The sequence below is a fragment of the Urocampus carinirostris genome, chromosome 17 (genome assembly GCF_059441175.1).
Source record: "Urocampus carinirostris isolate Australia breed hairy pipefish chromosome 17, RoL_Ucar_1.0, whole genome shotgun sequence".
Classification (NCBI taxonomy): domain Eukaryota; kingdom Metazoa; phylum Chordata; class Actinopteri; order Syngnathiformes; family Syngnathidae; genus Urocampus; species Urocampus carinirostris.
In genome coordinates, this window is record NC_142365.1 from 7,594,478 (window position 1) to 7,733,702 (window position 139,225).

The following is a 139,225-nucleotide window of genomic DNA, read 5'->3' on the forward strand; positions in this document are numbered from 1 at the left end:
TTACTTATTCTTCCCCCTTTTTATCATTGTTTGCATGGTCTCCTCTTGAAATATAGAAACCTAGAAATGTTTGGGTGTTTTTTGTTCAAGCTGGCAATGTTTCTTTAAACCGTGAGATTTTGGATGGCTCAGTTACTTATTCCTACCCATTTCTGTCATTGTTTGCATGCTCTCACAAAATATGGAAATGTGTACACTTTGGGCTGGTTTTAGTTAAATTTGGGATGCTTCAGTTGCTTATTCTTCCCTTTTTATCATTGTATGCATGCTATCCTTTTGAAATATGGAAACATGAATGTATGGGTGTTTTTTGTTCAAGCTGGCAATGTTTCTTTTAACTGTGAGACTTTTGATGGCTCAGTTACTTATTCCTACCCATTCCTGTCATTGTTTGCATGCTCTCCTCAATAAAACATGAAAACGTATACACTTTTGGCTGGTTATTGTTAGATTTGAGATGGTTCAGTTGCTTATTCTTCCCTTTTTATCATTGTATGCATGCTATCCTTTTGAAATATTTGTCAGTCCGTCTGCGAACCTCAGTTAACACTAGGCAAGCCTTTTTTTGACCGACTCCACCTGTTTTTGCTCCCGTCTGTCCCTTCGCCATTGTTCACCACTTCCACTTCGACCCGTTTTTTGATCCTGACCACGTCTACTCCCCCGCCCCGGCTTTCGACCTCTTTTTGTCCCCGACCACGTCTACTCTCCTTTCTTGGCTTACGACTCGCTTATGACCCCGACCATGTTTTTGCTCTCCTGTCCCGGCTACTGACCCGTTTTCTGTTCCCGACACCGCCATTGTTCACCACTTCCACTTTCAGAGCGACTTGCCTCTCGCGCCTATCTAACACCGGATTGTGGGCGCAGCCCTTCCTCTTTCCTTTAATAAAACTTGTGAGGAACGTAACACAATTGGGTCCTGTTTCTGTTCTGATCCTGACACTTTTAGGTGGTTTTCATTAGATTTAGATACTTCAGTTGCTTATTCTTCCCCCTTTTTATTACTGTTTTCATGATATCCTCTTAAAATATAGAAACCTAGAAATGCTCGGGTGGTTTTATTTCCAATTTTTTTTGTTATCTGCGTGATTTTGACAACAAACAACTCACATTTGATGTTGATTTAATGCAAAAAAATCATGAAATACCAAAAGGTCGGGATATTCTTTTATACCACTGAACGTAGGACATGTTAAAACCGTCCTTTAAACATTTTTGCTTTCATCCGACCGAGTCGATTTCAAAAACCAGACTGGAAATTTAAACGATGGAGCCAACATGTTTTTTCGTTTGTTTTTTACAGACTATAGTCTTGTTAGAAATTCTCATAAAAAAGATATATGTGTATATATATATTTATAATTGTATATATATATATTTATATAGACCATTTATTTGTGACTTAAATGTGTATGGTCACGAGAGGGAGAAAGCAGAGTAGAATTGGAAGCAAGAGAGTTTTAAAGAAGACTTTTGCCTCCCGTGCACACACACAACCACACTCATTCACACACACACACACACACGCCCACATACACACAACAACAGCATGGCTTTAAGTAGGTGAATGTCAGTGGCCGACTTCGGCGTTCAAGCTTGTATTTGTGCCCAGAGAGTGATAACATTCATCCAGGTTTGTGACCAGGGCCGAGATCAGAAAAGACAGCAACCCCCCCTTTCTGAGAGGAGGCGTGATTAAAGGTAATCCCAAATTCTTACACATGCAAAATGTGAGGCAATACTATTAAAAAATAAATATTTTATATTTATTTTATATGTATACCATTTTTTTTCTGAGGTAATGCATTTTGAAGACGGTATGTCTTGTGTTTGTCATCCTGAGCTGAGACGTCATCGCAGGAACACAAGCACCCAAGCACGTCGCCATATTGTTTTATGAGTTAAAAAGTCAAAGAGGTTTTGTTTTATGTTTTGAGCAACGTTTTGGTAGGTTTGTGTCGCAGGTGGATTCAGCAATAGTACGACAAAGGCCAAGCGACCAAAAAACAAGCTAACTTGCAAAAAACACAGTAATGGAGGCCAAACGGGGAATGGTCAACAAAAGGCTGGCCGGCCAAAACAACAAAGAGTGGCAACCACTACGACGATAAATGCGAAGCCGGCCGGAAATAAACCCAAGGACACGGCAAAACTGCCACTAACGCCAGGCTAGCCGATCAAATAACACGCAGTAGCCAAGGTAACAGGAGACTAACAACAAAAAGCAGCAATGGCTACGGCGATAAACGCGAAGCCGGCCCGGAATGGATAAAATAGGGAACAAAACCAGCATCAATTCCAGGCTATTCGATCAAAACCCAGTCTTACAAAAAGCAGCAAGGACTTTGGTGATAAACGCAAAGCCGGCTGGGAATAAACTGAGGGACACAGCCAACCTGTTGCTAACTCCAAGCTAGCCGATCAAATAACGCACGGTAACTAGCCAAGTTAACTGGAAGACAACAACGAAAAGCGGCAACGGCTACGCCAATTAACTTAAAACTGGACAAACAAACCAAGGGACTAACAAACACCATGCCAACGCCAGGGTAACCTTGAACCAACAATGGAAAGCAGCAAACACTCCAGCGATAAACACAAAACCAAGTAAAGTAGTAAACCAAGAGACATAGAAAAACTGGGGCTAACGCATTGATAACCGATAAAAAAGCACGCAGTGAGCAGCCGAGCTAACCAGGACCCAACAATGAAAAGCTGCAACGGCTACGTCGATAAACATGAAGCAAAACCGGGGCTAACGCCAAGCAAGCCGGCAAACAACACACGGTGGGCAGCCAATGAGCATCAACCAGGAGCAAACAAAACAGGAAAGCCCTCGGCAGCTAATGGGGAGCTACCCGGACGTAATTTTACAAACCACACGCGGCGAAATACACAAATAAAAAGCCACAATTGCCTATCCCATGCAGCTTTTGGATGTCAAAGCACGCAACTTGGACAAAACAGTTAAAGGGCCGAAACGTTATTCAAATGTCCAATTTCTCCAAGCAGTAATGAGTCGTATGCAATGGATGTCTGTTACAGAGCTGGCCACACATGCAGTGTTAATGAGATTCATCATTTTTAAATGGTTGTGTTCCTCCGATGACATCACAGCTCTACAGCGCATGGGATGTTTATCAACATAGTTGCATAATTGTGAAAAGGAACACTACACGTTCTTGCCTAATTGAAAAAAAAACAGCTTTTCTCTTTGGGAATACCTTTAAAGTTTGTATTAAACATGTTTTCAGTGCACGAGCGTGTGTGCGTGGAAACGGACATCAAGGGTTTAGTCGAGTGACCGAGTCTCTCTTTTTCAAGACATGCTTACCCAAATAAATAAATAAATCAACCACACTTTTTTAAAGGGGAGGTCAAGCCCAAAATATCTTATGTTCCTTGCAGCACCACGATGAAATTCAAGGCAAATTCAACCCAAGGTATTTCCTACAAAAAATTATTTTTAGACAAGGAACATTGATTAGTTATATGAGGTGAGTCATTTTTAGCCTTCTAAGGGGGCATCCATTTTGTTACCTGCTGTCAGTTTCAAGTCAACATCAAAGTTTCTCAATGGCCGCCCGATGGATGTTAGAAATTAGTACATTTTGCTGGTAATTATCACCAAAAATGCATGTAGGCTATTAGGTTTCATAGAACATATTATGGTATGGACTGAAATAAATCAATGGACAATTTTGTTTACTCTAAGGGTGAATTGTTTTAAATTGCTTCATATAGAAAATTGATTTCCTCATTTATTGTCATGATTACTGATGTGACTCAGCTGTATCTGCTCACTTGGCGCCAACCGACGCGGGTTCTGATTGGCTCACTGTCACTTTTTGAACCCAGTCCTGTCAATCCCCTGTAGTCAGTCCGTCTGTGAGCCCCAGTTAACACTAGGCAAGCCTTTTTCGACCCTGACTCCCACCTGTCCCATTTTTTGCTCCTGTCTGTCCGCCAGCTTCGACATGTTTTTGATCCTGACCACGTCTACTCTCCCGTCCCGGCTTTCGACCTCTTTTTGTCCCCAACCACGTATACTCTCCTTTCCTGACTCGCTTCCGACCCAGACCACGTTTTTGCTCTCCTGTCCCGGCTACTGACCCGTTCTCCGTTCCCGACACTGGCATCGCTCGCCACGGAAGAACCACTTCCGCGGTCAGAGCGACCTGCTTCCCGCGTCCAGCAATCACCAGATCGTGGGCGCCACACTTTCCCTTTCTTCCAATAAAACTTGTGAGAAGCGCAACGCAAGTGGGTTCTGGTCCTGACAGTACGGACTGACCAAGGGGGACAGACAGGAGTGAATAAAAGTACTGATCGGGAGCCAATCAGAGTCTGAGCGCCAAAGGAGCGGGCACAGGTGATTCACATCGGTAATCATGACATTTATAGTAATTTTTCGGATCTTAGTAAAAAAAATTGCGTCAACAACAAAAGAATAACAGATAAAAATATGTATATAATGGACTGCATTATTCAGCGCTTTTCAAGTCAATGAATATAAATACATTCATGAAAATGTATAATGATATTCCAGAAAAATAATAATAACTTCAAAAATAAAAATGACGTACTATTTTAAATTTTAAAGTTGTACTTCTAACTGAAAATAAAAAACTTCAAATAATGGGGTGATAATTCATCTTTTGCAGCAAAATCTACTAATCCTATCCATCTTACAGGGAGGCCATTTTCCCTCGTGTTGTCCACTAAAAATCTCGGTTGCCTAGGTAACAAGCCATCGATTTTTAGAGCACATTATGAAAAACATTTTGGGTCGACTTCCCTCGCTCTTGCAAGTTTTCTCTTTGTTTCGTGTCCTGACATTGTCTTTGAGGATGCATGCACGATGCATATTCATTTTTCAACCCCTCGTTAGAATCGTTTAGAAATCATAGTGCCCGAACTGCCGCTGAGGTTGTATTTTCGGAGTCCACCTCAAAGGCAAAAGGGGAAAAAATGGATAAAAACACTGATTAGCCATTTCTGGCCTTGAGGGTCTCAGCAGTAGCCAAATGCCTTTTTCTGTCCGGCAGAGTGGCCATTAGACAGCAGGTGGCGTCCTACCCAAGAAAAAAAAAGGAAAAAATGAAAAGAAACTGTAGCCTTTATCTCAGGTGGAAGCTTGGGATCCGCCCCGTGTCACCCTGTTCTACCTTAGAATCCGTCTCAGTGCCAAATATGGACCCCCCCCAAATTCGATAAAGTGGAATACTAATAAAGTATTTCTTAGTCTAATTACACATCAGTCTATGTCCTGTTTTATTGTACTTTTCCGGAGGACGGCCCAGGAGGCCAGGCTGGCTCGGCGACGATAGGGTAGCTGGATGATAATCGGCGATGGAGGAGGGGGAAGCCATCACAGCCTCTCCCGGGTGGGGATCCAAATGTAAGGCCCTGATTGCTCCTCGATTACAGTCTTTACTTTGTGGTAGACTTCTTCGAAGCTATCTCCTTCCACGACAGCTGCGGGACAAGGGAAGAAAAGAAGCCGGTGTCAATACCCGCGAGGGACGGCAAAACACCGGGGTAGATCAAACCGGAGCGGCTGAAAAGAGTCAATTGCTGAGTTTGTCGAAGCTGGTGAAAGAGAGGAAGCTACTAAAAAGGCAAGTGAAAGATTGGCTAAGAAGCTAAATAGGTAGCTTGGTAATTAGCTAGAAATGTAAGCAGGTAAAATACTAAATGGGAGCTAGCTAGCTGGCTAAAAGAGTGAAAACCCATCTAAATGGCCAGATAGAAAGCTAAAAACAAAGCTAGATAGCGAGCTATAAAAGAGGCCAAAATTTAGCTTGATAATTAGCAAAAGAGGTAACATGTTAGCTAGACAGGATGCAACAAATGTAAAAAGCTAGCTAGAAAGCTTGCCGAATAGCTAAAAAGGTAGGAAGATAGCTAGCTACAAAGCTAAAAACGTAGCGACATAGCTACCTAAAAAAAACTGCACTAGATAGCCAGCTCCAAAGGGGGACAAAATTTAGTTTGATAACTAGCAAAAAAAGCTAACGTGTTAGCTAGATAAAATGCAAAATAAGTAAAAAGCTAGGTAGATTGTTGAATAGCTAAAAAGGTAGGAAGCTAGCAAGCTACAAAGCTAAAACATAGCCAGATAGCTACCTAAAAAAACTGCACTAGATAGCCAGCTATAAAGGAAGCCCAAATTTGGCTTAATTACTAGCAAAAACATGTAACGTGTTAGCTAGATATAATGCAAAATATGTAAAAAGCTAGCTAGATAGCTTGCTAAATAGCTAAAAAGGTAGGAAGACATCTCGCTATAAAGCTAAAAACGTAGCCAGCTAGCTACCTAAAAAAACTGCACTAGATAGCCAGCTATAAAGGAGGCCAAAATATAATCTGATAACTAGCAAAAACAGGTAACGTGTTAGCTAAATAAAATGCAAAATATGTAAAAAGCTAGCTAGATTGTTTTCTAAATGGCTAAAAGGGTAGGAAGATAGCTAGCTAAAGAGCTTAAAAGGGTATGAAGATAGCTAGCTAAACAACTGCCCTAAATACCCAGCTATAAAGAAGGCCAAAATTTAGCTTGATAACTAACAAAAAAAGGTAACGTTTTAGTTAGATAAAATATGTAAAAAGCTAGCTAGATAGCTCGCTAAATAGCCTAAAAGGTAAGAAGATAGCTAGCTACGAAGCTAAAAACGTAGCCAGATAGCTGGTTAAGAATACTGCACACGATCTGCTTCTTAGCTTGATAAAATGTAGTTGCACTTTTTGTAAATAAATAGATTCATAAATAAATTACTTTAAATTCTCATTCTACTCTCCTAATTACCGGTAATCAAATTTAAAATAAATATCAACACTTGAGTACATTTTTTTTGTTCCTGGAGCCCATGAACTAGAATTTATCGGAATTTTTAAAATGACAACCTATTATGTTATTACTATGTATTACTGTGTTCTAGTTAATTACGGTGGCGCAGTGGTTAGCGCTTGTGCGGCACAGTTCATGTCATGGGAACCTCCTGCGTGGGTTCAAATCCAGCTCCAGACTTCCTGTGCGGAGTTTGTATGTTCTCCCCGTGCTTGCGTGGGTTTCCTCCGGGCACTCCGGTTTCCTCCCACGTTCCAAAAAACATGCATTTCAGGTGAATTGGCCGGTCCAAATTGTCCCTAGGTGTGAATGAACGAATGAGTTGTCTGTCCCCGTGTGCCCTGCGATTGGCTGGCAACCAGTTGAGGGTGTCCCCTGCCCACTGCCCGGAGATGGCTGGGATGGGCGCCAGCCCCCCCCGCGACCCTAATGAGGATAAGCGGTATGGCTGATGAGATGAGATGAGATAGTTAATTATTAAAAATAAGGTTTAACAAACTAAGTCAACTAACAAAAAAATAATTTTACTTGAAAATCAGAATGACCCAACACTGGTGAGCTATTTTCAGAACAGGTCCGGTGCACCCCAACTGACCCCAGGGAGCACCCACGCTGGAGACCCCTGGTGTTTAGGGGTCTCCACTACTAACTACCGATACCTTCAAATGAGACTGGCCTCTGCACCCATACCTGCCATACGGTACGTAAACGTTCACACTCTTACCGGAGAAGCACTCAAGGAAGTCTTGTTCTAATTTGAGGGCTCGGTCCATTCCTTTCCTGGCCTGCTCTTCGGTCAGGCGGGTGTTAATCTCTCTGTTGGCGAAATGACAGAGTTTCCTTTTAACAGGAATATAATCAAAGACTTTATTTTCGGGGTGTTTACATACAGAACATTCTCCAGCGACTTAGGCCGAACAAAGATGGCGATGGGATGAAGCTGAGCAGCTTGTAGTCGTCGCACAGCGTTGGCCGACACGTCCAGGATACAGTGTTTCCCTTGCTGCGTGCACATAATATCGTTCAGACCGATACCACAATCGATACTACATATCGATATTTGCAGAACATAAATGACTCATTTTTAATATTTTTCATGAATGTTGTATCTATTTGATGGCAATTTATCAGTCCTTTAAATTCAAGCACCCGATTGGTTGATGCCTTTTAAAGAATGGTATCCTTTTGTTTCTGAATTGGGGCTACATCAAATAAAATTGACTAAATAATTTGTTTGTTTTTTAAAAAACATTTTTTATTGTGGCAAGAGAAATTTGTATATTTTACATATATAGATTTAGGGTTGCTGACCCTCTGTTCTAGTGCATGCCAGTATTAGCTACCACCGCAAATGCTGATGCCTTAAAAAACAGTTATCACGGTTGCCATGGCGCCCAATTGGCCCCGCCCGTGTGGGGCCAGCTGCGGCTCATTGACGGATTGGCTTTCTCGTCTTTTAAGCTCAGTGCTCTCATTTTTCCTTTGTCAGTCCGTCAACGAACCTCTGCCCCGCAAGACGTGGGTTCTGACTCGGTCCTGTCTTCCTGTTGGTATTTCCTGTCCGGTATTGTTCCAGTTTATTTTGTCCTGTTAAATATCGGTTTCCAGTTTCGTTCCCGTCTAGTTTGTCCTGTTTAATTTCAATATCCTGTTTTGATATCAATCCTGTATGTTCCGTCCTGTTCTGTATCGACCCCATTTGTCCGATATCTGCTCGGGCAATTGGTATCGATCCCGTCTGCCTCTGGCTTCTTATCATTCCACACCAGACTGCTGCCTAACGTGCATGACTCCTCATTTCCCGTTAAACAAAAGGCTTGTGTGAGAAAGGTCACACATTTGGGTCCTGATCCTGTTCCGGTTCATGACGAATACAATACACACCAATACCAATGGTATCTAGTACTTGTTCTTGTAATGGTATCTGGTGTGCAATCTGTTTATTTTTTTGGCCAGTTTTTTTGTAATTCATTTATATCCGCCATTTTTATGATATGTTCTCCATCCTCCATCAACCGGTAAACAACCTCAAGGACACTGTGGACACTGGTGCTGATACCTTTACAAAGGCTGCACTATACACTGATACCACTGGTATCTGGTATCAGTATTCAACTATCCTTACAAATAGTTGTGCAATTATTTTGTTTTTTCTCTGTTTTTTTTCAGAATACATATAAAGATTTATAACCACCGTTTTTATGATATGTTCCCCATCACCTGGTAAACAACCTCAAGGACACTCTGGACACTCGTGCTGATACCTTTACAAAGGCTGCACTATACACTGATACCAATGGTATCTGGTATCAGTACTCAACTATCCCTACCAATAAGCGTGCAATAAACTCGTTTTACCAGTTTTTTTCCAAAATTTATTCATATATTTATATAAACAATTTTTATGACATTTTCTCCGTCACCTGTTCATCAACCTCAAGGACACTCTGGACACTGGTGCCGATACCTTTAACAGGCTGCAATATACACTGATACCAATGGTATCCGGTATCAGTACTCAACTATCCCTACAAATAGGTGACAATGAATTCTTTAATATAATATATTTTTACATTATTAAGCATTTTTATGATATTTTCTCCGTCACTGCTGCCGATACCTTTTAAAGTGGGCTATCTACATTGGGACCAATACCTGGTGTCGGTTCTCAACAAACCCTGTGACCAACAGTTTCTCTGATATTTTATTTCACCACTACTATTTTTCCGACGATTCCCGACGCACCTGTTCAGCAACTTCGCGGACACTCTGGACGCTGGTTCCGTACAAGTGACTGTTATACTGGCCCGCTTCGATGAAGCGATGGCTCTGAATGTCCTTCTCCATCTGTTCCCTCGATGACACAAAGTGATAGTCTCGTCCGTCCACTTCGTACTCCCTTTTGGGGCGCGTGGTGTCTGTGAGGAAAACACCAACGTGAAACCTGGAAAATGGCTGCCGGAATTGCGTCGGTGGCTGACGGCACGATTACTTACGTGGGACGCATGAGCCAAATTTATCAGGAAACTCGGACAAGAGATCATCGTTTATCCTGTCCTTCACAGGACCTAGGATGATGATGGGCCTGGCGTAGTGAACTATAATGAAGAAAGCGGAGATGATAAAAATCTAGAGGGTGTCCCAAAAAACTGTATACACACTTGAGCAGCTGTTAACTTAACACATGGCAGCCAGTCTTGAATTTGAAGAAAATAAATGTATTCTAATATGGTACTGGAAGTATGAAAACGCAGTATAAGTCCAAATAAGGAAGTCTAAACAAAGAACACGGGTTACCAAAGGGGTCGGGTGCGTAGAGCTGGATAGCAGCCAAGGGAGGGGTCCTTGGCACGACGATCCCCGGCTACAGAAACTGGATTTTGGGACATGAAATGTTTCCTGTAATCTTTATTCTTTTGTGGAGCTTTTCAATGTTTTCGGTCTTCCAGAACACTTCGTATGGACGTCCTGAACAGTTTTATCTGCTTCAAATTTCTCTCTGATTCAAATAACAGTCACTTGTGTTGGTATTTTTTTGCTAAACTACCTCCTAAATTTTCTTTGCTCTTCTAGTCCAGCCGCACTTTAGAATACATTTCCTTTCATCAAAGCCAACTCTGGCTGCTATCACTGTGATCATTTGGCTCAGTCTATAAAGAAAGAATCATTTTTATCAGCTGCTAAAATGTGTATATATGTCTATTGGGAAACTCTATGCTTTTTGGTCCCCAAGTAATGGACTTCAGGTATTGCTTACCTTCCACTTGGGTGACGGTCTCGTAACTGGGCGATGTTTTATCTCTCCCTGGGGACAAAATCAGCATCAAAATGCGAGCAAAACATTACCAAGATTATTTTCTTAATTACACCAATGATGTAACCAAAAGACAAATTGTGAAATTGAATTCTGGTAATATTTCTCCAGGATTAAATGAGTCAAATACATTTGACCGCTAGATGGCAGCATCTAGCAACAAATACAAAGCCATCGACGTGCATTCAAGTAATCGGGCAGTCTCTCATCTATATTAACACACAGTATATGCAAACATTTTGATACAAAAAAGCGGTAGATTTTATCTAGAATGAGCGCAATATACAAGCTTTTTGCAGAATATAAAAAAATAGCAACTTTTTACTAAAACTGATATCTGATGCGATATTTGGAGCGGTTTATTCAGGCACTAAGACTTTCTATTAGATAAAGCAGCCGTAAACTAAAATACTAGTCAGGAGTCAAGATTTTTTGCTGTTGTTTAAATGTAAAAAAAAACCCCAATAGATTAAAAAAAAGTAGTCTCTTGCATTTTTCTGTCTTTTACAACGTTATTTAAGAAGTGGAGAGACTGTTCAGAAAGCACTATGACAATCAATGTTTCTGGCACTGTAAGGAAAAAATGGTGTGATGACGAGATAAGTTCTAAAGCCATTTCTCAAATCATCTGTACTACTGGTGGTTTTGTAGAAAAGTGTTGGCCCCGCACTGCTGGAACCCGGGTTCGAATCCTGTTGCATACTATGTATGGCGGTTTGGGCCAGTGATGATTATCAATTAATCAATTATTGTTCAAATATGGAACTATACTGTACAACTTTGTGTAGTAACACATATCTGTAAATACTGTATGCATTTCCAATCTTATCCACCTTATTCTATGGTATGCACTGGGTTATAAGGCGCACTTTCAAATTTCTGGCAATTTAGGGTTTTTACTACCGCCTTATTGTTTGAAAATCCAGTAATTACCTTGCGTTCCCATGGTGTCCCGACCGTGATCCTGTAACGACAACAATAACGATTAACACACGAAATCGGCTCGGATTTCGGATTGTGATAAACTTACTCTCTCTTTGGTGTTGACACGTGACCATTCTTTTCTCTCCACCCTGGAGACAATCGAAATATGAGATAATCTAAGCTATGGCTGCAACGATGTTTTGTTTTTGTAGACGTTGAGTAATCATTGGTAAAAGGTCGACAAAAAATTATAATAAAAATAGTCGACAATGAATTCCGTTGTCCAGTATTGTCACATGTTTTTCCAACCAAGTGAGGCATCTTTACATGAATATAATGTCTGCTGCTCAAATGCAATCGTGTCTCTGTCTTGAGCGATAACATACAAAGTCAACATCAAGTAAGTGTGGCAAAACTGTTTTTTGGAGCATTTTTGGATCAGGCAATTAATAAGACTATTTGCAAAAGAGAACAGTCGGACAGTTGAACAAAAATGGAGTTTGAGTCACCTTGGTAAGATTCAAGTAACATTAAAGCTAATACAGTTTTGGATTGTACATTTCATCCGCGTATATTTCGCTATAAAGGAGAGCTTAAGCGTGATGCCAGACTGAGCCTGACAATCACATTAGAAATTAAATGCATGCAATCCGAAGAACAAACTGTCACGGTTGCCATGGCGCCCAATTAGCCCCGCCCGTGTGGCGCCAGCTGCGGCTTGTTGACAGATTGGCTTCTCGTCTATTTAAGCTCAGTGCTCTCACTCTTCCTTGGTCAGTCCATCAACGAACCTCTGCCCCGCAAGACGTGGGTTTTGACTCGGCCCTGTTTCCTGTTGGTATTTCCTGTCCGGTATTGTTCCCGTCTATTTTGTCCTGTTTAATATTGGTTTCCAGTTTCGTTCCCGTCTAGTTTGTCCTGTTTAATTTCGATATCCTGTTTTGATATCAATCCTGTCTGTCCCGTCCTGTCTGGTATCGATCCCGTCGGCCTCTGGCTTCCTGTCATTCCACGCCGGACTGCTGCCTAACGTGCATGACTCCCCATTTCCCATAAAATAAAAAGCTTGTGTGAGAAACGACACGCATTTGGGTCCTGATCCTGTTCCGGTTCTTGACACATTTATTAGAACATTAAAAACAACAAACGTAAGTTGTTAAAACCGTTTGATTTGAGACTGTCGGGAATCAATAAGTACTTTTGTTACGGACTTAGTGCCATCACTGTTCACTACAAATGTATTTGTTTACTTTTTACTATAATATGTGCATCCCTTTGAGACTCCTTTTGAAAAAAGGCTATAGAAATAAACATGACTTGACTTTGCAGTTGACCACTAAATGTACATATTTGTTTTATTTACCATTCTACTGCAGCCAATAAGACTATTCTTTTTGTTTACAGGGATAAGAAATGTTTACTTGATTTTAATTTATCTATTTTTTTAGATTGGGCATTTATATCTATTTTTTTGTGTCAGTATGTCCTTTAAAACATGTCTTTTTAATTTTCAATTACTTTGAACTGTAGCAAATATTTTTGTGGTTTTTGTCATTTTTGCCACATGATATAATCCACTTCAAGGGCAGCACGGCGGGGCAGTGGTTAGAGCGTGTGCGGCACAGTTCTGAGGTCGTGGGAAACTCCTGCGTGGGTTCATATCCAGCTACCGGCCTTACTGTGCGGAGTTTGTATGTTCTCCCCGTGCTTGCGTGGGTTTCCGCCGCGCACTCCGGTTTCCTCCCACATTCCAAAGACATGCATTTCAGGTGAACTGGCCGGTCCAAATTGTCCCTAGGTGTGACTGACCGAGTGAGCGAGTGAGTTGTCTGTCCCCGTGTGCCCTGCGATTGGCTGGCAACCAGTCCAGGGTGTCCCCTGCCCACTGCCCGGAGATGGCTGGGATGGGCTCCAACCCCCCGCGACCCTAATAAGGATAAGCGGTACAGCTAATGAGATGAGATGATAATCCACTTCATGCTACATTTAAGAAAAAAATAATTATCTAATTTTGATCGTTTCAACAGTTGTTGACTAGTAGATTATTGAAATTGTCCTTTCTCACCCCAGACCCAAACCCAGCCTGATTTTTGGGCTGGGTCCGGGCATAAAGCAGCAATAATTAAGACAGGTTGGGCCACGCTTCTCTTTCGTAGATTTTTTTTTTTTTCATCATCCACCGTGTTTTTTTAATTATGATCGGAGAACAATCCTGGCTTCAATTAATGAAAAAAGTCTTCTGTTGTGCTTGTATTATTTTTAATCTGATACTCACGAGTCTGACCTGTGTTTGCTGGGAATGAATCCAACCTCCTCAGCCTCGTTCTGGGGGCTGACCTTCCGTGCTTGCCACCATTCTTCGTCCCCACAATCCAGAATGTGAAGAACATCGCCAAACCTGAAGCCGAGCGCCTGACTGAGGAAGCCGCAGTCCGCTGTCTTGTCGTAGTCAAAAAGAGCTCTGGAAAATATCGTCGTATTGAAGAATTATTGAAGAATTGAAAAGAAGAACCAACCTTTTTTCTTCCGCTACTGCAGCAAGAGAACAGTGCTACCGATATCCATCTGATATCATTAGGAATGATACATGCTCGATTTTTCTTTTCATTAATGGTGGTTTTATTTGGAAAAATTATCCTATTCACTCTAACATTTGGGTTGCTCAAATTCCACCTTGAAACTTACGATGCATTGCGTTTTAACAAAATAAATATAAAATAAATAAAGCAAAGACTGTAATGAGCTACATGTCAGTGCACTTTAAGTATATAAAAAAAAAAATTTCTGAGGCAAATCTCTCCAGATTATTCTTTTTTTTAAATTTGAAATATCATTCTTCTTTTAAAACATATTTTAATAATTGTAATTCTGATAATAACATTGTAAAAACAATTATATATATACAGTGGCTTGCACCTCTGAGACTATCACAGTGCAGGTGCATTTATACAGAGACTTGATGACACACAGGTGGATTCAATTTGTCATGGTTAGTCATTTAGATCATCATTGAATCATTCAAAGATCCTCACTGAACTTCTGGACAGAGGTTACTGCACTGAAAGTAAAGGAACTGAATAATTTTGCACACCCGTTTTTTTGTTTTTTATTTGTTAAAAAAGTTTAAAATATCCAATAAAGTGTGTTCCACTTCATGATTGTGTCCCACTTATTGATGATGCTTCACAAGAAATTACAGTTTTATATCTTGAAGTCTGAAATGTGGCACAAGGTCACAAAGTTCATGGGGGCCAAATAGTTTCGCAAGCCACTGTATGTACACATATGTTTTGTTTGTTTGTTTGTCTGTTTGTGTCTGTAAACCCAAGAAAAGGGGGGAGGAGTTTAGATATGACCACAATCTTTCACAGGCAGTCAGTTAGGTTACCCTAGACGTGAAAAAATGCCCCAAAAAAGCAGACTCAACACTTGTCGACTCTAACTTTTTTCACGGAAATACATTCCACTCAGTGAATATCACCACTACTTCTACAGGCAATCAGGTAGCTTACCTTGGATGTAAAAACTGCCAAAAAAGGTGTCCAAGCATTTTTAGTTTTCCTGACTCACACCATTAAACCATCCATGATCTGAACCATACATGAGGGCAAGGGAAAACTCCAAAACCTAGAGTTGAAACAAGGTACCTGATGTAGAAGCCCCTCTTGGGATTGCTTCTTAGCGTGGTGGTCCCGGAGCCCATGCTGCTGTTCATCAGTTGCTCCCTCAAATCGTGAATCTTAGCTTCAAAGCGACTGTACTCTGGAGGAGGAGGAGGACAACACAATTCAGCCAAATATCCACTTGCTGTTCAGAGTTCACAAACGTATGGCCCGTGAGCCAGATATGACTCTTTTCCTCTGTACATCTGGCCCAGAGATAAAACAAGGGTAACAAAAACAAAGATAAAACACTCTGAGACTGTCCCAAATTTCAAGTATAGTTTGCACTTACAGTGTCACACAAAAAGGCTCCATTTTGGCAGTACGTCTATAAAGAATACTTTATGTGTAAGCGCATTGAAAATTCGTCATGATTACCGATGCGAGGCACCGGAGTCGGCTCCTTTGACGCCAACTGCCTCGGACGCTGATTAGCTGTTTATCTCTTTTCAAACCCCTGTCTTCCTGTCACCCATTGTCAGTCTTTCTGTGAACCTCAGCCCCACGCTAGGCAAGCCCTTTTCGACTCTGACTCTATCCTGTCCTGATTCTCGTTTGATTCCCGGCGCCGACACCCCTTTTCTGACCTCGATTACGTTTCTGCTCCAACGTCCCAGGCATCGACCCGTTCTTCCCCCGCTCTCGAAACTGCCTTCGCTCGCCACGGAAGTGCCACTTCCGCGTTCCAAGCGATCTGCTACCCGTGACCGACGATCACCGGATCGTGGGTGCAAGCCCTTTCCTCCTTTTAAATGAAGCTGAGTAAAACAAACGCAAGTAGGTTCTGTCTCCCTTTCTGGTCTCTGACACTATATTCATTGTTGAGACACTTTATGATAAAAACCCACAGAGCAACCTATAACACCTGAAATTGCCAGATGAAGACCCAGAGCATTTTGATTGGGTAAGCGGTAGCAGTGTGTGAATTTCTGCGCACATTGTGCACTCACTAAAAACAACCTTCGCGTTTGCAGTAATTTATGACATTTTTAGATAACAACTCTGCTCGCACCTACAAAAGTGACGGTCAAAATGAGCCTCAACGGTCTTAAATAACTGCAGAAGAGGGATGCATGTGATATATTTGTTGATATGGGACACAGGGTCTGGCATTATTATCTTATAGATTTTATCAAATCATCAACACAGTTAAATAAAATGTAATGAGGAATTACATTTCGTCTGGAGAGCGGATCTAGTAGTTTTACGGAATTTTGTCTTGAATTATATGGAGTGGCTGTCAAAAAAAAAAATAAAAATAATTTGCTTTCATGGCTCTTTGAGTCTAAAAATTTCCCGAGGTACAGCAAGGCCCTACAGATATTACCATCGGGTCTGTACTGAGCGATGATGGTCACCGTCTGCCCGGCGTTCTTCAACGCTGCAGCCGCTTGCTCGTGCGTGGCCATTCTCAGGTCCACGCCGTTCACCTGGAAATCATACAGGATGTTAACTGAAACCCACGTTCATATGTCCGAGATATTTCAAGCGTGTCTTTACGCTGAGGATCTGATCGCCCTTATGTAGCTCTCCGCTGAGGTCGGCCGGGCCTCCCGCCAGGATGAAAGAGATAAAAATCCCCTCTCCGTCTTCTCCGCCTACGATATTAAATCCGAGACCCGTGGAGCCCCGGTGGATTAAAACCCGGCGGGGTTCTCTGGGAAAAAAAAGAGGGGGAAGTGATCAGGGGTACCAAAATAGAATAGAACTGTCCTTATCATAATCCCTTGTTTTTTCGCGGGGGTTGCGTTTCAGAAAGGTCCCCATAGAGTCAAAACTCGCTAAGTAGAAACCTATGTTAATTTATCCATCCATACAATAAAACCATAGAACAAACCCAATTGACAAGCTTAAGCAAGGAAACAGTCTCTGATTGAGGCATAAACCTCAATTTGGCCCAAACAAGTGAATTATACACTTATGTTATTAGTGTGAGGATATCCATCCATCCATCCATTATCTGCACCGATTATCCTCAGCAGGGCTGCGGGGGTGCTGGAACCCATCCCAGCTATCTTCGGGCAGTGGGCAGGGGACACTCTGAACTGGTTGCCAGCCAATCGCAGGGCACACAGAGACAGACAACTGACTCGCTCATTCAAACCAAGGGTCAATTTGGACCAGCCAATTAACCTAACATGCATGTTTTTGGAATGTGGGAAGAAATCGGAGTGCCCAGAGGAAACCCACGCAAGCACAGGGAGAACATGTTAACTCCACACAGGAGGTTCAATCTCATGACCTCAGAACTGTGCCACACACGCGCCACTGCGCCGCCGCGCTGCCCAGTGTGAGGATATATTATCATTATATTTTTGCCAATTTCATTCGGCAGGCTGTTTTGAAAATGAATGAATGATTCTGAACATTTCAGCATGATTCACTTTACTTCAGATGATATTTTGTTCCCGTTTGTGGAGGTTATTGAAAAGTTGTATGAAAATGCGTACAAATATTTGCATGGAAGTCGATCAAGCTGTTCTACATAAGGAAACTACTTAAACCACAACGTTGTTGACGCACAGGCAGACACAGGCAGAAAAGAGGCGGGGCAACTGCCAGTCAGAATGCAGAACACAATGCATAATGAAAATCCGCAAATTTGCGAAACTTTGAAAAGTAAACAGAGAGGGATTACCGTTTTGTCAACTTAATGTACATCATTAACAACGAGATTAGATGTGGAACTCCAGGATAAACATGTAAACCGATGATTTTCTGGGTTTTGTTGATGACTCTATGTAAAGTTCCCCAGTCTGCTGCCGCGCACCGAGCATACCACACCGCGAAGCCGTATTCCAGTATGCTACTGTGGGTGGGATTGCGGCCCTCACCTGGGGATGTCGTCGTCTCCCATGAGGCCGTGCAGGACAGGTGAAAAGCGACTAGGTGAGGTGGGAGTGAGGGCTTGTGGGTAATCTGAGCCAAGGTAGTTGGGGTGGCTGAGTTCAGTATCCATGTGGGAATATGCTGTGAAATAAACAGAGTAAGGTTTTATAATTGGCTTAGATATGCAGGGAGTCCTAGAAAAATGTATACATATTTTGACTTTAAATAGACAATAGACGTTTTTTTTGAATTTCACAAAGTGATTATAAGTATTTGTTGAACAAAATTACACATTTTTGTAAACGTTATAATTATCATTTAATTGACAAAATTTACAGGTGGGTCTTATCGCTTACTAAATGAAAAAACTTTGTCTGCCACCCCTTTGGTATTATTTTTGTTCTGTATCTGTTGTATTTCTTTCTTTTGAGAATGAAAGCACAATATCAAGGTTTTAGGTCTGTTTTAGCCCCAAATTTTGAAATTTAGTTTTGTAGTATTAAGGTAGTTGTATATTTTTTGTGTTTTGAAGTATTACACGCCACAGGAAAATGGTGCCCCTACGGCCCTACGATCTAACCAACCAAAAAAAGTATGAAAATGGTGAAAGTAAGAAAAGGTCTGTTTTAAATACAGTCCAAATGCCAACCCAAACCCCCGAAACAATGAAAAAGGAAACGTTTATTCGAGTGCATGTGAGAAATGCACGTACTTGCACTCGCAACATAAGAAACTTGACAGAGGCTGCAATGATGACACAAGTCAGAAGATGGCAACAATGAGTACAAAAAAGTTCCAAATTCTGCAGCACCCCTAGAGGCCATATACTGTGATGAATATGTATCGTAATATGTATTATATTGTAAATATTGTGACACATTCTGTGATGTTATCCGTGTACAGTTACGCATTGTATCGTGACCATGGTATTGGGATACACATTAGCTCGTGGCACCTGTACTGTGATACATATTGTATTATCACTTTAATTATAGTATCATAGATACACATAATATCATGATCCTAGTATCGTTATATACATATTGTCTCCTGATCACTCTCTTCTAATACACATTGTATTGTAACCCTTGTATTATTATGATTATAGTATCATAATACACATGATATCGGCATCCCGGTTTTGTGATATACACATTGTATCATGATCCTATAATTGAAGAAAACATTTATTGGGAGCCACGTATGATAAAATTCTTTTCGATGAGTACCAGCCGGTCACAAGCATGGCCGACAACACCAGTACCAGTAAGTATTGCATTACAAATACTATAAAATATGGCCATCGTATGACTTCAAGCTGACATAAATAAGTATTGCTCATTCTCTTTCTGATGTTATAACAGGTGCTCTAGATCTTGAAGCATTAGTGTGTAATATTTGACCACTAGATGGCACTCTTGCCTAAGCCGAATGAAAACCAGTGCCATAGCAGGCAGGCGACGACCAAAGTAGGGATTCCTCTATGTAAAGAAATACAAATTTCTCGACCTATGATTTTTTTCGAATGAAAATGAACATTGGTTTGATAGTTCAGTTATTTCTACCTCGTATTCAAATCAATGTTTAATTTTTTACTGAATGGAAGTGTTTTGTACCACTAGAGGTCACTATAGATTACACACTGTCCCTTTAAACATGACAAAAAGCTCAATTTTGAAAAAAAAAGTTTTGTGAATCATTTGAAGCGTATCAAAAATAATATCAACATCGATAATTGTATCAGTAATATGACTACTCACATTTCGAGTCCTCATGCGGGTGTCGTCCAAGAAAATTTGACATATAAGACATTTCTATGAAATGCAATCCAGACTTACTGTTGGTGAGATCCGGAGGGTTGTAGGAGTTGGTCAAAAACAGGTTGTTGGGTTTGGCAACCCTGAGGTACACCACTTCAGCTGTATTCTTCAGCGCCCCCACCGCGTCTTCGTGCATGACGTCTTCCAGACAAACATTATTAACCTGAGAAAACAAGAACTGCCATCAATACAAAAAAAGAACTAAAGCCCCTCGCACATCATTGGTGTCGGAAATATGACATTTTTGATAATTCTGGCACTTAGTTGCCAAATTATTCAAATTGCAGAGTACAATACATCCTTTTTATATACAAAACACTGTGGCCATGTCTTTGACTGGAGTTTCCTTTAATCATCAAGTAACAACGACAAGCAAATGCAATTTGATCTGTTAGTAGTTATATAAGGATGTCCCCCCCCACCCTCTCTAAATAGGGTGAAATTGAAAGTATGCTATCGCTTTTCTCCAGCAAGAGGCAGTAACGCACCAGCATTTGTTGTGGATCAACTGTAAGTCAGCAGCTTTGGAGCTGATAAAAGACATCCGGCAAGATGTTATGAAACAATGTTGATACGAGAAATCGCAAGTTGCTGACTAAGAGAGTCGAGTCAGAGAAAAACACCGTGTGATCTTGTTGAACACAGTATAAAAGCCAGCTTCTCTCGGACGGACTCCGAACAAGGCTTGAATGAACGAATGCAATTAAGAGCGTTCCCTCTCTGCCATAATTTGTCTCTGTGTATATTTTGGGGCGATGCCCAATGACGTCCTCACCAAAATAAGTGGCGCCCAACATGGGGCCGAACCCACGACCCTGAGATTAAGAGTCTCATGCTCGACGTCTTCACCAAAACATTCAGATGAATACACCCCACTCATTGTCATGTCCTACATGGTCGCCATGACACCCAGCTGGTCCCGCCCCTTGACACCGGCTGACACAGATTGACTTAATTGCGTGTGGGATTCTTAAGGGCTCGTTTTGGGACTGCCCGTGGCCATACCATTGTTTTGTTTGACTCGAGGAAAAACCTGTTCATGCCCGTTTGTTCTGAGTTACTGTCTTTCTTTCTTGAAGACCTGTTCGTGCCCGTTTGTTCTGAGTGATTGCCTGTAAGCCTGTTTTTGTTTTGTCTTTGGTCCCTGCGTGTTGGACAACTTTTATTTTCTAAATAAATGTGACAGATCGTCTACGCAAAAATGAGTTCACCCTTCCTGCCCCTCGGTCCGTTCCCTGACACTCATCTATTAAGACTGAATTCACGGGGAACTTCACAACGGTATTTTATATCATTGTAATAAGGATGTGGGACCCCAAAAAATGTATAAATAAATACATTAATAAATAGACAAAAAAACACCACTGAAACTAAAAATAAATAAATAAAGGAAAGGTTCAATGAGGGGTGGAGGGGTTGATTAGTACTTGAGGATTGAGCTGACTGAGGCTGCAAAATTTCAAGTTTCAGACACCAGTTTTGTATTTAATTTTTGGTGATTTATATCAGCATCCATCCATCCATCCATCTATCCATTTGTCCATTCATCCATCCATCCATCCATCTTTAGACAGGTAAGTGCAATGCAATCATTAAGTCACTGACCGCCAAGATTTTATCCCCGATCTGCAGACGTCCATCTTTGTGCGCCGCTCCACCTTCTATGATTTTGGTGACGTAGATGCTGTTATCTCCCGGTATGTGCTGGTTTCCCACGCCTCCTGCAATGCTGAAACCTAGTCCTTGGAATACAAGAAGAATTGGTCGTTGTCAGTTAATGTATGCTGTGAATCCATTATGAGCTGTGTGTTTACCTTTGGGCCCTTTGATAAGTTTGAGCTCAGTGATTTTCTCCGCCGCGGGCTTCCGGCGAAGAACGTAGAGCCGGACGATAGCACCAGCCTCCTTGAGAGCCTCCACGGCTTGGCTGTGGGTCACTTCTCTCACGTCCACGTCGTTCACGAATAGGATGCAGTCGTTCACACTATGGAAGGGAAGAAGTTAGGGAAGTTTGAGATGATGTAGTAGGAGTCCATCAAAATAATACAGGAGTAATCTGAGTCCAGGTCTTCAGAGTGTCAACACACTTTTCCGAAGAGACCAAAAATGTTAAAACATTTTACTTCAACTAAAAGAAGTGGTTCGGGTCACAATGTTTCGAATATCAAACCTATATAACCGGGTTGACCTCAGTTTTCAATTACTTTCGATACCCACAACCACACCCTTTTCCTAAGACATCAAAAAAGTCCTTTTTTGTAACCTTCAATTCAGAGAAGTGGTCCGGGTTCACTATGTTTCTTGTAGTATCAAAATAATATAACCAGTGTTGGGTAGGGTTACTTTAACTGGATTACTTTCAATTACTTTTGGATTACTCCAATACCAAATATGCTAATAAAAGACAAAAGAAACTAAATATGAATACAATTACTACATTTTGTGCAGGCTTGGGGAATAACGGCATACATGGAACGGCAAAAATGATGTTGGCAAGCTGTTTGGATTTATTTTCATTTTGTTTCTGTTGCATTTTATGTTAGTTTTGCCGAAGATCAAAGAGATCAAAGCAAGGAGAGAAAGCTTACCACGTGTTGTGAGTCATAAATTTAATTCATATTTAGTTTCCATTGTCTTTTATTAGCATATTTGGTATTGGAGTAATCCAAAAGTAATTGAAAGTAATCCAGTTAAAGTAACCCTACCCAACCCTGAATATAACTTGGGTAGTTTAAGCAGTTTGACTTTAGTTTTCAATGAATTTCAATAGCCAAGCCCATTTTCAAGACATGCAAAATTTGCATTTTTTTAATCCTCAATCCAGAGACCTGGTTAAAAGATATTTTTTTGCAATTGTATTAAATCAATACAACCCGGGTCGTTTAAGCGGTTTGACTCCAGTTTTCGATGACTTTTAATACCCGTGAAAAACAGTTTGTTTTCCTAAAACACCAAACATTTTTTAACCCTCAATGAAGTAATTCGGGTCACGATGTTTGTAGTTATATAAAATCAATAGAACCTGTGTCAGTTTGCCTTCAGTTTTCAATGACTTTCAATACCCAAGCCTTTTTCCTAGATACCAGTAATTTCCAAATACATTTTAATACTCAATTCAAAGGAGTGGTCCAGGGAACCACGTTTTTAATGGTATCAAATCAATACAACCTGGGTCGTTTGAGCTGTTTGCTTTCAGTTTTCAAAAATTTTGAATGTTCACGAAAAACCTGCCCTTCTCCCAAGACATTAAAAATGTTCCAAAATTTTCTCACCCTAAATTCAGAGAAGTGGTTCGGGTAACTATAACTATATGTTTCTGGTTGTATAAAATCAAAATAACTCAGGTCATTTGAGCAGTTTATCTACAGATTTTAATAACCTCAAAAACACGCCCTTTTTCCCAAGACACAAACATTTTTCAAACATTTTCTGACCTAATACTCAGAAAGTGGTTTGGCTCACTATCATTCTGTATATTAATATTTTTTAAATTTGTAAAACAAGATATTCCATTCAATACACCAAGACAATAAGTTTGATTTTTCGGGACTTTCAACTTGAAATTTAGCCTGAAAGGATGAGAAAATACACGAATAAGGAATTAATATACGGAGACTTAATAATAATAATAAAATTTCGTATCGTACTAGTATAACTCATTTCTCAGAAAATGGGAAGAATGTTATGCTACATTGTTTTTCGCATTAGCTGCTGAGATTTTTTTCTTTTTTCAAAGCATTTCATTGTAGTGATCCCAAGAGCCAAGAAGAGATGCGAAGGTTCGAGAGTGTTCTCCATTCGGGCCCCAGTGCTGTGGAATGCTCTTCCCCCTGAGATTCAATCTGCAACCTCAGTGGAACTGTTTAAATCTAGGCTTAAGACACACTTCTATTCTATAGCATATGAATAACCTATATTTTATGTTGACAATATCTGTTTATTATTTGTTATTGCAACATCCATTGCAGCCTGGTCATCCTGGAAGGAGGATTACCTCCCTTCTCAAGGTTTCTTCATTTTTATCATGTCGAGGTTTTTGAGTTTTTCCATGCCCTCATGTAGGTTTTCAATCAGGAGATGGTGTAATAATACTCTGTGGTTTGCAATAATCTGTGGTCTGTGCAGGCCTTTGAGACAATTTTTGATTAAGGGTGTTACAAATAAACATGACTTGACCTGACTTGTATTTTAATACACAAATGAGTTTCACTCTGTGTTTAGTTTGGTTTACTTCAATTTAGTTTAGTTAGGATGCAACATGTTGCATTAAGGGTACTTTCACAAAGGCAGAAACTGGTTACCTAAATGTTATACAGTAAACATTCCTCCTCTTTGTGTTGTGAAGCTCAAAAAAAAATGTTAAGAAAATGGCTTTACCTCAGTCGTCCATCTTGAGCCGCTGCTCCTCCAGGTATGATTTTGGTGATAAAGATGCTCGGGTCGTCTCCAACATGGGGATTGTCGGTTCCCCCCGCTATGCTGAAGCCCAAGCCCGAATTCCCCTGCAATTGCATTTACAAGTGAAAGATGAAAAAAATAATTCGTAATTTGTCAAATCGGGTTAACTAGACATGGATTAAGGCAGCTTTTTTTTCAAGCATTGTGCTGCAGTCCAATAGTGTGCCATCGGACCTTGTCTGCTGTGCTCTGCGAAGTTATTAAATTCCACAGTGACAACAATGTTGAACATTGTGTTTAATTTCCCAAAAACATTGCAAAAAGTCCACATTTATAATTATAATAATAATAATAATACATTGTATTTTGAAGCGTCTTTCAGGACACCCAAGGTCGCTGTACATATGAGTAGGACACAACAATAAACAAAGAGTAAAACGAGCAAGTAATGAATAGCCAATAGAACACATTATAGTTAAAAGAGGCGTGTGAAGTCAAGAATAGGCAAGTCTGAAGAGGTGAGGTTTGAGTCTGGATTTGAAGGAGGACAGGGTCGCAGATTTTCGGAGGTCAGGCGGCAATGAGTTCCAGAGCTTGGGGGTAGAGCGGCTGAAGCTCTGCTCCCCATGGAGCTGAGGCGGGCAGGGGGTATACTGAGATGGAGGGAGGAATATGATCTGAGGGTGCGGGATGGCATGGCAATGTGAAGGAGGTCGGAGAGGTAGGGAGGGGCATGGTTATGAAGGGCCATTTATGTAAGAGTAGAGGAGGATTTTGTAGTTCTATGGTTGATTGGGAGCCAATGGAGTTGCTGAAGGACAGGGGTGATGTGATGGCGAGAGGGTTTTTTTGGTGAGGATGCAGGCAGCAGAGTTATGGACCAGCTGAAGTTTATGGGGGGACTTTTGAGGTAAGCCGTAGAGGAGGGAATTGCAGTAATTGAGTCGTGAGGTGACAAGGTTATGGACGAGGATGGCTGTTGTATGTGGGGTAAGGGAGGGGCGGAGACGGTTGATGGAGCGCAGTTGGAAGTAGGTTGACCGGGTCATGTTATTTGTATGAGTTAAAGGAGAGTTTACTTTTTTAACTCCCGTTATTAGTTTTTTTTCTTGTAAAATAAGAATGTATCATGTCCTGCACGGTTGTCATGGTGCCCAGCTGGCCCCGCCCCTTGACACCGGCTGACCTGCATTTTCCTGATTACTTCTATGGGTACTTAAACGCGCCTTTTGGAACTGCCCTTTGCCACATCATTGTTTACCCTTGTTGAAAACCTGTTCATGCCTGTTTGATACCTGTTTATTCTTGTTGTGCTTGTTGGACTTTGTTGCACTTCGGTGTAACATTCTGAGAGATTCCTGCAAGTTCTGTTTAATCCCGTTAAATGCCTAGTCTGTAGTTTTGCCTGCATTTGAGCTTGCTTTGTTTTGTTTTTGGTCCGTTTGTGTGTTGGACAACTTTTCTTTCTCAATTAAAGTGACAGATCGTCTACGCAAATGAGTTCCAACTTCCTGCTTCCCAACCCGCTTCGTGACAGAATGATCATATTTAAAATTTGACAAAATTATTTGCCAGTGGAAAATTATTACTGTATTCGATTTTTCTTGTAAAATAAGGACAATAAAGTGTTAAGTTGTCGGAATTATTTTTCCGGCAACAATCTTTAGAAACATCTTTTAGGTCGAGCATGTTAAACATAGGACCGGATGATTTAATCTGGCCTGCCATACATTTTTAAATACAGTGTGTCATACAAAGCAGCCAGTCTCGAGGTCATTTCTATCAAAAAATAAGATTTTTTTTTTTTAAATAAATTCAAACCAATTCTTTCTTTTACTGCTAGGGGGCAGTGTTGAGTTTGTAAACCATGGTAAGTTGGTTCAGGTGTAAAACTGCATCCACTCTACTGGTAAAATAAACCAGTTCAATGCCAAACATGAAAAAGTCTTTCCCCCGTTATTTTAGAAAAGAATTATACATGCCAACCTTTTGACTGTAGATTTGATCAAGAACTCCATTTTTACGCATGTTACATCAAAAACAACAGTATACACTTTTTAAAAGCCAAGTTATAAATACCGAAATCGTTGGAGCGGTTCATTCATGCACATAAACTTAGTCTTGCTCCAAAATAAATCAGCCGTAGACTACAATACTGTTCTTGAGTGAAGATTTTGTTGATGTTTGACCTTATTTTATACAATGTTGGATTCTATCTTTTTTTTTTTCGAAGAGTTAGGCGTTTTTACAAGCAGTGTTGGCAGGTTTCAAAATGTGTTCTCTTTAGAAAAGATCCCTTGTCACCATTGATCATTAACTGGGGTGGGTTACTAATATAGGCTGGATGGTAATGCATAACCATGAAAAACAAAGTTAGAAACTTGGAGTTGACTCGCTTAAAGTACTCCGACCCCAAATTAAGTTTGACATCCCTATTTTGGATGGACTTGACAATAACTTTAGTTATTTCGTTTATATTTCTACAAAAACAATCAATTTGACTTACTCTCTCCAGGGTGATCTCCTCATATTCAATTTCCCCTTCAGTTCCATTCACCTGCCAGAATAAAAAGAAGTTTAATGACTTTTGGGAAAATTACAGCTAAAATTTTATCCAAAATAAGACAGAAAAACAAGACATCAATCACTTTTAGGCATTACTGATACGAGGAGTGGCAACTTGACTATTTTCACCAATTTCAATCGGAACATTATGACGGTTCTGCCAGCAAGGTACCTGATTGATGAATAGCCACAATGTTTTTTTGGTCTAATTTACTTTTTGGCTGAAACACTTAACAACCCATCACTACTACCTTGGCAATTACGGCTGTCCCCGCGGGAGAACCTGAAAATCTGACCTAGATAATTTTCCTTTCGGCTTTGGACAAAAGTAGCCCCGTTTTGTCGATGCCCAAAATGGCTGTTCCCGCAGTCAAAGAACTTCTAGTCAAGTTTTCATCGATTAAAGGTGATGCTTACGTATGGCGATCCATCCAGTGTCTCTGTGTTCACCACCACAGGAGGACTGTTTCCCTGAAGGAAGAGAGAACAAGTAAGAAAAATAAGAGATATAGAGAGAAGAAAGAAAGAGAAAATAGAGTAGAGAGAAAAAGAAGAGAGAGGTAAATAAATAAATTAAGAGTAAATTAAGTAAGAATAGGAGGGCGAGAGAAAGAGATAGAGGTAAGCAAAAGAGAGCAAGTAAGGAGAGGGAGCGGGAGAGAGAGAAACAAAGAAAACAAAGGGAGAGAAGCAAATGGATAGATAAGTGGGAACCAAGCAACAATAAAGAGGGAGAAAGGAAGTTAAAAAAAAGGAAATGAGAGAGAAAAAAAATCAAATGAATAGAGAGACAGTAAAAAGAGGGCAAGAGAAATAGAAAAAAAAAAGAGTGCGAGAGAGAAAAAGAAGAGGGAGAGAGTAATAAAAAGAAACGAGAGAGAGAAATAAAGAAACTCAAGCGAGTTAGAAAGAGAGTACAAGTACAAAAAGGTGAGAGATAGAGGGAAGTGAGAAAGAGAAAGTAAGAAGAAAAAGAAAGAGAAAAAGAAAGAGAAAAAGGGAGCAAGTAAGAAAAAGAAGAGAGACAGAGAGAAGTGAGATGAGAAAATAGTGACAGAAAAAAAGAGAAGAGGGAGAGGGAGACACAGAGAGTGAGAGAGAGGGAGCAAGTACGAAAAAAAAACAGAGGAAGACCGAGACAGAAAGTGGAATAAAACAAAGACAGAGAGAGAGTAAAAAAAGAAGATAAATATTGAAAAGTGAGAGAGGAGAAAAGAGAGCAACAGAGAAAATAACCCAAAGAGAGATTACGTAAAAGAAAAGAGAGACAGACAGAAACCCAAGAGAGAATGAGAGATTTAGTAAGAGAAAGAAGAGAGAGAGAAGAAAGAGACAGCAAGTAAGGATAGAGAGATAGAAGAGAGAAAAAGACAAAGAGAGATAGAGAGAAAGAGAGAGAGGGGAGGGAAAGAAAAAAAGAGTGAGACAGCAAACAATAGTTTGAGTAAGAAAACGAAGAGAGATAAACAAAAAAGAGAAGAGAATGAGTTAAAAGTGAAAAGGAAAAAAGGGAACAAGTAAGGAGAGATCGCGAGAGAGAAGGTGAGAAAAAGAGAAGTAGAAAACACATTTCTCTAGGACTACAAGGCTGGGATATGTATATTCGAATAAAGAAACGTGATGACGTGCAACATGCAGCACACATCGATTAAAACAAACACAAATACAAACAATCAACATCCATTCAATTCTTATTCACTTCCATATAGATTTACCCACTTGAGTTTAAACAGTGAGCGCCTCTCACGCTCCCTTCACTTTTGATTGACGATCAGGCTGCCAGGAACTCTCCAAGTCAGATAGAGTGCCTCACTGTTTGCTTAATGAACACACAGGGCCTACTGCAACTTCTAATTAAGGTTATTTTTCACAATCCCGGATTCGCAGCGTTCCCATGTCCGGAGGAGTCGTAAAAATCCGTTCCCAAATCGTTACTTTGAGGATCGCCGCTATCCTCAAGTTGAGGATAACGCTTCTAATAAGGGACTCGGACTATTCCTGCATAAACGATAAAAATACAAGTCTGCCTTTTTTGTGGTTAACTAAAGCCGATTTTTGCCTCACTCCACACCACACAACCTACAATGCCTAGTGAATCCAATGTTGACCTAAATGACTAACAATGACAAACAGAGTGCAACTGTGTGTAAACAAGTCTCAGTTTGAATGCACCTGCTCTGTGATGGGCTCAGAGATCTGTGAAAGGAGACACTAGAGAACAGACAGCATTTAGAAGACCAAAAGTACACACAGGGCAGGTCCGGGACAAAGTTGTGGTAAAGTTCAAAGCAGGAATGGGATACAGGACGATTTCACAACATTTACCACCTGGAGTACTGTGTGAGCAATCATATAAAAATGGAAAGAGCAAAAAACACTGAAAACTCCCAAGACCTAGCTATCCTCCTATACTTTTGGCCCAAACAAGGAGAAAACTAATTTAAAAATTAACCAAGAGGCGCACGATCACATTGGATGACCTGCAGGCATATACAGCTCGGGTGGGTATATCTGTGTATAAGACAATTATTAGTTACTCTACATAAATCTGCATTTATGGTAAAGTAGAAAGAAGAAATCCCTTTCTGAAAGAATACCGTTTGGCATTGCAAGAAACCACATGGGAGACACAAATCACATGTAGAACAAGGTCCTCTGGTCAGATGAGACCAAAATTTTAATTTTTGGTCTGAATGCAAAACGTTACGTTTAGTGTAAGAGTAACACTGCAAATCACCCTGAAGTCACCTTTCCAACTGTCAAACATGGTGGTGGCACCATCATGTTCTGTGGTTGCTTTTCTTTGGCGGAGACTGGGAAAATTTTAATGGGAAGATGGCTGGAGCCAAATACAAGCAATTCTTGCAGATCATCTATTGGAGTCTGCAGGAGACCTGAGAATGGAGCGCAGTTTACCTGCCAACAGGACGATTCTAAGCATAAAGCAAAATGTGTGATGAAATGGTTTTAAACTAACAATATAAAGGTGTTAGACTGGCCAAGCCAAAGTCCAGATCTCAATCCTACAGAGCATTTGTGGAAAGATCTGAAAAAACGTGCACAGACGATCACCAACAAACCTTAAGGAACTTGAGCTATTTTGTAGGGAAGAATGGGCAAATATTTGTTTCAAGATGTGCAAAACGTATAAAGACATATCCAAGAAGACTTGTGGCTGTGATCGGACCAAAAGATGGTTGTACATAGTATTAACTCAAGAGGGGCCAATATTTTTGCAACACTTTCTTACCTTTTTACTTATTATCTTATTTTATTTGCACGATATAAAATGCTGAATACATTTGGTTTCTTTCCACGTTTGTGTCTCATACCATGTTAATTCATAGAAAATAAATAAAGTTTTCTTATATATAAGTTTGAAGCCTGAAATATGGCAATATGTCAAAAAGTTATTGAGGGGCCAATGCTTTTGCATGGTACTGTTGTTATAACATAGTAATAACATAGTAATGGCACATAATCAACCTGATGGCAGTTATTTCAGAAATGCGAATTTAACCATATGAATCCATCACAGCTGCCCCAGCTCAATTTGTAAAACTAAAACGATGCACCCGAGAGGGGATTTAGGACATAACTGCTGCATCTCGCAGCTGGAAGACCAATTAAACAGTCAACAATCTTAATGTTTCAAATGCCCGATGAATTACTGCAACAATTAAGCATACAAGCGTCAGGGGAACCACTGACGATTTCTTCACAGTACAGTGAGGAATTAATTCTTTTTTTACACTCCTCAAGTTAAATATTGGTACAGTAACATATATCGTATCTATCTAAACTACTTAATAAATGCCCATTTGTGCGTGTGTGTGTGTTTGTATGTGTCGTATAGGCTCCAAAACGGCGGAACCGATTTTTGTGCAATTTTACACAGTTGTACTTTTGGCCTCCGCAAGCGTCTTTAGCAAGTTTTTGTGTCAAAGCACCACCAGTAAATTCTAACATAATTGGTAAAATCTGCTTTTGTGGGGTCTCTAACACCCCCTTTATGGGGCCTGTAGTACAGAGACAAATGATCCAATTGGTTAAATTCTCCAGCACATTTCCAGTTTATATACTTCCCCCATAATGAAAATGCCACAGTTGTAACCACCTATATATAGGGGATGTCACTGTTTTATCCATCTAAATATAGTGTTTTACAATGATTTTCTCAAGCCATGCACAAAAACAACGAGTAAACACACAAGACTCAGCAATGCACTACAATTTTAGAGCAAACAAGCACAAAACATTTTCTGAATTTGGTGAACCCTTCCTTTCTTTCACATGCCCTAGGCTTCAGAAGTCTCATCTCATCTCATCTCATTAGCTACACCGCTTATCCTCAGTAGGGTTGCGGGGGTGCTGGAGCCCATCCCAGCAATCATCGGGCAGTGGGCAGGGGACACCCTGAACTGGTTGCCAGCCAATCGCAGGGCACACGGGGACAGGCAACTCACTCGCTCATTCACGCCTAGGGACAATTTGGACCGGCCAATTCACCTGAAATGCATGTTTTTGGAATGTGGGAGGAAACCGGAGTGCCCGGAGGAAACCCACGCAAGCACGGGGAGAACATACAAACTCCGCACAGGAAATCTGGAGCTGGATTTGAACCCACGCAGGAGGTTCCCAACACATGAACTGTGCAGCACACGCGCTAACCACTGCGCCGCCGTGCTGCGCTTCAAAAGTCGACCCGCTCTAAAGAGTGTGTGTATCAAAGAACGGCAACATGATTTTATAGTGAAAACAAAAGAACAGAGCGCAATAACATTTAGAAAAACAAACTGGCATCTTCTGAAACCTCTCATCTAGGGGTCCAATATTAAAAACAGAACAAACTTTTAACCTTATAGTCAGAATATTCAGTTTCTGATCGGAATAATGCCAGCATGTAAAATGTAGTCATTGTCTAAAAATGGGATAAAGCTCAAAGCCATCCCTCAAAAACAACAACACAAGCTTCACAAATTCCACATCCTTGATAAGGCTCTAGGCTATTATCTAAGTCCCAGTCGTGCCTTCTTAAAAAGTCACCCCCCCAAAAAAGAAAAAGAATAATCCCCGATGTCCTCCATCATCCATATCGGCTAACGTCATTCTACTGCTGATCTGTGCTCAGTGAAAAATACACTTCATGTTTTATTTTTGCTATACTGTACTTGACACTCTACCGCGGTGCTGAGGCGGAGAGGGGAAAGCAGTGGATTTGGGTGCCAATTACTTGCTTGTTTTTGCTGATAATGGCCACGGCAGTGATGCGAGAGTGAGAGAGAGGTGGGGGGGTTCAATTATGCGGTGGCAAAACTCTGAGGGACCAAAAAATATCATTGTTCAGGTAAAACCTAGGGATGTCAATTCAACGTTTTTCTCGGACCGACACCGGTGTTGGTTCTCAACTGTGAACACAAATTTCCCCTAGAAACTATGACCAATATTTTTGAAATACAGTTGCATAATCTACAATGTATATACTGTGTATATCTCTAGAGAATGAGACAAGTCCTGAAAAGTCAGCTCAATGGTAGAAACAAGGTGCGAGCCAAGATGTACGCACTACCAGTCATCAGATACCCCGCTGGTATTATAAGTGGGCAAAAGAGATAGAAGCTACTGACACCAATGGAAGGAGGGTTCCACTCCAAGTCCAGCACTAGATGGCTATGCACAATTGAGGCCGAAGGCTTTTGAGCATCAATGTCACGGTCTGGGATAAAACATCGAAAATCCGAGATACAATCGAACCGATGGCCTAAAAATATGACCTCTGAGTGAATGTCTCAGGTAGCAGAACTTTGATGAGATCATAGAGGAGGATGAGCAGTCAAGCTCCTACACAGCATGTACCACCGTAAGATGGAGGCGGTGGCTGACATCAAGAAATCCTACCAGTATCTTGAAAACAAAGGACTGACAGTCAGCACAGAGGCTCTGAATATGACAGTACAAGAACAGACCTTAACACGGCGGTTGGAACGGAAAATAATTGAGAAACACTGGTATGTAGGAAAATCTGCAACCAGTATGGCATAGAAGTACCCAAATCCTGGTAGCCCAGACCACAGAAGAGAACAACGGGGCCAATATCTTGTGGGACTGCATCTTTAAGATTGAAAAGCAGCTTCTGGCTAACCAATCGGACATAGTGGCGGTGGTGGACAAAGAGCGGTAGAGGGTGGTAATAATAGATGTGGCAATCCCAGCTGACACCAACTTTGGTAAAAAACAACACACGGAACTGGAGAATAACAGCGAGTTTGAACAGCATTTGGAACAGATGATGAAGGTCATGCCAACGTGGTCCCCGTGGTAGTGGGGGCACTTATTCCATGCGACTTATAGTCCAGTGCGCTTTATATGTTGAAAAATATATCACAAAAGACTATTTCTCGGGTGTGCACCTTATAATCCGGTGCGCCTTAAAGTGCGGAAAATACAGTAATTATTATTTGATTAGCTTTTGTTGTTAGTTTAGCAAACCAGCATTATTTAAACTGTATTTTGAGTGGATTAAAAAAGCTAAAAAATATACAGTTATGTTTGCATTGACCACAATTATATGAGGACATGCAGAAGGACAAGCTGTCAGCTTTCATTCCAGTCTGAGAAGACTCCTCCATCTCAGCTTTGCTGTGATGTCACCTTTACGCATGTGCCAGCCCTTGCTATCTGTCTTCTGCCATTCATACAGCGCCAGAGCGCCTTCTCTCCAATACTCCAATCTCCACGCATAAGCTCTGCCCTTCCCTTTCCCAGCGGACCTGGACTGCTGCTGCACAGTAATTACACTCAAGCTGCAGAGACATCTTTAAACATTTATTAAAGAACGGTAAAGGAGGACGAGGAAAATGAAGATAGACAGCAGATACCGGGACCGACAAAAGTGCAGAGCAAAGAGGGGATGGGATAATAAGGCTCCCTTGGGGAGGAGGCCAGTGTATAGAATTGAAGATGTTTGTCAGGCGTATCTGTAAAGGGCTGACAGTCTTTGAGAAAAACAATTTTTTTCCTTTTTTTTTCCTTTTCGAAGGTTATTTGCATATCTTTGAAATTTCAAAGTTGAAAACTGACTGGGAGGGACTCATAACATGTGTGTAGTCTTCAAACAAGCCCACATTAGCGTTACCATGTCAATCGAATCCAATTACGATAAAACTGGTGGCGATTTTTTTTTTTTGCTTCAACCAACATGCGTACTTCAAAGATACAGATACTGATGTGATACCATTACAAATCTTGATACATAAAACGATAAATAAAAAAATGATTAGTCCTATAAGACCTAATTATCTTAATACAGTTGACACTGTCGGTCGTCGGAGCACCACTTCTTTTGGAGTGTCTTGGACAAGTACTGCCTGGCCAGTTGACACTTATGGCGTCCCTAGCTCATGCTATTTTTACATTACGACGTGAACTATGAAGGTTTTTCTGGGTTTTGTTACGACATTTTCCCCACCCTATGACACCAACAAATTATTTTCATGGCCACAAACATGAGGCTCTTTAACTCCACCCGGCGGAGTAACCACACCCCCTACATTGCATATTACAGTATTTTATTGCAATGTGTATTCTGTGTAGCACTATCTAGATACTCTATATAACACGCTACAGTGGGTATTAGCACGTCACATTGGGTATTTGTATATTGTATTATTTTTGCTTTATTATTGTATTGTTCTCAGCACAGGGATGCTGCTGGAAATGTGAATTTCCCAGGGGGGATGAATAAAGTATCTATCTATCTATCTAAACGTCCGAAGTTCAAACTTACTGAGCCGAGTAAGACTGAGTTTTGTTCAACAGTCCTACTGCTAAAATTCGATGCATCACAGAGGTACTGGCATGATACGCAAGGTCTGCTTTGCAATCCTTGCAAGTACAGACGCTCCCCCATTTACAACCATTCGACTTATGAAAAACGGTAGATATTAATATTTTTTTGGGGATGTTGAAAAATATCCGGACATTGCTGTAAGTAAGATTTTGTATTGTGTGCACTTTTTTCCGAGAACAGAGGTCATCATCCACCCCGAAGAAGAAATCCGCTTCCTCTTCCTAATTTGTGTGTAAACAATCTATACTGTATCTCCAGTGCGCTAAGAACTTTGACATTCTGACTGTTCAATATCTCGAGCATCCATTCAATATGGTTGCCGCAAAGTGTAAAGAAGAGGCGAGCCTCTTTTGAAATGAAAGTGAAATAAGAAAGCTCGATGCGGTTGAGAAAATGGTTGGAACGCTTTTTTTCGGCTACTTTTGACCACGGAGGAGGAAGTCGCCTAACTCTTGAAGCTCATCTTCCTAAAGTCGGTTAAACTTAACTTTATCTTTATCGAGCATATTGTTTTATGAAATGTTTATTGTTTTAGTGCAAAACAATAAAGGTTACTTATAATAATAATAATTTCCTTGCATTGTCATTCTGTGTAACAACGTACACAGAACGAAATGTCGATTGCACCTGACCCGTTGTAGCGAGCCGATGCAGCCGCAGCCAACAGAGGGCGCCGCCGACCACTTTTTAAGTCTTAGGAATGACTCGGCCGGGGCGCGAACCACCGACCTCCCAGTCTCAAAGCGGGCGCCTTACCATCTAGGCTACTGAGCTGGTTATACACAGGGATCAGAATGGAGATTTTCATTTTCAGCTGAAATACAGGCCAGGTCTAGGGCGGAGCCCGGTGGGGGGCTCAGGGGGGCGAATTGCACTAGAATGAATTAAATCCAACAAAACAGAAACCATGTTTTTTTTTCAGTTTTAAGATGTTTAAAACAATTGGGGGATTACAATGTTACAACCATCACCATTGTTGTTGTGTTTTGATGATGAAGATGGACCTTGTATTTAGCTACTAATCAACAATATATATGAAAATATATACATTAATAACCATTCATCATTAATTTGAAAATAGAATGCACAAACTGAACATGCTTAAAGAAAATACATGTCAGTCTGTGACAGTCTTCTCCAGCCATGACCACTTAAATTTATTCTTGATTCCTTTATCAGTCTCGGAGACAAAAGCCTCGTCTTCTTTTCTTAGTATTTTCATATTTACTTTTTCAAACACTCATTTCACCGTTTGAAAAGACCGGAAGGAGCGCTATGTTTGAGAAAGCCAATGCTCTGAACAAAAGCTCCGCTGATTGGTTATCAGCGAACCTATCGACCAATGGTAGGAGTCGATCTATTTGTTGTGTGTTATTGATCTAATGCGCTGCGCTTCTTTTTGCAGATCTTTCTCGCGATCTCTAACTGCTAACTTGGGGTGATGAAACAGTCACGTATTATACCTCACCCCCCCAAAATATTTTCTCATCGAATTTAGACGATTTACGGGAACGACCTTTGGGGTTCAAAAACAGCGGAAATCCGCGGATCCGCGGAAAATTCTGATCCCTCTATACAAGCCTTAAACATACCTTTATAAACCTTGAACATACATTCCATACAAAATATAGCACTGGATCAACTTACGAAAAAATTCAACTTACGAACGATCATCCGGAACTCGTTCGTAAGTAGGGCAGCATCTGTAATCTTATTATTGGCTAAAATGCTCGCAAATTTTAACATTTTTGGTATGCATCCTTGATGTTGTTGTAATTTCTGTAGGTTACTATTTGAGACATGAATGTGATTGCGGATGAACGACTCTCAGCAGGGATTATATTCAGGTGCTGTTGGAAAAACGCGTCTGGCGACAATAGCAGACAATGTATTTGTTGTCGAAAACGACTTTTATCAATTTTTGTTGACAACGTCAACTAACCTGAGCAGTCCTAGTGCACACAAGCCAGATTTATCTTCTTTCATACTTTGCCAAAGTATTGCAGCGTTCGCCTCCCACCTGTAAATCAATGAGGCCTGGAGTGGTGGCGAGCCCTACGCCATTAATGCTACAAAGCGACAGACTGACGAAACCACCTACGTGAGAACGCTTCCACGCGAGTACTATACCGGCTGCAACGGCGCCCACGCGCATATTGCAATGCATCATGGGGGCTGCGCCTTCCTCGCCAAACCATTGTAAGGGCAAACTAGCAGCAAGTACTGTAAGTGTGAAATCCAAAATATTAGCCCGGCGTTGTTCTTTGGTGGCCTTTTCGCAATTAAAATTTGGCTTTTTAAACAAAGAAGGGAGAAATTCATGAGCCGTGAGATTGACACCATCTTTGCGGTTATGACAAGTTATGAGAATCAGGACCAACAGATTGTCAAGGTCAGAAAATGACAATTTGGGAAGGTTTTAGAGAGTAAAATTACTGATAATAATTCAAATAAATAGAAAAAAAACCTGGCTGAAATACTGAAAAAGTTCTGTAGTTTTGTTCTTCATGAGTAATTTATAAAACCATATTTTTATCTTATTATCTATTATTTTTAATATTTCCTACATATAATGTTTATGACAGAATATAAATATCATATAAAATATAGCATGAATAACTTTAAAATATGTTTTATTTATTATCGTATGTCCTTGGGTAAGACACTGAACCCCGTATGTGTCTCTCTTTTCTTTTTTCTAATTCCCAAAATAATGATGACATACTTTAATAGTGAAAAATATCACTACTTCAAATATTGTGTTGCATTTATTTTTATTGTATTTTTATTTTGTTTTCTGTTACAATTTTGAATGATTATGCATATTTCCAATGTATTTTTTTCTATTACTGAATTTATTATAATTAATATATTTATTTATAATTCACTCTTGTAGTACATCGTATTTTACTTTTTGTACATATACCAGTATGTCACAAAAGTGAGTACACCCCTTACATTTCTGCAAGCTTGGTCATCTTAAAGGTGTATTTGGTGTCATTGACAGGCTGGAACATTGCCCTGTGACCACGGTTATGGAGAGAGGGGATCATTCCTTAGTCCGGTATTTAAAAGAACACGCTTGATTTTCCTTGTAACTCCTCAATTCCAGTGGCACTCATGCAGCCCCAAACCGTGACATTCCCAACACCATGCTTGACATTAGGCACAACATAGACATGTTTGTACTCCTCACCTGGTTGCCGCTACACATGCTTCACACCATCTGAGCCAAATAAATTGATCTCTGTCTCATCTGACCATATCTTTCCAGTAAGCCATGACCTTTGTTGACAGACTTCTTTTCATTGTGTCAAAGCGAAGTGCTCTTCAGTGATGTTCTATCAAACATTATAGTGAAATCTCTGCAGAAATGTGATGGATTTACTCACTTTTGTAACTGTATATTAATATATCACAGATGGGAAGTATTGGACGATAATGTCATGCAACCAGGCAACGTTATCATGAATGAGTGAAATATGGTCACAGTGACAGCACGACGAAAACGATAACCTCATCCTTGATAAAAATCTTGAAATGAGGGTTGTTTATCTCGTTTGAATCCAACTAGGCCATAACCAGATTGTGCAAAATGACAGGAAACGAGCACACAATTGAGTTTGGACAATACGAGTGACAGCGGTGAGCGACAATGGAGAGCGACAACCACAACTTTCAGACTTTGCTCCATCCGAGCTCTTACCAGGGTGGATACGGCCGATGTGTACATTGGAGTGTGTCCTGTCGACATCAAGACTGGCTGCAAAACAACAAAAGGGAGAGGGTAATTGTGCAGGACCTGCGGGTGGCCTCGAGAGGGCGAAGAACAAAGCCTCGTTTTATGTCTTCATTTATCAGGCCGGATGCTGACAGCTTCATGTCGCAGTCAGCTCTCGCCGGAAAACGTCGGAAAAGCAGGTCAGCGGAGTCGATATAAGAACCGAGATCGGCTTCAATAAATATTAATGAGGGCTAAAATTAAAAAACGTGAAATATCATATAGCTAGCTTGGATCTGTATTCATTTTCAATTCAGGGACTAATCTATTAAATAGGAAAAGTCAAATAAAAAAAATGACAATATGTTTTATATATCTCCTCTAGTCCCGGAACTGAGTTCAATATTCTAGCAATATGATATAAGAGGTAAGATTTATCTATTTGGGAGCAGCCATCAAATAGGATATCACAAAGATTAGGTTGACAGTATAAAAATGGCCTTCCACGGAGATGCTATAATCAGTCAGTTACAAGGTACAGTACAAGTTACAAGGTAAGTATAGGATCAATTTTTTCAGGTGTCCCATCCATCAAAACTGGGGGAAAAGGGGTTATGAACACGCCAAAGTTCTTAGGTGATATGTTGTGATGTGGACAGAAATAACATACAGAGAGTATTCAACACAGGCAAGAAGGTCATTGGCTGCTTTCTGCCCAGTCTGGAGGACATTGACGGCTTGGGAGACTGCAGTTGAGCAATCGAAATTATAAGACTCTTCTTACCCCGGCCACCAACAATTAAAAAAATGAAAAAAAAAGGCTTAGAGACTTCCCCAGGGCCGTCACCATCCTAAACAAGCACGCAAAACTGTGAAAAAAATATATCCTGCCACTTATTTGGGAATTTTTGTCCCAGCTAATTGTTATTGCACTACTTTTCAATACACTATTGGTACAATGTACTATTTTTTCATTGTACTGTTATTAGAACTTGGGCCAGTAGTTGAGCGTTGTAAATATTTTTGCCTATCTATGCTGACAGTCTTTTATCTTATTTTTCTTTTTCAAGTATTTATTATGTGTTTATTTTGGAGTGCTATGTCTAATCTAGTGAAGTCAAGTCAAATGTATTTGTATAGTCGTTAATCACAAAATGTCACAAAGGACTGCACAGGATACAATTATGCCATCCCCTGATCTTAAACCAACATGCGGGCAAGGGAAAACTCAAAACCTCAGCATGAGGCAAATAAGAAACCTTGAGAAGGGGCCTCACAAGTAGTAATCTCCCTTCCAGGACGACAAAGTTTCACGACCTTGTTTTCAATAATAGAAACAGTTCAATTCAATTAAAAATATGTCATTATTTGGTTAAAAAGTTACTTTTGGTGGGTTAAACCTAACTTTCGGCCATGTAAAGACAACAATGACAATTTTTTTGTCTAAATTGGATCCACTCACCCATTTTTTACTTGGAATAATGCATCACGGCCACCCAGGTGATGTTCATTTTAGGCAGAAAAAAAAGCCACCACTTATGACACAAATGTGCTCTCTCGGCCGATTTCTCTCAGCAATAGTACATTGGGGATAATAGACCGTAGCCTTTTAGACAGGCCACAATGGCACGATTCAGTGGCAGGAACCACAAAAAAAGCGCTCTGCTGGCCCTCGTCTCACCAATAGTTGACCGGGGATAACGGATAACGGCCACAACTGTGCATTTGATTTGGGGAAGCCATATCCGTAGGAACATTCTGAATATTTATATTAGAATAGTGTAATCCCTCGTTTAACCTGCCACAATATGTGAAAATCTGTGAGGTGCCCGCCCTACCAATTTTCAACATGCACTCTGTTGGCACCCAGCTCGTCACAATGCTTAACCAAGGATAATGGATCACAGCCGCACAGGTGCTGTTCATTTTAGGGGGGAAGAACAAAAAAGAAGAACTGCCGCGCATGACAAAAATGTGTTCTCCCGAGCCCGCCTTCAAGAAAAGTCATCCGGGAATAATGGATCACCCAGGGTTAAGGGATAATAGCCACAACCGTGCACTTCATTTTAAGCGGGCTTGCCAACAAATGTGTATTGTGCTGGTCCCGCTCGCAGGGATATGGGATTCCAGATAAGGGACCAAGTGCATTAATTTTAGGCAGAAATACAGTAAAAGCTCTGGCAGTCCCCGCTTGCAGAAATATGCAGTTGGGGATAACAGATCGCGCCTGTACAAGTGCACTTCATTTTTTGGTGGACAGAACGGTAAAAAAGAGCTGCCAGGCCTGAGAAAATGTGGTTTTCCGGTCGCTCCTTGCAGCAGTATGCAATCAGGGATAATGGATTGCGGAATATTTTTCAACCCACGATGTAATAAATATATTTTTCGTGTAAATTAAGACGGTGTTGTATCAGCACTGAAAATATCATTTTGGCCTCTCTTTATTCTCATAATGTTGTAAGAAATTGCAACGTACAGTAAAAGAGAGCTTGAGCGTCCTTTCCCTGGCATTGATTTTCTCAACCACTTTCTCCCTCTGACCTCTTATTTCCTGCCAAATGTGAGGACAGCCATTTTCCCTTGCTTATTTATGTCTTTGCCCTTACTTTCTCCAAGTTATCGTTAACACCTAATTAAACTACACTTCATAGTTCAATAGTACAGGCAGTCCCCATGAATCTGATTTATTGTGTTTTAATGGCGTCTATGATGTTTTATTACACAAAAGTGTTTTTAATTTTTAGTGTTAGAACTTGGATTGTAATTTGCATTATTTTTTTTAACTCAGCTGCCAAAAAAGCAACAGAGGGATGTTACACGTGATCTTATGAAGTAAAAATTGCACTTTTTACCATGACTACTAAATTATGGGCGAGTATTGGTGCTGATTGCAGATTACATTATATTAAGGTTGGTGCATATATGTTTCAGCTGTCCAATATATGCTGATTAAAACTGTATTCCCTCACTACTTTGTGTTTTGTACTTGGTTTAAGAAATATTTGGTGATCCATGGGACTGACTGAGCACACTTTAGTTGGGCCTTGCAGCTTTTTTTTTGCCTTTATATCTGCCCAAACTAAAATGCATTAGGGCTGCCACAAGCAATTCTCCCTGCCGTTATTGCCCGCCTAAAATAAAATGTACGGTTGTGGCCGCGATACATTATCCCCGGTCGACTATTGCTGAGAGCAGGGGCCGGCAGAGTGAATTTTTTTCTGATTCCGGCCAATAAAGCGTGCAATTGTGTCCCACCTAAAATGAACTGCAATGTTTTGGCCGCGATCCATTATCTTCAGTGACTATTGATGAGAGCAGGAGCCGAGAAAATGCATGTTGAAAATGGGCGGATTACTTCCCAGATATATTGCTCGGGTTCAATTTGATAAAATAGACAAAATATATAGCATACTTGTACATGTCTGCATGTTTGTTAATTGATTAACAAAAGATTTATCTGAATTTTTTTGGTCTTTTTTCTGTGAATGTAATGTTTACAGGGATAACAGTTGAGATTTTTGAAAAGGCAGCACCAATATAAAAAAAAATTGAATAGGCCTACATTTTTATCAGAAGTAGAATCTATACCGGGCAGCAAGGCGGCGCAGTGGTTAGCGCGTGTGCGGCACAGTTCTGAGGTCGTGAGATCAAACCCCCTGTGTGGAGTTTGCATGTTCTCCCCGTGCTTGTGTGGGTTTCCTCCGGTTTCCTCACACATTCCAAAAACATGCATGTTAGGTTAATTGGCCGGTCCAAAATTGTCCCTGGGAGTGAATGAGCAAGTGACTTGTCTGTCCCTGTGTGCCCTGCGACTGGCTGGCAACCAGTTCAGGGTGTCCCTTGCCCACTGCCCGAAGATAGCTGGGATGGGCTCCAGCAACCCCGCGACCCTACTGAGGATAAGCGGTGCAGATAATGGATGGATGGATAGAATCTATACTTAAGTAATTCATTCCAACCTCTTAATGGGACGGTGTCAATTATTCAGCGCTGGTAAAAACTTGCTTTCTTTTAAATACACGCATGTCAAGGAATTAGCGTTTATTTTACACCTGAAGGGAGAAGACATGGATGCCGTCATCTTGCTGCTACGGGTACCCAAAAACCTCAAATAGGCCGGGCAAAAAATTAATAGTAAAATGGTACATTTTTGGTCACTGTTCAGTTTAAACTCCTTATTCTGTTTTTAATATTGGACAGATGCAAAGGAGAGTTCATATGCCAGTTCCTCATTTTGCCAATTATTTCAAACTGTTGTTCGATGTTTTGACTATTACCGGTACATCATTTTTTGCTATCAGTTAATCATGTCGGTGTTCTTTGATCCTCAGACCCTTCAGGGCTAATCTTCTTTTTTGTATCCTTGAAGATTTAATAAAAAGAGGTGACACAGTAGAGAGCTTGAAGGCTCCTCTGCCAGTCCTCCTTGTTTTTTCAAAATCCATGTATGTCTTCTCTCCCTATTTGGAGTGTCTACTAAAGTTTAAACTTAACAATCCCTTTGAGTCTCTGTAGTTTGTATTCTACCTTGTGCTTTTTTTGTACTTGTTTTTGGTTGCACGACACCATTCATCAACATCGAGAGGTCAAATAATCCACACTGTCCATTTAATCAGAGTTTTTTTGTCTAAGTTGAGTGTAAAAATTAATCGTGTTTAATTTGTGGTTACTGAAGTGAGACAGCAAACACTGCTAAATTACTAGCCCCTATAGTTTCCATTAAATGGCCCAAATCAACAACTTTTTTATTGCTAGCCTTTCAAAATCCTCAACTTCCTTTTCTTTCGGCTCCACCGCCCCAAGTTATTGCTTCCTGCTGACCACACACAAATTTCCCCCAAAACCGACTTTCGTTCGACTCCAGTTTATTATTGTCCTGTTTTATATCCGGTGTACGCCGTATTAAAAAAAAAAAAAGAAACAAAAACTGCAAACGTTCACCCTCGCATCCAGTGTGAAACGAGGTTGCATTTCCCAAGTGGGGGCGCTCACACCCATGGAGAAAAGAACCCCTTTTTTTCACAACCTTGGAGAGAAATGAATGACTCACGTAATGGTTTCGAAATACTCTATGCCACACACCGAAGAATCAAAAATTAAATGAAATAGACTTTGATTATCCGGTAATGGTAGGTTCAAGGGAAAGGAGCACGTCTCCCCGCATGCCCACATTATAAATGGCACACCTCTCATCTCCGAATAATTACCGATTCCACAGCTCTGTGCCTGATGACAACCTCCCCTGAGATTAAGGGCATTAATCAAGCCACCAAGAAACATTAGGGAGGGACATTGTATTTCCTACCTTTTTTCAAACTACAGTGGAACCTCGGTTTCCGAACGCCTCTCAGTTCGAACAAATTGGAGTCCAACCAAAAATTTCGAGAAATTCTTGCTTCGCCGTTCGGTCAAAAAATCAGAGTTCGAACGCCGGTAATGCGTGAGTGCGTACGCTAAAGCGCGATGCTGAGCATCACGGGTGTAGATCGTGTAGATCGCCCCCAGCCCTTGTAACCAACTGTTATCACGTGCGCACTTGCCTCTTTTTGCTTTCGCTTTTAATATCGGTGAACGGAGTGTTTTAGCCCCTAACTATGCCTCCGAAGAAGGTGCAAGCAGGACAGGTGAAAAATGAAAAGTTGTTCGTACAACTATTGCCTTTAAGAAAGACATAATAGCTAAATATGAAAAAGGTGTGCGAGTTTCCGATCTTGCTAGGGAATACAGCATGCGCCTTCTGCTGACCACCACAAAGGTAAGAAATCCTATTCATAATTCTTTTCTTTCTTTTTTTTTTTTTTTTTTTACACGAACGTACGATTAGCCTGGGGTTAGATCTATGATTACGTTGAACATTCAGGTAAACATTCAGGGTGTTGGAACTGAGCCCAAAATTCAGGGTGTTGGAACGGAGCCCCCTTTCCAATGAAGCGCTAGCCACTTGAGGTGCTAAATGACTTCTATTCGACCTGATTTTTTTATTTTTACACGTTCATGTTAGCGTAATCTTTCGTACGGAAGATTACGATAACGCGAACGTACGATTAGCCTGGGTTAGCTTCATGTTTACGTTACACATTCATGGTAAACATTCAGGGTGTTGGAACAGATTAAAACAATTTACATTATTTTTAATGGGAAAAATGATTTCGGTGATTGAACAAATTGGTTCTCGAACAGGGTTCTGGAACGGATTATGGCCGAGAACCGAAGTTCCACTGTACTTCAAAAATATATATTAGGCCAGTACTAATAATACAGACCTTTTTGAAGCTACTCTTTTGCCATTATTAGCTTGAACGGCTACCAGTTTAACATGCGTTTCATTGACACCAATTTGCAGTGGTGGGCCATGGATTTTACACCTAGGCCTACAGCTCGGTTCTTAATTAGTGATGTGTTGTTTCCAAACTAACCAGCTCTATGAACCACCTCTTGGAAGTTAAATTTCCTATTTTATTTGTGAGGACTACGGTGGAGAGGTGATTTTGGCTGATACCAGCCCCTGCCGAGCACTGTCTGCTCGAGGAGTCGGCAACGCGAATGTCGAGAGGGGGGAGAGGTGTGACTCGAAGGCCTGTCTTTTTTGACGAAATATTAGTTTAACAAAATTTTATGAAACAGAGAAAAAGAAGGACAATGACGTGTGGATATTAAAAAAACGGTCAGCCAGAGAGAAAAACTGGGCATAAATGGTTTTAGAGGGCATTTTTTATTGACGAATTTGTAGTTTGTTCAAGAAAATGTGCTTTTCTACTGTATCCATTTTTCTTGTTATCTTTATTATCTTTCACCACATAACGAATTTAACTTTAATGCTACATCTGGACTGGACTGCCAACGCAGAAACTCTGTGCAGGAAAGGACAAAGCCGACTTCCTAAGGCTGGCGTCCTTCAACATCTGCAAAAAGCTCCTGCAAATGTTCTAAGAGACTGTTGTGGCAAGGGTCCTCTTGTATGCAACTGTGTGTTGGGGAGGCAGCGCTAAGAAGAACGATGCCTCTCGTCTTAATAAACTGGTGCGGAAGGCGGGCTCCTTTTGTGGGTACAGAGCTGGACAGCCTGACAACTGCAGCTGAGGGACGGGCACTGAAAAAGCTGCAGTCAATCATGGACAATTCATTACATCCACTACACAGCATCATCTCCAAACAGAAGAGCAGCTTCAGCGATGGACTGCTGTCACAGTCTTGTTCCACGGACAGACTGAGGAGATAATTTCTCCCTCATGCCATGAGGCTCTTTAACTCCACCCAGGGGAGTAAAAGCCCACATTAAACCCCACCCCCACATTTGCATATTACCCTATTTTTATTACAGTCTGTATTTTCCGTAAAACTATTTAAATACTCTATATTAACACGTTAGATTGGGTATTTTTGTATTCTATATTTTATTATTTTATTTTTCAACACAAGGATACTGCTGGAAGTGTGAATTTCCCTACGGGGATGAATAAAGTATCTATTTATCTACATACATACATTTAAGAAAAAAATATATAATTATCCAATTATTTGACGACTCGTTTCAATATTTGGTGACTAGTCGACTATCAAATACTTCAAAACAGTAGACCTCAGCGCTAATATAAACCAAAAAAGTAGCTCTCAACTTCACAAAGATTGGCAACCCCCGCTGTAAAGCATGCAAAGTATTTTAAAAAAACCTAATTGAATCATCGCTTTGCAAACTGACTCTCAGCGTATAAAAATTGAATCACAACCACTGAGTTACCCTACTTTTGGGATTCGATTTTAAGTTTTTAGTCCATTTTAAAAGATTCAGCAGGAGCATTTTGACCCTTCTCCCTGATCTATGCTAGCGCATATACGTGACACTCATTAAAATGCCATTATAAGCATACTGTAGTCGGATGCAACGTGTCCACTAATGAGCTGCTGTGGTACTTCGCTTCCTATTGCCCGTTATTTCACATTGCTCAAAGACCTCAAAGCACCCCGCAGGACAAAAGCTCCATGACCACCTCAGCGCAAACTCAGCGCTACTCGAATTATATTAGAGTGGGCACAACTCGGCATCTCGGTCTTTTCCAACGCTCATTAAAAAGACACGGACATACAGTATCTCCTCCTCGGTGACACCTAAATCCCAACCGAGGAACTTAGATAACCCCTCCCTGCGGAAAAGGGGATGCTGAAAAGCTGCTCAAGGTGTGCAACACGATTATAAAGTGAGAATTACAATGTACCCTCGCTTTAATTTGCAAGTTCTGTGTGTACACAAAGAAGGTGCAGAAGTGACAGGTGATGGTGTTTCTATTGATGTTAGTTAGCTTTGGTGTGTGGTTGTTTATTTGTAGCCGCAGTTCCAAGTTTTCCACAAAAGGAAATTTCCATAAAGAAGAATGTCAACTTGGAGGTGTTTCCTTTGGAGGAAAATGAAAAGTTAGCCATGGCCATGCACAAAAATTTGAAGGTATACTGAAGGTAATGTAAAGACAGTAATCCCTCACTGTATCCAGTTAAATTATGATTCAGGGACGTAAGACATAATCATAAACGATTATTGAGTTGTTTTTCATCTCAATATATACATTTTTCCTTCCCTCAGATTTGATACCTTGTAATGTATCTCGTTGTTGTAAATTTGTAAAAATGATAATTGAAAAAAATAGCAAAACTGGCACGGTTGCCATGGCGCCCAATTGGCCCCACCCGTGTGGTCCCAGCTGCGGCTCATTAACAGATTGGCTTTCCGTCTTTTTAAGCTCAGTGTGCTCTCTCTTACTTGGTCAGTCCGTCAACGAACCTCGGCCCCACAAGACGTGGGTTCTGACTCGGTCCTGTTTTCCTGTTGGTTCCAGTCCAGTATTGTTCCCGTTTAGTTTTGTCCTGTTTAATATCGGTTTCTAGTTTCGTGCCCGTCTATTTTTGTCCTGTTTATTATTCTTTCGAGTTTTCGTTCCGGTCTTGTTTGTCCTGTTTATTTTCATTATCTATCCCGTCGTCTGTCCCGTGCTGTCCTGTATCGACCCCATCTGTCCGATATCTACTCGGGCAATTGGAATCTATCTTGTCGGTCTCTGGCTTTCCACACCAGACCACTGTCTAATGTGCATGAGTCCCCATTTCCCGTAAAATAAAAGGCTTGTGTGAGAACGTCACGTGTTTGGGTCCTGATCCTGTTTTGGTTCTTGACAAAAACAACAGTTCAATTAATTTCCACTAAAGTTTATCTACAGTATCTCGGGGAAACTAATTTAAATGATTGATTTAAAAAAATAAAATACTTTTTTTTATATTAATCTTTTTTATGAAAATGTGTATCTGTATATGGGAACTTTGATAATGCTTTTATAAACTTCTACAAATACCCCATGGTGCTTTTTCGCTATTGACTTTATTTTGTATTACCCCAAACAGCGAGTCTGTGACTTTTATTTTTGGTAAAATAACATCTGATTTAGTTTCCTCAATGTTCTCTGATTGATTAATGGTAGTCAGCATATACAGCTACAGTGGGTGCTGTGCGAGTGGCGCCTGGCTTTGGCGACATCCAGGGGACATATTTAAAACTGTAAGTCATTGTTTGACAGGATACAGCTTTGTCTTTTGCTTCTCTCAGCATTGTTTTCCGTCCACTTAAAATAGTGTGGCAGGCCATGTGTTTGAGGCAGTAATACGGTTACAGCAAAAGTGTGCAGCAATATGTGATCGGTCATAATTGATCGCAGCCGCCTAGTACATTTCATTTTTTGGTGGACCAAACAGCAAAAAAGTCACACAGCCCGGTAAAAAGGCGAGAAAAATTTGCTTTGCTCGCTCCCACATTTTTGTTTTTCGAAAACATCCACATGATGACGAGAAAATATCGTCTGAAGTAAAAGAGTGTTGTCCTGAAAAGATTTCCATGTCAGGACCAGAACGGAAACAGGACCCAATTGTGTGACGTTTTCCACAAGTTTTATTGAAAGAAAGAGGAAGGGCTGCACCGACGATCCTGTGTTCGCTGGACGTGGGAAGCAAGTCGCTCTCGGATTCGGACTGTGATCCTAACAGGGAAGTGGATCATCTGTAGCGAGCGATGGCTGTCTCAGGGACGGGAAAACTGGTCGGTAGCCGGGACTGGAGAGCAAAGCGTGGTCTGGGTCGGAAACGAGTCGTAAGCCAGAATGGGAGCGTAGACGTAGTCGGGGACAAAAAGAGGTTGTAACCCGGGACGGGAGAGCGGACGTGGTCATGATTAAAACAGGTCGTAGCCGGTGAAAAATGGGAGCAAAAAAGGGACAGGTGGGAGACGGGGTCGAAAAAGCCTTGCCTAGTATACACTGAGGTTTGCAGACGGACTGACAACCGGAGAGTGACAGGACTGGGTTTAAATAGGGACAGGGAGCCAATCAAAGCCCACAGCGGTTGGCGCCAAATGAGTGGGAACAGGTGATTCACATCTGTAATCCTGACATTCCACCCCATTTCGGAATCAGTAGTGCCATAAAGCAGGCAGATTATTTTTAAAATTATTGTTTGCCAGTACAGAAATTATTTTGAAAAAAAAAGTGTTTCTAAAGTACAGTACTCTTACTTGTCAAACAAATGCCTGTAAATTGAGCTTGTTCTTTGGTTTCAATGTATCATAAAGTATTTAATAAACAGAGAAACAAAATGTTTGCTAATTTTGACCTTCTTTGGAACGCCACCCCGCGACAAACGAGGAATTACAGTGTTTACATTTGATGCATGAAAAAAAACGAGGTCTGCTGTAAAACACAAGCGCTTGAGTGAAGAACTGCTTTTGCTTATGCTGCACAATCCACGGCCCACAAGTGCTGACCGGCAAGAGCTCTGGTAATAGTATTAGATATTGATCAAAGACAACGACAACAAGCGTAAGCCGCTGCATGTTGTCCTCACCTTGACTGGAGAGATATGCGTGTGCGGTGTGTAGCCATGGATGGCCTCCATGGCGGCGAGGTTCTTGTCGCTCATGTGCAGCATTTCGGCACTTTTCCCTGGAGCCAGGTGTGCAGGACTGTGCTCCAAGGGGGGCGTCTCCTCATCCTGATACCTGTACTTCTGCAGAAAAACAGATTTAAAAAGGCAGGGAATTAATACGAGCTCCAACCTGGATGGGTTTCCACAAAAGAATAAGGTAGCTGTTGCTGGCTACCTGATTGGTTCCCAGTCCTATTTAAGCTCAGTCCTTTCACTCGCCTGTTGTCAGTTCATCAGCGAACCTCTGTTTTCACAAGGCAAGCATTTTTTTACTTTGACTCCCGTCGGTCCCGTTTTTCACCCATCCGTTCCTGATTTCCCCGTTTGCCTCCGGCTACAACCCGTTTTTTGACCCCGACCAGGTTTTGATCTCCCGTCCCGGCTAACGACCCGTTTTTTTTAACCTGACCACGTTCTGATCTCCCGTTCAACGACCTGTTTTTCTGGCTATTACGCTACGATCTCCCGCTCCAGAAGATCCACTTCCGCATTCGGAACACGTTCCAATTCTGTGAGCGGCTTGCTTCCCGCGTCCAGTGAGCACAGGATCGCTGGCGCTGCCTTTCCTCTATACCTCAATAAACTTGTGAGAAACATTACGCGATTGGTTCTACCCTTAGTTTTGGTCGTGACACTCTTCTGTTTCCTCTATTCTTTAACATTTGTTGGTGAAGAAGTGGAGAGACTGTTCGGAATGCACTATGCAAATCAATATTCCTGGCACAGTAAAAATAGTGTGATGATGAGATCAGCTCTAATGTTTTGTCGTATGTCGTCTGTACCACTGATGTTAAAGTGTCAGATCTCTCATCGTCACTCCTCGGGTTTGACTCCTGTTGCACACAATGTTTAGAAATGTATAGAAGTGAAGTTTATTGATTTGATCAATCATTGCGCAATCATATCTCAAATGCATATACAGTCAAATCTTGTATTTAAAACTGTCATGATTACCGATGTGAATCACCTGTGCCCGCTCATTTGGCGCCAACCGCTGCAGGTTCTGATTGGCTCCCTGTCTCCATTTAATCCCAGGCCTGTCAGTCCTCTGTTGTCAGTCTGTCTGCGAACCTCTGTGTATTAGGCAAGCCTTTTTCGACCCCGACTCCCACCTGTCCCGTTTTTGCTCCCGTTTGTTACGACCTGTTTTGATCCCGACCACGTCTGCTCTCCCGTCCCGGCTTACGACCCATATTTGATACCGACTACGTCTACTCTCCCGTTCTGGCTTACGACTCGTTTCCGACCTCGACCACGCTTTGCTCTTCCAGTCCCGGCTACTGACCAGTTTTCCAGTCCCTTACACCGCCATCGCTCGCTACGGAAGATCCACTTCCATGTTCGGATCACAATCCGAGTAGGAGAGCGACTTGCTTCCCGCGTCCAGCGAACACCGGATCGTGGACGCAGCCCTTCCTCTTTCCTTCAATAAAACTTGTGGTAAACGTTATGCAACTGGGTCCTGTTTCCGTTCTGGTCCTGACAAAAACGTTTTACAGTCACGCATGTGTGCTTATTCAATCTTGTCCCCCGTATTCAAGGCGCAACAAGTTATAAGGCGTACTTTCAGATTTCTAAACTGGGGTTTTTAGGTGCGCCTTATAGTCCAGAAAATACGGCACAATAAATTCATATCATTTTTTTAATATACAACAAATCATTGTAACATATGACAGAGATGAGAACATCCACCTAAAGGAAATAGAGATTTTAACCGATCAATGCCTCTGTATTCCATACCTGTCGACCTCAGCTGATTGCTCTCCTAATAAATGATTGCAACTCCCCTTATTAAACACTAAAAAACCTTACAAACACAATATGGCACCTATTTACTCACAGCAAGACATACTATGTAGTATACCGCCACAATATTAGGAATCTACGACGATGTTGTTGTCTGCTACCAGTGACCAATACGATCTCCGAATAGAGCTTGTCAGAATTGGTCCAACAACAAAAAAAACAGTTCAAACATAAAATTCAAGTACAAAGATTGATATACGACGTACGGCATTTGAAATGATAAAAAAAAAGCATAAAATACAAGGAAACGTATAAATTGGCAGGTAGTCAGGTATCATGTCACAATTTAGGTAGTGAGATTAGTTAAAGGGACAGTGTATATTATTCTCCGCTAGACATCTCTGTATTGTGTAGCGCAACCAAAGATGAGTGCTAAAAAGCACAATAAGGAATAAAAACTACGGAGCCTCAAAGTGACAAAAATGCTCAGTTTTACTTCTATTTTTCTCCCCAGCCTGTTTGAGGTTATTGTGTACTCGTAGCAGCAAGATGGGAGACAAATATGGCAGCTCCCTTAATGTGAGGCTAATGTTATGCAAAATTATTGATCATTTCTCGACCGGGGAGTAGTTTTAAGTACTTTGTACGGTTTATATGGGGATTTGTATGATACTTCATGTACGTTTGCTTAATATTTATATCAATGTTGTTTTTTAATGCCCTTTTTTACCACTGAGATTTGCTAAATAATAAACGCTGTCCCTTTAAAGCTTTTTTCCCAATCTCATACAAGTATTCAGGTAGTCAATACTCATAGAACTCATAGCAATTGGTTTTACCAAGAGTTCTTTAAAATTCAAATTAGCTCCTCAAAACGAGTAATGTAGCCTAGTGGATACTGAGATGAAGACATTGTTGTTTCTTTATCATTATATATGCTTCATAACTCCTCCCAAAAGAAAAATAACTAGGCTGGGGATCTTCTGTATATAGTGAAATTATCAGAAGGGCTACAGTACTATACAGATATCGGTACCCAAAAATAATATATTATAATTTCATTACAAGGCGTTTCCTTTTTTACTTTTATTTTGAAAGGTACGCATCGTGTATTTCCTACCTTAGGATATTCATTCAATTTTAGAAGTTAGCGGCTAACATAACATTCTTACTTAGTCACTAGCTGCTGGAAGACGACTGGAAGTAGATATTAGCCCATAGCCAAGGTATTTATAATAGTTTTTAATGACTTTACATTTTTATTCGTTTATATACGTGTTTGGTTTAGTTTTCATGGTGTGGTGGAAATGTCAAGGTTTCAATTAAACAGCTGTGCCCGAAGCTAGTTTTTTTTTGGTTGGAAAACCGCAAACGTGGGAAAAAAAACAGCGTAGTATCTGATTGTTCAGAGACATAAAAAAGGAGAAAAATATATGTATCTGTGAGTCTTACTTACATGAAGTAGATAAATGCAGTACTGTATCGAGTAGATATAATTAAGTACACTTGTCACCAAAATGGCGCCATGATGTGACGTTTCAATTTCCTAAGGATGTTTAATTCAAGGTCACGTGACTTTTACTCTGGTGAGACTGATTTGTGAAATTATTAACACATTATTATATCATTAAACTTTACTTTTTAATTATTATATATAATTTCACGTGTTTTTTTACACTAAGCCGCAGGAGTTACACGCTGAGGGACATTTTCCCCACAACACCGGTAATTTATGAAAACAAATGAGAAGACTGAACCAAATGGCACCGAAAATAAAATCATATCCTGCAGATTACAAGCTGTGAATAGTGTAATATGCAGCCAAAAAGCAGAAAAAAAAATTTGAGTTAGCAAGAGACCAGGCGAAAAGTGACTATGAGTTTGACGTAAGCGACGTTAAAGGGGAAGAAAGAAATGATTTGGGTCTGAAACCTATGGCTCGCAAGCCATATATGGCTCTTTTCATGGGTACGTATGGGTCGGAGACCAAATGGATTCCATGAAAATTTCCTCCATGTCAAACTAAATATGCGTTAGCGAAGCCTATTGTAGTGCAGATGTTGGTACTGTCCAGTATGTATTGGGCAGGCCACGTCCGGGAAGCATTTGCGTTGACGGACACTGAGGTGGGTCCTTAAAAGGCACTGGTGGCTGAGAAAAGCGATGAAATTAAAAAGGCGCTGCAGTTTTTAGCGGCGGAAATTGTGGATGTCAAACTCCAGCAGAAAGCCAACCTGTTATCTCATGGAGCAGGCCAGAGCTCTACGGATCCAGAAGGCCGATAAAGACTAGCGGCTGGTACACCTGGAGAGCAAAGTTGGAGCAGTACACAAGGATTACAGATCTGATCATGACCGGGCTCAACATCAAACCCCGCCGTCAACTAGGTTCAATCCGGTAAACCGGAGACAAGCTCCGTGGAGCATCAGGTGACTGCCTTCCTCCAGTCCAAGGGGATTGAAGTGGACTGTGACAACAAAGAGGCATGTCACCCTCTGCCTCGGAAAAATGACAGCGCCGAACCAGCGATCATCATGAGGTTGGCCAGCAGAAAATACAAAATTGCACCATTTAAACAAGAAGGGAAGCGGAAAAGCTCGAACGTCTTCATAAGTAACCACTTGACAGAACAAAATGCGTATATTCTCGTTAAAGCACGATACTCAAAAAAGCAGGAAAAAAGTCAAGACACATGGACCACAAACTGTAGGATTTGTATTAAATCAAACGTATCAGCAGAGCATGCCTAAGTGTTAATCATCAGGAACATTAAGGGACTGAACAGTATCAAGGATTATCGTTAACCAAACTTTAAGGTATGAACAAATATTCATATTACACAACTGTTGAAATGGATTACACAAAACCTTCCATCAACTACAATCAACTTACGATAAGGACTGAAAATGACTAAAAGTACCTATTCATCAACAACTCCAACTGATAGCGACACAACTCAAATAACGGACTATGATAATGATGGCATTGAGCACACTGTCTATAATAATTTAGGACTGGATGATCTATTAGACCCAGACAGCCAGTTCCTAATATCTATCCCACATAATTGCAAGTATTATACCGGAAATGAATATAATAGTACTCTTAAATCTGGAAGGAAGTTCTCAATGATTCACCTGAATAGTCGAAATATATATGCAAATTTTGGAGCAATGACAGAATACTTGCTGCAGTTTAAGGATCCATTTAGCTTTATGGCAGTTTCCGAAATCTGGTTCGATGAGGAACAGAGAGTCGAATAAATTAAATAACTATAATTTAAACCATATAAATACATCAAACTAAATTGGTGGAGGAGTCGCTATATAAGTGCACAAGAGATTCAAATTTAAAATGATATGAAACATGTCATTGGCAAACAATGACTTACTTGAATGCTTATCATTAAAAACTATATTCGGAAAAAGGAGAAATATTATTTTGTATACAGATCACTGGACTCAAGTCTAGAGAGTTTCACAAATTGGGCTGAAAAACATTCAGCTGTACGCAACAAAACACTATTCATCTGTGGAGATTTCAACATTGACATGATGAATCCAAACAACCATAAAACATTCGATGACTATATTAACATAATGTACAGCATGAGTTTATACCCAACTATTGTAAGACCTAGTAGAACTACTTCACACAGGACAACACTTATTGACAATATCTTTACAAAAAACATTGAATCTGCAAATGTTGCTGGATTATTGGTTTATGATATTTCTGATCACCTCCCAGGCTTTACAGTGTATGATAATAAGGTTACCGGTACTAGTCAAAAATCAACTACCTGTCTAAACAAAGTATCCTTATCCATTTGTAGTTGGCTCTTCTTCCATTTTTGCTTGTTATCCAATCAGGTGGCTGCTTGTCACATGACCTTGGGATGCCTCTATATCAAATTTAGAAGTGTGTCACCAACATTATGTCATGATGGGACATTTGGATTTCCTAAGATGTTCAATAAGGTTATATTTTTAAAAGAAATGTAAGCACTTGTGCAAATTTATCAAAACATCATATCTAAATCAAGTAAACTATTTTGGTGACTAGCACATGCTATATGTGATGTCTCAAAGTCATTTTTATCTTGCAAGGTGAGGTCCCCCACAACCTGTTGGGCGCATGCGATGGCCACGATGACTAACGCGGCACTTCTCTGGATATCGAGCATGTTCTTCCCCGTAACCTTAACCCCGCCACTTCCTGCTGGTTATCCCATGCGTGGGCCTGGCCGCCACGCTTGCCACATGCTAGGTTTTGTTAGAGGTGTGATGACAGATAATCTGCACGCAGCGTTTTCCATCACATGAGCGTCAAAAGGTGGGCAGTGTCACAGTGAAGAGCAGGCACATTGTCCTCTTGTATACTGTATCTTGGCATTTGTGTGCATAAACACACTTCTCACCTTCTGCGCATGTTTAGAAGGGAATGAGTGAGAGCGCCCATTGCAAAAACAAAATAAAGAATAATCTGAAGCATCAACTGAATATTTTCTGATGGTAGCCAACTCTGTGGCTTCTTTTTTTGGAGGCAGGCGTAAAAGGAGCTTCACGTCTCTGACAGGCTGCCTAGCAACCGGAGCAGAACAGAGATTGCAGTGCCACGGCTGGGGGGTGCCATCACCGGCCCTGGATCGCATTTCACTGAGACAGCAAGTAAGGGGAAAATGGGGACAAAGGGAATATAATTTTGTATATTTTAAGATTTTCTGTTTCAAGCAGCAGCTCCCGATTGAACACCACCTTGTCTACATCACTATATTGGATGTATTGAGAAAACCCTCCCGTTAACAAAGCAATTAAATTGCACAAGGCACAACATAAACTGGCCTGAGGCACTTTGGTGGCTGCCCGTTTCCTGCATGACCAACCGCCACGCTGCCACGTTGCCTTCTGTCCCACTAGTGGGGGAGGTGGCAGATGAAGCCTTGCTTCTCTGTACACTGTACCTTAGATTGGCACTCAAGGTACTTTTATTGTGGACACATTAATTCTATGCTTTGTGCATCATTGACAAACATTTATTGACACATAATATATAAAATGCCCATTTGTCTCAGGCTTTGATTAGACCCTTTCTCGGACAGACTATTAATTTCATATATAACTTTACCTTTCTCGCAGAAACGGAGTCTGATTTTATTTTTATTTCAACAACAGAAATAATTACCAAAACAAAACCAAAGTATTTACACACAGTCTCTGGGAGGTTATTTGCACCAGGAATGTTCAGGTGCTTTTATTCATATTAGAAATAAATAGTGTTGCAACAACTAATCGATGAAACGTCAAGCAATCGATTGTAAAACTTATGTCCTGGTACTTATGTAATTTTTTCAATTTGGGACTGACAAATTACCTAAATTGTCAATTTTGGCTTAAATAAGTAATATTAATTGACCGTTTTTGTTGCGTATGAAGCCTAATCTGTGTTATTTTGATTTTAATGCACTCTGAAAATATTTTTAGATTTCCCATCAACCTAGCTTGGAAGCTGTTTTTTAAATTATCAACAATTTTAAGTGAGTCACTTGTTGTTGTCATCAATTTTAGAGCCTAAAAATAATAATGGTTCTTAACTACAGTATACCATTTTAAAAAATTTAGAAATCATATCTATAGATATTTTTTTATGATGCGACTAGTCTCGACTAGAAATTTCATTAGGAATTTAGTTTTTGCCAAATTGGACTAGCAATTTGGAAATAGCAAAATTGCGATTCATACAAAAAAAAGAAAAAAAAGGGTCGCTGTAATACTGCACGTATTGAGATAATAATTTCTTGCGAAGTGCCTGAACCAGCCTGTTCCCCTAATGGTTGGTTGAGTTAACTTAATGTAGAGCAAATGTCAAATGCTATCTTCCATCATCCTTGTTTGTAATTCAAGGAGCGAGCTTGAGTTTTTAGATGACGTTGCATGAGGTGAAGGAAATTCAACCTTGCCATCTCAGGCAAGTCATTTGTTGTTAATCCTTCGACTGCAGATGTTAAAAGTCCTTAGAGAAGCTTCTCATTTATGCATTACTACGGGAAAAACTCCTCCACGACGGCTCACAAAATAATCATTCATAATTTAAACAGCTGCTGCTAAAATGGCTGTTTTATGAGCTTCAGCTTTTTCTTATGCAAAATGAGGATTGAACTCCAAAGGTGATAAAGAAAAAATATGAAAGCATTTTCCAACGTTATCGCCAGCTGTAGGTGAAATTAGCATCTTGCACTCCCACTTGAGTAATCCAACAGATGGTAGCAAATGACCTTTAATGTGTAATCAACCACAAACACAAAAGACAGGAATAGGTTATACATCATCATCACATGTTGAGACAACATGCGTGATTCAGATGGAAATCCCAATACATGGCTCCACACTAAATCTACTAGTAATATTGGTGCAACCACAACTTTTAATTGATCCTCCAGCGAAGGATTCAGTCACACACGTGTTCACGCCAACTCGATGTTATTTTTGTGTTCACATATAATGTAAATTCTTTTTCATTTGTGAAAAAAAATGGGCACACGTTGTAGATATAAATCGACCAAATTTACAATTTCAGCACCACAAATGATAATCTAAGGCTTTTACTGTGTTTATTGTAATATACAGTAGACCCACTATAATACAGTGACCTCGCCTTACAATGTTTACTCTTCACGGTGTGGAATAAGATCTTTTTTTTTTTTGCTTCTCTTATCATATTAAGAGTTACTTCTCTAAAATGACTGTTTGCTATTGGTTGACGTATTACAAAATGCTGGTCTGCTATTGGTTTGCATCACAGCATCATGAAGTACCTAAACTACCTCCAACAATACATTTTTCTTCATCCTGTTCTCGTATGCTTCGTAAAGACTTTGCGAGTTGGCGATTCAACACAGTATTTTTTGTGCCGTGTTCATTTGCTGTGGGGGACCCAAGATAAAATATAAGCTGATGACCATGGAAACAAATCTTGGGATTCACAAGTTATACGAAAAAGTCACACGAATCACTCATCTCGCTGAATTGCTTGGCTGTAAACATTTGATGATTGGGACTGTTGTTTTAAATGAGAAGGCAGTTAAGAAAGTAAATATTTTAAGGGAATAACAATCCTCGCTAGGGGAAGCTTTAATATCAGTTCAATTCTTAATACGCTGTCGACATCTCCTACGCACCTCTGCATCCACCCGCTACTCCACTCGACCACTTTAAGTCACGTCATAACAAAGTTAATAAACCTTAATTTTTTTCTTTCCATGTATATTTTTAATGTTATTCAAACATATACACACATGTTACACATAGATAGTACTTACTATGCACTAAATACTACTATGTTATTTTAATGTTTTTATCTGTGGTACAAGGGGTTCGGAACACATTAGCTTTGCATTACCATAAGTTTCTATCCCCTGCTACACAGCAGTTCCACTTTGCGATCTCCAGTTCAGAGCAGATTAATGTTGTATCCTCAGGGTCTTCTGTATTTGTGTCCTAAGGGGAAGTATGGAATTTGGATTCTCCTCCTAAAACTTTAATATAACCTGTAAAAAATACTCTCAGAGGTACAACGTAACAACCCAAAAATATGTTTTCCCAGTTCAGCTTCTTCAGAAGCAGAAGGTTCGCAACTCAACAGTGGAGCGGATAGGGAAGGATCAAAAATACATGAAGAAAACAATGTTTCCTCTACTCTCTTTCAATTTTGTATTTTCTACCTTTTTGTCTGCTACCAATTAAATTTCCACCAAATTCCTTTTGTTAAATTTATTAGACTTCACTTCCGATTCATGCAAGTTGATTTATTTGCAACATTGATGGCACCCACATGAATGCATTATCGTAGTTGATCTGATCTGAGATTTACCTATGTTTGCATCTGTGCTTCCTTATTTTGAAACAGGAAACCGAGAGAGAGAGAAACAGAAGCAAAGTCAAACATTTTCCAGAAGGTACTGATAAGTAGAGCACAAAAGGCAACTATTCCATATAAGTGCAGGAGAAAACATCTGCTTTACAAACACGTCCTGGTCATGTAGAGTGTAACGTTTATTTGGGGATTTTTTTGGTTTTATTCCCAAAAGATACACATTTTCTGTTTGAACTGTATTTACATTAATTGATGAATCTAAATATTAATTGCATAAAATTAAATGTTTATGTTAAGGGCATTGCAAAAGCATTTACTCCTTAACACTTTTTAGCAATGTTTCTATTTTATTTATTTTTTTATTTTGACTCAACCTTTGAAATAAATATTTTATATATAATGCTATATTGTCATTGTATACTCAATGAATCAGGGTAGGTTGTACCAATACAGTTTCAGTGTGTAGCTTAATTATTTCCTTCAAAAAACAAAAACAAACATGATCTTCTGTTGGCCTCCGATAGAATCATAAGAGCCTTGATGCGTCCAGCCGATTTATCCCACGTCAGCACACTGCACTTAATAATATGCATATAATAAGAAGCTCTGATTGGCTGCCAACGCACAAACACAAGCGAGTCACAAGTTCACTTCAAGCGTCAGTGAGAACGCAGCTTAATAGATAATCACCTTGCACATTAAAACGCAAAGTGAAGAAACATGGAATCTTGCTGGGCTGAATGTGCAGGCGTGCTGAGAACAAGCATTCTGTAATTGCTTTCAACGGCGTCTTAGTATTTTTATGATAGGCGAATGAAAAGAGTTGAATAATCAATCACTAGATTTTATGTCTGAAAATCTCTGGTAGGGCACTATTAGTGTATGCTGCTTCAGTACAGCACAGTAAAAATACTAGGCAGAAATAGAGGTTTACTTGGATCAGATCAAATGTCTCTGTTGTTTCAAACCAAACAACCCAATACTTGAAGTCTGTATACTACAAATGACATGGTTTAAAGGAGGCTTTAATCCGAATTGACTCATATTTTGTTCGTCAAAAATGACCCATGTGTTTTGGTGTTGTTTTAAACAAAACAAAAAAAAACCTACCCAATATTTTAAGGTGAAAAATAAAATGTTTGCAGTTTAAAAACAAAATAACTACTATCTTGTTGACCCTGGTATTTTGAGTAGACAAAAAAGTAAATAAGTTTTGTACAAAATGACCACACTTTTGTAGGTGGTTTTCCAACAAAATAACCAAATTTTCGGAATTGTTTGTGCTAAACAGAGTCAAATAAAAACATGGTGGTTCTGTTTATTATTGACCCAAATTTGGTTATTTTCTTCCTATCTGGTTTGTTTTTCCGGCCTGGATCAACAATATTAAAGTGGTTTAACCCCTTTTTTGTTTTAACTGAGAACCTGACAATTCCCTGGCCCGGAAGATTCTTTTAATTTTAGGGTTTCGTTACTCAATTCAAGTTCAATTTATTTGTATAGCCCTTAATAACAAAAAGTCTCAAAGGGCTGCAGTTCTTTTTAAAAATAAAAGCATTTCTCTTTAACTTCTCTAATGATACTTGCTCCTTCAAGCTGGTAAAAACAGCTGTGGCGTTTGATCGCAAATGAAGTGGAAAGTACAAGCTTAAAAAGTAGAGGTGACCCAGCGCGGTTAAGATTTAGACACAAACTGCATCAGTAAATATGCGCTGCCACTCATTCTTCTCACCACTTTATAGGCTGTCAGAGTTGAAGCGAACCCTACTCGATTTGAGGAAATAGGTCGGATCCATACAAAGATGTGAAATGTGATTCCGATGACTCATGTAGAGCTTGTGATATTCAAATCCTCGTGAGTCTTGCTTGTTTCATTGTTTGCCTGACACCAGGTCACTCTCCCACCGGTAAAGCGATACCCAAATCGATCCTGAAATTGAGGCGTTCATTGATCTCGTTCAAGAGATGAGGCGCATTGGTCCGAGCCTTAAATCGTTAAATGCATTAATACCCCGTTTAAACTCCATCCGAGCACTTCTTGGAAAGAAGCCGCACAGTATTGTATCTTTAAAGACACATTTCAACAAGACGGTCCATCTTCATTAAACTTAGTGCAGCCATCAGTGAGCATTAAGCAGAAGGGATGCCATTAAAGAACTTTTGAATGCTTCAAGACACATGAAAGACCCTTTTAATTAAGATCCTGAATATAAGATGACTGAGCAGCGTCCTGCAACAACAATTGTTATGTAAGTAACCGTAGACTCTCTGGAAAAGATCTTCTTTAGGGTTATTGTGTGGATCCGGATCAAATGTACATAATAGAATAAAGCTGGACAAAACAAAAAGCTGCAATATGTTGTTCATATCACAAAAGACTTGGTCCAATAACGTAACACCAATAACAACCCACCAGTGGACCACAGCAGGCCGGACACAATTTGCTTAAAGGCTACTTGGGCTGCCAGATGCATAATGAGCAAAGCAGGACCTCGAAAACATCCGAGTCTGAACTGGCGTCATCTGTGATATCCTACAAGATGTCAGTGCTGATTAAATGGGCACGGTTTGCCTTCTCGGACACGTTTACTAACAGCTTCCGTTGCCATTAGGGAAAAAGGATGAGAAAACAAAAGATAAACAACAATTGCGTATCCAAGGGAATCAGAAAAATGGCCGTACCCTGGAGATGGGTTGAAAACTGGTGGATTTTGGTCATTGTTTCTCATTCCAAAAATACAATATTATTCAAATACTGAGTTTAGACTAGTGATGCAAAGGATATTGTAAAGAAAATATTTAGATTCATATCTTTAATATGTTGTAAGATTTCAGCTATTTCAATAAAAGAAAAAAACATCCCGTTTTATCTAATTTATCATTGTCTGAAACTTTAACGGTCTTGAATGTTTCCCACTGTTAAAAAAATACTTTCTATTTAGGAGGAATGTATACATAAACACCATGATATAAGAGGAATCTTATTCAAACCTAATTTAGTGTTTGGAAGTGATTCATAGCCCACTAAATGACAATAAAACCACATCAATTTATGTATCCTATCATTATGTTTTCTTATGCGTGCGTTTATGGGGGGACTCTGTTTGTATTAAATACGGAAAAAATCTTATTGAAACTAAGTCATTCTATCAATTATTGCTAAAATCCAGTCATATAAGATTTGTTCCAATAAAGTAACAGTTATGTGCGAATTAGTTGACGTCACCTGGATGAGTAAATCTGTTGTTTCATTTTTTGCAGTACACTTTTAGCCTTTGAACAAAAAAACAAAACTTTTTTTCAACCAAAAAAAAGACCACACCGTCAAATTGCAATTAATTCAAACATTTTTTAGACATGCATACAAATTCTAATTTGTTCCTTTAAAGACCCAAAGCTAAACATAATGGGCTGTTCTTCATCGTTGCAGATACGAAGCAGCTGTCTGCTTCAGATTCCTCATTGGGCCATATGATAAACGAAGAGCAGTGTTCCGCTTATCTGATTCCAAGGCGAGATGAAACCTCTTAAAGGCTCTCCCTTGGTGATAAAGGATATTGAAGTGGCTCTGGGCTAGACAAAGTGCATTTCCCAAGGTCAAAAAAAAAAAGAACATGCAGTGCAGTCCCCCTCTGTTTATGATGCGAACCTAAATGTGGACCAGTCAGCATGAATAGCTCTGCTTAGCCCTGAAGGACTCGGCCTACTGTGGAGATTGTGATTTCATTCATTTTAGGACACTAGAGAAGCCACAACTGCTAGATCTCGCTCGGCCGTAAATATTTGCTCGCGAGCAGGCGTTTGTTAAAAACGCCACATTGCACAACGTTTGTTGCAGCCAGCAGTCAAGAGCCTCATGCACAAGCTCCCTCCCAGCAGTGGGGGGGTGTTTCTCTGCACCTTACCTTACACCCGAACATAAGCGACAGGGTCCGGTTGCTGCAGATGACCTTACACTGGCACATGACCGGAGAGAGACACTTTAAATTCCTGATATTAGGCAGAGACATCAGTCCGGAGCCTTACATCCGCGCCGCTACTCTGTCCGCCGCCACAGCGACACGATCGCCGGAGAGCCGCGGGAGGAGGGGGCAGTGGGAGAGGAGGGGTGGCGTTGAAATGTGCGCCCACCTCTTGTTTGAAAGCATCTTTTGCCATGCTGGTTACATTTGTAGCAAACTGTAGAGATAACCGTATTTTCGGATTGAGGCGCACTCAAAAACCCCAAATTGGCCAAGAAATTTGAAAGTGAGCCATATAAACCAATGTGCCTTTTACGTTGACAAAATTGGAAATGTGTTACCAAATTTGCGCTATTGATATTTAGGGCTCCAACTAACGACTATTTTGATAGTCGACTAGTCACCCATTATTGAAAAAGTTACTTGGATAATTCAATTATTATCAATCTTTTCTAGAATTTAGCATGAAGTTAATCTGATTATGTGACAAATGATAATAGACACAAGAAAATGGGTAAAATAAGAAATTTAGCTTTACTTGAACATACCCTGGACTCCTACAAAAATTAGATACAAATGGACTAAAACCATTTAGGCACTTTGCTCGGTCAGTAAAGACCTAAATCCATGAATAAACATCACCATTTTTAGGGACAGGCAATACTAAAATATATTTAAATCAAATTTAAAAAAATGTTTATCCCAGTAAACCAAGATAAGGAACATTAGCCAGCAGTAGAACAGTAAATAAAGAAAATTTGATGTCCATTTTGTGAAGTAGTGGTAAACCTCAAATTCTAACAAAAGTACTGAAATCAAACACTTTTAACAACTGAACTTTGTGGTTCGCACTGCATGCATTTGATTTCAAATAGGTTTGTCAGGCACAGTCTGGCGTAATTCACAAAGCTCTCTTGTATTGCGAAACATGTGCGTATAAAATGTTCAATGCACGTCATCAAAACCGTATTGACTTCAATGTTACTTGAATCTTACCGAGGCGAGTCACATCTATTTCGTTCTACTGTTCAACTTGCTCTTTGTTTGTGCATCACCGATCTACCGCCATGATACTCAAGGTCTGTTATGCAAACTTTGCAAGTAATCTTTTTATTGGCCTTACCCAGGCTAAAATGCTCCAAAAGTTTTGGTACGCATAGTTGCTGCTGGTGCCGCCATTTCTGTATCTTTATGTTACCGCTCGAGAAAGAGACGTTATTGGCTATTGCGCATGCGCGAATCTTAGCAGAGATTATGTTAATGTAATCATGTAGAGATTAACTGTTGACAATAGTCGACAATCAAGTTCATTGCCCTATTTCTAACATATCAAAAAAATAGAATAGAATATACCTTTATTGTCATTGTTACAACATGGGATATATTGTGACAACGAAATTGGACGACTCCAGTTCCACATTTTACAGTGAGGATAAGTAAAACAAAGAGATAAAGGAACAAAGAAGATGTTTTAACTGTCTTTGTTGTATAGGCTTTGTTTCCTCCGGAGGGGGGCTCTATGAGGGGGTGAGGGGCAGACAGAGATGGGCGGATCCAACTAGATGTTTGATCTTACTGTACACACGGTCCAGTGTTTTTTCCCTAATTGCTCAGTCCACGTGTTGAATGGATTTGGGAAGTACAGTCCTTAAATATGCCCGATTAAAGTCGCCGGCGACGATAAAAACTCCGTCGGGGTGTGCAAGCTGCTATTTATTGATAGCAGCGGGCAGGAGATTTAGCGCTATGCTAACGTTATCATCCGGTGGAACGTTAGCATCCGGTGGAACGTAAATGGAACCAAACAAGACCCGTTAAACCACATACAATACAGCTGATGTTTGCTATTTAATAAATATTTGTTTTAACTCACACCACAGTTAGACCACATACTTAATTGAAAACATTCGTTACTTTCAACTTTATAAGGAATCCTGAAGCGGCACACCCCACCCACACCTTTAATGACCATAAATGCCATTCATTAATTCTTTCATTCGTTTCCTAGAACAAATAAGGAAGAACATCTTTAGAATTAACACCATCATTGGGTAATTTTAAGCCTTTTGAGGCTTATATTTCTCTAAATGGTTTGCCTTTTTTTAAAGTAGTGTTTATTTGACGTTTGTAAAACTAGTCACAATATCATAAAATAATGAGCTTTATCATTTTACTTGAAAGCACCTTAAAAATCTGGCAAAATAATAAAATAGTTAAACAGCAAGAACATTTTTTTTACTTGTTAATTTTACCAGACCTCCCAAAAAGCCACCGAGATAACAAGAAGAAGTAAGGGAAGTAAAAGAGCTTGGTAAGAGCAAAATAAGAAAATTAATGTGCAAAATGATATGCCAATGCCACTACTTTTTTCCTCCAGTGTTCAATGTCAAAGATCCACAATGAAGCGCTTGTCAAGTGAGTGCTTGTCTGCATAATAGTTAACCAGTGGTACATCAATGAAAGGAATTACCAGTATTTTTCTAGCTTTGTGAAACAGCACAACTGCGCCTCCTGTCGGCTCAGAAAGAACCCACGCGTTAGTGGAGCTGTCCGTCGTGCTAAAAGCCCAAAGTGCATTGATGCGGCGTGTCTACTTTAGTGATTGAGGTGAACCCCGCTGATATTCATTAGCCTGCCCGCTCAAGGTGGCTTCCACCTCGCCTTCTATAAATGAGTCCAAAAGTGTCAGTAACACTCACACACCCCCACACACACCCACATAGGTGATGCATTAAGCCAATTTTATGTTCGCCCTCACCGCGGTGACGTGTCAGATAAATGAAAGACTGTAATGGTATTGAAATGCCTGCAGACTCTTAGCAGTTACGCTGAAAATAAAAATAACTGATGCTTGCTTTGATGTGCTTCATCATGGGATTCTTCATGTTTACTTTGTATTTAGTTATTTTTTTCTCTCCAGGTACCTGGGTTTTCTCCTGCAGCTGGCGATCATGCGAGGATTTCAAACGTAAGCTTACCGAGAGGTGTGATCTTGGGAGTCAAAAAATGATCATTTTGAGTAAAAGGAGCCGGCAAAGTGTCTTGTGTTGACATGAAAAGCCCACAGGGTGGAGTAAGAGCTCCAGCTAGGTTACATTTAAATATTGTGCATTCATCTCAGGACCTACTGCGGCTGGGCTCGATTTTGACGTCAGCCGTTAAAAACAGCAATACACAGGCGACTTTATTGCTCATTACTCTCTCGTGAGGGATATCCTGGAGGGGCAAAAAAAAGCATGTGATAAGGTCTAGAATAACAGGTCAAGCCCCAAAGGAGTACTTTTTAATCATGCCTTGCTGATTAATCTCTTCACTAAGGAATCTGTGTATTTGTATTTTTAAATTATCACGTCTCATCTCATTAGCTGCAACGCTTATCCTCAGTAGGGTCGCGGGGGTGCTGGAGCCCATCCCAGCAATCATCGGGCAGTGGGCAGGGGACACACTGAACTGGTTGCCAGCCAATCGCAGGGCACACAGGGACAGACAACTCGCTCGCTCCTTCACACCTAGGGACAATTTGGACTGGCCAATCCACTAAATTATCACGTGTAAAATAAAAAATGAATGAATGTGCTAAGGCTCCCAAATTAGATGATGTATTTCCTCATTGTCATACTGAGCTTTCCTTAAATGACATAACCCCGAGATGACTTTTCAAACTGCATCACGGTTTCCATGGGTATTTTTTTTGTAGAAAAAAGACAAACGTCCTTGATTGCAGCCATCAATGCATTCTGTTGCTTAGGCTGTGAGTCTTCTCTGTGAGCTTGCTACGATGAGTAATGGGCCTTTTCATTTAAATCACAGACTACCTCTTCATCTTACTGTATTTCCCATTGGTTCACTCAAAAAGAGATGTACACTTTTTTCCCCACATCAAACCCTCAAAATTAACCAGTTCCTGGGGAAATTAAGTAACTGGCAGTATTTCAAAACCATTGCCAAATCATCTTGTTAACATACAGTGATGTTTTTGCCATTAAACAAAAAATGCACATGCTCACACGCTGATAAAAAGGGATTATAAGGTCCTAAACTATGGAGATTATGTGTGATGATGTGGGAAAAAATGCTGTATCGCACAGCTCAGCACAAAAAAAATATTGATTAGGTACAAACTACATACACTGGTTTGTAATGAAGTACATCAATAACTTTAAAGCTAAGGTGTTAAACATGCGGCTAGTGGGCCAGGTCTGGCCCTACTTGGCCCACCAGAACAAAATTTAAGATGCAGTTTTCTTGGGATGCTGATTTAATGCAAAAATAACAATGAGGTATGTTTAGTGGCACAAACTTATTTGTTGAAACAAATTGAACGCCTCAGCCATTAAACTTCACTTTGTGACATATGCTTTCTTGTATCTAGCCGTGGATATTTGACGTCATTTGTTTAGAGTTACTAGGGCTAAATAACCATTAACTATGTAGAATGCAATGATAATTAGCATGGGCTGAGTATAAATACCCTGGAGTGATTTGGTCAGCTCATCAAAGGACACATACTGTACAAACAACCTTACACATTCACACATGAGATTCAACATTCTGTATTGTACCCAATCTAGCTTGTAACTACGACCTTTAAAATCGGCCTTATAGTTACCCGTATCTTAACCCAGGGTTAACACTTAATCCTAACCTTAACCAACTTTTCAAGTCAACCTTGTTTTAAAACAACGTGAAAAACAAAACAAAGTAAAGACCTTTGTTATTTCATTACCCAATGTCACATTTTGTCAGGTTTAAATGTAGGAATAGTTGGATATACTGTAAATCTGCATACGTCCTTCTGTTAACTGAAGTCGACCTGCTAAGCCGCCGTTATGTAAGGCTTGACGTGACATTCACAGTTGAAGTCGTGGCATTCGCCGTGGAGGTTTCACCATTGTAATACTGTATTGTGTTCTAGTGCGAGAGATCCTCAAAAGAGCTGTATAGTTTCCATGGCAACGTATGCAACTGGGTGGAAGATGTCTAACAAACTCTCCACTTGCCAACTTTGTTCAGAACACCATATTTAGACTGCTTCCGTCAAAATCAGTTGCGGACTCACAAAATAAATACTGGAGCATAAATACACCAAGTGACATCCATGAGACGGAAGGCACCATGATACCAGCTAGATCGGGGCTATTCACCTTTTTTAAGCTAAAAGCTACTAATTTTGTTACTGATTAGCGCAAAAGGCTTCTAGCTTATGCATTTCTATTATAACTTATTGCTATTCCTATGTTGTTACCATGTTATTATCTTAATACCAGGTTGTAATTGTTCTAAGTACGGTTAAAATGGGCTAAGTCAGCCACTAAAGTATGCCAGTTAGAAATCTAATTTCCTAGAAAATGACAATGACCCATTACTGGTGAGTTTTTTTTTTTTTTTTTCAGAACCAGCCTGTAGGCTACTCAGATGTTTTTAAGGGGCTAACTGCTTCCCGCGTGCATCATGTTGGTGACCCCTGGTTTAGATGATTAATTTCAAGAGTTAGTGTATCAAAACATATTTTTGCCATGATCTTGCATGTTCCAGTCTTTGCACATCTAGTATAATTCAATATAAAATCAAATATACACGAGACAAGGTCCTGTATATTGTTATGAAACTGTTAGATCGAAAGTAACTGAAATTTTGTAAAACAAATAATCCAGTTCTCGGTCACTAATTTGACAGAGCCAATCGTTGGTTATTAGTGGCTTACACAGAAACAAGTCTATGATACAACAAGATCTAAAAACTACAAACCTTTCTAATTGTAAAAGAACGAAATTCTGGGGGGAAAAAACCTTTGGTAAAGAAATTAATAAAACCTGGGTGTGGTTTTAATTACCCTGTTAATAATCGGTTGTTTTGTTTACACATCAATCCACCTAAAAATAAGAATCAGGATGTATTTGAGCCTCTTTAAATTTTGTGTTGTTAAAACATAGAAAAGGTTATTGTGTACAAAACCACCTAAAAGTTAGGTCAAATAGTTTCAATTTTTAAACACAATTAGGCTGTCTTTAATGCGGTCTGCTAAAAATTAAAAACGATAACAGTGGTTGGAATACACAAGCAATGAAGCCCTTTTCTATGTGGATTTTTTTCACGTTAAGGAGAGAAATAAACACAAACAACCAACTTGCATGCTGTTACTTCTGTTCAACCTCCACGTAACGGCAAGAGCACTCAAAGCTCACTAAGCTGCTCTCGCGCACAGACCATACTAACCCACATCACATATTCCTCCTTGTGTGTCTTGCAGAAGCAGCCAGCTGTGTAAATTTTACATGCCAGAATGGAGTCATCACCAATAGAGATGACCCAGAGTACTGCATTATGCATGAGGTGTGGTGTGTATGCTATAGTTCAAAAGTACTTATAAAGGTCCCCACTCCACTCCTAAAGAATACTTATTTGTAATATCTTCTTCAACAAACTGCAGTAATGAGTTAAAATGGTTGCATCCGAGTAGTTCGTCTCTAATGGTGAGTGCTAATGCATGATCTTGCAGTGACAAGCTAAGAATTACACACAGCAACTGCCACTGTAATTTTGCAAAGCCATCCCCTGACTTTCTCCAGCCTCGGCTGCCCCTCCTTCTCTGCTAAAGTAGACAACCGTGCGCTCTCCAAGTACGTGGACAATCGTGTGGCAGCTGTTTCCTGTCTTGGGGGTTTAAATGATGAGGAAAATACAGATGGAAGACTACTGACTGCCAGCTCGTGCTTCATAATGTTCCCAATGCCGCCCGTTGTTGAACAATCACCAGCTGATGAGATTTCTGCCTGTCTCTCCATGCTGGATCGTGCTAAAAAGTCCTCGCTAGATAGACTGTACTTTCGTTAGGTACAAATATGCAAGATAATTAGATCTACAACTACAATAGAATTAGTTCCCCTATAATTGACATTTTCTAATCATTTTTCTAACACATTCAGATTTAATTTCCATCCAGCGACAGTGCTGTAAAAAATATTTGCCCCCTTCCTGAATTCTGTGATTTTTCCATATTTATCACTTACAAAGGTTTCAGATCATCAAACCAGTTTTAATACCTCACAGAGACAACCCAAGGAAATACAAAATGCAGTTTTGAAACGTCGATTCAATTTATTGGAGCACAAACAAATCTAGGCCTATGTAGCCCTATGTGAAAAAGTAATTGTAACAGTTGGTGCACTCAAACTCAAGAACTCTTGGATCAAGCAGGAGGCGAAAGATCCGAAACACACCAGCAAGTCCACTTCTGAATTGTTGAAAAACAAAAACAAAATGAAGGTTCTGGAGTGGCCAAGCAAAAGTCCAGATTTATACTCTTCATTATGGCAGATTTTAAATCATTTTGCAAAGAAGAGTAGGCCAAAATTCCTCAACACCATTGTCAAAGACTCCTTACCAATTATCGCTGCCAAATGTGGCCTAACGGCCATTAGGTTCAAGTGGCAATTACTTTTTCACATAGAGCTAAATATGTTTTGATTTATTGTGCCTTAATCAATGGAATCAACATTTTAAAACTGCATTTTGTATTTCCTTGTGTTGTTTTTGCTTGGAATTAAAATTGGTTTGATGATCTGAAACCTTCGTGAGTAATAAACATACAAAAACACAAAAATCAGGAATAGGGCAAATACTCTGTCACAACACTGTATGTATCAAGGAAGTGATGGAATATTTTTTTTCTAAAAACGTAGGACTCTCAACAGTTGGCTTGTAAACAGTTGCACTGATCCACCAGATTTTTTCAATTCCACATAATTCTCCAGTTTTTTTTAACTCGTTTTGTTTCAAATGACCTGAACATTTTCAGATTCAGATTCAGATTCAGATTCAGATCTACTTTATTGTCATTCTAGTACACGTGTATACAGAACGAAATGTCGATGGATCTGACTCCCACAGTTTCCCTCAGTGTCCTTCAGTGTACAGATATAAATAAAGCTGTATTGTGTTATTTACCATAGTGCCGATAGTGCAAGAAGAGACGCTAACCAGATGTGCAAGATGGGCAGTCAGGGTTAACAAGTCAGGTACACAGTACCATTATATTGTAAACAATAACACTGTAAGTAATAACACTGTAAGTAACAATAGTGCAGAGATCAAATGTGCAAGGAGTGGCAAGCTATTAAAAAACTGCCACTAGTGCAAAAGTCAAATTAGCAGCCGTTTAGATTTAAGTTAACTATATGTTAGATTGACCATTTAACAGTCTAATGGCCAGGGGGACTAGACTATTGCGGAGCCTGGTGGTCCTGCACCGCACACTGCAGTACCTCTTCCCAGAGGCTAGCAGAGTGAATAGTCCATGATGGGGGTGAGAGGGGTCCCCGGTAATGTTCTTAGCATGGGATAAGCAGCGCTTCTGGCCAATGTCCTGAATGGAGGGAAGTGTAGTCCCGATTATTTTCTCCGCTGTCCTCGTTACCCTCCTCACACTACCCCAGTCGGTAGCGCTGCAGCCTCCACACCACACAGAGATACAGCTGGTCAGGATACTCTCTATGGTGCCCCTGTAGAATGTGATGAGGGATGGTGGGGGCAGGTGGGCTCTCCTCATTTTGTGAACCTTATATGAAACTAGATATAAGGCCATTTTATAAAATCCCTCATTATAGAACTGGGACATCTTGTTCTAGACTAGCAATTTCATCCATCCATTATCTGCACCGCTTATCCCCAGTAGAGTCGCGGGGATGCTGAAGCCCATCCCAGCCATCTTCGGGCAGTGGGCAGGGGACACCCTGAAATGGTTGCCAGCCAGTCACAGGGCACACAGACACAGACAACTCACTCGCTCATTTACACCTAGGGACAATTCGGACCGGCAATTAACCCGACACGCATGTTTTTAAAATGTGGGAGGAAACTGGAGTGCCTGGAGTAAACCGACGCAAGCACGGGTGGACCATGCAAACTCCACATAGGAAGGTTCAATCTCATGACCTCAGAATTGTGCCGCGGACGCGATAACCACTCAGCCGCCGTGCTGCTCTAGACTAGCAATTTATTTGTACAAATATAAAAACATGCAAACTAAACCTCTAAAATAATTTTTAAAAACCAAAACCTCGAGCCATGAGTTTAAAATAATGAGATTTGTTCATAACCTAAAAAAGATGGTGTTTTTGCTGGGCAAAAAAACACTCAACACCTCTCCCTAAAATAAGGTCGTTCTGTAACCCACATAGAAAAATTACATATTGTACAAAATAGCCCCAAAACTGAGTGTTTTCTTTTAAAATAATCTAAAAAAGGAGTTATGTAATTAGGAACTCTCCAAAACCCCTCCCATATATTCAAAACCACCTAGACGTGTATTTTGTGTTGTACAACCACAAAAAAATATTTTGTCAGGAAAACAAGAATAATACATTTGGGTTCAGTGCACAAACCCAGAAGGTTCACTCTATTTGATCACAAGAAAGAGTCAAAGCCCAGTGTAATAGAAAGCAGGACAAAAAATCACTCAGCACCATTGCGGCAATATTTTTACTGGCAAGGAACTGTCGGTTGCTTGTGGTTTTCTGAGCAAAAATAGTGAAACACAACCAGTTTGAAAACTGAATTATTTTCAGTCAGAAAAGCATTTAAGTGCATTTGACTTTCTAATTCCCACTGAGATTCTCCTTTTTTTTAGCAACCGTGACTGCATAGTCACTTCATCCATCCTATAATGAGCTTGTCGAATGCATTTGATGGTGTTTAAAGCGGGCGGTATTTTATCCTGGGGGCAACTCGCTATTTAAACTCTGACGTGAAATTTGCATTGTGGGCTTGTGTAAGTTTTCTATCTTGACCATGACTGCTCATTCCCCTTTGTGGGCAGGATTGCTAATCGTTACATAACACTTCGCACCCACCTACTCCCTCTGGTCTTTACTTTTCTTTTACATGAAGACAGAAATAATCGACTACTTTGCGACTTTACAGTTATGCTATGTCGTTAAAAGCGAGGGGGAGTTTTAAAATGGGGGAAAAAGGTGACACCGACTAGCAAAATGGTCACCTGTGGAGATGGATAAAAACTGATTGAATTCACTGCTTATTACATGATATATTAATTCAATTTGACACCATTCTGGGTACATCCTACAGCAGGGGTCCACACTCTTACTCAGCATGCGAGCTACTTTCAAAATATCTGACCTCAAAAAAGGGAGATTTCAGAGCAGTCCAGCATTAAAAAAGGGTTGCAATTAGTGGAATTGAGTGCTCACAATATGTCTTAATGTTCGCTTAAATAAATCAAGCATGTTTAATCAAAATGCAAAATATGTAATTCAATAGTTGTAATAAGTGTCAACTCCGTGGCTCAATTGAAGTTTTTTTTTTTCGTTGCCAATTTTTTGGTCCAATGATACTCTTGTTTAACACAGTACTGCTGTTGTACAGATCAATGATTGGAAAATATGAAATACCCTGTACGTAAACTAAGCAAATACAGTACTTACATTTGTGGTAAATATTCGAAATGCCAAAATATTCTTGAATATTAAGATAATTAGAATTATTTTTTCTTTATTAGGTTGTAAGGCAATGTGATAAACCCCATTACATACATTTTACGATACATGAATGAAAATATGACATTTCATTTGAACCCATAATCATTAAATACTTGTCAAATCATAAGTAAAAAATCAGCATAATTTTAAAAACGTATATAATTGTATTAAATTACATCTTTCACCGACAATATTTGGAGTTCTCCAATTTGTTACTGTCGCATGAGCAACGTTGATGTTCACGCTCACATACTGTATTTTACCACTGGATGGCAGCGTACCCCAACAAATACAATTCACTCAATATACTTTCCCTACCTGATCCACCAGTAGATCGCGATCTATAATGAGCAGCCCTGTCCTACATGTTATTGTAGAAAAATGACGACAGTTGTAATTGAATAACATGGCAAGCTGGCCTATTTATTATTATTGGTAGTATTTTAATGTTGATTTTATAATGTTTGTATGAAGCGTTTGGAAGGCATCACTGATGACATGCAATCAAAAAAGCCCGGGCCACCGCTGATAGCTTTAGCTTGGCACAGAGCGAGCACAGCGTGTTACCAGACTGGTCATCCGCAGCCGTGTTTTTCTGGCCAAGAAAATAAACACGGAGCCGCCAGGCGTCTACAAGACGGATTTTACTGTATGCTGCCGTTGACACAAAACTGACACCATAAAAACATTCTGTGTTTTCCCATTTGACTTATCGCTTGCCAGCCATTTAAGATAGTATTGAGTACAGTATTTTGTGGAATATAGGGCGCACTTTCAAAGAATAGCCTTTTCAGAAATATTTCTTATACTTGTTGATGGTGCACTGGATTATTAGGCACATCAAATTAAAACTACTGTTAGAGCTAGGGTTGCATGATAAAAAGAAAAAAAATCTGAAACATATACAATGGAACAGGGGTCAGAAACCTTTTTGACTCAGAGCTATGAGAGCAAATTATATATAATCTCCATTATCTGCACCGCTTATTGACAGTAGGGTCGCGGGGGTGATGGAGCCAATCCCAGTTATCTTCAGGCAGTGGGCAGGAGACACCCTGAACTGGTTGCAGGGCACACAAGGAAAGACAAGTCACTTGCTCATCCACACCTAGGGACAATATGGACTGGCCAATTAACCTGACATGCATGTTTTTAGAATGTGGGAGGAAACCGGAGTGCCCGGAGAAAACCCACACAAGCACGGGAAGATCATGAAAACTCCACACAGGATGGTTCGATCTCATGACCTCAGTACAGCCGTACACGCACTAACCACTGCGCCGCCGTGCTGCCCTTATATATATATATTTTTTTATTTTTTTTCATAGCCACTCCTAATATTATAGCTCAAAACCCTCTCTCATGACTAAAAATAATTCTTCAGCACATCCTATTTGACTGTTTGACGTTTGATAATATCTATGAAATTGTACCAGAACCTTTGCCCCATATCAACAAATATACCACTTAAAGTTTGTCTCTCTCCCACAGTTACTTCAGATCATAAAGGCAAATTTTGACCGTCGTAAATAATAGTTTCAACACAAGGTGCGAGCATAGTTCTTTTGTAAAAATGTCACAAAATACTGCAAATGAGAAGGATACAGATGTATTCAGGGGAGTACGCTCTGTGTGCAGAGATCTGTCCACACCTACCGCTCACCCAATCAAATTTCTCTGGGTTCTTGGGTGGCGTTTTCAGGTGTTTACAATTTGTTTAGTGGGTTTTTATCATTAAGTATCTTAACAGTGAACATACTTTACATTATTTGATGAAACCTCTATATAAAAGATTCCATAGTCTTAAAGCCCAAGCGTGGTCTGTTAGTGTATCCCTGTGAGTGTAAACTATAGTTGAAATTTTCCCCTGTGTAATTTAGACAGAATAATTTGCTTTCTGTGTTGGTTTGCATGCGTACACAATTGGAAAAGTCAGAGAAGATTGCTATAACCCTTATTTTATTACTGAGAAAAAACTCATGAAAAGAGCTGTTATCACAAAAATGAATTAATTTATTAATGGTTACAGTATGTAAAATAATTTGATTGTAAATATGCACTTTCAATGCTCTTTGATTTGCCGCCAAAGTAAATTCGTACTTCAGCACCGAACTGTGCGTTTTGGCTGAACCACGCACCTTGGGATTCTTATTTCAACAGGGAAAACAATAACTATTCTGATCGGACGGAAAAGAAGGTTATTTTATACACAATTTTTTATAATGCATAACAAAGCTTCCGGAGAATTGCCAAAGAAGTATTGCTCTTTCATATGTCAGAAAATGTAAATGACATAATTGTAAGTGTTTGGCACTAAGCAATTGTATGGATCAGTTACGTAACTGCAGAAAGGCCAGAAAAAAAAAATGCAAAAACAAGAAGACAGATACCGGGTTAATGCCTCTCACACAATCCAAAATTCCTACATCCCATGCGTTATATGTGTGGCCATGCTGAAGAAATTGTTGTTTATATGCAGACATGTAACCAAGCACTCTCAACATTGTGGGTGGATAATTGCGTTAAATATTGTGCAATCGGAAATCCAGCGTCATAGAAGAGGCTCAACCATCACATGCCATCATTTTTTGCACGAGAGAAGCGAGAGGCAGAAAACCATTGTGCAACAATTATGTGCAGCCACTGCATTGTTCAGTGTTGTGACACTGCACTTAACAAACAAATGTCTCTGATTTACATTGTGAACCGTACATAATAAGAAGCCATTTAGTGTTTGGACTGCAATTTGTGTAAAACCGGCTCTTCTAAACTCCGTCAACATTGTAATAACTCCTGAACTTGGTTTAAAAAATAGTATGAACTTGAGCTTAGCAAATAAACTAAGATCCGATGATACCACACTCATTAGTTCTGTGGTGGGGATCGCAAGTGAATTTTCTGTTTAGCGGGAAATAGGAACCTATGTCAATTTGTTTAAGCATTTCGAAACCCTGGTCCCCCAAATACAATAACAAAGAGTCAGTACGAGAGTAGTTAGTACGATATATATCTAATAGACATTCATATAACTGAATTCATTTCCCTCATGTTGAGGTTTTTGAGTTTTTCCTTGCCCTCATGTAGGTTTTAGATCAAGGGATGGTGTCGTCATAGTCTGTAATTTGCAAAAGTCTGTGGTCTGTGCAGCCCTTTGAGACTCCTTGTGATTAAGGGCATCACAAATAAACATGACTTGACTTGAACACTGATGTAAATAATACAACTACCCCATCTCAATGCTGTTGACTTTTCTTTTGCATGCTCAAGCCACCCATAATGCAAAACTTTTGACCCTGGACAGCATAGAAAATCTCCCTCACAGTTCAAAGCTTTGAGTTCCAAATTCAACTTTGGCTGTGCAATGACCGTGGCCGAGACAACGTTGATTTTAAAAATCACCCAAAATAAAATCACGATATATTCGTGAATCGATTTTGTGTAACAATCATATTCCATAATTTTGCTGCATGGTTACATCAAAGAAACATTAAATATATAATCCTACTGACAATGCTTCAACGATTTCGAGCTTTCCAAAAACTTGCGTTCATTATTTAAACGACAAAAAATTTCCATGTATTTTTTAAACTGAATGCTAGCGTTGTGTTTTTATTTTGTAAAGAGCAAGCGTCCTCTTCTTCTACAGAGAATAGGTTTGTTGTTGCGACATTTTTTAAACAATTTTTCCAAATCATTACATAATGATTATAAATTAATACCTAACGTTTTTCTACATAAATATTAATTTTAAGTCGAGTGTCATTACTTCAAGTTTGGAAAATACTGGATGCATTATCCTGTAGTACCAGCTCGGTGGCCTTGGGGGTAGGGCACCCGCCCCGCGACTGGGCGGTTGCTGGTTTAAGCCTCGGCCGAGTCATACCTAAGACTTACAACATTGGTACTCATTGCCTCCCTGCATGGCGCCTGACATCAGGGGTTGGAATTGGGGGGTTTGGTCACCTAATGAAACATCAGTTGAGTTGAGCAATGGGGCTGGGAATCCCCTCCTCTGTATCAATCTCCCAGAAAGAGTCAGAAATGTGAATGTGTTCTTGACTCTAGCCACCTCCCACTAGGGGGATATGGCTCTGGTATATATTAATTATCCTGTAACTAGTTTATATTGCTTTTTAGCAATGATCAACAGAACATTTTGGAAAGGTGAGAACAATTATTATTTGCAGATGATTTTTTAAGGCTCTGGGGATCAGCGCCCACACACAGGCACAATGACGCATCCTCCCAACTAGTCCGGTGCTTCACTTTGTGTTCGATTTCCTTCTAAATTCTCAGGAGAGTGGATTGCCGATAATCATGCTGGCCTCTGCTCGGGCTGAAAGAACTAAGTGGTTGGTACCTCCTGGGCTGAAAAGCAGCGGAATGGAGTTCATTAAAATTTGGCCAAATTACTAACAGAGAAGTTTCTGTTTGTCAAGCGTATTTTCCTTATTAAGATGGTAATTATTAGCATGTGATTCATCTATGTGGATCTCTGTGGTCAGAATGACTCCATTGTTGCTTTTTCTTTGTCACTCCTGCAGACCTTCGTTTCCCCCTTGAGGCTGTAATCAAAACCGCTTGTGGAGTTTGTCATCTTGTGGTGAGTCCATTGAGAATTTATTGGTGTACTATGATGCCTAAACTTGTCACTGACACACATGCATGATTTATTAGCTCTGACTGTAGTTCTGTTATTATATCAACGAAGGATTAATAAAGAAATACAAGGAACAAAACTTCAAACATTATAAACTAACAATATTCTAGACCAATTTATTTTAATACTCATCCCACTTTTGAGTACTGTTAGTCACGGATCCCTAATACGAATACCACAAGGCTGACTGTAATCCCTTGCTACTTTGGTCTTTGCTGCCTCAGTGCATCATGCGTTGAAAAAATATTCCGCGATCCGTTATCCCTGATTCTTGCTTCAAGTTGGGCCAGCAGAGCAGAATTTGTACGGCTGGGCAGCTCTTCAGTCCGTTAACCCAATCAAATTTTGCTGGGCACACCGACTATCAGAAGGCACTTTTGTCGGGTAGTGTGACGTTCTGGCTCCCCTAAAATTAAATGCACCTTTGTGACAGCGATCCACTATCCCCGGTCGATGATTGCTGAGTGCAGGGGCCGGAAGAGCCCTTTTCTCTTTTTGGTTTGGGGCACTGAAGCGTGTCATTGTGGTCCACCTAAAAGGAACTGCACTGTTTTGGTCACGATCCATTATCCCCAGTCGACTATTGCTTATAGCAGGGGCCGAGACAGCAAATTTACATTGTGCGTGGCGACGGTAAAAACCCGTTCTTCCCGCCTACAATGAACAGCACCCGAGCAACCTCGATCCACCTTCCCGGTAAAGTATTCAAGAGTTCCCAGTTCAAATCCCGGCTCGTCCGTGTTACATGTCGAAGTGTCCTTGGGTAAGACACTGAACCCCTAATGCCCCCAATAAGCAGGTTGCAAGGCCGCTATTGGGAAGTCATTGACTTGAAAAGCGCTATATAAATGCAGATTATTTCATTTTTTTACTGCGGGTTTCTGGTCCTCATTTACTGTGATGAACAAGGGATTATAGCATTTTTGTTTGTGAATTCTTTCAATAATTTTTTTGTGAAAAAATAATTTCTCTGTCACTCTCTTAGTCTCTCTGTTTTTCTTCCTTTGTTGCTCTTTGTTTCTTTCTCGCTCTGTGTCTTTAAACCTCTTTTGCCCTAACTTCCTTTTTTCCTCTTCTCTCTTTTCTCTTTCTCTCTTCATACCCTTCGTGCTTTCTTCTGTCTTTTCTCTCATTCTGTCTTTCTATTTCTCTTTGGATTTCTTTCTTCCTCTCCTTCTTTTCCCCCTCTCACGACTTTTTATGTTTTGTTTCTCACGCTCTCTTACTCTCTCTTTTTCTTTCTTTGTCCTGCCCTCTCTCCTTCTCCCTCCCTCTTTCTCTTATTTCTTTATCTTCCTTTTTCTTTCTCTTTAATCTACTAGTCCGGCCCCCGACAGAATGTTTGTTCTATCGTGTGGCCCCCGAGTTAAAATGAGTTTGACACCCCTGCCTTAAAACAACACTGGTATTATCACTAATAATGATACCATGTATTGGTAATTAACCTGATGAATAGCAGATAAAAATAATTGAGGAGATGTGAAAAAGAAAAACACTGTCTATTAAACAATGCAACGAAACATAAGTTACTTTAAATACCCTCAAACAGAACACACAATTTTGTGGCCATAATTTCAACTATTGATGGATACATGTTCTCATAAACCAATCTGGATTATATTTTCTTTTTTTTCTGCCCAGATAATGAATACATGAAGGGTATACATTCCGGAATCCCCTTGAGGTTTAATCAACAAGTCGGCGGACTTAGCATGTGTGTCGTAGCAGTCTTATGGGCTCATGCACACCCACATGTATAAGGCCACGCTAATATCTGGCATGAATAAACATAGACAGCTCACACGGTGATGGCTCAACCGTTATATATAATCCTCTGATACATTTATGACTCTGGAATCCATGCGATGTGCAAACAGAGAACAACCTCGCCAATCTATGCCGACCAGAACGACTAGCTGGCGTTTAGCTAACATGCAAAACAGAAAAAGACGTCAGCGGAGATTGAGGCAGAGGAAGACGCAAACACGGAGGTGATTTTACCTACCACACATGGGCAGAGGGTAGGCAGCTTAGGGCGGCCCTTCATGAGCGAGAGACAGAGGGAAAACAACCTCCCAGACACCCGCAGCGGAGGAGGAGGAGAGGGATGGGGAGAAGGCTACGGAGGCTGGGGAAGGGTGAGGGGGGGCGTCAAAGGAAAGGCGGGATGCCGTAGTAGGCGAAAATCGAGTTTTCCTGGAAGCCCGAGATGTTGATGTTGGACATATAGGTGGGAATATAGTGCAATGGCGGCTTGCTCCAGCTGTGACTCATAAAATAACGGTTGTCGTTGCTTCACACGGAGTGAGAGGAACCAATCAGACATGGACACACACTCAAGCAGGTCTATTATTGCATTGGGTTAATCTGGACGTGTGCGTATTGTTTAGTTTTCCTCTGCACAACCTCCAGCATATTTCATTGTACGCTCTGAAAACAGAATAACGCAGTTTTCGTAAAGAGCGAACGTGTCATCTGCTACGGTTCTTTTTTTCCCCCAAAAAAATGAAAATGTGGTCGTTTTTGTTAAAATAAAAACAAAAACAAAAGACTTTTGTCATTTTGTATGAAACTGCCGGCACAAATTAACATTAAAAATAAAAATAAAAACAGCACACAACATTCTTATTTCATTTAAAACACCCCCCAGAAATGGAAGCTCTATTTTCTTAAAGAAGCAGTACAGAACGTCGTTACTCTCTGCCGCCACCTCTTGCCTTAAAGTCATGATTGCAGCCTTGGTCAGCTCATTCATGTTGCGCGTACACGTGCATGCATTTCTTAATAAACCTGTCTTTTAGGAGTTAGGGTTGGCGTTTGGACTCTACTTGAGGCAGGCCTTTTCTTGCTTTCACAATTTTCATGCTCCGCTTTACAAATAGAAATACATTTTTTTTCAATTCAATTCAATTCAAAGTGTTTATTGTCATATGCACAGTAAAGAACCACGTTTCCCTGCACAGTGAAATTCTTACTTTGCTGTCCACACAGTTGCCAGCAAAAAAGAAAATAGAAACTAAGAAAATGGTTGGCATTTCTAGAATCCCAAGAGTTAAACTTTCCGAATGATATGTGGAATGACGTATTTGAGTGATTGGTGACATCGTACAGTCACCGTGTCTGCACGTGACATGTATTTTCCTTTTCTCGAGCCGTCGGAATGTTAAGGGGTTAATAAGTTTGACTCAACTATCTGACTGTTTTGTTGACATTACCACTGTAGCGCCTTATAGTTCGGTGCGCCTTATGTATGGAAAATATAGGACAAATAAACTTTTTCAGGGATGCGCCTTATAACCCGGTGCGCCTTATAGTCGTGAAAATACGGTAATTACTTGGGTAAAATTAAGTGCATGCGAGAAAGAAGCCAGAACGAATCAGGCCTGACCCAGGTTCGGGCCCCGGGCCCAAGATCTCTATCGCTAATTAATCTCATATGGAGGGGGAGAACCATTTACACTTTCATTGACACCATAAAAGAAGGCTGCGTGCTTAACAGTCATTTAAGCAAAATGTTTTACTTTAATATTGCCTGATTATGCAACTAGACATTGTTTCTACATTTAACATTTGACATCAGACAAATGATGAATTCATTCATAGCACTCAATAAAGTACTGTCCCAGTTTCCTCCACGCTCCAAAAGTGTCCAAGGTGTGCTTGTACTTGGCTTGCCAAAAGCAAAGACTTTCACTATATATGGATACAATTGTGGCATCCACTATATATGGATGGATACAACTGTAGCATTTTTGCTGTTGGGGCAGGAAATGTCACGGAGAAATCAAACGGCACAGCAGGTTTTTTTAGCCAGTAAGTCGGAGTTTGCGTGTATCATTCCTCTCGGTACTACAAGTCCCATACTGCTTTGTAGTAAGGAAATGAAGGAACTGTGCATGCATGAGTAATTGAAAGTTGAAAGAACTAAACCAGAGGTCAACCACCTGCGGTCCAAGAGCAGCATTTGGCTCTTTAGTGCTGCCTTAGTGGCTCCTTAGAGATTTTTCATAAATGTTTGAAAATAGAAAAATATGTATTTTTGTGTGTAATGGTTTTCTTTGAAATAAGAATGAAATATTGAATGCCTAACTTTTATGCATAAATCAGGTTTTTGTTGTTTTTTAAAAATAGCTTTTGGGTTGGCTACCGCTGGACTAACTAAACCATTTGTCATGATTACTGATGTGTAGGACCTGTGCCCGCCCCTTTGGCGCCAACTGCCTCGGACTCTGATTGGCTCCCTGTCCCTATTTATGCCCACTCCTATCCGTCCCCTTGTGTCAGTCCATCTGCGAACCTCAGTTAACACTAGGCAAGCCTTTTTCGACCCTGACTCCCATATGTTTTTTTGCTCCCGTCCGGTCCCCAGCTTCGACCCGTTTTTGATCCTGACCACGTCTACTCTCCCGTCCCGGCTTTCAACCTCTTTTTACTGGCTTACAACTCGCTTACGACCCCGACCACGTTTTTGCTCTCTTGTCATGGCTACTGACTTGTTTTCCGTTCTCTCACCACGGAACCACCATTGCAATCTGAATAATCTTATTTGGACTAAAACCTTAATCGAATTTCAGGGGTATTACATAGCTTTACATAATTTGAATTTTGGAATTTGTTTATTGGATTATTGCCTGCTATTAAACGCTCCCAATGGCGGAAGATTTGGACTAGATCACAAGTGTGGAAGTAGCTAAAACTTGGCTTGAAACCGCCTTCCTCATTTGTCCTATTTTCGATCTCAGAAACTCATGGTGCTGCTAACTTGCGTACTGCAAAGCTTCATTTTACTGGTGAACTATTTATAAACTTAACACGCGTTTTAGGCTACAATAAAGTGGCTTTGCCGGATTGATCTCTTATTTTGAGGTAGCTTAGTCACCCTTCCCAAACAAGTCATGGTGCGTCATGACAATATGAAACAGAATGGAGCGTCGAGGGCCCGAATACGAAGAGAGAGAGAAAAAGTGCTGCAATCTAGTGGACCGTGTCATACCACACCGTTTACGGCTGATTGATGGATTATGACACCTTCAGAGGTTAGCCGTCGGTGACACACCAACTTCTGTTTTCCGCGTCTGTGACTCAAGACAAGCGAAGCACATCGTGACATTTCCATCTGGAAGGAAGCTCTCCTTTTAAGGAGAGTCAAAGCATTCTGCTGTAGCCAAATTTTCTTTTCTTTACTACATTCATGAGGCCGCCGCCTACACCGAGGTCAGACTCCTACCTGCACACTATGAGCTTCATATTATCAACAGCTTTCAATGGCAGGCCTCACTCTCACCAGCTCTAACACTCTCCTCGCTCCTCCTCTCTCCTCCCTTCTTTCTTTCATCTCTATTCCGTCCATGATGATACCTTGCCACGTTGTCATGGCAACAATCGGGGCCTGATTGCCTGGTTGCTAGGCAACTGACATCACCTACAAGAGGAACGCGGAGATACAAAGCCAGAGAAGAAAAAAACCCACACCAAATATGTTCACTTCCACATATTTTTTTCCTTCGTGTACTGTATGTTAGGCTTGCTCATTCATTTTTTCTTTTTTGTCTTGTCTTATTTCAGGCCGAGGCAGATATTAAACAATGTAGTTAATCAATGAAGTCAAGTTTTCGGCTTGTATTGCTATATCAAAATCACGAATTACCGTGAATTGCTAAATATGCCAACACAAATGATCTTTATGTATGAAACTAAAATTCTCTATTACGGAGAAATATTGCAACCAAGATGACACAAATTTGTCAAATTCCTCCTCATCCGGTGTCACATGTAGTTCACAAATCTACCACTAAGTGTCGTTGCGCGCTATTTTGAACATCTTGTAAAAATCATAGAGGGTTTATCTTAAAACTACTGCTGAGATCACATTTCACAAGGCCCTGATTAGTTCATGACCCTAATTGGCTTTAACCAGAATTTCAGACCAAAGCGAGTTGCCTCCAAGCTTTATTGTCTTTTTTTCCTCCATTCTAAAAATACACACTGAAAGAACTACAAAACATTAAATGATAGATACATAAAAAGTAAAATTGGGGCAGCACGGCGACGCAGTGGTTAGCGCGTGTGTGGCACAGTTCTGAGGTCATGAGATCGAACCTCCTGTGTGGAGTTTGCATGTTCTCCCTGTGCTTGCGTGGGTTTCCTCCGGGCACTCCGGTTTCCTCCCACATTCCAAAAACATGCCTGCCAGGTTAATTGGCCAGGCCATATTGTCCCTAAGTGTGAATGAGCGAGCAAATTGTCTGTCCCTGAGTGCCCAGCGACTGGCTGGCAACCAGTTCAGGGTGTCCCCTGCCCACTGCCCGAAGATAGCTGGGATGGGCTCCAGCGACCCTACTGAGGATAAGCGGTGCAGATAATGGATGGATGGATAGATAAAAGTAAAATTGAATATTAAAGGTGATGTCCATAAAAAGTAATCTACAGGCTAATGCCATCTTCTGGCTAAAAAATAACATTGCAGCCTCTGTCTAGCTGCTTCTCTTAGATGTGCATAAGTCAACTCTTTTTCATCTCTTGGAGTGGAGAGTAACTTACTGCTATACGCTGCAAATTTTATTTTATTCAATATTACTTTAAGCCAGGACATGGCAGCAGAGAGTCAAAAAGTTCAAAATTCCATGCAGCTTTATGATCGATCGTTGTGAACCTTCAGCTCCCGCTACGGCAAGCCTTCCGAACCTGACTCCCTGTTTTTTGACTCTCGTACGTTTTCCGGCTTCGACCTGTTTCCGTTTGATAATGTCTCTGCTCCTGCACCCCAGCAACCCGACCTGCTCTTCCCTCTTCGACACCGCTATCGCTCGCCAGAGAAGTGCCACTTCTGCGTCCCGAGCGACCTACCCCCCACATCCAATGTTCACTGGATCGTGGGTGCCAGCTTACGTCTCCTTCTCAATGAAACTAAGAAACTAACGCAATTGGGTTCCCGTCTCCGTTCCCGGCGCCTGACATTTAAGTCCAGATGTGACTTTTTGGATCCACCCATTTGCCAGTCAATCAATTGCACTTTCAGAATCGATGTTAGCGCTCGTGAATGCAAGCTTGCTTGTGTCCATGAACGAATATCGCATGAGCTTCCTCTCGAGGTCATTATCCCCGACACGCTTGTCTCGTGTCGTCCTACGAGCTGTTTTAGAACTCCGTGCACGAGACGGAGGCCCTAAGTGAGCGTGGAACGCTGCTGACATCAACTACATCCTATCAAATGTATAATAGATATGAAGAAGCAATAACAAGAGAGGTCTCCAAAGTGCTCTAAAGTAGGCCAGAAGGGAGTATGGAAAGCGTGGGAAGAAGATTTTATCTGCCATCCTCGCGAAAATATTGGACCCTTCCCTGAGTGAGTGCTAGGCGATTTTGGTCAGCCTCCAAACTGAAGATACTGTATCATTTGGACCCAAATCCCACAAATTAGCCAGAAATCTGAACCTCTGCCTTATAACCCTGTGCCCCTTATATGCAGCTTGAATTGGAAATGCGTTACCATATTTGTGCAATTTTGGGTCAGTCGATAATTTACCGCTGACCACAATTGTATAACAATTGTGGCAACGGGGATCAAGGCAATGGTAAACGCATCGAATCCTAACCCCCAGGCCTCCAGGGACACGGATGGTTGTCCAAAATTGCATAACATCGGTTGCAATGGGAATCTAACCCGGAAAGATCAGTGGTTCTCATTTGGTCTGACTTAGGGCGCCACGCATTTCCACCCTGATGACAAGCTGCAAGCCAAATCAAGAAAGAATTCCACTTCATAAATTCCTTAAAGCAGGAGTCAAATGATAGGTTCACCTTTAAAAAAAAAAAAAAAAGACCAGCAAAACCAAAAACAACTTCAAATACTCGCATATAAGCCTACATCACATATAAGCTTAAAACTACTTTAAAATTGCCACATACTAAAATACATTCTAGATGTTAATACAACGTATATCTAGACATCAATAATTGTTTAATCATGTAGTCATTAAAGCTAAAATAATAACATGTTTGTACTATTTACTGTACCTTCCAGCAGCGCTTCAATGGCAGACACTCGTACACCATTTTCGTATTTTGCAAACATTTTCTTCTTCAACCTGATAGTTATCACTGTTTTCCCATTTCATTCCCCTTATCACTAACTTTCTCTGGACCCATTATAAGTAGGAAAAGGAAATAAAACCAATTAAATCACAATAAAATGAGATGTGGTCCATCTCAAACAAGCCAATTAACTGAAAAGGTAGAGGAGATCGAGCAGGGCATTATCACTGTTAAGGAGTGTAATCAAACCTCAATTTTTTCCTTCTTTGCATTATTTTGCCAAGTCAAAGGGCCCTGACTGTCATGATTACCGATGTGATGTACCTGTACCCGCTCCTTTGGCACCAACTGCCTTGAACGCTGATTGGCTCCCTGTCCCTATTTAAACCCACGCCTTTCTGTCACCTGTTGTCAGTCCGTCTGTGAACCTCAGTTTACATTAGGCAAGCCTTTTTTTCGACCCTGACTCCAACATGTTTTTTGCCCCTCTCTGTCCCCCGGCCTCGACAAGTTTTTTTGATCCTGACCACCTCTACTCTCCTCTCCTGGCTTTTGACTCGTTTCCGACCCCGACCACGTTTTTGCTCTCCTGTCCTGGCTACTGATCCGTTTTCCCGTTCCCGACACCGCCATCGCTCGCCATCCCACTTCCGCGTTCAGAGTAACCTGCTTCTCGCGCCCAGCGATCACCGGAGCGTGGGTGCAACCCTTTCCTTTTTCCAATACAACTGAGAGAAACGTAACGAAAGTGGGTCCTGTCTCCGTTCTGGCCCTGACACTGAGCCATTTAAAACCGGTCCACAACCCCCTTTTTGGTTCACAGCCCACCAGTAAGGATACAGACAACACATGAAAAGGCATTAAGTCTTATCTCATTGTATGTATAGTCCTTACAAAGTTATGAAATTAATGCACAAGTACTTTTTATTTTTTGTGCAACTTTTGCGCCTTATATAAGAAAAAATGACTAATTTTGTGGGGTGCGCTTTATAATCCAGCACGCTTTATAGTGTGGAAAATACGGTAAATCCATGACGTTGCCCCAAGCTATTTTATTCCAGGAGTGTTAGGTAACGCGGCGGCCGTGTGATGCATTGATTTTCGATTCTTTTTTTTTGTCTTACGATTCTTGTGTAGTAAGCGACAGGAAAATTACATAAGCTACTTTGAAAGTCCAATGTGGCATGTAAGAGGGAAAAACTGCAAAAGAATACGTCTGAGGGATATGACCAGGGTAGATAGATAGATAGATAGATAGATTTAGATTTTTTTGTTCCTTAATAAATGGAATCAAAAATTCAAACCTGCATTTTGTATTTCTTTAGGGTGTCCCTGTGTGATATTAAAATCGGTTTGATGATCTGAACCCTTTGTGAATGATACATATGCAAAACATACAGAAATTAGGAAGCAAGTAATTTTTCACAGCACTGTAGAATAAATAAAGCATGAGTTCTATTTATCATTGTTATCCCTGTCCTGTGTCAAAGCCCGTCATCTTATTGTTTAAAAAAAAAAAAACAATCACTGCTACCACTTATTATGAACTTCCAGATTAATGTTGCATAAGTGTCTAAAACAACAAAAATGAGTCTTTGTCATCAAGCATGTTTTTTGGAGGTGAGCAAATTGAACCCAGTGTTCTGGTTTGCCCGCGTCCCTGCGTCCTAGACGCATCATTTTTGCTGGGGACGCATAGTGTCAAGTCAACGTGCGTTACCCGATTACATTTTTTTTAAACAAAGATTTACCGCACTCCAAACTTTTCGTCAGGCAGATCCGCCATTGTTGTTTTGGTCTCACGGTTCGAGTTTCTATCTGCACGCCGATCTCGGCAAACGAGATCTCGTCGTTTCGAGATTACGTCATTGTTGTGGTGGTTGTCATCGAGGGAAGGTGAAGGCTAAGTATGCCTCAGAAAAAAGTTAGTATTATGTGAAAATCAACACAAAATTGGTAATTTATTCAGTGTCAGTAATAAGTCGAAACTTAATGCAGAAACTGATAACAACAGCAATAATTCTAGCACGAAAAAACGGCGGAGAAATTCTTCAGAAGATCGCGAAGGCAAGGAAAACACGTGTGTTGAAGCCAACGAGTCGACGAAAGAAAACAAACAAAAGAATACTCTTAGCAAGGACTTTTCTGCCAAATGGACTTAATTATATTCCTGGTTACGCTATGAGGATGATAATGGATTGGACCTTGTGAAGGCATTACAACTGTGGCAGGACAGCAAACCACGAAGAATATATTAATTGGAAAATTTGAAAGGATAACCCTTTTTGTATTACCAATTAACTGTGATGATTAAAACTCCACGAATATATAGACTAATATTTCAGCAATATTATTTTGTATAATGTATAATATTGTTGTGAACTGAAAAATCTTGAAGTGATAACTGATTTGTATTACCAATAAACTGTGATGATTCGAACTGAATGAATATATAGATTTATTATTATAGATTATATATTTGTCGCCGATTTATAATGTCAACCTCGATAACACTAAATTTTGGAGACCCATAGATCTCTGATGGGACCCATAGATTTTTGAGCATGCGAGTCCCCGGGACCCATCACTTTTCACAGATAAAATGAACACTGTGAACCCCAATGAAAGCAGTTTTAGAAATTAACCACTCAAATAGCATGATAAGAATACCGCTTTTTTTCTCCTGATGAATGGCTCAAAGTGCTTTTCACGTTTTACCTTTTAGTGAAAACCTATCCTGCCTTTCTTTTGCGCTTTTACACATTTGCGCATCTCGCCAAATGAATCCATTCAGAGACGAGAGCGGCACAACCTTTTCTCAGTGACATCACGCTGACGATCTCCCGACTAAAAGCGGGCGTGGGAAGCGTTTGGAGAGGCGGCTGCCTCGTGATGTCACTCCTCGAGCGACTGTGGCGTCGCCCCCGCATGGCCGAACCTTGCGCGCAGACCCGGTGCGCATTATGTGTTGGCAAGCAAGTGGGTGTCATGATGCAGATCGCCAGTTGTCTGGTTCGGGATGGCACGGCTCACCTGCAATGCAGCCAGCTCCCATGAAAGTTTAATAAGCTCGCATTTGAAAGGATCTTTGGGTTTTTATGCCGCCGAACTGGCATATGTCAATGTGACTTATCTTCCATCGAGTAGAAGATAAAACAAGATTCCTTGCGAGGACTGGCAAGTTTTGGGTCACCCAAACAATTTTCTGTTTTCCATGTCAAGTCAAGTTATGTTTATTTTGGTTAGCTCTTAATCACAAAGAGTCTCAAAGGGCTGCACAGACCACATACTATTATGACACCATCCCATGATCTAAAACCTACATGAGGGCAAATAATACACAGATATTATCAGCATAAAATATAGGTTATTCATGTGCAGAGTTGGGTAGGGTTACTTTAACTGGATTACTTTCAATTACTTTTAGATTACTCCAATACCAAATATGCTAATAAAAGACAAAAGAAACTAAATATGAATAAAATGATGACTCACAACACGTGGTAAGCTTACTCTCCTGGCTTTGATCTCTTTGATCACCGGCAAAACTAACATAAAATGCGACAGAAACAAAATGAAAATAAATCCAAACAGCTTGCCAACATAATTTTTGCCGTTCCATGTATTCCGTTACTCCCCAAGCCTGCACAAAATGTAGTCATTTTATTCATATTTAGTTTCTTTTGTCTTTTATTAGCATATTTGGTATTGGAGTAATCCAAAAGTAATTGAAAGTAATCAAGTTAAATCAACCCTACCCAACTCTGTTTCGTGCTATAGAATAGAAGTGTGTTTTAAGTTTAGATTTAAACATTTCCACTGAGGTTGCAGATGGAATCTCAGGGGGCAGAGCATTCCACAGCACCGGGGCCCGAATGGAGAACGTTCTCGAACCTGCAGATCTCTTCTTGGCTCTTGGCGCTTTTCCATGAAAAAGACACCCTATTATTTATGAAATGAGTTGTTCAATATCTGTGTTCTGTTGCCCATATGTATCGCTTCATTTTGTTGGCCAGTCTCAGATATTACTTTTTCTTTGCCACTCTGCCTTGAAGGCCAGCGTCTCTGAGTCGCTACTTCACTGTAGATGTTGTCACTGGGGTTTTGAGGGTACTATTTAATCAAACTGTTAGTTGAGGACCTGTAAGGCGTCTATTTCTCAAACTGTAAGGTACTTGTGCTCTAGCTTGGTTATGCTCCTACTTTTATTTCTACTCTGGTTAGAGCCTGGGAGTAGTGCACACAATTGAAGGAGATCTTCAGTTTCTTGGTAATTTCTCACTTGAAATAGCCTTCATTTCTTAGATTGAAAATACACTGTTGGGTTTCATGTCAATGTTGTCTTTTTCTGGCTATTCTGAAAAGTAAATCACGCGCACAACTGTGATGCTCCAGATACTCGACCATATCAAAGGAAGGTCTATTTTATAGATTCTCTAACCAGCTAGTTTTAAGCTGTGCTAACATCATTACACAATGGTTTTCTAATCCTTTCTTTCGACTTCTGATGCAATTAGCAAACACAACATACTATTAGAACACTGGAGTGCTGGTAGATAGATAGATAGATAGATAGATACTTTGTTCATCCCCGAAGGGAAATTCACATTTCCAGCAGCATCCCTGAGCTGAGAACAATCGAGAACAATCGAAAATAACACGGGAGCTGCTGGAGTGGCTGCCATTCGTGACGGCGCCGGAAGAAAAGATTGCTGGAACTGGGGGTTTATACACAGTAATTTACCATGTTCACCAATATATGGAGTTTATTTCTGATCTGTTTCAAGTAATTTTCATTTAGTGCATTTCCTTAAAAAAATATGTACATTTCGAAGAAACGCCAAACTTTTGAACGGTAGTGTATTTAAAAGTCAAAGCCTGCAGAGAAAATCCTGTCTGCAAGAAGGTTTTGCCCTTGAGATGATCTTGATTACACACCAAAAATGATTTATTATTGTTAATTTCTTTACTTTAACGTTACTGCTCCTTGAATAATGTGTATATTTCAGTTGAGTGAATGATACAAAATTGCTATTATTATTATTTTTTCTAATTAAATTTAGCCTACTTTAGCTGAAATAGAAACGAAAGGCTACTGATGAGACTTGAATAATACTGGCCTCTTTCAATTGATTTTTAGGGTATGGGGATTATTCTACAAAATCAATGTATCTTTTTGCCTGTGCAACCTCTTTTTACACACTTCTTAACACGTGAATTCAGCATAATCTCCCTCACGATAAGAAGGAAAATCCAGTCCACAAGCAGTCCCTAAAGCTACCACTAGACACCGCTCGTGAATGCTTACCGCCAGCATCAGCTCCTCCAGTTTGAGCATGTAAACTACTATAGGTAAAAATAAAAGATTGTGATATAAAAAAGTGTACTTTCATTTAAAGTTACAGTAATTTTAATTTTAAGTGTACATTAAGTGCTTACGTATCATCAACAGTCTCTCGATCTCAAACAGGTCAACTTCCGCCAATTGCTCTTCTTATTAATGATATTAAATCCTCCTTATTACGCGATAATAAACCTTAAAAACACAGTGCAGTACCTGTATACTTTCAGCCTGACAGACTATGTAGAATACCAAGCCTATATTAGCAATCTACGATGACGATCCAGATTAAGGCCAAAATGGGGAAAGACGAGATTGGTCTTTTTAAAATAAAAATGTCCCTATATAAAAATTGTTACACGGTCAACCCAATGTAAAATGATCAAAAGAAATATAAAATAGTGTCATGATTACCGATTTGGATTACCTGTGCCCGCTCATTTGGCGCCCGCTGCTGCCGGTTATCTGATTGGCTCCCTGTCCCTTTTTAAGCCCAGTCCTGTCACTCTCCTTTTGTCAGTCTGTCTGCAAACCTCTATTGTTACAAGGCAAGCCTTTTTGACCCTGACTCCCGCCTGTCCCGTTTTTCCACCCCTTTTTCAACCTGTCCGTTCCTGATCTCCCTGTTTGTCCCGACCACGTTTTTGCTCTCCTGTCCCGGCTATCGACCTGTTTTTCCGTCCCTGACACCGCCATCTCCCGCTACGGAAGATCCATTTCCGTGTTCGGATCACGATCCGGTTGCGAGAGATACTTGCTTCCCGTGTCCAGCGAGCACCGGATCGCAGGCGCTTCCCTTCATCTTTCTATTCAATAAACTTGTGGTTGACGCTACGCATTTGGGTCCTGATTCCCACTGGTCGTGACAAAAAGGGTATAATTTTGACAACTCTTTTCTCCGCAGCACGCTTACACATTCGTTACGGTGCTCTTAATAAACTCGCATTTTATATTGTTAATATTTATATTTTTCCTGTATTTATTTAATTACTATTTGAATGTTTATTTAGTTGTCAGTTAGATGTGTTTTATAGCTATTCAGGATTCACTTTTATGCGCATGGGAGAACGGGAGCGAACCTATTAGATTTTAATTATTTCATATTTGAAAAATTTGCTGGGTACACGAGCAATTTGAGCTAGAAGCACGATCTTGGAATAAGTAATACCTCTGTATTGTACTTTTATTATCGAATAGTATTGGAATCTATTTTTTAGGTTTTCAGGAGTTTGAATTAGGTTCACTAATGCTTTTTTGGGGAATAGAGAAACCACATGTGTTTTTTTAGGGGACTCAAGCGCTTGGAATTAAAACACTTAAATGATTAAGTTGTTTCGTGGGTGCTACAAAAACTAAAGCCTTTCAAATATCTAATTAGATATTCAAATGCAGTATCATTTACTCCAATTGCGACCATGCAGGGAAAAGGTTTTAATTTTATTTGGTGGATTTTACATTTTGGGTTCATGGACACTGACCTGACATCCATCCATCCATCCATCAACTGCACCACTTATCCTCAGTAGGGTCGCGGGGGTGCTGGAGCCCATCCCAGCTATCTTCGGGCAGTGGGCAGGGGACACCCTGAACTGGTTGCCAGCCAATCGCAGGGCACACAGAGACAGACAATTATCTCGCTCATTCACACCTAGGGACAATTTGGCCCGGCCAATTCACCTGACATGCATGTTTTTGGAATGTGGGAGGAAACCAGAGTGCCCGGAGGAAACCCACACAAATACGGGGAGAACACACTCCACACAGGAGGTTCGATCTCATGACCTCAGGACTGTGCCGCACACGCGCTGACCACTGCGCCACCGTGCCGCCCCTGGACACTGACATGTTGGGGCCTTTTTAAGCAATTTACTATTTTGGGGCAGAACAGGACCTACGTGTATTTTTAAGGGTACCACCCACAAACAAAAGACTACCTTGTTTTGTGGGTGTTCCAAAAACTGAATCAGGCACAACGTTTCTGGTTCTTTCATTTGAATAAGCGACCCTAATGTTTGTCTTGATCCAACCCAAAAAGTCAATTCGTCTGTGTTTTTATAATATACTTTTGCATTGACCCATTTCCTCCAACCTGATGTATCATTTATGATAAATTTGCATATGTTGTGTCAAAAATAACTACTACTAATGCTTGAGATGATTGGTGATCTATTTACCAAATGCTCTTTTTTCTATTGTCTCCAGCTGTCTCACAATCCCTTTTGCAGAGTTTGAAGCTTCTCCAACAGCTTTTTCTCACTTTGATCAAAAGTCTGGAGAAATGTCTCTCGCTTTAGGTGTTTTTCTTTGCAGGGATTTGATGAGAGAAAAAGCCATATTTTGGTTTGATCCGTGGTAACATAGCTTAGTGGTTTCCATTCCGACTGACTGTAAAATTAACCAAAAATGTGGATGGCATCCTTTTACGTAAGAGATCCACGTTGTCAAAGACAGCCTCGCTGCGTGACTGCACCTACTTATCTATGTTTAGGTGACCAACAATCCTTGTTGCCAAGGAAACTGCCAGGCAAATGAATTTAAGCGCAAATTTATGTAATCCATCCAAACGATTCTCCCTCTCGACTGTAAGCGTTCCTGTGTCGTCACTTCCGGTCAGGACGTGCATGCAGGTGTCTCCTACTTTGAGCCTCGACACACAACTGCTTACTTTTTTTGTCATTTCAGGTTCTTTCGAGGTCAGATGGCGAGCACGTGCGCAGGTAAGGTGACGGATTAGCATGCAAAGTGGAGTAGCCTCCAGTGTAGACTCTTGCTGACTTACTGCAGTTCCAGAGTGACACAAAGCATCGCTTAAGCCCCCTCATCCCCCTCACTTTTACTATATCCACTCAGGTAGGCATCTCACAAAGCATGACACAGAGCGTGAGAGACGTGAGGGTCACGAAGAGTTACAGAAACGCAAAGTATTGCTCCCTTTATATATGTATATATACATGAAAAGACAACATAATAGAAAGTGTTGTGTAATTGAGCTACCATGGAAAAATGAGCACTTCCCTGTCTTGTGTGTACAATACAAATACAGCTGCAGCTTCCACACACATGCACACACACACTGGGCCGGAGGACCATGAAGAAGCTTACCTTTGTAGTCACAATGCAGAGGCAGTCCATGGTATTTAGTACGAAATACCGGGGTGTGTTTCAACCCCCCCAACCCCCACGACAGAGGGCTGAGACCCCTGCACCCCGCTCCCCAGCCTGCCCCACTCCTTCACTCTCACTCTGGTCCTGCCGTTCCCCCCCTTCTTTTTTCCCCCTCCTTCTGTGGATCTCCTCTTTGACTAACCGAACCAGCGAGGGAAAGCGGAGACGGAGGGAGGGGGGGACATGAGAAGGGATGGGGAGGGCCACGGGGAAACGGGGAGAGCGAGCGGAGAAAGGCAGAGGAGAGAGGGTGGTCTCGGAATTTTGTATGAGGGAGAAAGTGGAGGCGAAACGGCAAGGTGAGGGCGCATCCGCTCCTCAGGAGGTTGCGGGGGGTGAATATGGAAAGAGATGGAGTGATGATGGAGATGGTGGCGATTAAGAAAATGAGAGGGGGGAGTCACGCCGTGTAAAGGAAAAGGGGTAAAGAGAAAACAGAATAAGACAGCGGAGCAGGATGGAGGAGGAAGAAGCGAGGGAGGGGACAGCTGAGGAGAGAGAGCTGGCGAGTGGGTGTGTGCGTACCGAGCGCGTGTCATATATATATTTATTTATTTGCATGTGTGTTTGAAGACAGAAGGAATTAGACCGCAAGAAAATGCGTTGAGGAGGAGAGTGTGAATTACATATCAAGCCAAGAAGAAAACCTAACGCAAAGCAGAGCCACCTATAGAAGCTACAAAAAAACCAAGAAAGATAACACAACCACACCGAATTATTTTACTCCTCCTTATGCTTGTTAACACTCAGCAGCTGTTGCCTTGGTGCAATTGTTGCCATGGTAATAGCAAGGCATGGTGTAGGATGTGATCCATTTTGATGCTTTTCTAGGTAGATTTACATGATGTTTGCATGGCTTTTCAGAGTGCTTCTTCCACTGTATTGGGAATACGGTAAAAGGTTTGAAACATGTCCGAATAAGCACGTTTAAATAAATAATCGCCCGCACTGCTCAAGCTGTACGTGTACATATACTCAGTCGTACATGCACTCTGCCTTTAAGATGTCGGACTGTACCATCCGGTACAGTTTTTATGGGGGGACGTGTGCTTCGCTGTCTGCATCATCAGTTCTATAATTAAGCCCACACACCGGCACCACTACCCCCTTCTCACCCCCACAACGCCGAAACGGTGCTCCAGCAATCGAGCAATTCTGGATGATGAACACACGTTTGACTCCCCGGAGAGAAGCGTGCAGGGGCAATCGGATCGAAGCGCACAAGGCGAAAATGAGTGACTCCTCCGTCCACAGATGGCCACGTTCTACAGATGGCCGGCGTTATAAATACACTCACGCTTCCAGGACCAAGTTCCAGACCACGCTCGCCATCCCCTTGAAGTTCGGACCTGGTATAAAAATTAAACGAGTGAACCTCAAATGGAGGCTTCCAAACAATGAACATGCTACCAATAATTAGTTTATCAACTATGTGTTTACCCTATCTCTCGCACTATAAGGTGAAACCGCAAACATTTTATTTTGTGATATTTTTTTTCATATGTAAGGCGCACCAATGCATGGAAGTAAAACTACAGTAAGGGCTAGGTGCAGTACAGATCAATGGTACCATTGAGGCATTTCTAACTAGAGTCTGTGTGAGACGAGGCTGCATTCTCTCTTCACTTTTATTCAACATCTTTCTAGTGAGGGTCATCACCGAAGATCTGGACCAACATGTAGCTACAGTTAGCATTAGGGAACACAATGTCACGAACATCTGTTTTACTGATGATATTGTAGGGGGAAAACAGGACATCAGAGATCAGGTCAATTGCCTGGACAAAGCATCAACCCACTATGGGATGGAAATTAGCACAGAAAAAAGTAAGTAATAACATCCCCCAAGGTATCACCACAATTATCCCCATTGACCACCTAGAGCTTGAACCTGTCACTAATTTTAAATATCTTAGAGCTGTCATATAAGCCCATCTGGAGGGACAAGAACAGTGAAATCAAAGATCAAACTCATGCAAGCAATGGTTACTTCCATCTACCTCTATGCTTGCGAAACATGGACTTTCACAGCAAAACTGGAAAAGAAAATCAATGCCATGGAGATGTGATGCTATTGGAAACGTCTAGGCATTAGCTACATAACCCGTGTGATAAACAAAAACATGCGCAGGGGATACATTGGACCCTACAAAGACATGTTGTGAGGGTATGGTCATGTCACAAGATCATCAGGACTGGATAATTTTCCGGGGCACAGTCCAAGGGGGCAGGAGGAAAGGAAGAAAGAACTGGACTGATAACATTAAGGAATGGACTAATGCCAACTTTGCCACGACCTAAAGATAGGCCAGGAACCGTGAAGAGTGGAGAAAGCTGTCCAGAGTTGCGTCATCATTAGTGCCCAGTGTCATGCTTACTGATTCGGGACCTGATTGGCTGTTGGTCTCTTTTTAAACTCCCGTCTTCCGAAAGGAAACCGTCAGACCGTCTGCGAACCTATGCTCTCAGCTAGTCAAGCTTTTGTGCTCTCCGACACTATCCTGCCCTGTTTTCTGCCTGATACCTGTTGCAGACCTCTTTTCTGGACCTGTTTCTGTTTTTGCTCCTCTGTCCCGGCCATCGACCTGTTTTTGCCCTGTTTCCTGCCTGATACCCGTTGCCGACCTCTTTTCTGGACCCGTTTGTGTCTTTGCTTCTCCACCTGTTTTTCTCGCTGCCAACGACTACCCTCGCTCGACACGGAAGTGCCACTTCTGCGTTCCTGCTATCTGCTACCCGTGACCGACGGTCATCGGATCGTGGATGCAACCACTGCTCTCTTTCTTACTAAAAACTGAGTAAAACAAACGCTATTGGGTCCCGTCTCCATTCCTGGTCTGTGACACCCGGAATACCCGGGCGTTTAAGGGATCCATGAACCGTGAAGGGCAAGGGTATTTATTATCTGATCAGTCTGACTATATCAATGATCACATAGCATAGGATTTCATAAGATTGCATCCAACTGGAATCAAACCCGGATCGCAACACTCAGTGCACCGGATCCTACCTCCTTACTGTTTGAAAGCAGCTTTTGCCCTACTGGTCAGATTTGTGGCACACTGTAAAGATTACCGTATTTTCTGGGCTATAAGGCACACCCAGAAACCCCATATTGGCCTGAAATTTAAACATGTGCCTTATGATACGATGCATCTCATATGCGGACAAAATTAGAAATGCGTCACCATGTTTTTGTAAACATTGATCAGTCAATAATCTTTATCCCTGATCACAATTGTAAAACGATGCAGGCAACGGGCATTAAACTGGATAGCAATGGTAAGAGCACTGCATTCTAACCACCAGCCTACTCTGGACATGGATGGTTGTTTATGATTGCTTAACATTTAATGGAAAACAAACCCTGATTGCAGCTGGCACGGGGGGATTTTGTAGAGGTTTATTGTTCTATATTCTTTTTCAATTATCCGTTATCGGTCAAGTCATAATACACTACAAAGCCAAGAGGCCGAGACACTTGCTCTCAGCCAAGAGGCTGCGTAAGGGCCTAGCCACAAGGCCAAGCAGCGATCAGTGCGAATGCACCGTTCCTGGAGGTACTGGGTGGCAGATTCTATAAACTAGACCACTTGGGATACAGATGACACATGAAAAGGCATTAGGTCTTATCTCATTATTACACGATTTTATGGTCCCGAATCATTGATATTATTGGGCTGGTCCGCGAAAATATTGTCAGACATTATACTGGCCTGTTGTACAGCTGACTGGCAAAATATTTAGAAAGTGCACAGTATTCTGAAATGAATGATGGGACAGGCATTGTGGGAAGTAACTCTGTCATCCTGAAAGATATATTAATAAACGCACGGCTGCAGGTATGTAAACTGTTTGTCACCTACAATGCTTAGTATGAGCTGAAAAAAAGTGAAACAACATTCTCGCTAACATTTATGGTACCGTGACTGAAAACAGTCCGATGAATGAGCTAAGACTTAATTGCTTTTTCATTTGTTGTTTGTATCCCTTGTGTTCCAGTGGATAGGTTCTGATGCTATCCCTGCCGTGGCGCAGGTTCAAGTCATGTTGCATCTGTCATGGTTGCCATGGCGCCCAATTGGCCCCGCCCGTGTGGTGCCAGCTGCGGCTTGTTGACAGATTGGCTTTCCGTATATTTAAACTCAGTCCTCTTACTGTTCCTTTGTCTGTCTTTCAACAAATCTCTGCCCCACAAGACGTGGGTTTTGACTCAATCCTGTTTCCTGTTGGTATTTCCTGTCCGGTATTGTTCCCGTTTTTTTTCTCCTGTTTAATTTCGAAATCCGGTTTTGATATGAATCCTGTCTTTACCGTTGTTTAATATCGGTTTCCAGTTTCGTTCCCGTCTAGTTTGTCCTCTTTATTTTCGATACCCTGTTTTGATATCAATCCTGTCGATCCCATCCTGTCCGGTATCAACCCAATCCAATGCTTGGGCAATTGGTGTCGATCTCGTCGGCCTCTGGCTTCCTATCATCCCACGCCAGACTGCTGCCTAACGTGCATGACTCCCCATTTCCCGTAAAATACAAGTCTTGCGGGAGAAACGTCACGCATTTGGGTCCTGACCCTGTTTTGGTTCAAGTGTTAAGCAACTATAAACAACCATCCATGTCGATCACTAGAGTGATAACATTTGTGGACTTATAAGGCGCACGTTTGAATTTCTGACCAATTTCACTTATTCAGTGCAGCTTGCATAGTCGATATTTTTCACACTTACCCCAATTTTGACCATTTGTGTTAAATAACCAATTTTTTTTATCACACCTCCAGTGATGAGTACCCTTGAGGACCCGTGATTCGGAAAATATGGGAGCAAAAAAAAGCAAACGTTTGTTTAATTGAATCCTCTCAATCAGGGGTGTCAAACTCATTTTCGTGGCGGGCCACGCTGTAATTACGGTTCCCCTTGTAGTCGGTGTTTCCCTCAGGGGACGATAATTGCTGTGGAAACCACTAAAATGGATAATCACTTTGGTGTATTATTAAATACACATTTACAGGATTGCCCTTATATTGATTATTATTTTGTAATAACATAGGAAACCTATTTGACTTTTTTCCCTTACAATAATTCAAAATCGAGTTATTACTTGCTAACAGTATCCCCAAAAGAAAGTACAGTTACATTATTTTCTGGGTATTTAGTCAGGGGTCAAATTAATGTTTTTTTTCGTATGAGCAGGAATGTTTGATTCAAAGTATGATTTTGCTTATTTTTCAATATTTTGTGTTTTTTCTTTAATGAAATTAGTCATGGGAACCTCCTGCGTGGGTTCAAATCCAGCTCCAGACTTCCTGTGCGGAGTTTGTATGTTCTCCCCGTGCTTGCGTGGGTTTCCTCCGGGCACTCCGGTTTCCTCCCACATTCCAAAAACATGCATTTCAGGTGAATTGGCCGGTCCAAATTGTCCCTAGGTGTGAATGAGCGAGTGAGTTGTTTGTCCCCGTGTGCCCTGCGATTGGCTGGCAACCAGTTCAGGGTGTCCCCTGCCCACTGCCCGATGATTGCTGGGATGGGCTCCAGCACCCGCGGAACCCTACAAAGGATAAACGGTGCAGCTGATGAGAGATGAAATGAGAAATTAGCACAAAAAAAATGAGCAAAATCGTCTTACATTGCAGATGGAAATTTTACTCATCAAAAACATTTTAATGTTCGTCAAATTTTCCCACAATAAGCTGAAATTTATGTAAGAAAACAACACAATTGGGTAGCCCGCAGAAAAGTACTTAAAATTTTATAGAACCGTAACAGAAGGAGGACCCAGATGCGTAACGATTCTCACACAAGCTTTATTTTATGGGAAATGGGGCAGTCATGCACGTTAACCCAAACTCCAGTGATTCGGCGATCGCTGGGCGGAAGACGTAAGGCAGCAGTCTGGCGTGGAAAGGCAGGAAGCCAGAGGCTGACGAGATCGATACCAATTACACGAGCAGATACCGTACAGATGGGGTCGATACTGGACAGGACGGGACAGACAGTATTGATATCAGACACTGGAGACTGGAGTCTGATAACAAGCAGGACGAGATAGACGGGAACAATACCAGACACTGGAGATCGATATCAAATGGGACAAAATAGACGGGAACGATACCAGACACTGGAGATCGATATCAAACAGGACAAAATAGACGGGAATGATACCAGACCCTAGAGATCGATACCAAACAGGAGAAAATGGACGGGAACGCTACCAGACAATGGAGATCGATATCAAACAGGACAAAATAGACGGGAATGATACCAGACAGGAAACACAAGCAGGAAACCAAGACACAGTCAAAACACACTTCTTACGGGTGCAGAGGTTCGTTGACGGACTGACAAAGGGTGAGTGAGAGCACTGAGCTTAAATAGGAGGGAAGACAATCAGTCAACGAGCCGCAGCTGGCGCCAAACGGGCGGGGGCAATCGGCAACCGTGACAAAAATAGCTTACCAGTGATGGGTCATTGTGATTTTCTTGGAAGTATGATTTTTCACTGGCATGATGTTTCAGTGGTTGACTGAGCTTATATTACCCCTACTTCTAACAATTACAACCTGGTAATACCATATTACATAGTAACAACATAATAATACCAACATTTTATTTAAGAAATGCAGATCAAAATGGTAATGCTAATGAGTGACAATAAAATAGCTTTTAGCTTCAAAAATTTGGTAACCCCTGGTCTATGAGATTATCATAAAGTAGAAATCAGCTGTCAATCATTGCAAAAAAGAAACCTATGATGTTTTCATTCGCTTGTTCCTCCGTCACATGCCCGACTCCCTTTGACGCTTCCTTGTGTAATATATCTCACTTACACGCAAATGAAGTTAAATATAAACCGCACGCCGCAGTTGAAAGTGAAAAAAGAGGAGTCTTCTTTTGTTTCCCCCCCTGAATCGTCAGGAACATTTAAAAGTGTGTAAATGTTTCATTGTGCAAGTCCATCAGATGCATCAGTAATTCATGTGCCCGTGTGCCTGCATGATGCTCGTTACTATGGATACCCTTTATGAAATTGTGCAGTAAAATGAGTTTCTTTGCATATCCGCTGTAGGGCATTAAGTTTATAGACAACAAAGCACGTGGCATGCAGAATGACATGCATATTCCCAAAACACCCTCACGTGCGCGTGCTACACAGGATGTTACTTTAAAAATAAAATCAACTATAACCACATTGTATACCGATAATATGGGAATCTCTGTACAATGATTTTCCTAAAAGGGACTCACCAACAAATGCATTGCCTTCATCCTCTAGTCCTGCTGCGTTCTCTGATGATAGTCTTTTGGCGTCATGGCGCGCTTTTCACCCCAAAACTAGGCCAAGGACAAGCGCTGGCCAACTTAAAAGGCTAAATCAGAATAGGACATGGTGTATGAGCCTCTGCTATTCTGAACGCAGGATTTTTTATTTATATTACTTTTGTAGAATGTACGTAGAACTCGGTTTGCATTTTTCCTAGGTGGCAGATGTCTTGCCGTTTTTTTGCCCCCTGGAAATGAAATAGCTAAAGTAACAACCAATCATACTCTTTTCCAATTTGATTTTATTCATTTTGCCTAAATCACACAGTATCTGTATTTTTTGTCAATTTTCAATAAATTGATCAATAATCAATTTCTAAATCTCAAAGACGCGATAGAGGGTTGCGGGGGTGCTGGAACCCATCCCATTGGTCCTCGGGCAGTGGGCAGGGGACACACTGAACTGGTTGCCAGCCAGTCGCAGGGCACACAATGACAGACAACCACTCGCTGATTCACACCTAGAGACAGTTATTGACCTGCCAATTAACCTGACATGAAGACATGTGGAGAACATGCGAACTCTGCACGGGGAGGCTGTGGTAGCTGGACTTGAACCCTAAACCTCTGCTCCGTGGAGCTAACTGCCGTGCCGCCCTCCAAATTAAATCATTTAATTGAATTATCTTTATTGTCTTTGATATCAATGTTGTGAAACATTGTATGCAACAAAATTAGACATGGCACTCCAAGGTAAACATGCAGTAAAGAGAAAGAAAAATGAGGTTGATGAGGCGACCTTTCAAATGTTTTTGTCATGATTATGGATGTGACTCAGCTGTGCACGCTCATTTGGCGCCAACCGCCGCGGGTTCTGATTGGCTACTTGTCACTATTTGAACCCAGTCCTGTCTGTCCCCTATTGTCAGTCCGTCTGCGAACCTCAGTGTATACTAGGCAAGTCTTTTGCGACCCTGACTCCCACCTGTCCCGTTTTTGCTCCCGTCTGTCTCCGGCCACGAACTGTTTTGCTCCTGACCACGTCTGTTCTCCCGTCCCAGCTTATGACCTTTTTTGTCCCCGTCTACTCTCCGGTTCTGGCTTACGACTCGTTTCTGACCCCGACCACGCCTTGCTCTTCCAGTCCTGGCTACTGACCAGTTTTGCCGTCCCTGACACCGCCATCGCTCGCTACGGAAGATCCACTTCCGTGTTCGGATCACAATCCGAGTACGTGAGCGACTTGCTTCCCGCGTCCAGCGAACACCGGATCGTGGGCGCATTCCTTCCTCTTTCCTTCAATAAAACATGAATGCTACGCAATTGGGTCCTGTTTCCGTTCTGGTCCTGACAGTTTTTGTTTATTTTAATTGGAATTACAGTGGGTGGGTGGATCCTTTAACTGCTAGGGTCGTAGAGGCACCGTTTTCTGGTGTGTTTCTTGGCCAAGTACAGCCTGGTAGTATTTGGGTCTAATGAATATGAGAAAGGTATTCCTGTAAACAGTTTGAAACCTACAAAATCTTGAGATAATCGTTTTACTGGTTTAAGAGTTAATATCGAATTATTAAAAAAATTTTAAGTGCTAGTTTTATTGGATCTTGGCACCAGTACTTGAAATATATCTGCCAGAAAAAGAGTCCTATCCATGGTTCACAAATTGATTATGACTTATCAGTGGTTTATTTCTGGCACCATAGGTATCTTTGATTTAATTTGGAAGAAACAACCACACCTACGGGCAGCACGGCAGCGCAGTGGTTAGCGAATGTGCGGCACAGTTCTGATGTCATGAGATCGAACCCTCCTGTGTGGAGTTTGCATGTTCTCCCCGTGTATGCGTGGGTTTCCTCCCACATTCCCAAAACATGCATGTCAGGTTAATTGGCCGTTCCAAATGGTCCCTAAGTGTGAATGAGCAAGTGAGTTGTCTGTCTCTGTGTGCCCTGTGACTGGCAGGCAACCAGTTCAGGGTGTCCCCTGCCCACTGCCCGAAGAAGGCTGGGATAGGCTCCAGCACCCCCGTGACCCTACTCTCATGACCTCAGAACTGTGCCGCACACGCTAACCACTGCCTGGACAAAATCATATTTGCAAAATCAAAGATCAGACTCATGCAGGTGCTGGTTACTTCCATCTTCCTCTACGCTTGCAAGACATGTACTCTACATGTTAAACTGGAAAACAAAATCCAGGCCATGAAGATGTAATGCTGTAGGAAACTTCTAGGCATCAACTACATAGCCCATGTGATAAACAAAACAATGCGCAACACCATCAGGGGGCACATCGGAATAACAGTTGTCAACTGTGCGCGAATTGAAACTTCAGTGGTATGGTCGCGTCACAAGATCCTCTGGACTGGCCAAGATAATTCTCTAGAGCACAGTCCAAGGGGGCAGGAGAAGAGGAAGAAAAAACAAGGTCGACTAAAAATGTTGTAAACAAGGTAAAAATACTTAATTTAAAAAGTTGAAAATTGGGAAAACAATACTTTTTTTTCTTCATTTATAACCTACTAGGAAAAATGCTTCTACATTTTAACATAGTTTTCTAGTTCAACATAGGAAAAAATACTTAATAAAACAATTAAGTGAATAAGGAAAAAGAAAACAATTCTCTGTTTTCCAGAAAAACAAATTAAATACAAACTTCATATGGTATGCTACGATTTTCCTAACTTTAGTATTTGTCGAATAAAAAAATACAATTTAAAAATGGGAATTATTTTTTCTAAGATGAGCTAAAATAAGATAAGATAATCCTTTATTGTTCCCACAACAGGGACATTTCTTTTGTTACAGCAGTAAGAATAATAAAATGAAGAAAAGCTATAATATGAACAGTATAAACAAGTATTTAGAAACATAAAAAATAAGATAATATACTTTTCAAATATACTAAAAAATTGTTTGGTCCCACAGATGACTGATAACTTGTATTATTTTAAGTGTTATTTTTAAACATCGAAAAATACTTCAAATTGTAAAAAAAAGAATATCTTCTGGTCAACCTGGAAGGGGGATGACCTCATGTGCGGTCCCTTCTCAAGGTTTCTTCATGTTCCTCATGTTGAGGTTTTTGAGTTTTTCCTTGCCCTCATATGGGTTTTAGATCAGGGGATGGTGGAGTAATGGTTTGCAAAAATCTGTGGTATGTGCAGCCCTTCAACACTCTTTGTGATTAAGGGTGTCACAAATAAACTTGACTTGACTAGAAATATACTGGTGCCAACTTTGCCACAGGCCAGGAACCGCCAGCAGTGGAGAAAGCTGTCCAGAGTTGCGTCCCCACTGGTGCCCCGACGACCCATGTTGTTAATGGATCCGTGAACCTTGAAACATTAAAAGTCTAACTGACAATACAGGATAGCGTTCAAAATCCTCCGTGTTATATGTCGAAGTGACCTTGGGCAAGACACTGACTATTTTTGCGCCGAATGCATAATGCACAAACCCTTACGATACCAACTGTATTACGATACCAAACTGTATGTAACATCCTACATGCCGACATTTCTTGTGTAAATATTGTGTAAAGTATACCTATAACCTTATCCTCCTTGTTTTATAACCTTATCTTCTCTGTTCCTTTATCTTCTTGGCTTTTTTACCTCACTGTGAATGTGTGAAACTGGAGTGTCATGCCCAATTTCATTGTCACAATATGTTAACCCATTTTGTAACAATGACAATAAAGGTATATTCTATTCTATTCTATTCTATTCTGATTCCCCAATGCCCCCAAATAAGCAGGTAGGCGCCTTGCATGGCTGACTCCCTATTGGTATGTGAGTGTGTGTGTGTGTGTGTGAATGGGTAAGTGTGAAGCACATTGTAAAGCGCTTTGGGAGGTCATTGACTTGCTATATAAATGCAGACCATTTACAATGAGTTGCTATACCCTGTTTTTCAACTGCATAACAACTGACAGGATCATCACCAGTGACATTAATGCATAGCAACCCTTACATGATTAGAGTGACTCGAAAGTAAGAGTGGCAAATACATCATTATCATAAAGGATGCTGCAACTGAATAGCATTCGCATAATAACTGTCAGCATCCTCACAAGGAACATACTAACTGCATATTAACAGCCAAATCAGAGTGACAAACATAGAAATGGCAATCAAAGACACTTCATAGAAAGGAAGACGTTAAAAATACACTACTAACGACCACAAGAGGGCACCCTTCCACTTCCCACAACCCGCTTGGCGTTTTCCAACCTTAAAATAAACAATATGGTCGTTTAAAGTGGATGTGAGGTCTCAAATCCCTAATCAAAACCCTGCCACAAACAGGGTTGGGTAGGGTTACTTTAACTGGATTACTTTCAATTACTTTTGGATTACTCCAATACCAAATATGCTTATAAAAGACAAAAGATACTAAATATGAATAAAATGATGACTCACAACACGTGGTAAGCTTTCTCTCCTGGCTTTGATCTCCGGCAAAACTAACCTAAAATGAGACAGAAATACCACAAACACTTGAGATTAACCAGCCCATCCATTTTCCATCTTTACCATTTACTGCCAATTATTATCTGGTTTCATATCATCATCTCAACAAATCTAAACGAATTTCAGTCATTTCCAAAACACTTAACACTTGTTTGTTGACACCGAGAATTGCAATGCATTTCTACATAGCAATTTTCTTCCCTGGTAGCAACATGGTTGCAATGCGTTGAGGTTTGTGTGGGATGTCGGAGAAACTTATTTCAACCCCTGCGGCGAGAATGTGAGCTTCTACCGGAACAAACTGTTGTAAACTGACCAGGAAAAAGAAGAAAAGTGGGCTTTTAACTCATTTAGTGCTGTAACGAATACAAAAATCATTTTTGGTTTTGTTTTATTTTAAAGCAGGGGTGTCAAACTCATTTTAACTCAGGGGCCACACGATAGAACAAACATTTTGTCGGGGGCCGGACTAGTAGATTAAAGAGAAAGTAAAAGAGAGATAAAAAAGAGAGGGAAAAGGAGAGAGGGTGGGACAAAGAAAGAAAAAGAGAGAGAGGGAGAGAGCGTGAAAAACAAAAGATAAAAAGTTGTGAGAGAGGGGGAAAAGAAAGGGAGAGGAAGAAAGAAATCCAAAGGGAAATAGAAAGACAGAAGGAGAGAAAAGAGAAAATAAAGCGTGAAGGGTATGAAGAGAGAAAGAGAAAAGGAAAAAAGGAAGTTAGAGCAAAAGAGGTTAAAAGACACAGAGAGAGAAAGAGACAAAGGGCAACAATGGAAGAGAAAAAGAGAGTCACAGAGAGTGAGAGAGACAGAGACAGAGTGGGAGAAAAGGGGTGGAAAAGAGAAAGAAAGAGAGAGAGAGAAACAAATACAAGTACAGTGTCTTTGTTCGAAGCACCTGGCCCTGGCAACATCAAGTTGACCTATTTCAACCTGCAGCTTGTTTTTCTCTTGCGCTTTTCTGAGTGTTGTCTCGCTGGCCGGATTCAAACCCTTAGCGGGCCTGATCTGGCCCGCGGGCCGCCTGTTTGACACCTGTGTTTGAAAGGGACAGTGTGTAGTATTTAGTGCCTCTTAATGGTACAAACAAAAAGTCATTTTGTAAAATAAGACAAAAATAAAACATTAATTTTAATACTAGGCAAAAATAACTGTACCATTATATTTTTCCGTCCATTATCTTCCGCTTATCTGCACCCTCAGCGGGAAGCCCAGACCTCCCTATCCCCAGCCACTTCGTCCAGCTCATCCGACAAGATCCCCAGCCGTTCCCAGGGCAGCCTAGTGACGTTGTCGCTCCTGCATGTCCTGGGTCCTCCCCGGGATCCCATCCCAAGGGAGGCGTCCAGGAGGTATCCTTATCCGATGCCCCAGCCACTTCATCTGGCTCCTTTCAACGGGAGGAGTAGCGGCTTCTCACCTTATGACCGAGCTTCTCACCTTATCTTTCAGTGAGAACTCAAAAATACTGCTACAGAAATACAACAAAAATACTACACATTTAAACTAAATATCAAATATAGTGCTTAAAAACACGGACCTCATATAATATTTTGCTTTCATTGTAAAAATAAAAAAATAGAATAGATTTACTGCAAAATACTACTGCAGTAAAACTATACTACCAAATACTACTACAGAATTATTTCCTCCAAAAATACTACAAAAAGACCACAACAGTTACATTACAAAAATACTAAAGAAATGACAAAAATACTACTTGGGAAGTACTACAAATATTCTACAAAATACCACTAAAATACTGTTTTGGAAATACATCAATTATACTTGTACTGAAATACTAAAAAAAATACCAAAACACGATACTATAATCTAAAAAACTACTAGAGAAATATTACTACAAAAATACTACTACAAGAGGTTTACAACAGAAATACTGCAAATTACACTTATACTAAAAAAATTCTCCTATGGAAATATAAAAAAACACTACAACAATAAAACTACAGTAACACTGTACTACAGAAAGTCTATAGATATACAACAAACATTCTTATATGGAAATACTAGAAAATACAACAGAGATAGTACAAAAATACCCCAAAAAGCAATACTGCAGTAATACTACAAAAATACTTTAATCATAAAACTACTGTAACGATACAAAAATACTATGAAAATACTACAGATATACAACAAAAAAATACTTTCAAAATACAGCAGAACTAAACACTAAAGAAATACTACTATAGTAGTGGAATCCCTACCTAAGGTCCCTGATGTTTGTCTGTTAACTTGCTGCTATGCTGTGCTCTGTGGCACTGGTTTCTATTTGGATCAGACAATACAGTGCCACCCAGTGGTCAAATATCACACACTGGGGCTCTTAAAATATATTCCAAATGATTTGACACTGCTAATCAGTAAGTATCAAGCCTCTGGGAATTATTGCAATATGATAAATCACCACTAGATAGCAGGAAGGGCTTTGATCAGATGTTTGTCCACCCATTGAGGAGCCCCCACTCCCTCTTGTAGCTTCCTCTATCCAACAATTGAGGGTGACCAAAGTTGTGTGAGTTTATTTACCTGAAAAAAAAAAAACTTAACTGGAAAAAAGGGGAACTGGTATACCTGAGGAGGAGCTTTTTAAAGGGAGGGTTGCGAGGGAAACCAGAAAGGGGGTAATGGGGTAAGGAAAAATCTTGAAGTGAAGATTTGAGAATACATTTAAGGTAGTTGGCTTGGGTGGACGATTGTTGGGACAAGGAGATGGTGTAGCGGGTCTTGGAGTTGCGAAACCGGAACCTGTAAGGCGATGGCTTGTTGTTTTGGAGTGTGAGACGCCTCAGGAATCAAAAACGGTTGACAGGGGTTGGTTATGGGGTAACGCTGCCATCTTTCGGTCATGCTTTCACCCCTCCAGATGATAAACAATCTTTTTTTTTAATCGGCTGGTAAATATTGACATAAAATACCACCATTCTGCCTCTGCAATGAGCGCGTATTGTGGCTATTAAACAGCGACGCTAGTGGGGCGATGACACTGTACCAACTAATGCCTGCTGCCGTTAATCACTAGGCAAGAAGAAATACAATGGCAAAACAAAGCCAAGAGAGAGCAGGATTTCCTGTCATTTTAAGCAGACTTGTTGTATTTTTCTTTATTTAATGCTTTGCCTATTAAGTCAGACTGCCGAGTAACATGGCATCAATTTCAAGCATTTATAAGCACTTCTCCCAAAATTCAAGCACATTTCAAACCCTGAAAAACACAAAATTAAAATTCAAGCATTTTCAAGGATTTCCAGCAACCGCACTAACGCTGACTAATTCAATTAAAGAAAGTTTACCTGTGAGCGATTCTGTTCAAGCCTCTATTTCCGGCCAGGGTTGGGTAGGGTTACTTTAACTGGATTACTTTCAATTACTTTTGGATTACTATGCTTTTCAAAAGAAACTAAATATGAATAAAATGACTCAATTTTGTGCAGGCTTGGGGAGTAACGGAATACATATGGAACAGCAAAAATGATGTTGGCAAGCTGTTTGGATTTATTTTCATTTTGTTTCTGTCGCATTTTATGTTAGTTTTGACGGAGATCAAAGCCAGGAGAGAAAGCTTACCACGTGTTGTGAGTCATCATTTCATTCATATTTAGTTTCTTTTGTCTTTTATTAGTATATTTGGTATTGGAGTAATCCAAAAGTAATTGAAAGTAATCCAGTTAAAGTAACCCTACCCAACCCTGCTTCTGGCGAATAAAAAGCTCCCAGAGGGAAAGTTCTGCTTAAAATGCATCGTTTCACTAAAAGACGTTTTTCTAAGACGAGTATTTCCAACAGTCGCTAGAAATATACTTTTTTTTCTAATGAAAAATGAGAGTTTAAGATTTCTTTTGATAGCTACTGTACTAAATTGTCTCTAGGTCTTTAAAAATGAGTTTAAATGGCAAACAATGCTTCGAAACCTAACTTTCCATTTGAGTTCAACATCTGGCATTGCCTAAATTAATTTCTGCATTCAGAATTTTAAATCATTTTCCTGCATTTTGCTAATAAGGACGATTCTTGGCAGACCTGTGGTTGCAATTACACGGACTTGAGCGCCATCTCCCGGTGAACATGCTGGAGGACTGCGAGGTGGAGTCTGACGCCACCTTCCGGCGTAAACCGGCACCGCAATTCTCGGCAAACTCCTCCAAATCAGCCAGGTCAGTGAGTTCAATACATTCCTAAATCCTGCAAACGGATGCCTTTGTTTTTTGGATGCTTAGTTGCGGATGTCGGTTATTCCAGCTCTTTGTTTTCTCAATTTAACTATCCCAAACAAGAGGTATTAATAAACCTTGCCAATATAAAGACGCCAGAGGCGAAATTAGTGCTATATGAAAATATCCAACTCTGCATTTTGGGTGTGACATGATGAGCACGGTTGTCCCTCGAGGCCATTAACGAATGATATCATTGCATGCACGGAATTAGACCGTTTGAGGGGATATAACGCTTGACTGAAAATAAAATAATAATCGTGTGGGTTATTTAATACGAGTGGTTTGGCCGAGTGGGCTGTGTATTCTTGCAGCTCAACCGCAAAGCTAAATGAAGATAATGCGTATAGAGAGCGGAAGGACACATGTAGATAATGTATCGTATTATTCCAAACAGGATGCACATAGACTCACGGTGGAGTACTTCGAAGGATGGAGGGATGGCTTATCGAGATAATAAATCATTCATTTTATCAAGAATATCGAATTGCAAACATTGAACTGAGCAGCTCATTGTGAATACTTTACGGACAATACGCCCCATTGCCGGAATTGCTTCCTCTTAATTCGAAAAAGGTTCCTCCAAGTCCTCAAGGACAGTTTTTATGCACACATAGAAAAACATTTCGTGAACCCATCATTCACCGGGCACGCGTTTTTTATTTATCCTTTTTTTTTTTTTTTCAATTTCCCAAAAAAATGCATGGCATTTTTCCTCCGTTCGCCCCGCAGTAAATTAATTCAGTCTTTGTGCTCCCTTGAGGATGTTTAAAAATAATGAATAGCCGCTAAAATGAGGCCTCGAGTCGATTGTGTACCAGGACATAAAGAGGAGGGAAATGCACAGGCCACTTTCCGTCGTCCAGTTCATCCCGGCGAGGCGATGGTCAACTAATTAGAGCGATCGTTATTGATTCGTATGCTTTATTAACAAAAATATGCACAAGATTAAAAAGAAAGTCAGCCAAGAATGACAGAATTTCAGCTCATTTATTTTGCACATGGAAAAAAACAACCTTCATAACCTCTGATCTCTCCAAAATCTATTCAATTTCCCTGTGGCCTTGTAAAAGTCCACGGCGAAGGCTACATGCTGCAAGTGCAAAGTGCAATTTTTATTTTTTTTTATCATGTCATTTTAAAAAACATCCCTATAATAGTAGAAGTTGGTACTTTTTTCCTATTGCCGCAAATAAATGAAGGAGGCAGAGATTTGCAAGCTCATTTTTGGGCATTAAACAGGAAAAACAACATACAGGGTGTACTCGTTTTCATCATCGGTTAAACAACGTGGCAATCATTTGTTGGCATTCAGAAAATTAACCTTGCATAAGGAAGTCTTCATAACCTTTTGCCTCTATTGTGATCCAGAATTTCAAACCAGTCATTACAATGGTGTTGAGCTCATTTTAACTTGGGGGCCACACCATGGAACAAACATTCTCTCGGGGGCCGGACGAGTAAATTAGAAGGTAAGAAAAAGAGAAGGAAAGAAAAAGTGAGAGGGTGGCACAAAGAAAGGGAGAAAGAGAGAGTGAAAGAGAGAGAGAGAGAGAACGTGATGCACAAAAGAGATAAAAAGAGAAATAGTGAGAGAGGGGGAAAGAAAGGGAGAGAAAGAAAGAAATCCAAAGAGAAATAGAAAGAGAGAAGGAGAGAATGGAGAAGAGAAAGAGAGAAGGGGAAAGCAAAAGAGAGAGAAAGAGAAATAGTGAGAGAGGGGGAAAGAAAGGGAGAGAAAGAAAGAAATCCAAAGAGAAATAGAAAGAGAGAAGGAGAGAATAGAGAAGAGAAAGAGAGAACGTGATAAACAAAAGAAATAAAAAGAGAAATAGTGAGAGAGGGGGAAAGAAAGGGAGAGAAAGAAAGAAATCCAAAGAAAAATAGAAAGAGAGAAGGGGAGAAAGAGAGGAAGGGAAAGAAAAAAGAGAGAGAGAGAGAGAGAAAGAGAGAGAGAAGGAAAAAAGGAAGAGAGAGCAAAACAAGGAAAAAAGACACAGAGAGAAAGAGACTAAGAGGAACAAAGAAAGAAAAAAAAGAGAGAGAGAGAGAGACTGTGATAAACAAAAGAGATAAAAAGAGAAATAGTGATAGAAGGGAAAAGAAAGGGAGAGAAAGAAAGAAATCCTAAGAGAAATAGAAAGAGAGAAGGGGAGAAAGAGAGGAAGGGAAAGAAAAAAAGAGAGAGAGAAGGAGAAAAGGAAGAGAGAGCAAAACAAGGTAAAAAGACACGGAGAGAAAGAGACAAAGAGGAACAAAGAAAGATAAAGAGAGAGAGAGAGAGAGAGAGAGAGAGAGTGTGATAAACAAAAGAGATAAAAAGAGAAATAGTGAGAGAAGGGGAAAGAAAGGGAGAGAAAGAAAGAAATCCAAAGAGAAATAGAAAGAGAGAAGGGGAGAAAGAGAGAAAGGGAAAGAAAGAGCGAGAGAGAAGGAGAAAAGGAAGAGAGCAAAACAAAGTAAAAAGACATGGAGAGAAAGAGACAAAAAAGAACAAAGAAAGAGAAAAAGAGAGACAGGGAGGGTGAAAGAGAGTGAGATAAAAAGGGAGAAAGACACACACAGAGAGAGAAATATAAGTACAGCGTTTGTGAGAGGCACCTGGCTTTGGCAACATCAAGTGGACATATTTCAACCTGCAGCTCGTTTTTCTCCTGCGCTTCCCTCAGAGTTGCCTCGCGGGCCAGATTCAATCCCTTAACGGGCTTGATCTGGCCCGCCGGCCTCCTGTTTGATACCCCTACATTACATTATGGGTCATTCCACAAAACAATGTGTAGCATTTGTGGTGTTTTTTAAAAAGCACAAATGTTTAATATATAAATATATATAAATTATATATATTCTATTCTATTCCATTCTATTCTACGCTATTCTATTCTATTCTGTGCTCTTCTATTCTATCATTTTCTATTATTGTCTTTTGTATTGTGTTCTATTCTATTTTAATCTAATCTATTTTATCATATGATATTTTAGGCTATTCTATTTTATTCTATTCTATTCTGTGCTTTTATATTCTATTCTATTCTAATCTAATCTATTTTATTATATGCTATTCTAGGCTATTCTATTCTTTTCTGTGCTGTTCTATTCTATTCTGTTATATTCTATTCTATTCTAATCCAATCTATTTTATTATATGCTATTCTAGGCTATTCGATTTTATTCTATTCTATTCTGTGATGTTCTATTATTTTCTATTCTATTTTTATCTTTTCTATTCTATTCTATTCTGTGCTGTTCTATTCTAATCCAATCTATTTTATTATATACTATTCTAGGCTATTCGAATTTATTCTATTCTATTCTGTGATGTTCTATTCTTTTCTTTTCTATTCTATCCTATTCTTCTCTTTTCTTTTCTATTCTATTTTATTCTATTCTGTGCTATTCTATTCTAATCCAATCTATTTTATTATATGCTATTCTAGGCTATTCGATTTTATTCTATTCTATTCTGTGATGTTCTATTATTTTTTATTCTATTTTTATCTTTTCTATTCTATTCTATTCTGTGCTGTTCTATTCTATTCTAATCCAATCTATTTTATTATATGCTATTCTACGCTATTCAAATGTATTCTATTCTATTCTGTGATGTTCTATTCTTTTCTTTTCTATTCTATCCTATTCTTCTCTTTTCTTTTCTATTCTATTTTATTCTATTTTGTGCTATTCTATTCTAATCCAATCTATTTTATTATATGCTATTCTAGGCTATTCGATTTTATTCTATTCCATTCTGTGATGTTCTATTCTTTTCTATTCTATTCTATTCTATTCTTCTCTTTTCCATTCTATTCTATTCTATTCTATTCTATTCTAATCTATTCTATTCGATTCTATTCTAATCTATTCTAATCCAATCTATTTTATTTTATGCTATTCTATTTTATTCTATTTTATTCTATTTTATTCTGTTTTATTCTATTTTATTCTATTTTATTCTATTCTAATCTATTCTATTCTATCGTTTTCTATTATTGTCTTATATATTCTATTCTATTCTGTTCTATTCTATTCTAGTCTATTCTAATAGTCTGTTCTATTGCAATAGTCTGTGGTTTGTGCATCCATTTGAGACTCCTTGTGATTATGGGCCATACAAATAAACAAGACTTGACTATTCTATTCTATTCTATTCTATTCTATTCTATTCTATTCTATTTTAATCTATTCTATTCGATTCTATTCTAATCTATTCTAATCCAATCTATTTTATTTTATGCTATTCTATTTTATTCTATTTTATTCTATTTTATTCTATTTTATTCTATTTTATTCTATTTTATTCTGTTTTATTCTATTTTATTCTATTCTAATCTATTCTATTCTATCGTTTTCTATTATTGTCTTATATATTCTATTCTATTCTGTTCTATTCTATTCTAGTCTATTCTAATAGTCTGTTCTATTGCAATAGTCTGTGGTTTGTGCATCCATTTGAGACTCCTTGTGATTATGGGCCATACAAATAAACAAGACTTGACTATTCTATTCTATTCTATTCTATTCTATTCTATTCTAGGCTATTCTATTTTATTCTATTCTATTTTATTCTTAAATGTTTGTAAGCACCACTGCTATCATTAAATGTTTTAGCGTAGCACATAATGGTGAATTCAATTCCCTTCAAAATGGCTTTTTAAAAAACGGTATTTCATCTCTATGATACACACAGAAACCCTTTTTTCTCCATCCTCCCATGACCCAGCAGTTTATGCTTTCGACCTGCGTGTCCAGTCAACTTGTTAACCTGTCCCTTCGTTGGTCATCCAGCCGTTACATTATTCAAGCCGACAACCATTTACCCGGCCATCTCACCGAGCAATTGTTGATAGACGCAGGAAATGAACTCACTCAGACAATATTTGTAGACGATGAAAAAAAAACAAAAATAACCATAACGCTGTCTTTTGAAGCCCCGATATGGAGGTCACAGCATGTCAGCTTTATAAGAGTTTGCAAGGGCAACATAAAACATTTTCATCCGCTCCAATTTTCCCAAACATGATTTCGTGGCAATGAGGGACGAGATGAAGTATGAATCATGGGTAATACGGGAGACGGCATTATTCTTATCTCAGCTAGACGGCCGACACAGACAGGGAGGCTTGGGCAGTAAAAAGACAACAAGAAGAAGCCTATTAATCATTTAGACCACAAAAGACAGCGCTGTGCCAGCTCATTTCGACTACACTGAACAAGAACATGTTTTTTGGGGAGGAACGGGGGGCTGAACTTGTCATCTTTGATCATTTTTTAGATTATCGCGGCTTCGGCCTAGCCTGAGCCGCACTGACGAGAGAAATCATCAAGAGAAGGAAAATTGGATTCAAGCATTTTCTGGCAGGGTTCGTACGGGTGTTTCAATTTCTTGAAAAAGCTTGACTTGTAATATGTTTTCAAAAAAGTGCTTGAGTTGGGGGTAAAGTGCTTGTAAATGCTTGGAATTGTTGCCATTTTTCTTAACAAGTCTGCTTAAAAATCAGGCCTGCACTGCTATTGCATTTTTTTCTTCCCCCGTGATTAACAGCAGCTGGCATGAGTTTGTATGGCACGGTCCTCTACGGGACTGGTGCAAGCTACACCTAAACAGGGGGCTGTTTAGGTGTATTAGTGCAAGGATAACATATAATTATGGACATTTATTATCTCATCTTCTCATCTCATTAGCTGCACCGCTTATCCTCAGTAGGGTCGCGGGGGTGCTGGAGCCATCCCAGCAATCATCGGGCAGTGGGCAGGGGACACCCTGAACTGGTTGCCAGCCAATCACAGGGCACACAGGGACAGACAACTCACTCGCTCAATCACACCTAGGGACAATTTGGACCGGCCAATCCACCTGAAATGCATGTCTTCGGAAACCCACGCAAGCACGGGGAGAACACACAAACTCCGCACAGGAAATCCGGTAGCTGGAATCGAACCTCCGCAGGAGGTTCCCAAGACCTTAGAACTGTGCCGCACACGCGCTAACCACTGCGTCGCCGTGCTGCCCATGAATTATAATATGTTCTCAAAAAAGTGCTTGAATTTGGTGTAAAGTGCTTGTAAAGCTTGGAATTGTTGCCATTTTTCTTAACAAGTCTGCTTAAAAATCAGGCCTGCACTGCTATTGCATTTTTTCTTCCCTCGTGATTAACAGCAGCTGGCATTAGTTTGTATGGCACGGTCCTCTACGGGACTGGTGCAAGCCACACCTAAACAGGGGCCTATTGAATGCGTATTAGTGCAAGGACTAAAAATGAAGGTAGGATTTCCCAGTGGTAAATTGAAATTCCTGCATTTTAAAATGTAAGCTATCTATTACGGTCATTTTTACCCAACACCTATATGGGGAGAGTTTTGTCTCAAAAATATTCGTATTGTACATATCCACAAATATATTTACTGTCACGGTTGCTATGGTGCCCAATTGGCCCCGCCCATGTGGTGCCAGCTACGGTTCGTTGACAGATGGGCTTCCCTGCTATTTAAACCCAGTCCTGTCACTCTCCTTTTGTCAGTCCGTCTGCGAATCTCCGTGTATACTAGTCAAGCCTCTTTCGACTCTGACTCCCACCTGTCCTATTTTTGCTTCCGTTTGTCTCCGGCTACGACCTGTTTTGATCCCGACCACGTCTGCTCTCCCGTCCCGTCTTACAACCCGTTTTTTGATCCTGACCACGTCTGCTCTCCCGTCCTAGCTTACGACCCGTTTCTGTCCCCGACCACATCTTTGCTCTCCTGCCCCGGCAATCGACCGTTTTTTCCCGTCCCTGACACCGCCATCGCTCGCTACAGAAGATCCACTTCCGTGTTCGGATCACAATCCGAGTACGAGAGCGATTTGCTTCCCGCCTCCAGCGAACACCGGATCGTGGGCGCAGCTCTTCCTCTTTCCTTCAATAAAACTTGTTGTAAACGTTACACAATTGGGTCCTGTTTCTGTTCTGCTGCTGACATTTACTCATAGATTAAAAATTTCATATGTGAATTGCAGATATATTTGTGGATGTCCAAGATACATGATTCAATTGGAAAATTGGCATTGAAAGTGCTTGAATTCGGAAAAAGGTGTACATATCCTGTTTTGGGGTACAAAAAACACTGTTTTTCTGTACAAGTAAGACAAGAAAGGGAAGCCTTAAATGGTCATTTTCTTTTATTTGACTATTGGATGTAGCTGTATTGTGTCGTGCAACAGAAAAAAGGTGCTAATAAACCCAAAGAAAAATACAAGCTACCAGAACACACAATTGTTTTTCTTTTTTTCCAGCCCAACCATTCAAAAAGTTTTTGATCACTTGTAAATGTCAAGAGCCAGAACAGGATCAGGACCCAAATGCATGACGTTCCTCACACAAGCTTTCATTTTACGGAAAATTGGGAGTCATGCACATTAGGCAGCGGTCTGGTGTGGAAAGACAGGAAGCCAGAGACAGACGAGATTGACACCATTTGCCCAAGATGGAGTCGATACTGGAGAGGACGGGACATTAAAACAAGATATCGAAATTAAACAGGACAAAAATAGACGGGAACAAAACAGGAAACCGATCTTGAACAGGACAAAATAAACGAGGACAATACCGGTCAGGAAATACCAACAGGAAACAGGACCGAGTCAGAACCAACGTCCTGCGGGGTCAGAGGTTCGTTGACAGACTGACAAATGAAGAGTGAGAGTACTGAGCTTAAATAGACGGAAAGACAATCCGTCAAAAAGCCGCAGCTGGCGCCACACGGGCGGGGCCAATTGGGCGCCACGGCAACCGTGACAGTAAATGCATGACTGCCAACAATTATTTCAGCTCCCTCTAGGTGGGGCTCTTAATATATCAAATTAAAATAAATACAAATTTCTTGACCTACGAGTATTTGAAAAACATGCATGTTGCATGTTGTTTAAATCATTATTGTTTTGTTTTAAGGAATGAAGTTTTTACCACTAGGAGGCACTAAATAATACACTTTCAAAGTATTAAGGAAAAAATGAACCAAGAGACTTTTTATCCCTTTAACCTAGCGTAAAAAATACAATTTCCATAATTTCCCCAATGAGCCACTATTAGTGAGAGTAAATTTTAGGGGGGTGTGTAGAACACTCCACTCCCTAACCCAACAATAGGTAATTTCCATTTAATGACGATTATTCTCCTTGCTAATGGGATGCTGAGATGATTGCACTTTTTCCATGTTATATTTAAAAAGGCGAGGGGGGAGAGAATTCCAACTTGAGGAAATAAAGCCCATATATGGGCATTTTTAGCATCGGTAGCCCCGATAATGTGAAAATAAATCTTTTTAAAAAATGGACAAAGCGAGAAAACATGCCGGATTTTTTTTTTGTTTTTTTCCGAACTGATCACCAGCTGCGCGAAACCTGTCAAAACGTCTTTTTAAAAAAGGGGGGTGAAGCAATTTTGACTTATCGCTGGGTTTGATCAACCCATCCCCAAATGTTGTGTAAAAAAAAACAAGCACCGCAGTGACACATGAAACAAAACACAAAATAATATAGAGTTTCATCATTTTTGGAGAATCAACAACCCGACAACAAAGTGGCGCCCCCTTCCCCCTCCCAAAAAAGCCTTTTGGCAGTAATGTGAGCGGGCCTTTTACTCTGTCACATCTACCACGTCTGTGATCACTTCTTGTTAGACTCACTGTAACATGTATTACCAATGTTGTCAGTGTACACTGCCACCCGAGTTATTTTAGGCCCAATAATTGACAAATTAAAAACCAAAATACCACCCGTCCCCTTCCAAAAAAGTAGCGAAAAGGGAGCAAAGTCGTTTTCCTCAGAAGATGAGAAGCCTTTTGCGAAATGTTGCGAGCTTTGGGTGATTCGGTTTTTTTTAACTTGATCTGGAAAACAACAATACAAATATGATCTTGTTGTCTTCCTCACGTTTGGGATATTGAAATGTGCTAAATTGACAGTGGTATTAAGTCAAGTCAAGTCATGTTTATTTGTGACGCCCTGAATCACAAAGAGTATCAAAGGGCTGCACAGACCACAGATTATTGCAAACTACGGACTATTATGACACCATCCCCTGACCTAAGACCTACATGAGGGCAAGGAAAAACTCAAAAACTTCAAGTCAAGTCATGCTTATTTGTGACGCCCTGAATCACAAAGAGTCTCAAAGGGCTGCACAGACCAGGGTTGGGTAGGGTTACTTTAACTTGATTACTTTCAATTACTTTTGGATTACTCCAATACCAAATATGCTAATAAAAGACAAAAGAAACTAAATAGGAATAAAATGATGACTCACAACACGTGGTAAGCTTTCTCTCCTGGCTTTGATCTCCGGAAAAAACTAACATAAAATGCGACAGAAACAAAATGAAAATAAATCCAAACAGATTGCCAACATAATTTTTGCCGTTCCATGTATTCCGTTACTCCCCAAGCCTGCACAAAATTTAGTCATTTTATTCCTATTTAGTTTCTTTTGTCTTTTATTCGCATATTTGCTATTGGAGTAATCCAAAAGTAATTGAAAGTAATCCAGTTAAAGTAACCCTACCCAACCCTGGCACAGACCACAGATTATTGCTAACTACGGACTATTATGACACCATCCCCTGACCTAAGACCTACATGAGGGCAAGGAAAAACTCAAAAACTTCAAGTCTAGTCATGCTTATGTGTGACGCCCTTAATCACAAGGAGTCTCAAGGGGCTGCACAGACCACAGAGGATTGGAAACCACTGACTTTTATGGCAGCATCCCCTGACCTAAGACCTACATGAGGGCAAGGAAAAACTCAAAAACTTCAAGTCAAGTGATGCTTATTTGTGACGCCCTTAATCACAAGGAGTCTTAAAGGGGAGCACAGACCACAGATTATTGCAAACTACGGACTATTATGACACCATCCCCTGATCTAAAACCTACATGAGGGCAAGGGAAAACTCAAAAACTTTAACATGAGGAAAATGAAGAAACCTTGAGAAGGGACCGCACATGAGATCATCCCCCTTTCAGGATGACCAGGCTGCAATGGATGTTGCAATAACAAATAATAAACAGATATTGTCAACATAAAATATAGTTCATTCATAAGCTATAGAATAGAAGTGTGTTTTAAGCCTAGATTTAAACAGTTCCACTGAGGTTGCAGATCGAATACCAGGGGGAAGAGCGTTCCACAGCACCGGGGCCCGAATGAAGAATGCTCTCGAACCTGCTACCAGAACAGATACAGGACCCAATTGCGTGACGATCCCACACAAGCCTTTTATTTTACGGGAAATGGGGAGTCATGCACGTTAGAAAGCCGGTCTGCCGGTCTTAAAAATGACACTGACACTGCTCAAAATCTCAAAAAAATGTTTTTGTAGATCTGAACCGTGTTAAGTACATGTCTAAGATGCCTTTCTGCCATTGCTGGTTTAATACAGGTGCTTGAAATCCTTGAAAATGCTTGAATTTTAATGTTGTGTTTTTAAGGATGGAAAAGTGCTTGAATTATGGGTGAAGTGCTTGTAAATGCCTGAAATTGTTGCCAAATTTTTCAATGAGTCTGCTTAAAAATGACGCCGACACTGCTCTCTCGTGGCTTCGCTTTGCCATTGGATTGATTTTTCCCCTCATGTTTTACAGCAGCTGACATTAGTTTGTATGACATTGTCCTATGAAGCATCCTCGCCCCCTACTGGTTGCGCGCAAGAAGACAGGAGCATATACTTCTTTTAATGGTACTGGAAAAATTAGAAAATTGGCTTTGAAAGTCCTTAAATAGTGCTTGAATTTGCCAATGAAGAAGGTGTACTAACCCTAGTCTACGTTATGTAAAATGCTGGTCTGCTATATGTCACAGTATCATTAACATATCAATATATCATTGGCTGAATTACTGCACCTACAATGCGGTTCTATCCTTATTCAGTTCTGAATCTGGTGTGCCTCTTAAAGTGCCTCATGGGCAATACAATACTGTATTTTTTTCTACTGTAGTTATTAACTATTGGTCCCAAGGCTTGCCGTGATGCTAAAAGGAAGCAAAAACACGATAAAAGGGGAAACAAAGCTTCACATCATGAAGGAAAACAAAAGGCACACCTGATAATCCTTGCAAGTGGAAGTTTTAAATCCGTTTTCCTCTTCTGCATCCATCCGCTACACCCATGGACCAGCCCAACTCACGTCACCTAAAAGGAAAATAAGATTACATTTTCCTGTACTTATATATTTATTTATAATGTTTTTTATTCATACACGCCCATATAACATGTACTTACTCTCCACAATTTTGTTATCTTAATGTTTTTCATCTGGAGTAGCGAGAGTTCAGAACAAATCACCATAGGTTTCTATTCCCTGCTATATGGCAATTTTACTCTGCCAACTCAGAACAAATTCATGTTGTATCCTAGGGTAACCCAGTCCATTTTAGCACCATCTGATTGAGGGATGTCAAAAATCTTTTTCTGGATCTTTCTAAGAACAATGTTGCTCAAAAGTAAGTGAAGTTCACAATTAGACGTAAATGGGCTGTCTTTCTGCGTTCACCTTTTAGTTTTTAATCTTGTGCAAGGCACATTAAGTAAAAAGCAGCCAGTAGACCGCAGTGACCTATTCTGACAATAAAATTACAACATTTCCACCTACTCGAGAAGAGCCCGACCATTTACAACGTTGTAAGTAACTCAAATTTTGCACTAAATCCTGAAACTGACAGCGAGACGTTACAAAGACAATAGAACAGGGGTGGGGGAAGGGGGGTTAGTCTGTACCTATAGAAACATTTTAACTAATTGAAGATCTTTTTTTTTCAAACAGTTGAAGAGACAACCAAGCAACCATGGACTGAGGAGACAAAGACGCAAATTTATGGTTACAGCAGGAACTTTCATGGTTTTTATGCGCTCATCAAAAAGAAGGGCCTGTTTCATTTTAACACCCGTGTTTCAAAAGTATCAAAGGACAATTTTGGAAACAACTACGTGTAAAATCGCTTCCTAGGCCAATCTCTTTTTACATATTTATACAAATTACAATCCCGTTTACGTTTCATTTTGTTTCATGTGAGGACAAAATTCCGAAACATATGGGCCCTAAGATTGAACCTTGAGGAACACCAAAGGAAAGGCAGATCGGCCCTTTTTTTAAAAATGTTAATGGTCTGCATTTATGTAGCGCTTTTCAAGTCAATGAAGACCTCCCAAAGCGCTTTACAATGTGCTTCACACTTTTCCCTTTTACACACTTACTAACCGATAGCAGCCTCAGCCATGCAAGGCAACTACCTGCCATCGGGGGCATTAGGGATGTAGCCCAAGGACACTTCGACGTATAACACGGAGGAGCCGGGAATCGAACCTGCGACCCAAATAGATCTGTTTGATAAATGCCAAACGATGCTTTGAGCATGGTGTATCAATTGCCATGTTGGTATAAAGCACACAGGTATAGGGAATTACTGGAATTACTACATTACCTAAGTGTTTTATCCCTAAAATGCTGGATATCAGAGATAAATTATTTAATTCTAACAATATTTTGTTAATTATATTTTTTTCTCACGTCTTTGACGATGAAAATGACAGCTATTTTGAAATAGGATTGGACAGATGATGTCACGGTTGCCATGGCGCCCAATTGGCCCCGCCCGTGTGGCGCCAGCTGCGACTCATTGACAGATTGGCTTTCCGTCTATTTAAGCTCAGCGCTCTCACTTTTCGTTTGTCAGTCTGTCAACGAACCTCTACCCCGTAAGATGTGGATTTTGACTCAGTCCTGTTTCCTGTTGGCATTTCCTGTCCCTGTTTATTTTTGTCCTGATTAAAATTGGTTTCCAGTTTCATTCCCATCTAGTTTGTCCTGTTTAATTTCGATATCCTTTTTCTATATGAATCCTGTCTGTCCCGTTGTTTAATATCGGTTTCCAGTTTCGTTCCCGTTTAGTTTGTCCTGTTTCATTTCGATATCCTGTTTTGATATCAATCCTCTCTGTCCCGTTCAATCCGGTATCGACCCCATCTGTCCGATATCTGCTCGGGCAATTCGTATCGATCTCGTCGGCCTCTGGCTTCCAATCACTCCACTCCAGACTGCTAATGTGCATGACTCCACATTTCCCATAAAATAAAAGGCTTGTGTGAGAAACGTCACGCATTTGGGTCCTGATCCAGTTCCGGTTCTTGACAAGTTTACCATTGAGAAGGTTCAAGAAGAAGAACAAGGAATCACACTGACCTTGAATATGGTGACCCAGCTCCAAATTTTTATTGAAAAGAATATAAACATTTCAAAAGTGCAGTACAGTGTTTCTACCACTAGCGGCATGAGCGGTGTAGCACTTTTCTACCTTCTGGCTAATAAGAAGAAATTTCATTAGGGTTTAGGTTTCTCTGTGTTTCTTAGCCAATGAGATTTTCATTGAGCAGGCGATTACACCCCCTCAACATCATTTATAGTGTCAGAAATGACCTTTATTTTTTTCTTCCCTAAGTTTGATTAACACAATAACACCGCTCATTATATTTAAGTAATGGCTCTGATGAAAACCCGTCGTCCTTGGTTATAGAATTAATAGCATAATTGTCATCATCCAATAAAACCAAATTAATGGTCTCAATGCTAAATATCCTCGACTTATAAGTCCTTGATCTGACAAATAAGCTGTAGTGTCAGTAATCAACTATTTTAATAAGGATTTATAATAGGAGTTGTAGGGCAGCACGGCGGCGCAGTGGTCAGCGCATGTGCGGCACAGTTCTGAGGTCATGGGTTCAAATCCAGCTACCAACCTTCCTGTGCGGAGTTTGCATGTTCTCCCTGTGCATGCGTGGGTTTCCTCCGGGCACTCCGGTTTCCTCCCACATCCCAAAAACCTGCATGTCAGGTTAATTGTCCCTAGGTGTGAGCGAGCGAGTTTTCTGTCCCTGTGTGCCCTGCGACTGGCTGGCAACCAGTTCAGGGTGTCCCCTGCCCAAGTGTTTTTTTTTTTCTCTTGAACAATTTGTTTTGTTACAATTTGATTTAAAGCAACACCGTTTATTATTTAGTTATTATTTAATCGCAAAAATACCCATTGTTGCACAGTATTAGGGATTGATAATCCGAATATATAACAGAAAAACCCTTTAAAATTTAGTTTATTATAAATCTACTTATAACATTCATCGCATGTATATGACATCGCTGTTTTCCATCTGCCATCAGCATGTACCTGTGTTTACTCATCTTCGTTCATGCAATGTTTGCGTTGTGTCGTCTGCTACTAGTCATGAAATTAAATGTTTATTGAAGATATTGTTGGATACATTAATCAAAACATGACACAAAAAAAAACTAATGCTGAGAGTGAGCATGGCCAAATATGGTCACCTTACGCCCCCTCCCCTAAGAAAATTTGACAAATCTATTTCTGCCAACCTTTGCTTAAAGGTTTGCACCGTATTTGCACTAATAACCCGGTCAGGCAAAAAATTCCAATTTTTTTGGTATCCTGAAAGAAATAAAGTTTCCATGCAAGTTGCTGGTAGGTCTAGGCACCCGTAACTTATATCTGTGACCACGTAAACCATCAACACGACAGAATTCAAAAAATTGATCAAAAGGCACATCGATCATTCCATGCAGTACTTTGAACACAAAAATTAAATCAAAATCGAATTCTGCGGAGCTCCAAAAAGTCCAAGTTCAGTCTTTGTAGTCTTTCCGGATATGACGAGTTGTGCATCCCAGGTATCCGCTTCGTATACCGACGTTGAACTCCTTCCAGTAGGTTAATGTCCTTGAGTAAGTAAGGGTTTCACACAACGCTGTTATATTCTAACCCGGGTCTAACATAAACGCAAAACATTCGAACTAAGAATGCTGGGTTCTTGTTGTAAAAGTGTCTGTAAATGTTTCATGCTATGTTATTGGCTTTGTTGGTAATTTTGACGATATGCGTGACACCCAGATCCTTATGTTCAGTAACAACATGCAAATCATGATCACTAATGTTATACAGCGGAACAGAACCACGCGAACTCCTTTTTCCACGATGCTTTACGTTTTGTAGCGTCATCATTTTTGTTAGCTTCTTTTGAATCTTTCATCTGGGGCTGAGGTTTTGGCTTGATTCCTTACCACTTCTCCATTTTTCTTGTGTTCTCTGTACTTCTACTTTGGAAAATGATATGCAAATGCACGACCTTATAACACTCGGGAAGGTCCGGAAGCACGAAGATCCTTCTGATTGGCTACCGAGTATGCAAATTGCCAAACCAACTGAAATTTCCGGAACAGAACGAAGATTTGGATTTTTTTCTTTCTTGTTGTCGGCCACCCGGGCAGAGACGTTATGTAAGTTGTACGCCCGACGTAAAAGATGCACACCCCAGGCATCCGGGCTGACGTTATTTCAGACACTGCCTTTACAAAAGTTTTCTAAAACATTTTTACGTTTTGGCACTCGGGGACAAAGCTTTTATAAACGTATTTCTACGCTATGGCATTGAATGAGTCAAGTGAACAAGAATAGTGTGTCCCATACAAAGATGCTCAGCACAAATTACCTTTGAGTTTGTTTAATCAGTCCATACTTAAATAATCCATTCGACATATTTGATCAATTTGGGCACGTATTCAATGGCGGAAACGCTCTCAAAAATTGATTCCAGAGCAGAAGAATGTAAGTCATTTTCGAGAAACCGCACTGTTCAATTAAAAGAGCTCTTTTAATTTGCTTTTTTTTGTGTGTTTGGTTTTGCTATTCAATATATTTTGTAAATTCAGACCTTGGAAAAAAAAACACTCGGATACATCGGCTTGTTGTAGTCTTCAGTCTTTCAAATTGTATCGGATTCCAAACGCGAAATGAATTACCCGACTCGGAAAAAACATTTCCAATTCCTGCCATAATTGAATCAGAACTCATTTCGTTCCTTCCAAAAAACAAGTCTGAACATCGCACGTCGGCATCCGGCTCGTAATGAGTTTGTCTCGACCCTGTAAAAATTAAAAATGCCCGCGGCCATTCATATATTCATGTTTTAAATCAAAAGGGAATGAAGGGAACAATCAGGAGCCCCTGACTTTGCAATACAACGGGCGTTCCAAAGGTCAAGGGACTTTCAAAAACGTCTTTCTTTTTTTATATTACAGCTAAATTGCTAGAGAGTGAAAGCCTTTTTCAGATTTTCACCGATATGCCAAAGGTCGCTTGAATGAATGCATACACAAAACGGTTAAAGAAGAAGAAAGTCCAATTGCTGCCCTCTGTTGGCTCCATTTACAGACGTGAGAATAGGCTTGACCTTTGCCGCTAAAAACTGTTCAGCTCAAGTGTTGCGAAAGAGACTTTGAGAATCTTGGGTTTTTTCTTTCAAGGGGTTCCTTGAGGTGACTTGCATTTTCTCTTCCTCTACTTTTGTTTTTACTCATTGGGAGAATTAATGAAGAACGCATATTTTATACAATAATCGCCCTCCCCTCCTCAATCCCTCCATCGACAACCTGCTTCCTCTCTTTGTGTGAAATTTAACGCTGGGAAAAAAAATGTGTTAGACCGAACAATAACAGGTTCGGCTGTCAAGGTTTGGTAGGGTGATAAAAAGTCCTGGGAGCTGGAGGATTTTTGTAATTGCGTGGCAGGAAAAATAAAGGTGAAGGTCTCCGAATGTCAAAAAAATCCATAAACTAGGGCGCAATTTTCACCTAAAATCCCTTTTTATGTTTATTTGTCAAACTTTTAGACCTGAGAGTTTGTAGTTTCTTACCATACTTTGAATTTTTCTTCTCTTCTCAGCGGATCACACCCAAAGCAGTGTTCATTTTACCTCTGAAAAGTGATGAGTCCCGGGGACTCGCATGCTCAAAAATCGATGGGTCCCAACAGAGATCTATGGGTCCCCAAAATTTAGTGTTATCGAGGTTGAAATTGTAAATCGGTGACAAATATATAATAAAAATCGATATATTCATTCAGTTTTAATCATCAAATTAATAATTCATTTTCTGCATCAAATTCATCTCATCTCATCTCATCAGCCATACCGCTTATCCTCATTAGGGTCGCGGGGGGGCTGGAGCCCATCCCAGCCATCTGCGGGCAGTGGGCAGGGGACACCCTGAACTGGTTGCCAGCCAATTGCAGGGCACACAGGGACAGACAACTCATTCGCTCATTCACACCTAGGGACAATTTGGACCGGCCAATTCACCTGAAATGCATGTTTTTGGAACGTGGGAGGAAACCGGAGTGCCCGGAGGAAACCCACACAAGCACGGGGAGAACATACAAACTCCGCACAGGAAGTCTGGAGCTGGATTTGAACCCGGGACAGGTTCCCATGACATGAACTGTGCCGCACAAGCGCTAACCACTGCGCCGCCGTGCTGCCCTTGCATCAAATTATTGTTGGTAATATACCGATTAAAGGGATAACCACAAACCTGTCTTTTTTTCATTTTCTCCTTTTATACTTCCTTTTTTTCTTAACTTCTTTATACACCATCATAATTCGTAATATAATGCATCGAAGCAAGAGAGCCGGCTCCCTTTAATGAGTTGAGCCGAAAAAGCCGGTTCTCTAAAAAGAGATGGACTTTTCACTACACAACTCGAGACCAGCATGCAGACGAAAACTCGAACCGCGAGACCAAAACAACATCTGCCGGATCTGCCTTGCGAAAAGTTTGGAGTGCGGTAAATCTTTGTTTGAAAAAAAAAATGTTATCGGGTAATAATGACAATTTTGTGTCAAAAAAGTTGCGTCCCGGAGACGCACGTTGATTTGAGACTATGCGTCCCCAGCAAAAATGACGCAGGGACGCGGGCAAACGAAAACACTGCCAAAGGCTGCTTTGATCCAAACCTGGAACTTTGTCAGGACCAGAACGGAGACAAGACCCATTTGCGTTGCGTTTCTCACAAGTTTTATTGGAAGAAAGAAAGGGTTGCGCCCACGATCCGGTGGTTGCGGGACGCAGGAAGCAGGTCGCTCTGAACGCAGAATTGGGACTTCCGTGGCGAGCGTTGGCGGTGTCGGGAACGGAAAAACGGGTCAGTAGCCGGGACAGGAAAGCAAAAAACGTGGTCTGGGTCGGAAACGAGTCGTAAGCCAGGAGAGGAGAGTAGACGTGGTCGGGGACAAAAGAAGGTCGAAAGCCAGGATGGGAGAGTAGACGTGGTCAGGATCAAAAACGGGTCGAAGCCAGGGGAGAGACGGGAGCAAAAAACAGGTGGGAGTCAGGGTCGAAAAAGGCTTGCCTAGTGTCAACTGGGGTTCGCAGACAGACTGACAACAGGGGACAGATAGGAGTGGGTTTATATAGGGAAAGTGAGCCAATCAGAGTCTGAGGCAGTTGCCGCCAAAGGAGCGGGCACAGGTGATGCATATCGGTAAGGGTCGAAGCCGGGGAACAGAAGGGAGAAAAAACAGGTGGGAGTCAGGGTCGAAAAAAGCTTGCCTAGTGTTAACTGAGGTTCGCAGACGGACTGACAAAAGTGGACAGATAGGAGTGGGTTTAAATAGGGACAGGGAGCCAATCAGAGTCCGAGGCAGTTGGCACCAAAGGAGCGGGTACAGGCGATGCGTATCGGTAATCATGGCAGACTAACAGATGCCAACAGATCATTTTATTGGGATGTCGAAAATCATCTGGACATTGCTGTAAGTTAAAGTTTGTATTGTGTGCACCTTTCTCCGAATACAGGACAGTACTGTAGTGCTTCTTCCCACCGCGTGGCACTGTGAGAGGTCACCCAGCATCCACACAGACAAAGAAGAAATCCAGTTTCTTCTTCCTGGTTTGTGTGTATACACACTGCACTGTATCTCTAGCACGCTAAGAACTTTTTATTGTTTAATATCTCGTGCATCCTTTCGATCTGGTTGGTGTAAACTGTAAAGAAAAGGCGAGCCGTTTCTTTTGAAATGAAAGTGGAATAAGAAAGTTTGATGCGGTTGAGAAAATGGTCGGAACGCTTTTTTTCGGCCACTTTTTACCCTGGAGGAGGACCTCTTGAAACGCATCTTCCAAAAGTAAGTTACACTTAATTTATTTTTCTTTATAAAGCATATTTTTCATGAAATGTTCATTTCTTAATACAAAACAATACAGGTTACTTATACAAGCCTTAAACATACCTATAAAAACCTTAAATATACAAAATATAGCACTGAAGCAACTTACGAACAAATTCAACATACGAACGATCGTCCGGAACCTAACTCGTTCGTAGGTCCGGCAGCGTCTGCAGTTAAGTCATGTTTATTAATCAGAAGGAGTCTCAAAGTGCTGCACGGACCACATACTATAGCAAACTACTACAAAATTAATTTTAATACTATAATAATAATAATAATAATACATTGTATTATGAAGCGCCTTTCAGGACACCCAAGGTCACTGTACCTATGAGTAGGACACAACAATAAATGAAGAGTAAGACAAGAATAAAACAAGCAAGTAATAAATAGACGACAAAAATAAAACAGTAAACCTACAAAAATACAACGGTAATATTATGAAATACGACTGAAATTACAAAAATACTTCAATAATACGACAAGAAATGTACAGTAAAACTACAAGAATACAACGGTAACATTACAAAATATGACAGTGAAAGTACAATAATACTTCAGTAATACTACAATACAAAATTAAAGCTATGGAAATACTACAAAAATACTTTAGTAACGCTACAAAAATACTATAGTAATAATTAAAAATACTATCTTAATTCTACAAAATTACTATCGTAATACTACAACACAAATACGTCAAGTCAAGTCAAGTCAAGTCATTTATTTTTGTATAGCCCTAAATCACGAAGAGTCTCAAAGGGCTTCACAGATTGTTACACTATATTACACAGACTATTGTCAACCGACAAGAGGAGTAGGTTATTCGTATGCAATAGAGTAGAGGTGAGTTTTAAGTTTAGATTTAAACATTTCCACTGAGGTTGCAGATCGGATCTCAGGGGGAAGAGCATTCCACAGCACCGGTGCCCGGATGGAGAACGCTCTCGAACCAGCAGAAGACTTCTTTGCTCTCGGGATCACCAGAAGACCGGCACTCTCAGATCGCAGGCTTCGGACCGGGACATAGCGGCAGATCAGATCTGAAAGATAAGAGGGAGCAAGTCCATGTATGATTTTGTACAGTACTAAGAGAACTTTGAAGTCACATCTTTGGCTAACTGGGAGCCAATGCAGGTTAGCCAAAATCGGTGTTATGTGATCGTACTTTTTTGTCCTAGTTAAAAGCCTCGCTGCGGCATTTTGTACTAGCTGAAGAGACTTGATTCTGGACTTCGGGAGACCGGAAAGTAGTGCATTACAGTAGTCGAGACGGGAGGTAACAAATGCATGAATTATTGTTTCCGCATCAGACTGAGACAGTATTGAACGGATTTTAGCAATGTTGCGAAGATGGAAGAAGGCAGTTCTAGTAATTTGCTTTACATGCATCTCCAATGATAGATCAGGGTCAAATATGACACCTAAATTTTTAACTGAGTCACTCTGTGTGATGTGACATTTGTCAAGGTTCACAGCAGTTTTTGAGAAGAAGTCACGGCATTTAGAAGGACCAATGACTAACATTTCGGTCTTTTCAGGGTTAAGACGCAAGAAATTGAGTGACATCCACTCTTTTATCTCAGTGAGACAGGCCTCCAAATTTCCACAGTTTAGTGTGGGAGATTCCTCCAACGGAAGATATAGTTGAGTGTCGTCTGCGTAGCAGTGGAAGCTGATATTGTACTTGCGGATAATATCACCTAATGGAAGCATGTAAATGTTGAAAAGTAGGGGGCCGAGCACAGAACCCTGCGGAACACCGCAGGTAACATTAAAGGGCTCAGATGTCGTTTCACCATATTTCACACAGTGCGTCCTATCTGAGAGGTAGGATCTGAACCACGAGAGGACGGTTCCTGAGAGACCAATCCATTTTTCCAACCGTTCTAGTAGGATATTGTGGCGCACTGTGTCAAAAGCAGCACTAAGATCCAGCAGCAGCAAAAGTGATGAAGCGCCAGAATCCATTGACATTAGGAGATCATTTGTTACCTTGATCAGCGCTGTCTCAGTAGAGTGGTTAGCCCTGAATCCTGATTGCATCGATTCAAAAAGGTTGTTCTCAGATATGAAAGCATTCAGCTGCTGTGCCACTACTCTTTCGAGTACTTTAGAGAGGAAAGGTAGGTTTGACACAGGTCTGTAATTACTTAAGATTTCTGGATCAAGGTTGGGTCGTTTTAGTGTGGGTTTAATAACGGCGGACTTAAAAGCTGCTGGAACTACACCTGAGGAGAGTGATGTATTTATAATATTTAGAACTGAAGGCCCAATGACGCTAAAAAGACTTTTAATACCTGAGTAATACTACAAAAATATTAGAATAATACGACAAAACACTACAATAATACTACGTTAGAACAATTTTACAATAAAACTACAAAAACTACTACAGTAAGACTAGGGTAATACTACAAAAATACGATAGAAATAAATAAAAATACTACAAAAGTACTATAGTAATACTAAAACACAAATACCAGAGTAATACTACAAAAATACTAGAGTATTACTACAAAACACTACAATAATACTACAATGCAACAATTTTACAGTAAAACTACAAAATATACTACAGTAAGACTAGGGTAATACTACAAAAATACGATAGTAATACTGCAAAAATACTACGGTAAAACTACAAAAAAATAATACAGAATATGGTAATCCCACAAAAATACTACGGTAATTCTACAAAACACTACTACAATACCACTGTACAACAATTTTACAGTAAAACTACAAAAAATACTACAGTAAGACTAGGGTAATACTACAAAAATACGATAGAAATAAATAAAAATACTACAAAAGTACTATAGTAATACTAAAACACAAATACCAGAGTAATACTACAAAAATACTAGAGTATTACTACAAAACACTACAATAATACTACAATGCAACAATTTTACAGTAAAACTACAAAAAATACTACTGTAAGACTAGGGTAATACTACAAAATATTATAGTAATACTGCAAAAATACTACGGTAAAACTACAAAAAAATACTACAGAATATGGTAATCCGACAAAAAATACTACGGTAATTCTACAAAACACTACTACAATACCACAGTACAACAATTTTACAGTAAAACTACAAAAAATACTACAGTAAGACTAGAGTAATACTACAAAAATATAGTAATACTGCAAAAATACTAAGGTAAAACTACAAAAAATACGACAGAATATGGTAATCCTACAAAAATACTACATAAATTCTATAAAACACTACTACAATACCACAGTACAACAATTTTACAGTAAAACTACAAAAAATACTACAGTAAGACTAAGGTACTACTACAAAAAAAAATTATAGTAATACTGCAAAAATACTAAGGTAAAACTACAAAAAATACCACAGAATATGGTAATCCTACAAAAATACTACAGTAATTCTACAAAACACTACTACAATACCACAGTACAACAATTTTACAGTAAAACTACAAAAATACTACAGTAAGACTAGGGTAATACTACAAAAATATTATAGTAATACTGCAAAAACACTAAGGTAAAACTACAAAAAAAATCTACAGAATATGGTAATACTACAAAAATACTACAGTAATACTACAAAACATGACCATAATACCACAGTACAACAATTTTAGGGTAATACTACAAAAATACTATAGTAATACTGCAAAAATATAAATGTAAAACTACAAAAATACTAAAAAATATGGTAATCCCACAAAAATACTACGGTAATTCTACAAAACACTACTGCAATACCACAGTACAACAATTTCACAGTAAAACTACAAAAAATACTACAGTAAGACTAGGGTAATACTACAAAAATATTATAGTAATACTGCAAAAATACTAAGGTAAAACTACAAAAAAATCTACAGAATATGGTAATACTACAAAAATACTATGGTAATGCTACAAAACACTACTACAATACCACACTACAACAATTTTACAGTAAAACTACAAAAATACTACTGTAAGACTAGGGTACTACTACAAAAATATTATAGTAATACTGCAAAAATACTAAGGTAAGACTACAAAAAATACTACAGAATATGGAAGTCCTACAAAAATACTACGGTAATTCTACAAAACACAACTACAATACCACAGTACAAAAATACTACAGTAATACTCCAAAAATAAAGATGTAAAACTACAAAAATACTAAGGTAAAACTACAAAAAATGTTACAGAATATGGTAATCCTACAAAAATACTACAGTAATTCTACAAAATACACTACAACAATTTTACAGTAAAACTACAAAAAATACTACTGTAAGACTAGGGTAATACTACAAAATATTATAGTAATACTGCAAAAATACTAAGGTAAAACTACAAAAAATACTACAGAATATGGTAATCCTACAAAAATACTACAGTAATTCTACAAAACACTACTACAATACCACAGTACAACAATTTTACAATAAAACTACAAAAAAGACTACAGTAAGACGAGGGTAATACTACAAAAATATTATAGTAATACTGCAAAAATACTAAGGTAAAACTACAAAAAAATCTACAGAATATGGTAATACTACAAAAATACTACAGTAATACTACAAAACATGACCATAATACCACAGTACAACAATTTTAGGGTAATACTACAAAAATACTATAGTAATACTGCAAAAATATAAATGTAAAACTACAAAAATACTAAAGAATATGTTAATCCCACAAAAATACTACGGTAATTCTACAAAACACTACTGCAATACCACAGTACAACAATTTCACAGTAAAACTACAAAAAATACTACAGTAAGACTAGGGTAATACTACAAAAATAGTATAGTAATACTGCGAAAATACTAAGGTAAAACTACAAAAAATACTACAGAATATGGTAATACTACAAAAATACTATGGTAATGCTACAAAACACTACTACAATACCACACTACAACAATTTTACAGTAAAACTACAAAAATACTACTGTAAGACTAGGGTACTACTACAAAAATATTATAGTAATACTGCAAAAATACTAAGGTAAGACTACAAAAAATACTACAGAATATGGAAGTCCTACAAAAATACTACGGTAATTCTACAAAACACAACTACAATACCACAGTACAAAAATACTACAGTAATACTCCAAAAATAAAGATGTAAAACTACAAAAATACTAAGGTAAAACTACAAAAAATGTTACAGAATATGGTAATCCTACAAAAATACTACAGTAATTCTACAAAATACACTACAACAATTTTACAGTAAAACTACAAAAAATACTACTGTAAGACTAGGGTAATACTACAAAATATTATAGTAATACTGCAAAAATACTAAGGTAAAACTACAAAAAATACTACAGAATATGGTAATCCTACAAAAATACTACAGTAATTCTACAAAACACTACTACAATACCACAGTACAACAATTTTACAATAAAACTACAAAAAAGACTACAGTAAGACGAGGGTAATACTACAAAAATATTATAGTAATACTGCAAAAATACTAAGGTAAAACTACAAAAAAATCTACAGAATATGGTAATACTACAAAAATACTACAGTAATACTACAAAACATGACCATAATACCACAGTACAACAATTTTAGGGTAATACTACAAAAATACTATAGTAATACTGCAAAAATATAAATGTAAAACTACAAAAATACTAAAGAATATGTTAATCCCACAAAAATACTACGGTAATTCTACAAAACACTACTGCAATACCACAGTACAACAATTTCACAGTAAAACTACAAAAAATACTACAGTAAGACTAGGGTAATACTACAAAAATAGTATAGTAATACTGCGAAAATACTAAGGTAAAACTACAAAAAATACTACAGAATATGGTAATACTACAAAAATACTATGGTAATGCTACAAAACACTACTACAATACCACACTACAACAATTTTACAGTAAAACTACAAAAATACTACTGTAAGACTAGGGTACTACTACAAAAATATTATAGTAATACTGCAAAAATACTAAGGTAAGACTACAAAAAATACTACAGAATATGGAAGTCCTACAAAAATACTACGGTAATTCTACAAAACACAACTACAATACCACAGTACAAAAATACTACAGTAATACTCCAAAAATAAAGATGTAAAACTACAAAAATACTAAGGTAAAACTACAAAAAATGTTACAGAATATGGTAATCCTACAAAAATACTACAGTAATTCTACAAAATACACTACAACAATTTTACAGTAAAACTACAAAAAATACTACTGTAAGACTAGGGTAATACTACAAAATATTATAGTAATACTGCAAAAATACTAAGGTAAAACTACAAAAAAATCCACAGAATATGGTAATACCACAAAAATAGTGCTACAGTAATACTTTGAAAATAGACCTTCAGTTACGCTACAGAAATATTACCAAAAAACGACAAAAATCACAGAATTATTCTATTCTCTTCTATTCTATTCTATTCTATTCTAAAATGAAGAATTGTCCCATTCATCAGTCTATAAAAAGTGGAGCCCAATGTAGTACAAAAACCATTTTTTTCTTCCTCTTTGCTTTTAGTTCCCAATTATTTGTATTCATTTATTTATTATTAACAACAATAATGTTGCATTTTTAATCCATTATTAAATAGTGTGCCATTAACATCGATTCAGAACACGCTTGAAGTCAAATTTAAATCGCTTTCGAGATGAAGTATAGCATTCCAAACTTTTCCTACACGCCTTTAGTAAATAAAATAGTTGTTATGCAATCATTTGCATATATTATAATTGCTATGCAAAAGTACTTTTGCTTTTACGCTCAGCCCGGCGCATGAACACAGAGGTACAAGAAATAATATCATAATAAATATCACCTATCTGTCCTTTTTTCTTCTCTTTTATTAATTTTATTTCTGAAGTCCTTATTTCATATTTATCATTGAGCGCTACGTCAAACACCGAGGGAAAAACTGTCATGATTACAGATTTGAATCAGCTGTCATTTGGTGCCAACTGTCGCGGGTTCTGATTGGCTCCCTGTCACTATTTGAACCTAGTCCTGTCTGTCCCCTGTTGTCAGTCTGTCTGCGAACCTCAGTGTATACTAGGCAAGCCTTTTTCGACCCTGACTCCCACCTGTCCCGTTTTTGGTCCCGTCTCCGGCTACGACCTTTTTTGCTCCTGACCACGTCTGTTCACCCGTACCGGCTTACGACCCGTTTTTTGATCCCGACCACGTCTGCTCGTTTCTCAAATTCCCTTCACCACATATAGTTTCACCGAGGCCAGTGCCTATCCTACGAAGCAAACTAAAGGAGGAAGGTGAATGAAATTAGCATGGCAGATTGTTTGTCACCAATACCAGTATCATCTAAATAATCTTATAGGGGATTACTATCCCAAATCATGGTAAGCGTGGTAAAGCTGAACATGCACAAAACACCTCATAATCAAAAAGGGTGTAGGGCCAAACATGGCACTTTCCCTTCCATCCCCCAACCAACTCAACTCCTCATGGGGATCTCGACTCGTTTCTGACCCCGACCACGTTTTTGCTCCCCTGTCCCGCCTATCGACCTGTTTTTGCGTCCTTGACACCGCCATCACTCGCTACGGAAGATCCACTTCCGTGTTCAGATCCCAGTCCGAATCCAAGAGAGACTTGCTTCCCACGTCCAGTGGGCATCGCATCGCGGGCGCTGCCCTTTCTCTTTCTTTCAATAAAATTGTGAGAAAACGTTACGCTATTGGGTCCTATTTCCATTCTGGTCCTGACAGATACACTCTTACTCTGTTACTCTGGTCGTGACAAAAACATGTCGGCCTGTGTTTTTGTCTACTTTTAATGACATCTGCAGAAAACTGCCGAAAAGTAAAATAATTATTGATTTACAAACTTAAATCATGTATTAGTATTGAATAGCATCCGATTACAAGAGCTTCATTAGTTACTTTTATCATTTTAAGTGACGTATGAAATTTTTAGTGCTGGATTAAAATATTTTCATTTGAAAACATAACCTGAGTGTATTTATGTATTTAATTTCAGGCTAACATCCAATATATTGGAACCGACACCTAAGACTTATAACATTGGTAAAATGGCGGCGCCCTCTGTTGGCTGCGGCTGCATCGGCTCGCTACAACGGGTCAGGTGTAACGACATTTCGTTCTTACAAAGAATGACAATACAAAGGAAATTATTATTATTATTATTATTTATAAAATCGGTTTAATTTTCTCCCTACAGGTTCAAGTGATAAGAAAATCCTGTACTTTAGGAATTTCTCTTGATTTAATGAACATACGAATAAATCTATCCTGATATCCTTTTTTTTATCTATTTTCGTCTTCAAAGTATTTTATTATATCTCAATCATGAATTCCCACTCTTTAATCTCATTGCAATCAATGACACTAAACAATATTGGTGTCATGAACCAGAACAGGATCAGGACCCAAATGCGTGACGTTTCTCACACAAGCCTTTTATTTTACAGAAAATGGGGAGTCATGCACGTTAGGCAGCAGTCTGGCGTGGAATGATAGGTAGCCAGAGGCCGGAAGAAATCGATTCCACTTGCCCGAGCAGATATCGGACAGATGGGGTCGATACCGGGCAGGTCGGGACAGACAGGATAGATATCAAAACAGGATATCAAAATTAAACAGGACAAACTAGACGGGAAGGAAACTGGATACCGATATCAAACAACGGGTCGGACAGGATTGATATCAAACAGGATATTGAAAATAAACAGGACAAACTAGACGGGAACGAAACTGGATACCGATATTAAACAGGACAGAAGAAACGGAAACAATTCCGGACATGAAAGACCAACCGGAAACAGGACAGAGTCAAAACCCACGTCTAGAGGTTTGTTGACCGACGGACAAAGGAAGAGTGAGAGCATTGAGCTTAATTAGATGGAAAGCCAATTGGGCACCATGGCAACCGTGACAATTAGAATTATATATATATATATATATATATATATATATATATATATATATATATATATATATATATATATATATATATATATATTTATTTATTTTTTATTTTTTTTGCACTAGTGTGGAAAAATTCCACAAGATGGTCAATAAAATGACCAAGGTCCAAAACTGATCGCACTAATTTTACGTTTTTCTACTAAAATATTAGGAAATTCTAAGCACACCGTTATCTTGAGGCTTTATAACTTTTTAAACAACTCATATTCTGCACCGCCCATAAAATAGTCTTTTGTGATATTATTTTCATATGTATAATGTGAACTGGACTCTGAGGTACATGGAATTAAAACTCCAGTCCGTATATTACACTGATCACAATTGCATAACACCAGATGCAACGGGAATCAAACCCGGATCGCAGCAGGAAAATTACTGGACCCTAACCACTGGACCACTCGCGGAACAGATGACGCATGAAAAGGCGGTTTTATTTCAAAATCACATTATTTTTAATCACTGTACCAAATAATTCATGCAATTAAATGGCCGGGCTGCGAGAATATTTCCAGACATTAAACTGGTCCGTAGTACGGAATAGTTTGGGGACCACTGAAACACATCATT

The 139,225-nt window shown here is 40.0% G+C and overlaps 3 protein-coding genes across 12 annotated transcripts; 1 reads left to right on the plus strand and 2 right to left on the minus strand.

Annotated features, from left to right (window-relative positions):
* Nucleotides 1-386: 386 nt before the first annotated feature.
* On the minus strand, nucleotides 387-20,065 carry LOC148349074 (disks large homolog 4-like). 2 transcript variants are annotated; one of them, XM_088320834.1, is made up of 14 exons: nucleotides 19,921-20,065; nucleotides 18,088-18,223; nucleotides 16,754-16,910; nucleotides 16,581-16,683; nucleotides 15,239-15,353; nucleotides 13,876-14,052; nucleotides 11,698-11,740; nucleotides 11,601-11,631; nucleotides 10,611-10,658; nucleotides 9,850-9,951; nucleotides 9,599-9,771; nucleotides 7,744-7,856; nucleotides 7,578-7,669; nucleotides 387-5,481 (listed from the first exon to the last, which is right to left on the minus strand). In XM_088320834.1, the coding sequence occupies exons 1-14, from the start codon at nucleotides 20,036-20,038 to the stop codon at nucleotides 5,375-5,377; spliced, it is 1,515 nt and encodes a 504-aa protein (XP_088176960.1). In that variant the 5' UTR covers nucleotides 20,039-20,065; the 3' UTR covers nucleotides 387-5,374. The 2 variants fall into 2 exon arrangements, with proteins under 2 accessions (XP_088176960.1, XP_088176959.1); XM_088320833.1 differs by having other exon boundaries at nucleotides 13,867-14,052; nucleotides 19,921-20,060.
* A 1,403-nt stretch (nucleotides 20,066-21,468) lies between these two features.
* On the minus strand, nucleotides 21,469-94,726 carry LOC148349075 (disks large homolog 4-like). The gene is made up of 8 exons (XM_088321665.1): nucleotides 94,605-94,726; nucleotides 49,311-49,472; nucleotides 38,421-38,477; nucleotides 27,283-27,336; nucleotides 26,807-26,857; nucleotides 24,280-24,404; nucleotides 21,717-21,886; nucleotides 21,469-21,644 (listed from the first exon to the last, which is right to left on the minus strand). Exons 1-8 carry the CDS (start codon nucleotides 94,632-94,634, stop codon nucleotides 21,469-21,471), a joined length of 825 nt encoding a protein of 274 aa, XP_088177791.1. The 5' UTR covers nucleotides 94,635-94,726.
* Nucleotides 52,230-94,580, plus strand: LOC148349076 (uncharacterized). 9 transcript variants are annotated; one of them, XR_015847239.1, is made up of 9 exons: nucleotides 52,230-52,363; nucleotides 53,391-53,676; nucleotides 55,687-55,807; nucleotides 59,043-59,091; nucleotides 65,892-65,939; nucleotides 69,222-69,304; nucleotides 78,012-78,070; nucleotides 94,185-94,219; nucleotides 94,293-94,312. XR_015847239.1 is itself a non-coding variant. In XM_088320836.1 (8 exons), the coding sequence occupies exons 2-7, from the start codon at nucleotides 53,672-53,674 to the stop codon at nucleotides 78,036-78,038; spliced, it is 333 nt and encodes a 110-aa protein (XP_088176962.1). In that variant the 5' UTR covers nucleotides 52,230-52,363; nucleotides 53,391-53,671; the 3' UTR covers nucleotides 78,039-78,070; nucleotides 94,185-94,580. The 9 variants fall into 9 exon arrangements, 6 of the variants coding, with proteins under 6 accessions (XP_088176962.1, XP_088176963.1, XP_088176964.1 ...); XR_015847240.1 differs by lacking the exons at nucleotides 94,185-94,219; nucleotides 94,293-94,312 and adding an exon at nucleotides 79,769-80,123 and having other exon boundaries at nucleotides 55,683-55,807; XM_088320836.1 differs by having other exon boundaries at nucleotides 94,185-94,580.
* Nucleotides 94,727-139,225: the final 44,499 nt, after the last annotated feature.

What these genes read in the sequence shown, in the direction of transcription:
- LOC148349074 (XM_088320833.1), bottom strand. Translation starts at nt 20,038, where the DNA reads ATGCACGAAGACGCGGTGGGGGCGCTGAAGAATACAGCTGAAGTGGTG. An exon ending in CCCTCCGGATCTCACCAACA is followed by an intron (nt 18,224 to 19,920) that starts GTAAGTCTGGAT and finishes TTTATTTCACAG; the next exon opens with CATATTCCCACATGGATACT. An exon ending in GTGTCAACACCAAAGAGAGA is followed by an intron (nt 11,632 to 11,697) that starts GTAAGTTTATCA and finishes TTGTCGTTACAG; the next exon opens with GATCACGGTCGGGACACCAT.
- LOC148349075 (XM_088321665.1), bottom strand. Translation starts at nt 94,634, where the DNA reads ATGGACTGCCTCTGCATTGTGACTACAAAG. An exon ending in CATCGGCCGTATCCACCCTG is followed by an intron (nt 27,337 to 38,420) that starts GTAAGAGCTCGG and finishes CTCTTCCTTCAG; the next exon opens with GGAAACAGTCCTCCTGTGGT. An exon ending in GCTCAAGATGGACGACTGAG is followed by an intron (nt 21,887 to 24,279) that starts GTAAAGCCATTT and finishes TCCCTTCCATAG; the next exon opens with TGTGAACGACTGCATCCTAT.
- LOC148349076 (XM_088320835.1), top strand. An exon ending in GCATTTCACTGAGACAGCAA is followed by an intron (nt 55,808 to 59,042) that starts GTAAGGGGAAAA and finishes ATTTTGAAACAG; the next exon opens with GAAACCGAGAGAGAGAGAAA. An exon ending in ATCATGCGAGGATTTCAAAC is followed by an intron (nt 65,940 to 69,221) that starts GTAAGCTTACCG and finishes TGTGTCTTGCAG; the next exon opens with AAGCAGCCAGCTGTGTAAAT.